This window comes from Eschrichtius robustus, chromosome 2 (genome assembly GCF_028021215.1).
Source record: "Eschrichtius robustus isolate mEscRob2 chromosome 2, mEscRob2.pri, whole genome shotgun sequence".
Classification (NCBI taxonomy): domain Eukaryota; kingdom Metazoa; phylum Chordata; class Mammalia; order Artiodactyla; family Eschrichtiidae; genus Eschrichtius; species Eschrichtius robustus.
In genome coordinates this window covers 44,098,654-44,242,832 of record NC_090825.1, presented here as the reverse complement: position 1 = coordinate 44,242,832, position 144,179 = coordinate 44,098,654, and the positions used below count along the sequence as shown (strand labels likewise).

The 144,179-nt window shown below is 38.7% G+C and overlaps 1 protein-coding gene across 3 annotated transcripts; it reads right to left on the bottom strand.

Moving 5' to 3' along the window:
* Nucleotides 1-38,037: 38,037 nt before the first annotated feature.
* Nucleotides 38,038-109,173, bottom strand: GPBP1 (GC-rich promoter binding protein 1). 3 transcript variants are annotated; one of them, XM_068535362.1, is made up of 14 exons: nucleotides 108,993-109,173; nucleotides 106,791-107,756; nucleotides 78,573-78,636; nucleotides 75,964-76,083; nucleotides 64,478-64,601; nucleotides 64,118-64,341; nucleotides 62,531-62,597; nucleotides 61,406-61,465; nucleotides 53,707-53,891; nucleotides 52,947-53,087; nucleotides 51,392-51,559; nucleotides 50,725-50,912; nucleotides 46,031-46,133; nucleotides 38,038-39,020 (listed from the first exon to the last, which is right to left on the bottom strand). In XM_068535362.1, exons 4-14 carry the CDS (start codon nucleotides 76,024-76,026, stop codon nucleotides 38,862-38,864), a joined length of 1,482 nt encoding a protein of 493 aa, XP_068391463.1. In that variant the 5' UTR covers nucleotides 76,027-76,083; nucleotides 78,573-78,636; nucleotides 106,791-107,756; nucleotides 108,993-109,173; the 3' UTR covers nucleotides 38,038-38,861. The 3 variants fall into 3 exon arrangements, with proteins under 3 accessions (XP_068391463.1, XP_068391462.1, XP_068391464.1); XM_068535361.1 differs by lacking the exon at nucleotides 78,573-78,636; XM_068535363.1 differs by lacking the exons at nucleotides 61,406-61,465; nucleotides 78,573-78,636 and having other exon boundaries at nucleotides 108,993-109,171.
* Nucleotides 109,174-144,179: the final 35,006 nt, after the last annotated feature.

Genomic DNA, 144,179 nt, shown 5'->3' with positions numbered 1-144,179 from the left:
AATGTTGCGGTTCCAGTGCACCTAAATGAGTCTGCGTGAGAAAAGGAATGTCTTGCTGTCTAGTGAGGACAGCGCGAGGCATGTGTCTCTGCCCTTACTCCCAGCTCGGCTCCCTTCCCAGGGACACGAACAGCCTCCAGCGTAAGGAGGTGGCTGCCAGTTGAGACTGATCACACTGGGCTCATACGTTAATAGGAAGAGCGATGTTCCAGTCTGAGAACCCACTTCATCATCACAGCAGCTCCACGAGGCACCACCGTCTTACCCATATTCTATCTACAGGTGAGGGCACCGAGGCACAGAGTGGGCTCCCTGTCACGCTCACTCGATGGTCAGCCCAGGACGGCAGGCTGCCAGCCAAGCCCTCCAACAGTGCTTCCCAAAGCGTGGTCCACACACCTGTCCCAGGTGGAGGACTGTTTGTTATGGTTCCATTTCAGATAGCAACTGAATGTAAGTCTTCTGAGAATTTTATAGAAATGTGCCACAGAGTAATATTATTATTGTTTAAATTGAATCATTTTTTAAATGGGGCTTGTACTGGGTTTTTAAATTTTTTTTTTATTTATTTGTTTGTTTGTTTGTTTATTTTTGGCTGCATTGGGTCTTTGTTGCTGCGCACGGGCTTTCTCTAGTTGCAGTGAGCAGGGGCTACTCTTCGTTGCGGTGCGCAGGCTTCTCATTGCGGTGGCTTCTCTTGTTGCAGAGCACAGGCTCTAGGCTTGCAGGCTCAGTAGTTGCGGCGCACGGGCTTAGTTGCTCCTCGGCATGTGGGATCTTCCCGGACCAGGGCTCGAACCCGTGTCCCCTGCATTGGCAGGCAGATTCTTAACCACTGCGCCACCAGGGAAGCCCAGCACTGGGTTTTTAATATCACTTTTCGCAAAGGTAAAAATTCCTTGTTACACAAGTATCAGTCTGTGGTAGACTGGGAAAGATAAATATCATATGATATCATTTATATGTGGCATCTGAAAAAAGGCTACAGAGGAACTTATCTACAAAACAGAAATAGAGTTACAGATGTAGAAAATGAACTTATGGTTACTGGGGGGTAAGGGGGGGAGGGATAAATTGGAAGATTGGGATTGACACATACACACTATATATAAAATACATAACTAATAAGAACCTACTGTATAGCACAGGGAACTCCACTCAATACTCTGTAATGGCCTATGTGGGAAAAGAATCTAAAAAAGAGTGGATGTATGTATATGTATAACAGATTCACTTTGCTGTACACCTAAAACTAACACAACATTGTAAATCAATTATACCCTGATAAAAAATTTAAAAAAATAAAGATAAATATCTATTTGCTTTAAAAAAAAAAAAAAAAAGCAGGTTCTTCACCACATAGAGTGTGAGGAAGACTGGCCCCAAACCTCAGGGACCCTTCAAGTTCAGGGCTGATGAGCAGGACCCTGGCTTCCCATCTGTCTCCAGCAGGGGTCGCTGTTAGTGGCAGAGCTCGTGTCCTGTGAAGGGGCCACCTGCCCACTGAGAATGACCACAGAGAAGACATGGGAGCCAGGGATGTTGGGGGTGCACGGGTTCAAGGCTGGCCATCTCCTAAGTTCTCTTTGGTGATCCCAGAACTCTCCTGCTGCAGTAGGTATGTAATTTTAGGAAGAAATTGTGTTTCAGTGTCCTGCAGAGATCCGTAAAAATGTTAGCGCTATAAGTGACCCTAAACAAGGTCGTCTAATGCCTCTCCTTTCCCTTGGGGAATGAAACTATGAGGGGACAGGGCACCATGTTCCTCAGGAACAACAGCAGTTGCTGTGGCACCTGCAAGCCCATTTCCTTGGCTCCTCTGATCCCAAAATGCCTCTCCCAATAAATATGATGTTTGTGTTCCCTCCTCCTTGTAAAACAGGACACAAATGCACCAACCCCTCTCCTCAGTCTAGAAAGAAAGAAAGGAGCGTGGAAAAGGACCCTCAACATCTAAAGCAAGAAAGGAGTAACTGGAAGCTCCAGATGGGTAGATGAAAGCCCCCCTGCCCCACGGGGGAGGGATGAGGAGGACAGTACAGGACACACTGGGGTCAGTGTCCCTCAGATTCACGGGTTTGTTTTCTTGGAAAGCCTATCCCAAATAAACCAGGATGGAGCTTTTGTATCTCCAAAGCCATAAAACCTAACATTTACAGAGAAAGTAAACAACTGAAATGGGGAAGGCTTCAGCTGAGGTACTTTGGACCACAGGGTACATATTTTGGAAGATGAACAACATGCGTGTGAAGGGAGCTTTGGAGAGGAGGCAGCTGAGGCCAAGCATATAAAGACGTGGGTTGTTATGGTTCATGGAAAGTGAAAGAGAAAACCCAGAGAGGTCATTCACCATGGACAAACTAAAATCCAAACTAGTCTGTTGCTACCTTTAAGAGATGCAGCCTGAAAGGAAAAATCCGAACGCTTCTGCTCAATAGAATTCGTGATAGCAATAATGGCAATGTTAACATTAAGGTTTTATGGGTTTTTATAATTTACAAAGTCACATTATCTCATTTGATCCTAATCTTCATCCCGAGCAATAACCAGTAGAGTTTTTATAATCCCCTTTGGAAAGTAATAATGAGCAAAGATGAAGAAACTCAAGACACCTTGCCAAGATCACACTGAAGAGTCAGTGGCAGAGTAGCTTCTGGCACTAGAACTTCAGATTCTCTCTCCAGAGCTCTTCATGCATCAGCTACTTGATTCAATGTCACTCATTTCTCGGTTCACGTGTCCTAGGGGGTTTCATTTTGTCAGCTACTTACCAGGTCAGTGAGACTTAGAAAGTAAAATAATGATATTAATGTAACCTAACCAAGTGTCTATTACTATACGAATTGGAACAGTGGTTTGTGTGTGTGTGTGTTTGGCATAGTCGGTATAATCTTCCTAGCCATTTTTTAACTGGATCTGAATTGCAAATGGACTCATAAAGACCTTTACATCAACACATTTTTACTAAGTTTTTGATGAATAAACGAATGCGTGAATGAATGAATGAATGTCAGTTAGAAGGAATACTTGCTATGTTCTAGCCTGGATGTTCACACCCCGGGGAGCTGACCAGAATCACCTGTAGTGGGTTGAGTTCCCCTTCTCCCTCACCCCCACCACCCAAATACACATGCCAGGGGCCCAGCCCCAGAGACTATCATTCTGTGGGAGAGGACAAGGGCCTGGGGATCTACATGCTTCAAGTCAGATTCAGAGGTATGCTTCTGATTAAGAGCCACTATCTAGGCCAACGCCTTCATTTTATAAATGAGGAAACAGAGGTTACATGACCTGTCAACATCACACAGCTCATGGGGGTGCAACACCATAGCCCACCCCTCCAGTTTATGCTGGAACCACCATTAGAAGCACTTATGAGAAAACATCGCATGGTACCAAGGCCTCTATGAGTCCCAGATGAAGACCTCCACTCTCTTGCCAAAAACAACTACACCTGGCCACTTGAACAATCAGAATGCAGCACACCCCTTTTTTTCCTCCAGTTTGGATGAACTATGGAAAGTTCTAGTTAAGAAGATATCTTGGGTAATAATTCCCAGACTTAGCAAAGAAAACAGACTTAGGTGATTCAGAACAAAATATCTAGCCAAACGCAATTTAGCCTTTGACTAAACAGAATGTCCCTCAGGACAGTGCAGCACCTCCTGCTTGCCGCTGTGAACACACAGTGGACTTGGTCTCCTGGAGTCCCGTCACCTGTGAGGTCTTAGCAGACACTGTACTAACTGAGACACCCACGGGTGGAGACCAGCCCCTCATCCCTCAAGATACAGGAAATGTACTAGTCAAGCTGATTCTTTCCAGAAGAGGTGATGTGCCCTTGAGGATCAACTCTAGGAGTTTTTGGGAAAGGAACCAGGAGTTTCCTCAAAGGAAACAATTGAGTGTAGTGTGTGAATGTACTTCATGGGAAGATACGCGGATACTGAGATGATGTTGTGGGAAATGTTGAAAAGATTGAAACTGTAAGTCAGATGAGAGCAGCTCTGACATCAGGGCTGCCCTTTATAGAAGACAGTTAACAAACACATCACATTTTTCAAGAAAACAATTTTTGTGTTTTTTTTTTTTTGCCCTACTGAATTTGTGCAGCCCATCCTCCGAACGGTGATTTGCTGCCCCCTAGTGTTCATTTTCTTTTATTAAAAGTTTCACAAATTAGTCTTTTTTCCTTTCCCTCCCAGTCTCTCCAAAGAAAATCATCCCTTGACTGTCAGTGCAATAGCCAAATTAAATGATGACAAAGTTAACTTAAAGACAAGAGCCCTCTTATCACACACATGACAGTTGCTCAGCACAGAAACATGCTCTGTCTGCCTCTCCTCCTGTCGCCACTCACCAACCTGAGTCATCACAGATGGGAAGGAATCCAAGGACCCACACGACAAAGCCAGAACTACAAAGTCACCAGCATGTCACTCTGACTCGGTCTCTTTAAGGAGAGTGTAATTCTCTCCCTGAGGGAAGGCATCAGCCACCCCAGTGGTTCCCAAACCAAGCTGGGCATCTCAGGAACAGTGTTTAAAATACCGAGTCCTGCAAGGGATTAATCTCCAAAATATACAAAGAGCTCATGCAGCTCTATGTCAAAAAAATCAACCCAATCAAACAGTGGACAGATCTAAATAGACATTTCTCCAAAGAAGACATACAGATGGCCAAAAAGCACATGAAAAGATGCTCAACACCACTAATTATCAGAGAAATGCAAATCAAAACTGCAATGAGGTGTCACCTCACACCGGTCAGAATGGCCATCATCAAAAAGTCAATAAACAATAAATGTTAAACCGGTCAGAATGGCCATCAACAAAAAGTCAATAAACAATAAATGTTAAAGAGGGTGTGGAGAAAAGGGAACTCTCCTACACTGTTGGTGAAAATGTAAATTGGTACAGCCACTACGGAGAACAGTACGGAGGTTCCTTAAAAAACTAAAAATAGAGTTATCATATGATCCAGCAATACCACTCCTGGGCATATGTCCAGAGAAAAACACAATTCGAAAAGATACATGCACAACAATGTTCACTGCAGCGCTATTGACAATAGCCAAGACATGGAAGAAGTCTAAATGTGCATCGACAGATGAATGCATAAAGAAGATGTGGTACATACATACAATGGAATATTGCTCAGCCATAGAAAAGAATGAAATAATGCCATTTGCAGCATCATGGATGGACCTAGAGATTATCATACTAAGTGAAGTAAGTCAGACAGAGAAAGACAAATTATCATATCATATCACTCATATGTGGAATCTAATTTTAAAAAATGATACAAATGAACTTATTTACAAAACAGAAACAGACTTTACAGATAACAAAAACAAACTTATGGTTACCAAAGGGGAAATGTTGGGGGGGAAGGATAAATCAGGAGCTTGGGATTAACATACACACACTACTGTATATAAGATAGATAACCAACAAGAACCTACTGTACAGCACAGGGAACCCTACTCAATATTCTGTAATAACCTATATGAGAAAAGACTCTGAAAAAGAATGAATATATGTATATGTATAACTGAATCACTTTGCCGTATACCTGAAACTAACACAACATTGTATATCAATATACTCCAATAAAATTTTTAAAAATAAAAAATAAAAGGAAAATAAAATAAAATACCGAGTCCTGGGGCTTGGCCACAGGTCTTCTGAGTAAGCAGGGCTGGGACAGCTGTATTTTTTAAAACTCCCCAACTATCAATAACTCCCCTACACTTTCTGGTTTGAGAAACACTGAACCACTACATGAGCAAGAACTGATGTGTACAGAACAGGCCTAAGAGAGAGGATATAAAAATCTAAGTCAAGTTTTGATGGCAGAGAAGGGTAAGGAAGCCTACTGGAGTTTGGGACTTTGGATTTGGGAGATGGCACCCAGGTGAAAGGAACGCCCTTATGGGAGGGGTGGAGGGCTCTGAAGAAAGATGGCTCATGCTGCTTGTCTGCCCCAAGCTGGTCCAGGCCCCAAGGCGCACACCCCTCACAGTTTGCTCTTCCGTCTTCTCCTCCACAGCTTGGCATCACCAAGTCCTGTTAGTTCTTCCTCATCCAACTCTCTGAAATGTGACTCTTCTGTGTCTACAGCTGCCACTTTAACTCTGGTATCAAGGCAGGAGCTAGGGTCAAAAGAGGAGCTTATTCTAAAGCTTTTCCCTTACAAAGCCATTTACTTAAAGATATTCTGCTGTTTCTGAGTATTTCAAAAGATACTTCCCACAGACTTACACTGGACTCCTCTTCCAATAAACCTTCACAAAGTGATGACATAAAGACACCTGGTTTACTATGGCCAACCGAGCACCCATATTACCTCCTCAACCCTTCTGCAACTTTGCTAAAGTAATAGGAGAGGCATATGAGAGGTATAAACTGGCAGGGACAAAGTTACAGGGGAGGACATGACAGCAGATGTCCTGCTGGAGGGAAGAAAGTACAGAAACACAAGAAAATTTCCAAGAACTGAAAAGACCGCCTCACTGACCAGCAGAATTAAGTGAAAGAGATCCACACAAAGTAATATCTCAGAAAATTCCACGGGCCTAAAGATAAATAAAGCTTCTGGAAAGAATTAAAGCAGGTCGCATACTGAGGATCATAAATCAGAATGCCATCAAACTTCTCAGTTACAACGAGAGACTGGGAGGCAATGGAGAAATTCTGCAGGAAAATGATTACCAACCTGGAAATACATATCCCACCAAAGTATATATCAAGAATTAAGACATGTTCAGACCTGTAAGGAACTCAAAATAGTAACCACGCACGCTCTCTTGAGAAGTTCCTGGAAGATGTGCTCCAGCAAATGAGGGATTAAACCAAGAAAAGGAAAACGTGTGGTAGAAGAGAAACTGAGGCCTATTAACAATTTTAAGTGCTGATTTGAGCAAAAAACTATTCAAATTGGGCAGCGCCAAACCAGAAGTGGTTAGGAGCACTCTGCCAACAGGAGCCAGGAGAAGACTGACACAGAGAAGGTGCAGAAGCAAAGCAAGATTATTGATTGGCTATAGCTGAAAGCCTGGTCAGCTGTTTGTGAGGAGTTGTCCTTAGGTTTCAATTTCTTAACCTTGAGGCATTTACAGGCTTAGGTTTTGGTTTGTTCACGTAGGCTCCAAGGCATTAGAGCCCCCTCTGTCTGGTGGACTCCTTGATACTTAAGTTAACACATGGGACCCAGACACGAGGAGATTCCACAGAGTAGGGGGCGAAGGCAAGTTGGAGGGTGAGAGCTCTGTACAGGCTCAGAGCACAGGCAGTTCCGTTTAGAGCAAGAAGACAGAGAGTGGAAAAAGATATGCAGTACATTTGGTAATTTGGAAAATGTCATTGGCATTTGACAAATCTGATGATATGCATGGAAAAATCAGTGACAAGGGCATAAAAAAAAGCTAAGCCAATGAAAAAGTGAAGCAATGAACTCCAGGAAAACCAAATATTTTATAAAAAAGGAAAAAAAAATTACTCCAGTATTTAGCTCAGCAGTAAGAACACTGTCTATCAAAACAATGTGATTATTATGTTTATATCAGGAGGTGGGGGAAGCGAGTAGGATGGGGAGTACAAGAGCAAACTTTCATCTGACATGTTATCAAGCCAGTAGCTAAATTCTCAGGCTGATAAGTGGAGACATAGGACTTAGTATGTGGACTCTGAGAGACACAGATAGGAAGGAGACTTTTCTTTGAATTCCTATTGGAAGCTTTTGAATTTTGAACTATGTGAATGTATTGCCTTTCTGGAATTATTATATTTGTTAAAAGACTCATCACATGGAATCTCTCTGGCAGGATATTCAATGAACTAATTACAGTGGTTGCCACTAGCGAAGGGATTTGTACTTTTTTTTTTTTGGAGGGGATCTGTACTTTTTAAATCTGTACTTTGTTACTGTATTATTAAAAAGATACATATTTTTCCCCAAGGCAAAAGAAATAAGAGTTGAAAATGGTGGCCTCTGGAGAGTAGGACTGGAGAGAATGAAGGGGTTGAAAGGGTAGGGATATTTTATATCATTTTGTGTTTTTATTATATACAAAAAGGTTTTTATATTAATTTTTGGTATTATATGTTAAACAGTGTACATGTTATTCTACATGTAAATTAAAATTAATTTTTTAAAATGAAAACTATGGCATTGTTTCTTGAACACCAAGTTTAAACACTGTATATTCTGCACCTTTAGGCAGGCAAAGGTGATTCTGAGCCTCTCTTCCTATAGCCAGGGTGTTTCTAAATCATGGAAAGCTCTTTGGGCCCCTCTGCTGGTAAGAGATACACTTGTAAAAGAGTATTAAAGTCTTAGCTAAGAACCTCAGGTAAGCTAATAAATTCATTAACTGAGTGGTTTCATTTCCATTAAAAATCCCATTAAGCTTTCTGAGTATGTTCCACATTCACTGGTGATGTCATAGAAGGAAAAGTTTCATACTTTTCTGTGAATTCCAAAAACCTTTTTTCCCCTCAGCCAATATTTTCACATACTCGAATGAAATCTTATTTTCTGATACTCAGAGATGCTTTCCTCTTGTGCTAGAACAGTAAAGAGAACAGCAAATTGTAAACTTACGAATTTTTCAACCTTGTCAGGTAAGTTCCAGATGCCAAGTGGACAGAAACAAGCTGTCTGAAGACTTGTTAGTCTTTGCTTTTTGAGGCAACTTTCTCCACCTCCTGCCTCAGGTGGGATGGCTCCCTGGAGAGAGCCCAGACAGGTGAAAATCTACCTAGTCTCACCCACATATCTGTAGGACATAGACAGTTAAAGAATACCTTTACAGAATACCTTTACCTCTTTATTTTTGAACACCTAAGTAATACATGCTTGCTTTAAAAGTTAGACAATATTTTTTTAATTGGCAAGATTCTTTTAAAGGAAATTCCAGATCTATTTTAAAACTTTTTTTTAAATTTTATACCCTATGGATCCATCAATTTCACTATTTGGTGACTCTCCTATAGAAACAGGAACACATGCACAAGGCCACAAGAGTGGCCACTGTGACACTGTAATAGCTAAAAAATGGGAACAATCTAACTGCCCATCAGCAGGGGAATAGCTAAACAGATGGTTGATTACTTATGCTATGGCATCTTATTCAGCAATTTAGAAGAATAAGATAGTTTACGTGTACTAACATGGATTTTTTTTTAAACACTGTTGAATTAAAAAGTGTATTGTAGAAAGATCCACACAGCATGGTATCATGTATTTTTAATACTATAAATTCTCTCCCTGTACATATATAACCATGTAAATACACAGAAAATATCAGGAAGGCCACATACGAAACACATAACAAGGGAATGGGAAGGGAGGAGGGCCAGGAGTGGTATTCAAAAGGGGCAACTTACAAAATATGGATTCATTAATTACTTGAGTAATTAAAAAGGAATGTAAAGATAATCATCTCTCCATCCTCATCCAATCCCACCTCCCCAGAAGTAATCAACCTTAAGAGTCCTTCCATAACTTTCTCTATTTTCATGCAAAGATATACAAATATACATGCATATACAATGTTTTCTTTTTTTAATTTTCTAAAATAGGATCAGACTATACATAATATTCTACAATTTTCTTTTTTCACTTAGTAATATTTCAAAGACAGCTTTTCAGGTAATATATAGATATATTTCATTCTTTCTTAATAGTTTCACTATAATCCATAGTATGAATGCATCATAATTTATTCAAAATTCCCTTATTTATGAACATTTCAGTTTTTTCTAGTGATTTCTTGCTACCGTATCGCCTAAGTATATGACATATACACATGTATCATTTAAATATAATATGGCAGCAAAAATGCAGATGTATATATAGAAATATAAACTCATATGAAATAGAAAAAGAAAGAACCAGAAGTATTTATCTCTGCACCCTGGCACTCACACACCCACCAGCAATACACGAGGGTTCCCATTTCCCCCACACATGCTCACCAGTTTAGATGTTATCAATCTGCTACCAAATACAAGATTTGGAAGAGCATCTAAGCAAGATCATCTACTACAACCTCCTTGCTTTACAAGTGCAGAAGCTAAGACCTAAAGCCATTAAAGTATTTACCCAAATCACACAGCACCTAAATAAATGAACTGGAAACTAGATCCCAAGTCACTTGCCTGGCATCCACTCCCCCTTCACCTAGTAACAGCTCCCTGATCTGGCAGAGGGTGGTGGGCAGAATATTACCCACCCCGCTGCCACCAAAGATATTCATGTTCTAATCCCCAAAACCGTAAACGTGTTACCTCACATGGCAAAGGGACTTTTCTGGTGTGATTAAGTTAAGGATTTTGAGATGGGGAGATGATCCTGGATTTATCTGGGCTGGAGTGATACGATTGCCGGCTTTGAAGACAGAAGAGGGCCATGAGCCAAGGAATGCATGTGGCCTCTAGAAGCTGGAAAAGGCAAGAAATGGATTCTCCCCTAGAACCTCTGGAAGGAATGCAGCCCTGCTGATACCCTGATTTTAGCTCAGTGAAACCCATTTCATAATTCTGACCTCCAGAACTGTAAGATAATAAATTGGTGTTGTTTTAAGCCACTTCATTTACGCTAATTTGTTACAGCAGCAAAAGAAACTAGTATGGGGAAAGCACCAGCTTCCTACTCCATAGTTTGGATGGGGAATACAGAAAAATCAGCCAAGGGCATATGACCCAGGCTTGGGTAGTCAGCATATGCCATGCCCCAGGCCTATGTGACTCATGGATCGGCAGGTCAACAATATTGGCCTATGAAAGTCAGACCCAAAATTTGTATTGGAACTGTTTGCTAAACCGAATTTCTATTTTTCACTGGACTTTACCTGAAAGCATAGAAGTTTGGCATTTCCCAGGACTACCATGAGGGGAAAGCCAGCCTGAGAACAGAATAACACAGAGATGGACAGAGCTAAGAGATGGATAGAAACAGCTCCCTCCTCAATGCTGTTTACACGCTTGATCAATCTGAGTCTGAAGACAATTTCAGTCTGTTTTTCATCATTAGTAGCCTAAAACAAATTCTGCCTAATTCACCAAATTCCCAGTCATATACTTTTGTCATTATGGTTCTTTCTGAAGATAATTTTAAGCTATATTTTTAAGGCAACTGATATACTAGAAAACTATACAAAACCATAGAGCTAACTAAAGGCACAAGATTAATAATTACCTGATAAAGCATTAGCCAAGATCCCAGGCTAGTGGGTTCCTTTCCTTAAGTACAATGAGGAGCATCACGTTTCAGTTAAAGGCAGAATGAATTTAAGTTTGACATGGAAAAAAAAGACCTATGGCCTTCATAGGTTGTAAGATATAAACATATTCTAAGGGACTTCCCTGGTGGTGCAGTGGTTGAGAGTCCCACCTGCCAATGCAGGGGACACCGGTTTGATCCCTGGTCCGGGAATATCCCACATGCCACAGAGCAACTATGCCCGTGCACCACAACTACTGAGCCTGTGCTCTAGAGCCCGTGTGCCACAACTACTGAGCCTGCATGCCACAACTACTGAAGCCCACATGCCTAGAGCCTGTGCTCTGCAACAAGAGAAGCCACCGCAATGAGAAGCCCGCGCACCACAATGAAGAGTAGCCCCCGCTCGCCGCAACTAGAGAAAGCCCACACGCAGCAACAAAGACCCAATGCAGCCAAAAATAAAAAATAAATAAAATAATATTTTTAAAGAGCCTATTATTAATATTTTTAAAAAACATATTCTAAAATTACAGTGTTTTCCAGAAATCTTTGGGAATATGCAAGCCACTTGGGGACAAATACCAGGAGGAATAGTAAGTACCTCTGGCCTTTTGCTCTGACCCTTGGAAAGAAAATGCATGTTCTGTTGGTTGCAGATATAAGCGTAGTTGTCTAGAGCAGGGGTAGCCACTTGGTTTTGTAAATAAAGTTTTACTGGAAAATATCCACACTCACTTGTTTACATATTGTCTATGGCTGCTTTCCCACTACAAAAGTAGAGTTGAGTAGCTGCCCACAAAGCCAAAAACATTTACATTTCTCTGGACCTTCAGAGAAAACATTTGCCAACCTTTGAACTAGAGAGTTGCCTTATTCTGGGTCAGGCTGGGGAATAATGGCTCCATGAGAAGCATGGTTAAAGGTATGAAAGCAACCTAAATGTCCATCAAAAGATGAATGAATAAAGAAGCTGTGGTATGTATATACAATGGAATACTACTCAGCCAGAAAAAAGAATGGAATTTTGCTCTTTGCAACAGCATGGATGGACATGGAGGGTATTATGCTAAGTAAAATAAGTCAGAGAAAGACAAATACTGTATGTTATCACTTATATGTGGAACCTAAATTATAAAACAAATTAATGAATATAACAAAATAGAAAAAAGAAGAAGAAGGATTAAACCAGTCTACCAGGAGGGTTAGACTTCACATCAAACCAAACACTCCCTAATGCAGTAGTGCCTGTTACGTGCAGGCACGGGGCTAGGTGCTGGGAGTATAAAGATGAAGAGCATCCAGGCCCTGACCTCTAGGAGCTTTCTGTCTCTGGGGAAACAGATACATAAACAAACAGAGCACAGCACATATGGGATTTGTGCATTTAAACAAAACAATAAGCAGAGAATGCTTGGCACAGTGCCTAATACATAGTAAGCAATTAATAGATGTAGCTCTTAACTTTTAACAATTTTTTTTTATTGAAGTATAATTGCCTTACAATGGTGAATCAGTTATACATATACAATATGTTCCCATTTCTCTTCCCTCTTGCATCTCCCTCCCTTCCACCCTCCCCATCCCACCCCTCTAGGTGGTGACAAAGCACCTAGCTGATCTCCCTGTGCTATGCGGCTGCTTCCCACTAGTTATCTATTTTACATTTGGTAGTGTATATATGTCCATGACACTCTCTTACCCTGTCACATCACCCCCCCCTCATCCCCATATCCTCAAGTCTATTCTCTAGTAGGTCTGTGTCTTTATTCCCGTCTTGCCACTAGGTTCTTCATGGCCTTTTTTTTTTCCTTAGATTCCGTATATATGTGTTAGCATACTGTATTTGTTTTTCTCTTTCTGACTTACTTCACTCTGTATGACAGACTCTAAATCCATCCACCTCATTACAAATACCTCCATTTCATTTCTTTTTATGGCTGAGTAATATTCCATTGTATATATGTGCCACATCTTCTTTATCCATTCATCTGTCGATGGACATTTAGGTTGCTTCCATGTCCTGGCTATTGTAAATAGAGCTGCAATGAACATTTTGGTACATGACTCTTTTTGACCTATGGTTTTCTCAGGGTATATGCCCAGTAGTGGGATTGCTGGGTCGTATGGTAGTTCTATTTGTAGTTTTTTAAGGAACCTCCATACTGTTCTCCATAGTGGCTGTATCAATTTACATTCCCACCAACAGTGCAAGAGTGTTCCCTTTCCTCCACACCCTCTCCAGCATTTATTGTTTCTAGATTTTTTGATGATGGCCATTCTGACCGGTGTGAGATGATATCTCATTGTAGTTTTGATTTGCATTTCTCTAATGATTAATGATGTTGAGCATTCTTTCATGTGTCTGTACGCCATCTGTATATCTTCTTTAGAGAAATGTCTATTTAGGTCTTCTGCCCATTTTTGGATTGGGTTGTTCGTTTTTTTGTTATTGAGCTGCATGAGCTGCTTGTAAATCTTGGAGATTAATCCTTTGTCAGTTGCTTCATTTGCAAATATTTTCTCCCATTCTGATGGTTGTCTTTTGGTCTCGTTTATGGTTTCCTTCGCTGTGCAAAAGCTTTTAAGTTTCATTAGGTCCCATTTGTTTATTTGTGTTCTTATTTCCATTTCTCTGGGAGCTGGGTCAAAAAGAATCTTGCTGTGATGTATGTCATAGAGTGTTCTGCCTATGTTTTCCTCTAAGAGTTTGATAGTGTCTGCCCTTACACTTAGGTCTTTAATCCATTTTGAGTTTATTTTTGTGCATGGTGTCAGGGAGTGTTCTAATTTCATACTTTTACATGTAGCTGTCCAATTTTCCCAGCACCACTTATTGAAGAGGCTGTCTTTTCTCCACTGTATATGCTTGCCTCCTTTATCAAAGATAAGGTGACCATATGTGTGTGGGTTTATCTCTGGGCTTTCTATCCTGTTCCATTGATCTATATTTCTGTTTTTGTGCCAGTACCAAACTGTCTTGATTACTGAAGCTTTGTAATATAGTCTGAAGTCAGGGAGCCTGATTCCCCCAGCTCCATTTTTCGTTCTCAAGATTGCTTTGGCTATTCGGGGTCTTTTGTGTTTCCATACAAATTGTGAAATTTTTTGTTCTAGTTCTGTGAAAAATGCCAGAGGTAGTTTGATAGGGATTGCATTGAATCTGTAGATTGCTTTGGGTAGTAGAGTCATTTTCACAATGTTGATTCTTCCAATCCAGGAACATGGTATATCTCTCCATCTATTTGTATCATCTTTAATTTCTTTCATCAGTGTCTTATAATTTTCTGCATACAGGTCTTTTGTCTCCTTAGGTAGGTTTATTCCTAGATATTTTATTCTTTTTGTTGCAATGGTAAACGGGAGTGTTTTCTTAATTTCACTTTCAGATTTTTCGTCATTAGTGTATAGAAATGCAAGAGATTTCTGTGCATTTATTTTGTATCCTGCTACTTTACCAAATTCATTGATTAGCTCTAGGAGTTTTCTGGTAGCATCTTTAGGATTCTCTATGTATAGTATCATGTCATCTGCAAATAGTGACAGCTTTACTTCTTCTTTTCCGATTTGGATTCCTTTTATTTCTTTGTCTTCTCTGATTGCTGTGGCTAACACTTCCAAAACTATGTTGAATAATAGTGGTGAGAGTGGGCAACCTTGTCTTGTTCCTGATCTTAGTGGAAATGGTTTCAGTTTTTCACCATTGAGGACGATGTTGGCTGTGGGTTTGTCATATATGGCCTTTATTATGTTGAGGAAAGTTCCCTCTATGCCTACTTTCTGCAGGGCTTTTATCATAAATGGGTGTTGAATTTTGTCGAAAGCTTTCTCTGCATCTATTGAGATGATCATATGATTTTTCTCCTTCAATTTGTTAATATGGTGTATCACATTGATTGATTTGCTTATGTTGAAGAATCCTTGCATTCCTGGGATAAACCCCACTTGATCATGGTGTATGATCCTTTTAATGTGCTGTTGGATTCTGTTTGCTAGTATTTTGTTGAGGATTTTTGCATCTATGTTCATCAGTGATATTGGCCTGTAGTTTTCTTTCTTTGTGACATCTGTGTCTGGTTTTGGTATCAGGGTGATGGTGGCCTCATAGAATGAGTTTGGGAGTGTTCCTCCCTCTGCTATATTTTGGAAGAGTTTGAGAAGGATAGGTGTTAGCTCTTCTCTAAATGTTTGATAGAATTCGCCTGTGAAGCCATCTGGTCCTGGGCTTTTGTTTGTTGGAAGGTTTTTAATCACAGTTTCAATTTCAGTGCTTGTGATTGGTCTGTTCATATTTTCTATTTCTTCCTGGTTCAGTCTCGGCAGTTTGTGCATTTCTAAGAATCTGTCCATTTCTTCCAGGTTGTCCATTTTATTGGCATAGAGTTGCTTGTAGTAATCTCTCATGATCGTTTGTATTTCTGCAGTGTCAGTGGTTACTTCTCCTTTTTCATTTCTAATTCTATTGATTTGAGTCTTCTCCCTTTTTCTCTTGATGAGTCTGGCTAATGGTTTATCAATTTTGTTTATCTTCTCAAAGAACCAGCTTTTAGTTTCATTGATTTTTGCTATTGTTTCCTTCATTTCTTTTTCATTTATTTCTGACCTAATCTTTATGATTTCTTTCCTTCTGCTGGCTTTGGGGGTTTTTTGTTCTTCTTTCTCTAATTGCTTTAGGTGCAAGGTTAGGTTGTTTATTCGAGATGTTTCCTGTTTCTTGAGGTAGGCTTGTATTGCTATAAACTTCCCTCTTAGCACTGCTTTTGCTGCGTCCCATAGGTTTTGGGTCGTCGTATCTCCATTGTTATTTGTTTCTAGGTATTTTTTGATTTCCCCTTTGATTTCTTCAGTGATCACTTCGTTATTAAGTAGTGTATTGTGTAGCCTCCATGTGTTTGTATTTTTTACAGATCTTTTCCTGTAATTGATATCTAGTCTCATAGCGTTGTGGTCGGAAAAGATACTTGATACGATTTCAATTTTCTTAAATTTACCAAGGCTTGATTTGTGACCCAAGATATGATCTATCCTGGAGAATGTTCCATGAGCACTTGAGAAAAATGTGTATTCTGTTGTTTTTGGGTGGAATGTCCTATAAATATCAATTAAGTCCATCTTGTTTAATGTATCATTTAAAGCTTGTGTTTCCTTATTTATTTTCATTTTGGATGATCTGTCCATTGGTGAAAGTGGGGTGTTAAAGTCCCCTACTATGATTGTGTTGCTGTCGATTTCCCCTTTTATGGCTGTTAGTATTTGCCTTATGTATTGAGGTGCTCCTATGTTGGGTGCATAAATATTTACAATTGTAATACCTTCCTCTTGGATCGATCCCTTGATCATTATATAGTGTCCTTCTTTGTCTCTTGTAATAGTCTTTATTTTAAAGTCTATTTTGTCTGATATGAGAATTGCTACTCCAGCTTTCTTTTGATTTCCATTTGCATGGAATATCTTTTTCCATCCCCTCACTTTCAGTCTGCATGTGTCTCTAGGTCTGAAGTGGGTCTCTTGTAGACAGCATATATATGGGTCTTGTTTTTGTATCCATTCAGCCAGCCTGTGTCTTTTGGTGGGAGCATTTAATCCATTTACATTCAAGGTAATTATCGATATGTATGTTCCTATTCCCATTTTCTTAAATGTTTTGGGTTTGTTATTGTAGTTCTTTTCCTTCTCTTGTGCTTCCTGCCTAGAGAAGTTCCTTTAGGATTTGTTGTAAAGCTGGTTTGGTGGTGCTCAATTCTCTTAGCTTTTGCTTGTCTGTAAAGCTTTTGATTTCTCCGTCAAATCTGAATGAGATCCTTGCTGGGTAGAGTAATCTTGGTTGTAGGTTTTTCTCCTTCATCACTTTAAGTATATCCTGCCACTCCCTTCTGGCTTGCAGAGTTTCTGCTGAAAGATCAGATGTTAACCTTATGGGGATTCCCTTGTGTGTTATTTGTTTTTTTTCCCTTGCTGCCTTTAATATGTTTTCCTTATATTTAATTTTTGACAGTTTGATTAATATGTGTCTTGGCGTGTTTCTCCTTGGGTTTATCCTGTATGGGACTCTCTGTGCTTCCAGGACTTGGTTAACTATTTCCTTTCCCATATTAGGGAAGTTTTCAACTATAATCTCTTCAAATATTTTCTCAGTCCCTTTCTTTTTCTCTTCTTCTTCTGGGACCCCTATAATTTGAATGTTGGTGCGTTTAATGTTGTCCCAGAGGTCTCTGAGACTGTCCTCAGTTCTTTTCATTCTTTTTTCTTTATCCTGCTTTGCAGTAGTTATTTCCACCATTTTATCTTCCAGGTCACTTATCCTTTCTTCTGCCTCAGTTATTCTGCTATTGATCCCATCTAGAGTATTTTTAATTTCATTTATTGTGTTTTTCATCGTTGCTTGGTTCCTCTTTAGTTCTTCTACGTCCTTGTTAAATGTTTCTTGCATTTTGTCTATTCTATTTCCCAGATTTTGGATCATCCTTACTATCATGATTCTGAATTCTTTTTCAGGTAGACTACCTATTTCCTCTTCATTTGTTAAGTCTGGTGTGTTTTGACCCTGTTCCTTCATCTGCTGTGTGTTTTTCTGTCGTCTCATTTTGCTTATCTTACTGTGTTTGGGGTCTCCTTTTCACAGGCTGCAGGTTCGTAGTTCCCGTTGTTTTTGGTATCTGTCCCCAGTGGCTAAGGTTGGTTCAGTGGGTTGTGAAGGCTTCCTGGTGGAGGGAACTAGTGCCTGAGTTCTGGTGGATGAGGCTGGATCTTGTCTTTCTGGTGGGCACATCCATGTCTGGTGGTGTATTTTGGGGTGTCTGTGGCCTTATTATGATTTTAGGCAGCCTCTCTGCTAATGGATGGGGCTGTGTTCCTGTCTTGCTAGTTGTTTGGCATAGGGTGTTCAGCACTGTAGCTTGCTGGTCATTGAGTGATGCTGGGTCTTGATGTTGAGATGGAGATCTCTGAGAGATTTTTGCCGCTTGGTATTACGTGGAGCTGGGAGGTCTCTTGTGGACCAGTGTCCTGAAGTTGGCTCTCCCACCTCAGAGGCATGGCCCTGATGCCTGGCTGGAGCACCAAGAGCCTTTCGTCCACACGGAAAAAAAAGGAAAAGGGGAAAAATTAATATATCCTGCTCCCAAAGTCCACCTCCTGAATTTGGGATGATTCGTTGTCTATTCAGGTATTCAACAGATGCAGGCACATCAAGTTGTTTGTGGAGTTTTAATCCGCTGCTTCTGAGGCTGCTGGGAGAGATTTCCCCTTCTCTTCCCTGTTCGCACAGCTCCTGGGGTTCAGCTTTGGATTTGGACTCGCCTCTGCGTGTAGGTCGCCTGAGGGCATCTGTTCTTTGCTCAGACAGGACGGGGTTAAAGGAGCAGCTGCTTCGGGGGCTCTGGCTCACTCAGGCCGGGGGGAGGGAGCGGTACGGAGGAGGCGGGTCGAGCCTGCGGCGTCAGAGGCCGGCGTGACATTGCACCAGCCTGAGGCGCGCCGTGCGTTCTCCCGGGGAAGTTGTCCCCGGATCACAGGACCCTGGCAGTGGCGGGCTGCACAGGCTACCGGGAGGGGCAGTGTGGAGAGTGACCTGTGCTCACACACAGGCTTTTTGGAGGCGGCAGCAGCAGCCCCAGCGTCTCACGCCTGTCTCTGGGGTCCGCGCTGATCGCCGCGGCTCGCGCCCTTCTCTGGAGTTCGTTTAGGCGACGCTCTGAATCCCCTCTCCTTGCGCGCAGCGAAACAAAGAGGCAAGAAAAAGTCTCTTGCCTCTTCGGCAGCTGCAGACCTTTTCCCGGTCTCCCTCCCAGCCAGCTGTGGTGCGCTAACCCCTTCAGGCTGTGTTCACGCCACCAGCCCCAGTCCTCTCCCTGCGATCCGACCGAAGCCGAGCCTCAGCTCCCAGCCCCGCCCGCCCCGGCGGGTGAGCAGACAAGCCTCTCGGGCTGGTGAGTGCTGGTCGGCACCGATCCTCTGTGCGGGAATCTCTCCGTTTTTCCCTCTGCGCCCCTGTTGCTGTGGGATCCGCGCTGATAGCCGCGGCTCGCGCCCGTCTCTGGAGTTCGTTTAGGCGGCGCTCTGAATCCCCTCTCCTCGCGCACCAGGAAACAAAGAGGGAAGAAAAAGTCTCTTGCCTCTTCGGCAGCTGCAGACTTTTTCCCCGGACTCCCTCCCGGCTAGCTGTGGTGCACTAACCCCTTCAGGCTGTGTTCATGCCGCCAACCCCAGTCCTCTCCCTGGGATCCGACCGAAGCCCGAGCCTCAGCTCCCAGCCCCGCCCACCCCGGCGGGTGAGCAGACGAGCCTCTCGGGCTGGTGAGTGCTGGTCGGCACCGCTCCTCCGTGCGGGAACCTCTCCGCTTTGCCCTCCGCACCCCTGTGGCTGCGCTCTCCTCCATGGCTCCGAAGCTTCCCCCCTCTGCCACCCGCAGTCTCTGCCTGCGAAGGGGCTTCCTAGTGCGTGGAAACCTTTCCTCCTTCACAGCTCCCTCCCGCTGGTGCAGGTGCCGTCCCTATTCTTTTGTCTCTGTTATTTCTTTTTTCTTTTGCCCTACCCAAGTACGGGGGGAGTTTCTTGCCTTTTTGGAGGTCGGACGTTTTCTGCCAGCGTTCAGTGGGTGTTCTGTAGGAGCAGTTCCACGTGTAGATGTATTTCTACTGTATCTGTGGGAAGGAAGGTGATCTCCGCGTCTTACTCTTCCGCCATCTTCTCTCCTCCCTCCTCAACAATTTTTATTGTAATTCCCCAAATGCTTTGAGAGCCACCTAACCCTAGCGGAGGTCAGAGGTATTTCACCAGATTAGGCACTGAAGCAATGGAGCAAGGAGGAACAACATGACTCCAGGCATGCGGGATTAGGCTGTGAGTGTGTAAAATATCTATTTTGTCAGAGTGCAGTGAGTAATTTCGAAGTCTTGGGCTTAGCAGTTGCAGAACGGAAGAATCTCTTAAAGCATCTGAGACTCAATCGTGAAAGATTCCTCGTGTTGCTAACATACAAAGAGCAAAAGGAAGAAGAGAAAGACAGGTTCAAGGAAGAGTTTGTTTTAGGATAAAAAAGCACTAAAAGGTTTGTAGGCACAGCGGAGGGAAAAGAAGGGAGGGAAAAGGAGACCAAAAGCCCAGGCCTTGGGAAGTAGGTGTCTTCCTTGGAGAAAGCAAAGAAGAAGGGTGTTGCTTTGAAAATTGGCCCCGTACACTGAGGGTAAGGAGAGACGGAAGCAAGAGGCAGGCCCCTCATTCCAGATGGGCAGGTGGCAGGTTTAATAAGCAGGGAACTTACATACCAGGCTTGTCTTGGGCGCCACAAGATGGAGCAGACCTCCGCACAGGCCACCAGAACCTTAAAATGTATATAAAGGCTTTAATGGGGTTCAGTCACGTATACGGACCATCCGGATGGTCTCAGCCACCCGTCGTACTCTCAAGGCTGCGTCCTTGGGGCAGCTCCTAGTGCGAGGAAGGCAAGCGGGATGCATATTCCAAGGACAGGGGAGAAGGGAGGGGCCTCCAGTTGCCCGGGTCCAGCGCAAGGGTCAACCCTCAGTCACGTCCTCTCCATGACCTCCTCCAACACTCCACCCCTCAGACAGGCTCTTAAAACCTTACACCCGCCCTCTTCCGTAGCAATCGATCCTTCAGCAGGGGGTCCATCAGCATGGAGGCAGCTGTCAGGCAGCTGGGCCGGCAGCTCTCGGGCTACACTGGAGGCAGATCCCACAGCAGCAATAGAGGCACAAGCAAGAGAAAATACCGATCAAGATAACGATTTTGAAATAAGTAATTTTTTCCACCAAGAGCTCCATGATCTGAAGCACTGATCACTTAGTCCACAGGGCTGGGGGTCAGATCAACCAGGGCAATCACTTGTGTCCTCATGTGACTGAATAAAGACGATACATTAGCAGACCCATCAGGTATGAACACATAACACTTCATGTGGATAATGGCACAGGTGTCTCCTTGTGAGGCCGTCATAGTGTCCAAGGCCATTCTGTTTTGAAGGACAGCTTTTCTCATTAGAGGCATTTCAGGGTTCAGTAAAAACAGGCTTTGATAGCTACAATTTAAGACTTGCTGCGAGAGTTTAGTAAGAGCTTCTGTGTGTGCTCTCACGCCCTCCAGGCCAATGGAGCAGCCAAATGATGGAACCAGTGGAAAACAGAACACCACCTGGCCTGAAGGAGAGGGACGCTGGCGGTGCTAGGGATCTGATCCGGTTGTGTCGATCATACGTGCTGTCCGGAGGAAGAGGCGGTGTCTGACGTGAGATATGCTGGGGGTGGGCAGAGTTAGGGTTCAAAGCAAAGCTTTCCCAACTCTAGTGTTAATTACCTTACCATTTCCCATAATGTTCTTCAAGTGGTTAGCAATCATCTCCGGCCTTTGACACTTTAACTCAAAACGTAGTCTTCTCTCTTCAGCCACTTGCCAGCATTTGACGCCATCGTCCACCTCCCTCCCCGGCTCCAGCATACCCTTCTAGTCTTCTTGCCTTCCTGCCCTGCCTGTTCACTCGCTTCATGTCCCCTGCACCTGGCCTTCCTCTGCTGGGCTACCCCTCTGCACATGCTCCTCTCCCAGCTCAGTCCTGTCGACACAGATCCTTGTTAATTTCTTGCTGATTTTAAATGAAATACTGACTTAAAGAAAATATATAATTTACATGTCATTATGACAAGAAAAATGACAACAACCTGGTTTATAAGTGTCACCCTTTTAAAGATTAAGATTAGTCACTGGGACTTCCCTGGCGGTCCAGTGGTTAAGACTCCACACTTCCACTGCAGAGGGCACAGGTTCAATCCCTGGTCAGGGAACTAAGATTCCGCATGCCAAGCAGTGCACCAAAAAAAAAAAAAAAAAAGATTAGCCACTGAACAAGAAAAATAGAAATGCCTAAAACCTAACAGTTCTCTGTGTGAAATGTGTGAAACACATTTGAGAGGTTTTCTCCAATTAACAATTCTAAAAATGTGTAAGTTATGAAACTAAAAGAAACTTTTCTAAACTATCAATAATGAAAGATAAATTTCAGTTAATGACATTAGGGGGAAGAGTAGATTCTCTTTCTATTCCACTTTAAAAAATAAGAAAATGGTGTCCTATGAAAAAGAGATCAGAGAAAATGCAGCCAAAAACTGTACGGGAAAAAAATATTATAGAGGTATGTCTGTGAACTAATTTTATTTTATTTTATTTTATTTTATTTTTTAACGTTTTTATTGGAGTATAATTGCTTTACAATGGTGTGTTAGTTTCTGCTTTATAACGAAGTGAATCAGTTATACATACACATATATCCCCATATCTCTTCCCTCTTGCGTCTCCCTCCCTCCTACCCTCCCTATCCCACCCTTCTAGCTGGTCACAAAGCACCGAGCTGATCTCCCTGTGCTATGCGACTGCTTCCCACTAGCTATCTATTTTACATTTGGTAGTGTATATATGTCCATATATACACTACCACTCTCTCACTTTGTCCCAGCTTACCCTTCCCCCTCCCCATGTCCTCAAGTCCATTTTCTAGTAGGTCTGCATCTTTATTCCTGTCTTGCCCCTAGGTTCTTCATGACCATTTTTTTTTTTTTTTAGATTCCATATATATGTGTTAGCATACGGTATTTGTTTTTCTCTTTCTAACTTACTTCACTCTGTATGACAGACTCTAGGTCCATCCACCTCACTACAAATAACTCAGTTTCGTTCCTTTTTATGGCTGAGTAATATTCCATTGTATATATGTGCCACATCTTCTTTATCCATTCATCTGTCGATGGACACTTAGGTTGCTTCCATGTCCTGGCTATTGTAAATAGAGCTGCAATGAACATTGTGGTACATGACTCTTTTTGAATTATGGTTTTCTCAGGGTATATGCCCAGTAGTGGGATTGCTGGGTTGTATGGTAGTTCTATTTTTAGTTTTTTAAGGAACCTCCATACTGTTCTCCATTGTGGCTGTATCAATTTACATTCCCACCAACAGTGTATGAGGGTTCCCTTTTCTCCACACCCTCTCCAGCATTTACTGTTTGTAGATTTTTTGATGATGGCCATTCTGACCAGTGTGAGATGATATCGCATTGTAGTTTTGATTTGCATTTCTCTAATGATTAATGATGTTGAGCATTCTTTCATGTGTTTGTTGGCACAATCTGTATATCTTCTTTGGAGAAATGTCTATTTAGGTCTTCCACCCATTTTTGGATTGGGTTGTTTGTTTTTTTGATATGGAGCTGCATGAGCTGCTTGTAAATTTTGGAGATTAATCCTTTGTCAGTTGCTTCATTTGCAAATATTTTCTCCTATTCTGAGGGTTGTCATTTCGTCTTGTTTATGGTTTCCTTTGCTGTGCAAAAGCTTTGAAGTTTCATTAGGGCCCATTTGTCTATTTTTGTTTTTATTTCCATTTCTCTAGGAGGTGGGTCAAAAAGGATCTTGCTATGATTTATGTCATAGAGTGTTCTGCCTATGTTTTCCTCTAAGAGTTCTGTAGTGTCTGGCTTTACATTTAGGTCTCTAATCCATTTTGAGTTTATTTTTGTGTATGGTGTTAGGGAGTGTTCTAATTTCATTCTTTTACATGTAGCTGTCCAGTTTTCCCAGCACCGCTTATTGAAGAGGCTGTCTCTTCTCCATTGTATATTCTTGCCTCCTTTGTCAAAGATTAGGTGACCACATGTGCGTGGGTTTATCTCTGGGCTTTCTATCCTGTTCCATTGATCTATATTTCTGTTTTTGTGCCAGTACCATACTGTCTTGATCACTGTAGCTTTGTAGTATAGTCTGAAGTCCAGGAGCCTGATTCCTCCAGCTCCGTTTTTCTTTCTCAAGATTGCTTTGGCTATTCGGGGTCTTTTGTGTTTCCATACAAATTGTGAAATTTTTTGTTCTAGTTCTATGAAAAATGCCAGTCGTAGTTTGATAGGGATTGCACTGAATCTGTAGATTGCTTTGGGTAGTATAGTCATTTTGTGAACTAATTTTAAAATGCTATTTTTCTGGATTTTGTGAGTTTGTAGCACTTGTCATCTTTTTAAAATTTATAATTTGTTGTGATTTGTTCTCATTCTAAATAGTCTCTTCTGTAATTTTTAATTTTTCTTAAAGGAAGTCCCCCAAACTGCATAAGATTTAGATTCCACAAAACCTGAATCACCCCAACTAAGCTGGGATGGTATATTAGTTTTATACAGGCAAATTATCACACACTTAGAGGCTTAAACAACACAAATTTATTACCTTACAATTGTGTAGATCAGAAGTCCGACATGGGTCTCACTGGGCTAAAATCAGTAGCGGGGCTGTATTCTTTCTGGAGGTTCTAGGGGAGAATCTGCTTCCTTGACTTTTCCAGCTTCTGAAGGCTGTCTGCCGTTCTTGGCTTGTGAGCCCTTCCTCCATCTTCAAAGTCAGTAATGACGGTCAAGTCCTTCTCACATCCCATCACTCTGACCTTCAGTATTCACAGCGCCCTGACTTACTCTCCTGCCTCCCTCTTCCACCTTTAGGGACCTCTGTGACTCCATTGGGCCAACCTGGATAATCCAAGATAGTCTCGCTATTTTAAGGTCAGTTGATTAACAATTGTAATTTCATCTGCAGTCTTAATTCCCTGTTGCTATGTAAGGTAACAAATTCACAGGTTCCTGGTCTCAGGACGTGGGCATCTTTGGGAGTTATTCTTCTGCCTTCCACAGAGGGTGTAAGCCTGGACCACTGTGCACCGGGCTCCTCCACACCCATACCCACACCCAAAGGCTGAAGCTATCAACAGAAGGGAGAATAAGGGTAAACCTCAGGAGATAGGCAAGGTGTGTACAGAAGAGAGGGAGAAGGAGAGGAGACAGGGGGAGAAAGAGAGAGAGGGAACACTCATAAGCCCTGGTAACACCGAGTTCCTGACTCCACCCCCTGTTCTTCCTTGCCCTTCTGCTTGAGCAAGCTAGAGTTCAGTTTCTGTCACTTGCCACCAGCAGAATCCTGATTAATAGTTCAGTCATTTATTGAGAGTCTACTATATGGCAAGCACTGCGAAACGCTTCACATGTACTTGGGCTTTTTTAATCCTCACAACCACCCGGCAAAATATTAGTTTTTTTGCATTTAAAAAATGAATAAGCTAAGGTTCTATGAGCTGAAGTTCCTTGCCCCAGGTCACACACCAAGGTTCAAACCTCAGTCTGTCCAAAGATTTAAACAGACTTCATAGATAGAATTTGGAGCTCCTCTTCTGTGGGTCTTTTCCTTCTGGAATTCCCCCCTAACTTTCTGTCCTGTGGTTATTCAGCCAGAAAAACTACAGGTTTTCTATTGGGGTTTTAGCTGTTCCTAACTAGGGCCTGACTCAAGACAGAAGCCATGAAAACAGGAAACTCAGACAGTGCCATTCATTTCTCCAGAGTCAAACTCCCTCCAGATTTTGCTGGCTGGTCTCTCTCCAGTGCCCCTCTTCTGCCTTCCAAATCTGTATGACTAGACATTGCCATTTGAACATCTCAAATCCAGCATCCAAGGCTGAATTCTTATTCCCAAGGTACAATGTTCCTTCTGTATTTCTTATCTTAATGGCTGACACAACCATCTAAGCCAAACACAAGGCAGGTATCTTTGACTTCTTCACTCCCTTACCTACCAAATCCTATTGACTCTCACTCCTTAACACTTCAATTTCATTCCCATTGAATTGAATTGCCTGAGCTCACTTCTTTTCCATTCTTTGCCAGTATTATTGTAACATCCCAAACTCACTCCCTATTCTTCAGTTTACCCCCTTCCCATCTTTTCTTTACACTGTGGCCAAAGTGATCTTTCTGAAATATATGTATCTGTTCATATGACTCCTCTGCTTAAAACCCTTTAGCAGTTCATTGCCTCCAGGAAAACATGCCAGACATTTAGTTGGATTGTCAAGATCTCTGCCTGCCACTTTAGCCTTTAGATATTCCTCCACACACAGTCCTCCGATACTGTCCACACACTAACCCCTCTGTTGAAACACCCTTTCCTCCACCATCCAGCTAACACCTAATTATTCCTCAAAAAAGGATCAGAATTTTAGCTCTGCAGAGAATTTTCTGACATGCCTTTATGAAGAGCTTCATGAAGGATGAGACTCCCTTTTCAATATCTGTGTTCCCAGAGCCTAGGACAATGGCTGATATGTACTCGATTCTCCATAAATATTTTTTGAACAAAAAATGAAACAAAATGTTTAAATAATAGAAGGTAGTCATATTGTAAATATACTTTGTGGATGCTTCTACCCTAGACTTTTCCCTATCTAGATAAAGAATTTTAGTTCTTCCAAACTTTCAACACTTTGGTGAACCTCCACCAAAAAAAAAAAAAAAAAAAGAAAAAAATCTCCAGCTTCATCATACTGCATTCAACCTGAAGTGAACAGCCCTAAAGCAAGTGTATTACTCTTGGTTCTTTCCACTACACTGACCATCAGCGTGATTGAGTGACCTGAAAGTTTTTTTAATAGTTTGGGTAGGGGCTTCCCTGGTGGCGTAGTGGTTGAGAGTCTGCCTGCCAATGCAGGGGACACGGGTTCGGGCCCTGGTCTGGGAGGATCCCGCATGCCGCGGAGCGGCTGGGCCCGTGAGCCACAATTACTGAGCCTGCGCGTCTGGAGCCTGTGCTCCGCAACAAGAGAGGCCGCGATAGTGAGCACCGCGATGAGGAGTGGCCCCCGCTTGCCACAGCTAGAGAAAGCCCTCGCACAGAGACGAAGACCCAACACAGCCATAAATAAAAAATAAAATAATTTGGGTAGCAAAAGGAACTCAATACACCTAAGGCATGTCATCAGAATTGCCAAATTTCTTAATAATAACTGGGAAGAGCACCCACATTTTCCATTTACGTAAGAGTTCCCTGTGAATGTGGTCACCCTCGCTCTTTTGGTTAGAAGTATGCTAGTGAGAAACTATTCAGTAATGAATATTATCATTTCAACCTGTATCAACATGAAATGGCACGTAGGAATGGAATACATGCAAAGAATGTGTTTGACATTAGCAAGATAATTTGGAGTGGAAGAAAAGTCTTATTAATACAGAGAAGCAGCAACCCAAACACAAATTGGGCTCAAGATTAAAAAATAATGTATGCAGTATTTTTCCTAAGCTGCTTTGTAAGTATTATGCCACTTGAGGGCACCAAAGATTTTAAAACATTTTCACGTTTTCTGATGAAATAAAAAGTTCTCAAATTTTTTCAATGAACATTTATTGAATTTACTGTTAATATATTTTATGGACAAGGAGCCGTAATAACGATACAAAGATAAACAAAACATGATCACTGGCCTTGGTGAGCGAGCTCAAGGTCTGGTGGGAGTGGCCTTGGCACTACAACGGAGAATGTAATTTTTTGAATTAATTATTGGCATTAGGCATAAGCATATCTAATCTATCCTTGACAGTGGTTCTCTAAGTAGGGTCCAGACTCCTGAGACTCATCTGAGTCCCTTTCGGGGTTTGGGGAGGGCAGAACTACTTTCATTATAATACTAAGATGTTTTTGCTTTTGTAATTTTCATTTCCTGGTGCATGTGCAGTGGAGTTTTCCAGAAGCTAAGTGACATGTGATAATGTTATTGCTCTGCTAACTAATGGAATGTGTGTTCGCATATTGTAATTTTTTTTTTTTTTAGAAATCTCTAAGGTGTAGTTGGTTTAGGGTATGAATTCATGCATTTTCTGAGATTTGTTCTCTATTCTCCTACTGGGCTCTTGCTAACTATCTTCAGTTATACTTACTATGATCTCTGCAAACTCATTATCCAATAAATCATGGTTTTGAAGCCCACAAGTTTTTCTTGTACCTCTATGGAAACAACACTACTAAGAATACCTTGATATTTTTATATTAATATTGAATATAAAATTCAATATTTTTAAATTCCTGAAACTTTTAGATTTTTTTACCTAAAATATTATTTCATAACAATATTTTTATATGAAAATTAACTAACTATATGTTATGTTTCTTATGTTTAAGAATAGATGGGTTAAAATAGGGAGATTGAAAGACTGGTTTTTTTCAGTGCACAGTTGTGCCAGGGAGGCTCAAGAGGGAGGGGATATGCGGATATACGCATGCATAAGGCTGATTCACTTTGTGGTACAACAGAAACTAACACAGTATTGTGAAGCAATTATACTCCAATAAAGATCTATTCAAAAAAAAAAAAAAAAAGAAAAGATGTTGAAAGAGCTGAAACCGACACCCAAGTGTTTTCTATCTCACTGAAGGGAGGAATTTACTCCAAAGAAACTGGGTAGGGACTTCCCTGGTGGCACAGTGGTTAAGAATCCCAATGCAGGGGACACAGGTTCAAGCCCTGGGCCGGGAAGATCCCACATGCTGCAGAGCAACTAAGCCCATGTGCCAGAACTACTGAGCCTGTGCTCTAGAGCCCGCGAGCCACAACTACTGAGTCCGTGTGCCACAACTACTGAAGCCTGCGCACCCTAGAGCCTGTGCTCTGCAACAAGAGAAGCCACGGCAATGAGAAGCCCACGCACCACAACGAAAAGTAGCCCCCGTTCGCCGCAACTAGCGAAAGCCCATGTGCAGCAACGAAGACCCAACGCAGCCAAAAATAAATAAATGAGAAAGTATGAGGCAAATAAATTATACAGAGTATCTAAGGGAGAAGCAGTTGAAGTTATTTATGACCTTGTAATAAGTCACAATGAAAAATGACACTTTAAAAAGCATGAGTTAACAAATTTCATCTATGTAAGAGCATACAATCTAAGTCAAAAGGGCCATTTCAGTTATCTAGGTCAAGATTTTCCCAAATACAAAAAGTCCTTTATAATATCTATCAAAATTGGTCACCCAGCTCCTGCTTGACTACTGCCACTGCTCACCCCCCCTCAAGCAAACCACTTTGTAAGAACTCTAATTGCAAGATTTTTCATTCAGTGAGCTGAAATCTCCATCGTTCCTCCAACATTCTTCGCTTGGCCCTTAAGGTAGCCTGACATAGTGGAAAGCACACTAAATTAGGAAATTAGAAGACCCCATTCATAATTTCCACTGTACCCACATGCTAGCAGGGTGACTTTGGGCAAATTACTAACCTCCTAGGATTTCAGCTTGTAAAAATAAAAACTACTAATCCTTTCAACTACACTCCAGTCATTGGTGCAAGGATCAGTGAAGAATATATTTAAAACTACTTGGTAAACATAAAAATGTTTATTCACGTGACACATTTTTTAGAAAAATTCCCTGATCTGGGGAGATCCCACATGCCACGGAGCAACTAAGCCCATGCGCCACAACTACTGAGCCTGTGCTCCAGAGCCCATGTGCCACACCTACTGAAGCCCGCTAGCCTAGAGCCCGTGCTCCGCAACAAGAGAAGCCACCACAATGAGAAGCCTGCGCACTGCAATGAAGAGCAGCCCCCGCTCGCCGCGACTAGAGAAAACCCACACGCAGCAACAAAGACCCAACGCAGCCAAAAATAAATACAATTTTAAAAAGACTTATTTTAAATAATCTTTGATAGCAGCACTTCTTGGCCTTAGAGGACACTGCATAGCAAGTTGTGAAATGTTTCCTTCCTCTCAATTGTGAAACAAACCACGGAAAAGTACATACAACATATGAAGAATTTGAACATGCTTTAAATGTAAATTTAATGTATTTTTGGAAATACCTAAAGCACCTATTCAAAGATATTTTTTTTTAAACAAATTTTCAGGTACTAAGAATGTACCTAGGTATCTATACAAAGAATCTAAGACTTACGTACCCTGGACTTAGTTATGTATAGATATAAATACAGATATTTAGGTAAAAAGGTCATGTCTCTTGAGGAAGGGCCACGTCTTTATATGCTGAGCCTCCTCATTCACTAACACTACATTTTGTTTATGGTAATTGCCAAATAATTATTCAATTACTTGCTTTTTAGTACGAGTTACTTTGGACAAGAGAAAAAAGGTTATTTATTAAAAGAGAAAAATTACTTATTAGAACCTCATTTTTGTGGGGTCATTACCTAACAAGGTATTATTGATGGACTGCCTTGGGGAACTTCTCTTGTACAGGCCAGATCCTTGTTCAACCTAACCCCCAACGTGCCAGTTATAGTTTCCTCTTCTATTGCTAACATGTACCCCTCAACCTAGATGACTCTTTACCTACTCACACCTGCATGAGGCATTTGCAAGTTTTCCCTCCTACCTGTAAGAAATCATACATATGAACCTTGATGTTAAAGGATTTTTAAAGCTCCAGCTTATACTGAACCCCATAAGGTTTCCTGAACTCGATAGTCTACACAGGCCTAAAATTTGCCTAAAATTCCCTTCTGCCTTCTGTGTGCCTTATTATTCGTTAAAACTGAGCTACGACATCCTCTGGAAAGCCTCCCCTGAACCCTCTTACCCTGCCCTTAAGTAACCCTACACACTGCACATACTTGAAAACTCATTTGCAATATGTTTATCCTACAGCGCTGTGATCAATTTCAGCACAGGGGTTATCTTTATATTCTTTGTACTTTCAGTACAGGGCCTGGCCTAGCAGGCCCTCATTTTACTGACTTTACTATTTAACTTGGGAGGTTGCAGATATAAGAAATATTTACTACTATAGAAGTCACTGATCAAATGTAAATGTAAACTGGGGGCTTCCCTGGTGGCGCAGTGGTTGAGGGTCTGCCTGCCAATGCGGGGGACACGGGTTCGGGCCCTGGTCTGGGAGGACCCCACGTGCCATAGAGCAACTGGGTCTGTGAGCCACAATTACTGAGCCTGCGCGTCTGGAGCCTGTGCTCCACAACAAGAGAGGCCGCGATAGTGAGGCCCGCGCACCGCTATGAAGGGTGGCCCCCTCTTGCCGCAACTGGAGAGAGCCCTCACACAGAAACGAAGACCCAACACAGCCATAAATAAAAATTAATTAATTAATTAATTTTAAAAAAAAAGAACTCTAGGAGGTGGGACTTCCTTTAAAAAAAAAAATGTAAATGTAAACAGAGTTTGTACCTCCACAGTTTTTCACTCTCCATTCTGGATCAGATCCCCTTATTATCTAGGTTGGATGACAGAGCAGGTTAACTGAACCTGGAGCCAGTTAAGACTCTGTTTAGCCCTGCCTCTAGTGAGGTATGGTAGGGTTTCTCAGTCCTTGCTGCAGCAACTTATTCCTTATTCTTTTCTATGGATTTAGAGCCCATGTGGTACCTGTGGAATGGCTTAACTACATCGTTTTGCAGCTTTACTAGCTGAGGAAGTTTCCTATCTCTATAGTTTCCGGGTTCAGATTCAATACACTGATTTTACCTTTTTCCCCCATCACAGACATGAGACCTTTCTCTCACTCCAACCTCAGGAATAATTTTGGTACCGTCCTCTGTGCCAAATTGTTGGCCTGAATATGCACTACTCAGAGATTATCTGAGCTATTATCTGGGCAGTCTTACAAGCATCCATCCACCAGACTTCAAATGCAGGCACCAAAAATCTGATGGGAACCTGATGTCTTGTAACAGTAACTTCCAATACCAAACCTTGGACCCTGACTTGTTTCAAAGCTCTTGTTCCAATTTATTTCCTGTTGCTGGTACAGAGATGCTTCTGATTCTCGACTCATGTCTAACAAAGAGGATAACATACTCTTCACCACAAACTCCCCCATCGCTTCAGAGAAAAGCTCTAATTTCTACCAAAGGCTTTGCCTAAAGGCTCTTCCTTTAAAATAACTGATTCATATTACTGTCGACAAAATCAAGAATGAAAAAGACATTTTTTTATGTTTATAAACACACAAAGTACAGAATGCTGGCAGAGTAACGGAAGTCAAGAAAGAAATTACTGCACTTTTAGGGGATAAAAAAGTTTGTCCTTCTAAAACTCTCCATGTTTTACTAAAGTTTTCCCACTTCCTCAGTAGAAGTCTCTATTTGTATTGCATTGATAAATCTGCATTTCCTTCAGTGTGATTCAGGATTCAATGTATTCTATCTGGATAAATACTACAATCATCTTTACAAAAACAGGAAAAATATTTTCTTAAAAGTATTTTGCAAGACTGAAAAATCATCCAGGTAATGGTGCAAAGATCAAATACCACAACCCAACTTTTACTTTACTTAAGTTTCCAAAGGTCTGGTCCTTAAGACTTAGAAGAGGGATCAGCAAACTACTGTCCCTAGATAGCTAGTTTTATTCGAACACAGAACACATCCAATCATTTACATATTGTCTATGGTTGCTTTCATGCTATAATGGCAGATTTGACTAGCTGCAACAGATTATATGGCCTAAATATTTACCATATGCCCTTTATAGAAAGTCTGCCAACACGCAATTTTAAAAAAATCTCCCAGAAGGAAATTACAGACATCTTAATAGGTGGCATGAAGCCTCTATGCCTCTCTTTGGGCATAAAGATGGTCCCTATATGCCTTACTTCTCAGTACCCAGGTTTTATCCATTCTGCCAAATGACTCACTCTATAACTCACTTCACCAAAATAATAAATGCTAAACATTGTCAGGACATTAAGTTCAAATTTGAGGGGAAATACTAACTCCAAATAAAATACTTTTTCACCTCACCAAATTAACTTCTTATAAAGCAACTACTACTATTACAGTATCCAGACTAACCAAAGAAAAACATCAGTTAATTGCTAGTTTGCCCATTTCTCCAGTCTTTAAAGAAAACCACATTAAAGATGCATTAAGGCTGAATTTGACAACAAATTCCTTACTGAAAAGGCACTCTCATATCTAAAATGTCATTACAAGGGAACCCTCCTACACTGCTGGTGGGAATGTCAATCGGTACAACCACTACCGAGGACAGTATAGAGGTTCCTTAAAAAACGAGAGTTACCACATGATCCAGGAATCCCACTCCTGGGCATATATCCAAAGAAAAACATAATTCAAAAAGATACATGTACCCCAATGTTCACTGCAGCACTATTTACAATAGCCAGGACATAGAAGCAACCTAAATGTCTATCGACAAAGGAATGGATAAAGATGTGGTAGGGACTTCCCTGGTGGCGCAGTGGATAAGAATCCACCTGCCAATGCAGGGAACACGGGTTCCATACCTGCTGCGGGAAGATCCCACATGCCGCAGAGCAACTAAGCCCGTGCGCCACAACTACTGAGCCCAAGCGCCACAACTACTGAAGCCCACAAGCCTAGAGCCTGTACTCCACAACGAGAAGCCACTGCATGGAGAAGCCCGTGCACCACAATGAAAAGTAGCCCCCGCTCGCCGCAACTAGAGAAAGCCTGCGTGCAGCAACGAAGACCCAACGCAGCCAAAAATAAATAAATCTTAAAGAAAAAAAAAGATGTGGTATATATATACAATGGAATTATTACTCAGCCATAAAAAAGGATGAAATAATGCCATCTGCAGCAACATGGATGGACCTAGAGATTGTCATACTGAGTTAAGTCAAAGACAAATATCATTATGATACTGCTTATATGTGGAATCTAAAAAAATGGTGCAAATGAACCTATCTGCAAAACAGGTTCATTTGCACCATTTTTTAGGAAGGGCGGGGCGGGGGGTGTTGGGAGGGATAAACTGGGAGATTGGGATTGACATATACACACTATATATAAAATAGATAACTAATAAAAACCTGCTGTATATGTATAGCACAGGGAACTCTACTCAATACTCTGTAATAACCTATATGGGAATAGAATCTAAAGAACAGTAGATATACGTATAACTGATTCATTTTGCTATACAGCAGAAACACATTGTTAATCAACAATACTCCAATAAAAATTAATTTAAAAAAATGTCATTACAGAATCACAAACCTCTTAACACAAAAGTTGATACCTAAATCTAATTTTCTCAAGTCATCAATGTCTCCCAGACCTAATGAGCTTATTCCATGATCTAGTGTCAAGAAGGGTAAGCAGCTTTTAAAAAGTCATATTCCTCTCATCACCATCTCCAGCCCATTATCTGTTCATCTTTAGCATCCCAGAAAAAGGAAGAAACCTTGACAGAAATGGAGTTAGCAAGTCAAACTCCAGCTTTGAATTGTTATTTCCACAAATCACATGATGTCATTGTTGGAGGCAAATCTATTTTTAAAAGTTTGAAAGCACTGAAGCCCATCTTTGTAATTAGTTCACAAGAATATGATTTACCACTGAAGTTTGATTACATTTCAGAAAACTGATTTTACTTAATCTTTAAGGTGAGGTTTACCAAATTATCAAGCTTAGTTCATAACTGAGCATAATGTCAAACAAGTGAAGCAGAGATGAAACAGTTCAGTTTTAGTTCACTGTGAGAACTCAACCAGATGTTTCACACCATACACAACCATTTAACAGTTTCTGCCTGTTTAATCTAACATAATTTTTTAAAATATGTACTACATGCTACTGGGAGTTCCTGTTGAATAACATGGTGTTAACAGTAGTGATTAAACAGCTAAAATTTATGGAACACCTACTATGTACTCAGGATTTACACCAAGTGTTAGTGATTCTCTTCATCCTTACAGTAACTCTACGGAATAAACATCTCAAGAAGCTATCTGGATTAAGATCACAGCTCACATAAAAGGCAAAACCAGAATTCAAATCCAGGTGTAACTACTTCCACCATACTGCATGTCAATACATTAGAATCGGGCTTCCCTGCTGGCACAGTGGCTGAGAATCCACCTGCCAATGCAGGAGACACGGGTTCGAGCCCTGGTCCGGGAAGATCCCACATGCTGTGGAGCAACTAAGCCCGTGCGCCACAACTACTGAGCCTGTGCTCTAGAACCCATGAGCCACAACTACTGAGCCTGCGTGCTAGAACTACCGAAGCCCACGCGCCAAGAGCCCGTGCTCCGCAACAATAAGTCACAGCAATGAGAAGCCCACACACCACAACGAAGAGTAGCCCCCTCTCTCCACAACTAGAGAAAGCCCACGAGCAGCAACGAAGACTCAACACAGCCAAAAATAAATAAAATAAATAAATTTATAAAAAAAAAAACACATTAGAATCACCATTTTTTAAAGCTCTCTAATGACATCAATGTGCAAATTTGGAAACTACTACAACATGGGGTCTTATGTATACCAAGAGTTAGGACATGGCTGCATTAAACATGCTACAGTAATGTCCTAACACACCTAATGATTTGACACATTACAAATTTCAATCACTGTTTCAGATTAGGTTTCTACAAAACAAATATTACAAATGGATAAGGTAGAGTGAAACGTACAGGATAAGTTAAATGTCAGCAAATGATTAACTGCACAAGTTATGCCTCACAAGTACACAAGAGAACTTCAATTACAAAACCTTTTAAAGTAGGTGATGACTAAATTACACATATTCTCAAGCCCTTAACTACTAACTTTTCAGATCCATGTGTTAGATAGCGCCCAGAATTATATATTAAAATAATCAAAGCTCTCTTGGGAACTCCATCATTTTTCTAAATTCTAGCATTCAGCCCTAAGGCAAGGAAATTAACATTAAATAACAAAGTAGGATTGAAACTTCACTGCAGCACTTGGAGGTTTTAGGGATTTTACTATTGCTTGAAATGCCCTGCTCACTCATTCCTCAACAGCGAAGTAAGGATTATAACCTCCAGAAACACGACTGTGCAAAAGAAAAAGTCACAATATCCACCTCTCACAATTGGTGATACTCTACTATTTAAAAGCCTAGCAATATATCTCTAAGTTTATAAGCCAAAATAAAAATCTCACTTTGAAGAAAAATTTCACAAGTGCCTTTTCTAATCCAAGTATCTGAATTCTAATAAAAGCACATTTTAATAAAACATCTTTTACAAACTTTTTGAGTAAAAGATTATGGATCATCCCAGTATAATGTGATGTCAGGTTAAGGTTAATTATGTTTTGGGGGGGGGGGTCAATAAGTTATTTAGGACATTATTCTTATTTAAACTTACTCCTAAATAAGTTTAAAATGTTTATATAATCATATTCTAACAACATTACATATAAACACTAGCAAAAGGAACTAAAAATGTTTAGATACCAAGCCCTTCAACATACTGAACTGTAATTAAGGTAAACCTATTATTATCAAATCGATCTGATTACTTTTAGATTAACACTTCTACATTTCAACTTTAATAAAAATATATTTATGGAAATAAAAGTTATTCTAACCCTTAATATAAAACAAGATATAATTTTGGAAATGCTATTTTAAACCCATTACCATAAGAATTTTGCTCATTTCATTACAAAAAAAAAAAAAAGGCTGGGAAGACAGGATAGTAGTAGTAAAAAGGAAGGATCACAAAGGAGGAAACACTAAAAAGCTTTTCAGCGTGACATGTATTCACTACCTTAACTGCAGCAATGGTTTCACAAGTCAAAGGTTATCAAATTATATGCTTTAAATATGTAGTTTATGCCAATTTATACCACAATAAAGTGGTTGTAGGAAAGAACGTGCTGCAGAGAAACTAAGTTTGAAGCAATCAAAAGTAGTACATTTTTTTTTCAGGCCTCCATGTCCTGGGTTTGGCAATTTCACACTAGATGTACAATTTAACTAGTTTCTATACTACTTGTGGGCTCCCTTTCAAACAATACAGTTCAAACTCTACCAGCTGCCTGTATTTCAAACAGCAACTTAAAATTATGCTAAGCTTTAACCATTCTATCAAAATACATTTGTATGGCTCCACCCACTCAGTAGCCAAACTGGTTAAGCCTATAATGTAACACATAATCACACTGTTGTATCTTGCCACACTAAACACATTCAATATAACAATGTGTGAATGCACAATAAACAATAACTGCTGATAAAGAGTTAAGGCAAAAAAAAAAAAAAATCTGAATAGAAAGCAGAAAATGCCAGAAAATTAAAAATTCCAGAATCTTTTCTGAAAGCTATTTAGAAAACACATTAGATTTCAAATGTAAACCACATTTCTCAGATCCCTTCTAGCTTGTGTTAGCAAATACAATTTGCATCTGATAGATTTTATTAACCCATAAACGAAATAGTGAAATCTAAGAGTCCCAAAAACATTCAATATATGATACTGACAGGCTTTGTGAAAGCATACTTTCAGGTTCTCTTGTGGCTAATGCTACATTTTACTTTAAGTGATTGGACTGACTTGTGGCATATTATATAATAAAAGCTGATTTTAAATGATAACTTTAAGATATATTTAATACTTTGTTACCACTCTAAGCCACCCGCCATAGTTTTGTGGGGTTGAAATTGTGTTTTGTTTAAATTTCCCCAACATCACCAGTCTCAATGTGAACCAAAAAAATCTGGCTTCTGGTGGAAGCTGGGGAACTTGAGTAGGATTACTGAAATGGAAACAGCAAAAACACTGAAGCCTTCTGAGAAAACACAATTTAAAAATCTTGAGGATTACCTCAATCAGACATAAAACCTAAAACATTTTTGCTCTAAGATTATGCTCTTTACAATCAGAATGTATTTAAACATGGGAGTGGGATGGAGAAAGCTAAAGCAAATGTGGATAAACAAGATCAGAAAAATCAAAAATACAAAAAAAAAAAAAGAGCAAAATTACTCTTCCAGTGAGCAGTAAACAGAAATGATTCTAAAATTAATGTGCAAATGAAAAATAAAGTGGTTAACATTCATTTAATAAACTTGTTAAGCAGTTGATAATAAACAAGCTATTTTCCATAGCTTTCTTTCTCTAAACTCAAAAGGTAATCACCATCTTTAATAAAGTTTAACTTTGTTTTAATAAGTGAATAAACCACATTATGTTTACAGACCAATACCTTTAACACTACAGAGAACGACAATATTCTGAAAATCCAGTTTATTTTTCATGTTGTGGACAGATCCAGTCAGTGTGATCAGTTTTTCTGCATGTGTAATAATTTATCAAAATAAGTTTTCCCACAAGACTCTTTTCCATCAACTCTGAAAATCCTGGTCTGACAACATACCCAAATAAAGCTCTTGAAAATCACCTCTTAAAATTTGGAAGAAAATGTGGCAAGTCTTTCCTGTAACATTTACTGAACTACAAATGGCTAAAGAGCAATTTATGTTTTAAAAGGTGACTAGTACAATAGTTGAGTTCAGGAAATTAATGTTTTAGTGCACTTTGCTCCAGTTTTAGCCAACATGCTACATTGTCCTTTTTTTGCAGGGGGGGAGGGGTGAGGGTGGGGGGAGCCGCACAAAGTGGACTTGAGGATTTCCACTGTACGAAAAAGATATGACTCCGCAAGCAAAACAGTGTAAGCTGCCTTTTTTCTTAAGACCTGGACATTTTAAGACAGAAGCTTTGCAAAACATTACACAATTTTTTTATTATTAAATGAGAAAATCTCATTTGTTACATCGTCACATTGCTAGTCAGAGAAATGCTGCAGTGATGAAGAAAGTCAATGTTGGATCAACCAAAGTCCTCATTTCTACAACATTCATTTAACAAAGAAATAATGTTCAACACAGCCCAACACAACATTCTTGGTTTTCTTCATATTGAAGTTCCCCAAAAAAATCATCTTCTAATGGGGTATTTTACTACATAAATTATAGTTCTTCATTTTTACAATTCACCCCAAACTGTATGAGAGATGTATCACACTAAAATTTCTAAAGCTGTTAGGAAATCCTTCACACATCGTCGTCATCTGATGTGTCACTGCTACTTGTCTCTGTGTCATCATTCTCAATAGTGGGTTTGAAAGTGCTGTTTTTCCAGGGTCCAAACTTGAAGTCACAGATCAGGCCATTTTTCAAAATACCATTTTTCCTCAGACCGTTCTTCTGTAACTAAAATGTCAACAAAAATAAAGTGAATAAATAAACTATCCTCCAAGAGTTACTACAAATTAAGAATGCTCTAATAATCAAATGTACCCATGAATGCAATAAAGGTAATAAAACTCCATAGATTATGGTATCATTTTTGAAAAACTAGTTAGATATAGGTAATTGATCCAACCAATATAACAAAGTATTTCCTATGAATAAATCACTACCTTTGGGAGAACTGCATTTATCACTTACCAAACCACTATTAAAAATATATATATATATGGTGTATAGTACTAGTCTAGTGAAAAGATTTTGGATCCAGACAGGGTAGGTGTGAATTCTAAGTCTGTCACTTGTTAAGGAATTAACCTTCCCAAATTTTCATTTCCTTAATGAAAACTGTAATAAATATCTTCAGGTGCTACCTACAATATAATCAGCAACCATTAAGCTACAGCTGTTATTTTTATTATTCTGACCTAACTGGGCTATTAACATACCCCACAATCTGCTTTAATCATAATCTGCAGAATAACCAGAATACAAAGTACTCCAGTAAGTAAGGAGTATTCAAATAAGGTTAAGTACAAGGTAACAAAATCAAACAGAGGCCTTTGCTTAACCACAGAGATTAAGATATTGAAAAAAATAATAAGTTATTTCTGAAAATCAGAACTGATGGGTTAGTATGGTAAGTATGGTATAAGTAAGAAAAATGTCTGAGACTCTGGTAATTTTTATCAAAATGAGAAATACAAATTTCTGTAGGACCAAATCCAGTTATATAATAAGTTAATATTTGGAACTATCTATAGGTGTCATAGTCTAGAGGGCTTTTTTAAGTCATAAGGATTAGGATAAGATCCAAACCCAAGGGGAAACTTAGATCATAGCTAATTTTGCTACAGACCTTGATAACTAGAAATAACAAGTCTAGAGTCTTATTAGCTCTGTTTTCCTTTTCCCCTCCCTATTTAGCTACCTCCCTTTACTTTGAACAAATGACCTCACCACCATCTTCACTAAGGAAAACAAAAGCCATGTTCTCAGTGTTCTCAGTCTCTGGCGTTCTCAGCCACTGTGATGGTTACAAATACGCCTCATCTCTCTTTTAAAGGTACACCTTTCTAATCCCTCAAAGTTCTATCCTTGTTTCACATGATTTATCACCCAGTACCACCTAATCTTTCCACAGCTTAAAATCAACTGTGGACAATTATGATAAAAACCAAATCTGATCTTTATCTCTGATTTCTCTAAATGCCTGCACCCTCCCCCCACCCCGGGGTTGGGGGAAATACACACACACGTCTATTTTACATATACATGTATATATGTAAAATGCATAGAATTACACATATACATACATATGTGTGTGTGTGTATATATATATATACACAGTCTCCTAAAACCAGCTCCTCCTTCTCCACTCCTGTCTATAATAATGATATAATTATCAGTTCATAGGTTGAAATTTCAAAATCCTGCTGATTCTATTTCAGATCTCAGTCTCATCAAGACCACGTTTTACTGTCATTTCTCTACTTCAGGCCCTCATTTACCCCTTCCCTAATTATTACAATATATCCCCAACTAACCATCCTGATCCTAGTCTTCCCAATTACACTTCCAATATACACCTTACACTATACCTGTACTTCCACATACCTAAAAATACCTCAAAAGGTTTCCTATAATTAAACACAATCTATACTCCTGACATGGCAAACAAAAACCTTAGTATGACCACAATGTGTTTTTTCAACCTTATATCACAGTTATAGGCACAGGCTATGAAGTTAGCCAGACTTGGGCTCAAATTCCAACTCCACTAATGATACACTGTACGGACCTAGAGAAAGTTACCCAACCACTATGAGCCTAATTAAGTTTTGTCATCTACACAGCAGGACTAATGGTATTACCTACTTCATACAAATACTACAAAAATGCGCTTAGCACAATTTCCTAGAGGGCATTAAGAGTTCACATGACGTTACTCACAATTAGGGAGGCCACGTTAATTTATCAAACTAGGGCACTTTTGAGAATGAGTAAACACGTGCCATTAATAAATACAGTGGGATTAACATGCATAAACTGGGACTCTCCAAGGCAAACTAGGACTTAGACTCACCCTACTTATTACTGATATCAAGATCTTTCATTAAAATCTTTCTACCCCATGCTCCAGCCACTCTGAACTCCAGCATACCCTGAACTCTTACTTTTGCCTTTGTTCACTCCCTACACCAGGAATGTCATTCCCTCATCTTACCTGACAAAGGCCAATTCAAACCCAACTCAATTATGCTCTTCCAGATCACTGCAACTAGTGTTGACCTCTAGATTAATTAATGTAAATTTTACGTGGGCAAAAATATTTTTGTTTTCCCAGCACTCTAGAATAGGACCTCAAGAAACATTTGATGAATTTGCATGACACTCTCTCTCCTGTCCTCACCTTAAATATTCTGAAAACTGCTACCACATTCTGCTTTATATGGGAGTCTACCTATCTTCATTGAACTGCAGCACTATGAAGGAGCTCATCTCTATAAACTTTAAAATCTTGGGCATAGTGAACACTTGATAAATGTTTGCAGAATTTGAAGAGAAGGAGTTTAAACTCAGATTCTCAACTGTTACCAGATACAATATGAATACTTTTATAAACAGCATCAGGCCCTAATGGTTTTTTAGGCATCTAAATGTCAAATGACATGTCATCATTAACATAAATATACCCATGTCTTTATCTTTAGTTTTTTAAAAAATGGACATTATACTTACAGGCCATTGCTCTCCAACCCACAGTATGCACAGATTTTTTATATCAGTTAATTATTTTATTATCAATAGGGTTTTATCTACCTGCCCCAGTCATAACAGGGTTTTAAAGCCAATTATCTTGGTCAGGCAATATTATGTTTTGCTTGACTACTACCATATGGCAATGATACTAAGTTGTTTTTCTTGATGCCTTTCTTCAGATTCAAAACAAATCCTTCAAAGAGATACACAAAACGGAAAACCCACACAATGGACCACTACTCACCAAACATGGGTGAGTTTCAAAAGCATGAAAGCAACCAGATCCAGGACTATAACAATATATGGTTCAATTAGTAAAACACTGTGTAACTTGGGAGATTGGGATTGACATATACACACTACTATATATAAAATAGATAACTAATAATGACCTACTGTATAGCACAGGGAACTCTTCTCAATATTCTGTAATGACCTATATGGGAAAAGAATCTAAAAAAGAGTGGATATATGTGTATGTATAGCTGACTCACTTTGCTGTACAGCAGAAACTAACACAACATTGTAAATCAACTATACTCCAATAAAAATTAATGTAAAAAAAAAAGGTATTCAGGAAAAACAAATTGTGGAAAGGCAAAACTATAGGGACAGAAAGCAAATAATCAGTGTCTGCCAGGGGCTGGAGCTGGGAGTGAAAGAACTAAATGCAAAGAGGGACAATGAGGAACTTTTGGGGATCACAGTCATACAGCTATATACATTTGTCAAAACTCACCCAACTGTACACCTAACGTGAATTTTTTGTTTGTAAATTGGACAATATAATAAACATAACAAAAAATCCTTCAGAAGTATTACCCATAATCAGCTTGTGAAAAATAACATGGTTCACTAACTTCCAAATAAAAAATTTACATTAACTGGGAAGGAAGAAATATGAAAGTGGAAAAGAAGTAAAATTATCTGTTTACAGACAACATGATCTTATATGTAAAAAGCCTAAAAATTCTACTTAAAAACCTGTGAGAACTAACACACGTAGCAAAGTTGCAGGACATAAAACCAATACATAAAAATCAGCTGCATTTCTATAACAATGAACAATCCAAAAAGTAAATTAAGAAAACAATTCTTAAAAAAAGAAAACAAGGGCTTCCCTGGTGGCGCAGTGGTTGAGAATCTGCCTGCCAATGCAGGGGACACGGGTTCGAGCCCCGGTCTGGGAAGATCCCACATGCCGCGGAGCAACTAGGCCTGTGAGCCACAACTACTGAGCCTGCGCGTCTGGAGCCTGTGCTCCACAACAAGAGAGGCCGCGATAGTGAGAGGCCCACGCACCGCGATGAAGAGCGGCCCCCACTTGCCACAACTAGAGAAAGCCCTCGCACAGAAATGAGGGCCCAACACAGCCAAAAATAAATTTAAAAAAATAAAAAAAAAGAAAACAATTCTACTTATAAAAGAAAAAATACTTATCCCTAAGTATAAGGAATGAACTTAACAAAGGAGGCAAAAGACTTCTACACTGACAACTACAAAACACTGCTGAAAGAAATTTTAAAAAACATTAACAAACATCCCATACTCACGGATTAGAAGTCTTAGCATTGTTAAGATGCAAATATTACCACAATCTACAGATTCAATGTAATCCCTATCAAAATCTCACAGGTATTTTTTGCAGAAACAGAAAAACCCATCCTAAAACTCCTATAAAAGCTCAAGGGATTCCAGAATAGCCAAAACAGTCTTTTGAAAAGAAGAGCAAAGTTGGAAGTTTCATACTTGCTGATTTCAAAACATATTACAGAACTTCCCTGGTGGCACAGTGGTTAAGAATCCGCCTGCCAATGCAGGGGGCACGGGTTCGAGCCCTGGTCTGGGAAGATCCCACATGCCGCAGAGCAACTAAGCCCATGCGCCACAACTACTGAGACTGCGCTCTAGAGCCTGCAAGCCACAACTGCTGAACCCACGCACCACAACTACTGAAGCCAGCGCACCTAGAGCCCGTGCTCCACAGCAAAAGAAGCCACCGCAATGAGAAGCCAGCTCACCCCAACAAAGAGTAGCCCCCTCTAGCCACAACTAGAGAAAGCCCACGCACAGCAACAAAGACCCAATGCAGGCAAAAATAAATAAATTTATTTAAAAAAAAAAAAAAAAGAAAAGAAAAAGGTCCTGGCTTTCCCAGGGTCCTGAATTTAGCTGAACTCAACACTAAACATAGCCTCCTCCATCCTTTTTAAAAAACAAACAAACAAACAAAAAAACAAAACGTATTACAGAGCTGCAGCAATCCAAACAATGTGGCACTGGCATAAAAACAGAACTGAAGGGACTTCCCTGGTGGCGCAGTGGTTGAGAATCTGCCTGCCAATGCAGGGGACACGGGTTCGAGCCCTGGTCAGGGAAGATCCCACATGCCATGGAGCAACTAAACCCATTTGCCACAACTACTGAGCCTGCACTCCACAGCCAGTGAGCCACAACTACTGAGCCCACGTGCTGCAACTACTGAAGCCCGCACACCTAGAACCTGTGCTCCACAAGAGAAGCCATCGCAATGAGAAGCCCGTGCACCACAACGAAGAGTAGCCCTGCTCACTACAACTAGAGAAAGCCCGTGCGCAGCAACGAAGACCCAACACAGCCAAAATTAAAAATAAGTAAATAAATTTATAGGGAAAAAAACCCCCACAAAAACAGAACTGAAGACCAATGAATAGTAAGCCCAGAAACAAACCCTTGCATATACAAATGATTTTTAACAAGGGTGCCAAGACCATTCAATACAGAAAGCACAGTCTTTTTCAACAAATGGTGTTGGGAGAAAAATACAAGAAATGAGAGGGAAGAGAGCACCACTGGTGGGAATGTAAAATGGTGTGGCTACTACAGAAAAACAGTAGGTCAGCTTCTCAAAAAGTTAATAACAGATAACCATATGATGCAGCAATTCTACTTCTGGGTAAATACCTGAAAGAATTAAAAACAGGGACTCTACAGATATCGATAGAGTCTACAGCTATCTATACACTATCTATCTATCTATAGATATAAATGCTGCTGTGAACATGGGGGTATAGGTATCTATCTATAGATAGAAAGATATAGATAGATACAGATACCTATACACCCATGTTCACAGCAGCATTATTTACAACAGCCAAAGGTGGAAGCAATCGAAGTGTCCATCAATGAATGAATGGATAAACAAAATGTGGTACATACACATATAATGGATTATTGTGTCTTAAAAAAAGGATATTCTGATTGACCCGTGCTTCAACATGGATGAATCTCAAAGACATTCTGCTAAGTGAAATAAGCCAGTCACAAAAGGACAAATACTGCGTGATTCCGCTTACATGAGGTACCCAGACAAATTCACAGAGACAGAAAGTAGAGTGGTGGTTTCCCAGGGTTGGGGGAGCAGACAATGAAGTTATGGTTTAATGGGTACAGAGTTTCAGTTTTACAAAATGAAAAGAGCTCTGGAGGTGAGTGGTGGTAATGGCTGCACAACAATGTCAATGTACCTAATGCCACAAAACTGTACACTTAAAAATGGTTGAAATCGTAAATTTTATGTTATGCGTATTTTGCCACAAATTTTTAATTAGGACGATGAAGTCTATTTTATTATGAAGTAAACGTAACTAATTTCCTCAAAGATTTCATTCAAAACATTTAAGAAGTGTTTTGAAGATTATAAAATAAATTATAATATCTCCATACAGAAAATCACTTCTGCACGACCAGAACTATTTTAAAAAACTATAATGGATTTGAAAAAGAAAAATCTCAACTCCCTGACACTCTATTGTACATTTTCTAAGGAATACTCTTTCAAAACGGCAACTATGAAGACATTAAAAAAAAGATGTTCTAGAATATAAAATATTCCTATGCCAAGAAAAGGATAAAAAAATGAAGCTACATTTGGCAAAGCTACTGTTGTTTTCTACTTCTTATCCCCAAGTCATTTTTTAAATACCTGAAAAGTGACAAATCATATTCTTTACACTAATTCCTAAGCACTGCAGATCCATGGATTTAAAGAAGTCAGCATTGCAGACCTATTTAAAACAAAGGCAAATTTGACCTACAGTGTGATGTTTAACAAATTCCTAAATAAAACTGTAAAACTTTCTCCCCACCCCCCAAAAATGCTTAGTTATATGTTGTTCTGATTAAGGAAGGGCAATTTTTAAAGTGAATTTATATGATTCAGCTCTTCTTACCTGTTCACTAATAACCTGGAATTCTCTCATTTCATCCTCAGTTAAGGGAGCACATGTTTCATCATTTTCACTGTCTTCTTGCCAGCCCATCTCCTTTAACAATCTGGAAAGGGGGGAAAGAATAAATTTAATTTAGAACTTAACCCAAGTAAGATAATTCCTTTGACACTGTGAGCAAGAAAACATGATCCATTTTATTGGGTTAGCCAAAAGGTTCGTTCAGTTTTTTCTGTAAGATGGCTCTAGTAGCGCTTAGTTGTCTTTAACTTCATTTGAAACAATTTTGTTAGACTGTATTGTAACAGCTGTCATATTCAGCATGCATTTTAAAAAAAGCTTATCAAAATTGGTGAATTTTTGTGTAGCCATTTTAACAGTGAAGATGGAACAAAGAACATGTTTGGCGTGTTATGCTGTATTATTTCAAGGAAGATAAAAATGCAACTGAAAAGCACAAAAAGATTTGTGCAGTGTATGGAGAAGGTGCTGTGACTGATCGAACGTGTCAAAAGAGGTTTGCGAAGTGTCGTGCTGGAGATTTCTCGCTGGACGATGCTCCATGGTGAGGTAGACCAGTTGAAGTCGATAGCGATCAAATCAAGACATTAATTGAGAACGATCAACGTTATACCATGCGGGAGATAGCCAACATACTCAAAATATCTAAATCAAGCGCTGGAAGTCACTTGCACCAGCATGGTTATGTTACTCGCTTTGATGTTTGGGTTCCACATAAGTTAAGCGGAAGAAAAAAAACCCTCTTGACCATATTTCCACATGCGATTCTCTACTTAACTAACATAACGAAAACATTCCGTTTTTAAAACAAGTTGTGACGGGCGATGAAAAGTAGATACTGTACAGCAATGTGTAACGGAAGAGATCGGACAAGCAAAATGAACCACCACCAACCACACCAAACGCCAGTCTTCATCCAAAGAAGGTGATGTTGTGTACATGGTGGGACTGGAAGGGCATCCTCTATTATGAGCTCCTTCCGAAAAACCAAACGATTAATTCCAACAAGTACTGCTCCCAATTAGACCAACTGAAAGCGGCACTCGACGAAAAGCATCCAGAATTAGTCAACAGTAAATGCATAATCTTCCATCAGGATAACGTAAGACCATGTGTTTCTTTGCTGACCAGGCAAAATCTGTTACAGCTTGGCTGGGAAGTTCTGATTCATCAGCCGTATTCACCAGACACTGCAGCTTCAGATTTCCATTCATTTTGGTCTTTACAAAATTCTCTTAACAGAAAAAATTTCAACTCCCTGGAAGACTGTAAGAGGTACCTGGAACAGTTCTTTGCTCAAAATATTAAAAGTTTTGTGAAGACGGACTTCCCTGGTGGCGCAGTGGTTAAGAATCCGCCTGCCAATTGCAGGGGACACGGGTTCGAGCCCTGGTCCGGGGAGATCCCACACGGCGCAGAGCAACTAAGCCGGTGCACCACAACTACTGAGCCCATGTGCCACAACTACTGAAGACCGTGCGCCTAGAGCCCGTGCTCCGCAACAAGAGAAGCCACCGCAATGAGAAGCCCACGCACTGCAATGAAGAGTAGCCCCCACTCGCCGCAACTAGAGAAGAGCCCGCATGCAGCAACAAAGACCCAATGCAGGCAAAAATTAATTAATTAAAAAAAAAAAGAATACATAAACAACAAGGTCCTACTGTATAGCACAGGGAACTATATTCAGTATCCTGTAATAAACTGTAATGAAAAAGAATCTGCATCAGTTTGCTGTACACCAAAAACTAACACATTGTAAATCAACTATAGTTCAACTGAAAAAAAAAAAAAAAAAAAAAAAAGATTAACAGGGAATCAACCACTTTCTCTAGTTGGGCAAACAAGAATACTGTAGCCATGACTGCTGCATCTGACTTAGAGCCTTTAAAGCTTCTGTTTCTTATATGGCCACATATCTTGTACTAGTCTGATTATACTGTTGTTTTTTTTTAAAACATCTTTATTGGAGTATAACTGCTTTACATTGTTGTGTTAGCTTCTGCTGTTTAACAAAGTGAATCAGCTGTATGTATACATATATCACCAAATCCCCTCCCTCTTGCGTCTCCCTCCCACCCTCCCTATCCCACCCCTCTAGATGGTCACAAAGCACGGAGCTGGTCTCCCTGTGCTATGCGGTTGCTTCCCACTAGCTATCTATTTTACATTTGGTAGTGTATATATGTCAGTGCCACTCTCTCACTTCATCACAGCTTACCCTTCTCCCTCCCCGTATCCTCAAATCCATCCTCTATGTCTGCGTCTTTATTCCTGTCCTGCCCCTAGGTTCTTCAGAACCATTTTTTTTTTAAGATTCCATAATAACATCCCTTAAGCATACTCTTTTTTTTTTTTTTTAAACTTTGGTTGATTGGTTGGTTGGTTTGTGTGTGTATGTATGTATGTATGTATGTACGTATGGCTGTGTTGGGTCTTCGTTTCTGTGCAAGGGCTTTCTCTAGTTGCGGCAAGTGGGGGCTACTCTTCATTGGGTGCACGGGCCTCTCATTATCGCGGCCTCTCTTGTTGCCGAGCACAGGCTCCAGACGCGCAGGCTCAGTAATTGTGGCTCACAGGCCTAGTTGCTCCGCGGCATGTGGGATCATCCCAGACCAGGGCTCGAACCTGTGTCCCCTGCATTGGCAGGCAGATTCTCAACCACTGCGCCACCAGGGAAGCCCCAAGCATACTCCTTTTTACACCTAACTCATCTTCCAAATTGAACCTGTCACATATTGGCTACTTTGTAGCCTTTACACATTTTCAAACAATCTCATAAAATAACAGTGCTCAGAGACTGGAAATAAAATGTAACACTATACCCATATTTTACAGATGAAGAACCAGGACCACTTAAGTAAAAACAATTTGCCTACTTGACAGCAAAGAAAGGAGGAGAATTCTGGTTTTTTGCCTCCTAAGTTAGTATACATTGCACCAAACTCTGCTGCCTCTGGACTAAAATGTCACAGTCACCATCACTGTTAATTACTATTTCTCACATTTCTTTTAATCATTTAATGCTTTGTCTTCACTGTAACCTAGATGGCCTCCCTGTGGAATGGCACTTCCATTCTCAATGCCACCCAGTCCAGAGTCTACAGATCTAGACTGGTAAAAACAATCTCACACCTTTCACTAGATCCTTACTTTTACTTGTTTCACTTTTAAAAACTGAATCATAACTAAATAATAATGCAGATGGAACAAATTATTTCAAATGTTATGAAAAACAAGTATTCCTAACTGTCCATTCTCTCCTCTTTCCACTTCCCTCCAAGGGCTGTAGCTGTTAACTGTTTCTAGAATAGCTTTCAAAACAAATACTCTGTATTTCTCTATTCCCCACAATTAGGAATACACCACAACAGTGATCTGCACTTTGCCTTTTCATTAGCATTTCTTCCCATTCTCTTTCAAATTATTACCAAATCACCCTAATACCATTTTCACAATTACCACCCTCCACTAAATATTTTCAATGGCTTCCCACTTCCTAAAGAACAAACTCCTTAACCTTAACACCACGACCACAAATTCAAATTCCTTACATTAGAAAAAGCACAGGACTAGAAGTGGAAGACCTGGGTCACAAATCCTACTCTCCACAAACCAGGTATAAGACACAGGCTAATTTGTTCACTTCCCTATTTCTTCATCTGAAGCATTGAAAGAGCTTGAATAGATCTCTAAGGCCCTGCCTTTTCAATTTATCTCTAATTCCATTAAGGACTCCACACTCCTGTCAAGATATTCTATTCACTAACCCTAAAACAAACTAGGTATGTATTCAACTCTAAATATCCTTTCATGCCCCTTTGTATTCCAAAATGACTACCCAGTACCCTTGCCCGTACTGTCTCACCCTTTAAGATTTAATTTAGGTCCCAATTAAAACTCTGACTACTACTCAAGCCATATGCTATCTACCCCCAAACTCCCTTGAATTTCTCTGGCACTCATTTCTATTAATTCATATGGTGCTTAGACAAGGTTAACAACTACCCCTCTGATGTTGAAGCTATCCTCAATACCTTGATGACATACTGAAACTTGATAATAATAGTAATATAAGTGCCTATTTCATATTTTATATTTTTTAACAAAAAAATTGTCATCCTTGAGAACTGTATCACTGATGCCTAAGTTGTTAAATCAAGCAATATGAGTACTTAAATATGTATGTAACTTAAGAATCAGAAAGTTTACAGGGAGTTCCCTGGTGGCCTAATGGTTAGGATTCAGGCTTTCACTACCGTGGCCCAGGTTTGATCCCTGGTTTGGGAACTGAGATCCCGCAACCAAAAAAAAAAAAAATTACATAAAATTTGAAGCCATGGAAAAGAAATATCACTCAATTTTCAGAGAAACACATGCTACAACATGGATGAACCTTGATAAAGTATTACTGAAAGCAGACTGGTGGTTACCTAAGGACAATGAGTAACAATGGGGAGTAACTGTAAATGAACACAGGGTTTCTTTCTAGAGTGAAAGAAATGTTCTAAAATTAGACTGTGGTGACAATTACACAACTTCAAATACACCAAAAATTAGTGAATTGAGTAAAAAATTTATAGTATATAAATTATATCTCAATGAAGCTGTTAAAAAATAAATCAATTCTCTATAATAAAATCAAAATTCTGGGTAGAGACAAAAGTAAAAATACTAACCTGTGTTCTGCTTCCAGTGAACTAGAAAGAACATCAGTTTGTGGGAAGGTTGAAGACCGAATGATCTGTTGGGAAATTACCGAGGCATTGCCATTCTCTTGTGGAATTTCATTTTCATCAAAGTTTCGGTTTATATCCCTTTCTTGGTGAGTACTGTTGCTGTTATGCAAATTAAATGAGTCGTCATCCTGATTTTTGAAGAGTTAAAAAAAATGAGTTAGACAACAGAATTGTTTAAAAAAAAAACTTGAATAGATCCTGGTTAGATTTTCATTGATAAAACAACTGTAATGCTCATATAATCATTTAGGAGACAGTTTCATAAGATGTAAAACTAAGTTGTGAAGGGTACCAACAGCTTTCTGACTCTATGTATTCACATCTATTCAATAAAGACAAAACTAAAAGGATAAATAAAGGTAGGCAAGATGGGGAAAACCAAAAACACAAACATCAACAGGAATTTTTTTTAATTTCATTTTTGCACAGGAGCTACAGAGTAAGAAAAATCTATTTTAGAAATGAATTCATTATTTATGCAAATAGCTAGCTAGCCTTGCTTTCAGAAATATGAAAATATTCAAAGGTCCTAAATAAATAATATTGGCCCACCTATTCCAATGACATGCTAATGTCAAACCAAGAATTACACTGCAAGTTCAACTACCTTTTCTGAGCCCGCATGGCTTTCATCTTCATGTTCCTCTTCTACTCTGTCCCTTTTCAATGCTTTCAAAAATTCACTCTTCTTATCAGTGCGCATACGTGTCAGTTTGGTTAGACGAGGCTGCTGATTAAGTTTGTCAACAGGTGAAGAGGAATTTGAGCGATTACACTAAGAAAAGAAATCAAAAATGTTGATAAATGTAGACAGAGAACTAATATCAATATAAAGTTCACAACTACCATGACTTTCTATTTCACCTTCTTCCCAATACAAAATTGATTTTAAATTCTATTTTAAACCTGTTTTCCACTATGACTGCCATTTTTATCTATCCCACTGAATGAGTATACATAAAAATTTTATCCCAGAAACAATTAAGGTCTGATAATACCAAGAACTATGATTCTAAATTAGGACTTCAAATACTATTTTATAAAATGAATCCTGAAATTGCTTAAACATTTCTATAATTCAAAAAAAAAGCAGTTTTTAAAATTGTGTTCCACAGAGTTCTAAGGTTCTAGTAACACCTTCCCGTACGAACTATTATAATTCTTTACACACAGGTACACAGATAGGGTTTTACGAGGGAAAATTTTTGTGGAAGAGCAGGAGGGGACAGTAACAGAACATGTACTGGAGTCCTTTTTGTTTCTGATATTTTGACAGTGGAGTACAAAAGAAAAGAGAACGTTAGAATTCTGTCACAGGTATTTTAAGCCATGGGAATAAACCAAAATGCTTAACTGTTGGCAATAAAGTCTGCAGACTATAATGAATTTAAGCGACAACCAACCAGCTGAGAATGCTGGTCCTTCCATCACAGCTCTAAAATTCTATGATTGAGAACTAGCATATGAGGGGTTATAATGTTCCACTATAGTACCCAGACCAATCTCAGTTATAACAATACAGTCACAATCTCAGTCACAAGTGTCTTTTGACCCTGAACTGGTCAGGGAAGTCCCTGATCTAGAAGTTCCAGTCACAAGTGTCTTTTGACTCTGAACTGTTCAGGGAAGTCCCTGATCTAGAAGTTTCAGAAAGCTGGTCAAATGAGAAAGAAATACGTAAGCTACTTCAAGGTCAGTAAAATAATAATATGCACCTTTCCCTCTTCTTCCTCCTCTCTGCCCTCTCTCAGTGTCCATCATCCCCAAAAGAAGATTATATAATAAAAATCCTTATTTTTAGTCAAGGTTCAATCAGACAGCATAGCATAACTCTGTGGCAAAAGTCAAAATACCCATTTTCACAATTCTTCTCTTAAAAATTACTCTTTCTGGTTGATAAGTATATGGGTGTTTCACTCTATGATTTTCTCTACATTTTAGGATATTTGGAATTTTGTTAGAAATTTTAAAAATTATCCCTACTTAAACTGCAAAAAAAGCTAGCAAACGGAGGGAAGTATCTGAATCAAGTTTTCTGAAAGAACTAAAATATCTCATTTTAATGCATTCATTTAATGCATCTATGCCTTTTGTTCACTGTTAATTAAATTACCATGATTAAGACACATTTCGCTCCTCAGGAGTAATTTTAAGTGCCATACCTCTTTCACTGAAGTTGTTGATGGACTAAAATTCTTGGCAGTTGATTTAAAAGTATTAAAGTTTCCGACACCATATGTAGACTCATGAGGGAAAGAAGTCCCAACTTTATTTTCTTTAGTTTGGCTTTTCCACTGTGTAGGCTAAAGAAAAACACACAAACGTTAATTTGTATCTAAAACAGAGTATACAGAAGAGAGAGAAAACAAACTGAACACATAAAGATGACTAAATGTGGCTCACAAAAACAATTATTTTTGTATTATACCTTAATCATTTCTACATGGTTCTCGTCCATCTTTTTTTACAAATAAAATCAAAACCTGGTATTCAGATAAAACATCTAACTACATTGATGTTTTTTCAAAGTTTTATAAACCTTAAGTTAGGTTTCTTTTGCCTAATACCAAGAAAACACAAGTGACCGAGTTTCAAAAACCTAAAACTGAACACGAAGGACAGAGTATTTTATACATTATTATTAAGCAAATATATCACAGATACATCTTGCAAAACAAGTATTTATAGATTTCATTTACTACTGAGTACTAAAATAAGAAAACATACATGGACAAACACACAAGCCACTTACAAGACAATTAAAATCAATGACACACAGTGGGCCAACAACGCTTTCCACTTAGAAATCAGCAGTCCACCAATACCCCCACACTTCGACGTGAAATTTTTAACATTTTTTCTGTCAAAGTAATTCAGTTGATATCAACTTAAAACTTGCGTGTTTAACAACTTAGAACTTACTTTTGTAGGTGGAGCGGCAGGCTTAGGGACTAAGCCTTTATAAACACTTGGACCAGTCCCATTCTTAACTGGCTGTGACTGAAGATTTCCTACTACTGGGAATCCAGATAGCTGTAAGTCTTTTGTATTACCTTTCTTAATGACCAGCATCCTTTGAGTTCTAGATTTAGGATTCGGGGGATATTCTGCATAAATAAAGCACGAGCAATAGTTACACAGTTTAAATTTTAGCATAAAATGAAACCACCAAAAGAATCGTATATTCCAAACTTGATTATATTTAAAAACAACAGCTGCTTCCTGAGTAAAATAATTAAGCTAAGTATGAACTATATTCCTGCTTGAGAAATGAAGCTAAAACAATCAAACAAGTGATAGCAAGAATTGAGCAATGTCAAGTAACAAAGACGAATTAAGCTACTAGATAGGTTCCTAGAATGGTTAACTATGACCCAGCCAAAATTAACTACATTCTAGCATACTTTTCATTAATTTTTTTAAATTACAAATTTCATCCTAATGGCTCTTAAGACTTAAAATATAAAATATATTATATTTTCCTCTTCTCCATTTTGAAAAGAGAATTTTCCTAATTCCTTCATTCTTTTTATCTCACTCATAAAGTTATTACTAATTAGAAAGAAACTACAGTCCCTCTATTTCTAAATTCCTACTTAAGTTATGACTAATGAAGAGGGGAATTGTTTTCATAATACCAATTCATTCAAATATTTACTGGCCATCCAAACTACACTGAAGGCATTGTGCAAGTCGTAGGGGATCCAACTCAGTCCTGGCTTCTGAAGATAGTACCAGAAATAATAGTTGCTAACTGAAAGCTTTTCTCAGTACACCCACAGTTGCTAAAATATGAAAAATTACTCCTAGAGTTTAATCAGTCAATGTGTAATCAAACAGATGTTACAGTGAGCATATTCACAATTATGGCAGTGACGTATGTCTTTCTTCCCTTAGAAAAACTCTGAAAGCATCAGTTTCACAGCTGGAGAGTTTAGAAGAAAAGAATTAACTCAAAGAAAGAAATCGCAGAAAAACTAAATTAAAATTAGCTTAAGATACGACTCTGTGAGATGGTGAGTAGCACAGATGTATATGATGATGCCCTGCGTCAAACAAACCAAACTTCCTACTGGATTATCTCAAAAACTAAACTAAACAAGAACTCCTAGGGACATGGAGGGACTCTCGAAGTCCATCTGAAACCGAACTCTTCAAACTATAGACCTGATAATGGTATGTCATTTACTGTAATGCTAAAGGATTAAAGAACAAGGACCTGGCAATTCCTTGGCAGTCCAGTGGTTAGGACTCTGCGCTTTCACTGCCAGGGCCCAGCTTCAATCCCTGGTCAGGGAACTAAGATACCGCAAGCCATGTGGTGCGGCCAAAAAAAAAACACAAACACAACAAGAACCTAAAGCAAAGTGAGAAAAGATTCATCTTTCTGAAAGTTAAACACTGAAAGTTTATCTACTAGGGCAAACATTCCAACTGCTCAGCTGCCTACAAAGGCCCAAGATATTAAGGCTAAGAAAGATATTTTCAGGCACATAAGGACACAAATTATATCACCAATATATAGTTTTTCTGAAAAACTAACAAAATGAAGTCAAAACGAAAGTGAAGAATAATGATCTCAAACAGAGGCCAATGAAGAACACTAGAAATAGTGCTAAACAATTTAAGTTACAATTACTTCTGGTAAACAGATGGTTACAGCATAACTAAAACTCTTGAAATTAGCAATTCTTTAAATTAAAATATAAGAGAAAATCTTAAGTTTGGTACTCAAAATCTAAATTAAATGAAGCTCAGGAATCTGAAGAATGATTGACTGATGCTGGGAAATGCAAAAGGTAGTAAGAGTTTGCAAGGTCTGATCTCAGAGGAATTCAAGTGTTAAAGCAAGGGGTGTTTCTATCAGTACAGCACAATTAAGTAAGTTCAAACATGACTGATGAAGACTTCTATTCCAATATTACGAACTAAGCACACAAGTTTATCTTCTTTCTCTTCTAGATCCTTATGTTAAAATTACTATAAGGGAGGAAAACAAATACAACAGTAAAAAAGAGGAGAAGGGGACTTCCCTGGTGGTGCAGTGGTTAAGAATCCACCTGCCAATGCAGGGGACATGGGTTTGATCCCTGTTCCGGGAAGATCCCACATGCCTCGGAGCAACTAATCCCATGTGCCGCAACTACTGAAGCCCACACGCCTAGAGCTCCTGCTCTGCAACGAGAAGCCACCACAATGAGAAGCCCGTGCACCGCAACGAAGAGTAGCCCCCGCTCGCCGCAACTAGAGAAAGCCCGTGAGCAGCAACGAAGACCCAACACAACCAAAAATGAATAAATAAATTTATTAAAAAAAAAAAAAAAAAAAGAACAGGAGAAGGTTCATCAGCAATGGATGACCTCAACACATATTTCTAGAGAGTGAAGTAAAGGAAAAAACTTCAGCTTAGAGTGTGTGCACAAAGGAACCCAACAGCTGAGGAGGGGGCTAATCTGCCCTGTAGAATCCTAGATTGTAGAACTGGGACTTGGAAGTGCCATATAAGGCAGAAGACAGAAATGAAATCTTTTCAGACAAAAATCAATCACCAAGAAAAGATCTTTACTAAAGTAAATCCTAAACAACGTATTGATACTTTAGGCAGAAGTAAAATGATCCCACATTGAAGGCTGAAGGTACAAGAAGAAAAAGAAAATATTTTTATACGTAAATCATCATTCATCAAAACCAGAAGACAGAAGAAGAGAACAGATAAGCAAGCAGGCATTGTTTAAGCCTCAATATAATTCCTGACTACAAAGTTCACCTTTCCTAAAACAGGATTTCTAGACACCTAAAAGGTACCTAAAAGATGATGATAGGGATTGGGAGGAAAGAGAAGCAGACATAGTGCTTGCTGATGTGCTTAGGAAGTATTCACAGTCAAGCAGTACAGAGGTTAAGACCATGTGTTTTTGTGCCAGATTTACAGAATTTTAATACTTGCTCCAACCTCACTAGTTTATCTCTCATCTGTAAAATGAAAAACAGTTCCTGCCTCAGAGTTGCAGTGAAATGTTTTCTTTAAACCAAATACTAGAAAAAATGTCCAGAAGTCATATACAATCTCCACTATACTAGGCTTCCAATTGTATTTCAAATTAAAGGTGTCCTTTTTCAAGAATTTTAAACCTAAAATTTAAACCTAAAATCCAAGAGAGTATGGAAGATGAGAAAAACTATAAAAGAAATAAACACCTTTAATAAAGACTAACCTATATCCTATATAACTATGCTGAACATACTACATAAACCTGCCTGTTTAAGAACAAGAAAAGTGTTCTTAGTCTAATGGGCCAGAATGGCGGCCACCAGCAGTGGTGCTCACGTTGTAGAGTGTTCCCAAGTGTGTGTGCCACCAGTGTCTGTGTCCCCAGGGTGAGCTGCAGCCTCTCCAGAGAGACTCTCCAAGACCAGCAGCTGCTGGTTATTGAACTGCTGGTATCATGAGACTGACTGACCAAAATCGAGGACTTGGACTCCAGAGACCCTGCTTTTGATCGGGAGACACCCTATCTGAGAGCTTGAATTAATAAGAATGTGTTAAATATCAATACAAAAACAAACAAGCCAAAAAGAACGAATGGGGGCAGGGGGAGTATTGGAGGGAGGGGGAGGGGTGAGGGAGGGGGAGGAGGGGAGGGAGGAGGGGAGGGAGGGAAAGTTAGTTCTTGATGGTAATAATCACATATAAGTAATGGAAAAGGTGATGGCAGCACTAGTAACTTAAATTTGCCTCATTTATATTACTTATAAACTGGCTCATCTATTCATAGATTATCTCTACAAATTCTCCTCACACAAACCTTCTGAGTTAAAGTGTTGAATCTGTTGGATTCAAACAGTATCCAATGACGACACCTACACTTTCTCCATTTACTTTATCAACTGGTAAACTACAGGAAAAAGACCCAAATTGTTCATTTTTTTAAAGAGAAAATTTATATATTGATGAAAGACTTTAACACTTATAAACAAGAATTAGAAAGTAAGTGACTTTGGTGACTTCCTTCTGTAAGTCTATATGCTTATTATCAAGCTCATATAAACAGTTACTCTTATTCAAACTGCCTTCAAAATACCTCAAGGCAAATGTTTTGGATTTTCATATCATTATTTCCCTCTATCCTCACAGACAACTGTGACCTGATAATAACTGACTTTAAATATCCTTTTATTATCTTGTTACTTCATGCTGTCCCAGTATCTTTGAATGTTACAATTAGTTTTGTTCCTTTAAATCCAAAGCCAATGGTGGAGGGGAAAGGCTCAAGCCTCTGAAGAAAGATTAGAATTAAAATACTGCCACATATAATATTGATACAAAGTAAGCTGGCCAGACATAAGTCAGAGCTGACATCTCAATTCCTCATCTTCTTTTCTGTCTTTAACTATACTCTCCATATAGTTGCCTTATACATACATATATACATTCTGATTCAATCAGTTTTTACTTTTATTTTTCAATCTATCACTTAGGACATTCTTTTTTGCCTTTTATTAAATAAATCTACCAGAATCTCCCTCACTTATTGGATTTGAACATAATTAGCTAACATGTATTAAAAACCTGTGACATGACCAAGGATATGACACAGTAGACAATTTAATATTAACAGTGCTTTTTCCATTAGTGTTAGTATAGTGATCCTCCTCATTTCACAGACAAGAAAATTCACTCAGACATTAAGTAATCTTCCCAAAGTCTAAATAATTAATAAGTAAAAGACCTAACATTAGGGCCCAGACCTATCTGATTCCAAAACCAATGCACTTAACCACTATATTATACTACTGGAGAAAATGGAAATTAAAGTATTGCTAGGTCAGATACTTCAAAATGTATACTATCTCCAACTAAAAATACTAATAACAAGCCTGTACTGAATGGTCAAAATTAAGAGGCTTGTAAGTATACACTACTAAGTCAGGGGTCCGCCCTTTCCCTCACCATCACAGTGATGCCGTTAATATATTTTTCTTTTTAATCAGCCAGTTAATAATTTAATTTGCTCATCTTGACATAAGAGGCAACTTTAATGTGTGAATAAAAGCATACAGCCAAGGGAAGGATAAACAGTATTTTAATTAAGTTTTCACACTAATTTGAAGAGGAAACTTAACCACATAAGATACAAAAACATACAAATATCAAAAGCAAACAATCAGTACCACAGCAATTAAATCCAGTTGAACACTAATTTTAAAACAGAAAAATATTTTTAAGATTATTTTTATATGGATTGATGTTGTTTGAATTTGCAGCTGGTTTTGAATTTTTTATTTAATGTACAAATCTTTTGTTTTACAGTAGTATGAGAGTTTTAATCAAATGAGTTTCACTAACATAATTTATGTCAAAGCAGGAGTATGCTATTCTTTCCTTTAACAAGGTCCCCATGTTACTCATATGAAAAAAGAGTAGGCTTAAGTAAATATATTTCTAAAACAAAAACAACTTAAATGAACGCTACGTGTAACTCTGACCAAATAAAACTTACTTGTGTCAAGTTGTCTAATCAAACTATTAACTTTTCCTTCTCAACCTTGAACACGTGTTGCATTACCTTTTCTTCTTGTTATAATGTTAGCAATTGTTTTCATATAAGAAAGACATTGAAGGAAAGTGTAGTCATATCAATATATAAACAATCTACCAACAGAATGCTTTTATACAAAGAAATTTGATAAAGATTATTCCCTTCTCTTAATCCTTTTACAAAGTCACTTTAAAAACTTCACTTGTTTCATGACCTAAACGCATTTAGTGCAATCATGTCACTCAACCTGTATGCTAGTGGTTAATACCATTAGAATTCTCTCTAGAAAACAACCCACCTTTAAGAACTGGTCACCAGGGACTTCCCTGGTAGCACAGCGGTTAAGAATCCACCTGCCAATGCAGGGGACATGAGTTCGATCCCTGGTCAGGGAAGATCCCACATGCCACGGAGCAACTAAGCCCGTGCACTACAACTACTGAGCCTGCGCTTGAGACCCCACGAGCCACAACTACTGAGCCCGTGCACCACAACTACTGGAGCCACTGTGCCTAGAGCCCATAATGAGCCCCTAGAGAAGCCACCGCAATGAGAAGCCCGCACACCACAATGAAGAATTGCTCCCGCTTGATGCAACTAGAGAAAGCTAGTGCGCAGCAACGAAGACCCAACACAGCCAAAAAAAAAAAAAGAGCTGGTCACCAATTTGCTTTGATTTAGAAGGCTAAAAAAATGAATAAAGTTCTTAAAGATGAGCCTTGATGCTCTTAAGTACTGTATCAAATATGAGAAAAACTCAGGAATAAATTCATCAAATTCTCAAGGAATAAACACAAATATATATGCTGAGCTGAAACAAGACTATGCTTAAGTTAATTACTAGTGACTGAAGTTTTTCATTATTTAGTATCTTAAGCACAAAACGTTAGGCTCTGCTAGTGATATGTTCCTGACATATTACGCCAACACAAATAGACAGCAGGACTTCTAAAAACACACAAATCAATTTGATAGTCACTAATGTCTCAAATTGCATACAAACACATCATTTTCTCTCTCTCTTTCTCACTACCCAAATCAGTCACCCAGGTAAATTATTTTAAAATTCTCACAGGCACACTGAAGTGCCCTAAATTTTTGTTTACTTTTAAATTATTAGGTATATGAGATAAATTAATTAGTAAATATTAATCTTATGCATCAAGCAACAGTGATCCTGGTTAAGATCAAAACACTACAGAAGTTACAGATATAAACTGTAGGGTGTTTCCAATAAAGCTAACTAAGATCTAAGTAGAATTAAACTTATATTTAACTATAGTTTAAATAGCTTGACTACTTTCACTCAAAGTATTTTTTATTTGGGATATTATGTTTAGACTCTTGCAATTTTTGATCTACAAAAGGACAGTTTCAGGGACAAACTGGTGGTGTTTGCTTTTTAATACATATTACATTTCCGTTATTAAATTCTGACTTACCTGGAAGGAAGTAGCACTAGAAAAGTTCTACTGAAGTCCTTCCTAAAATTCTCTCATGTCTTCCTCAGGAACATAGCTATTTTAAATGTTGCAATGGGGAAAACAATATTTGGGAACCCACGGGGTAAAGTAAGAAAGGACTAGTGAAGTGTGATACAATGGAAGTTTCATTGTATTCCTATGGGAAGTACTGGGAATTTAACAATTAATCAAGCCACAATTAACCATTTTCTTTTTTCTAATGCAGACACACTTTTTAGTTTACCTAAGACACAGTAAAGAGTACATCTTCCTTTTAAACATCTTTTCAACTAGTGCCCAAAATCCTTAGACCAACCCTGAAACAGGAGAACCAAAATCTTTATATTAATACATTTTATTCTCAATATTTTCAAAGATGTATTTGCCTTTAAATCATTTCTAAAATTATTATATTAACCAAGGATCAGTACCAATAGTATCTATAGGTAGTTTTATATGACAAATGCTCACTAACATTCTTGATTTTTTATTTACTTTCATTTTAATAAAATCCAAATTATTCCTAATTTCTTAGATTTTATTTAACACCTTCCAGGTGGTTCTATATTCTTATGCAATCAGCTGTTCCCAGAAAAACTGAATAATAAGGAAACATACCTAAGAGAGGAGCTTGGGAGATTTTTTTGGTTGGGTATGTGTGTGTCTGGGCGTGTAGGCCTGGGGAGAGTGGCAGAAATACTAATTTGCAATACAGAAAAAACAATGCCATTCACATGGTTCTAACAAAAGTGTCTGACCACCCCCACCCCCACCCACAAGAAGCCCTTAAATTGGGAGATCAAAAGAAACAAAATAATTCCTCCAGCGTATCACCCCATAAATACAATAAAGAACAGCACAGGAAGTGGCAAAGTTTAAAATAATGCCTTTACTGTTAGGACTAGTATGCTGTCATAAGCCACAATCCTTTTGTTTTGGTAAGTTGTTGATTTTCAATAGAAAACACAAATGAACATGTGTACAAGTTCCAAAGTGGATACATCACCTCTGAATTTGGTATCAAATAATTAAATTTATTTTTCAGATATCAAATCTTCATATTTTAAGTTTTTTCCATTATTTTAAACTTCACTTGAATCTCTAAAAAGCTAACTAAGTTGTACTATATGAGTGCAGTTTAATCTTCTGTAAGATGCTATCAAATTAAACTCTCAGCAGTTTTAAAGAAAAGGGAGTTATTACCAGAAAAACTCATTAAGATCTGACAATCAAAAAGGCAAATAATTTCAAACAGACTAGTTCCGTAGGCAAAATTTATACAATTATTTTTTAATACTATGTGTAACCATTTTCATAAGTAAAAAAAATTAATTTTTTTATATCACACTATGATTGATTAAAAGTACTTATCTTTCCAGTTAAGTTTTCAACTCTGAAAAACTACAGATTAAGTTAAACTAAATTTTTTGTTTCGTTAGATTATCAGGCTGCTCTCAAAATGACTTTAATTCATTACATTAACTTACAACCATTTTTTTCAAAATGCGTATTTGAGTGTACTTAATGGTACTAACATGTAAATCAACTATCCAAATCAAGATCTTCTCCTATCTGCAATATCTTGGTTTTTAAAAGGTAAGTGCTACCTTTTTTGTAGCTCAGCACATCAAAAACAGGTATTTAAAAGAGAAAGTTTAATTCTAGCCTATTTATTTTAAACAACACAAATGTGAAACCTAAAAATAACATATATCCCTCAAAGATAGATCAAGAATTACTTACCCCATACACCTGCAGCTAAAGATTTATTCTGATTTGGTTCTCTCTCATACTCAGGATTTAAAGATGGCTGAAAAAAAGTTGGAATAAAAAGAATACAATAAATGTTTAAACTGCTCACGTTTAAGAAAAAAATCCTTTAAAAAGTAATCTCAGGGACTTCCCTGGTGGTCCAGTGGCTAAGACTCCATGCTCCCAATGCAGGGGCCCAGGGTTCGATCCCTGGTCAGGGAACTAGATCCCGCATGCTACAACTAAAGATCCCATGTGCCGCAACTAAGACACGGCACAGCCAAATAAATAAATATTTTAAAAATAAAAAATAAATAAAGGTAATCTCAAAACTATATGGAAAAATCTGACATAATATAATGAACTCTTTACTACTGAACACTAATTATTCATAAATCTTACTTTCTGCTTATTCTGCTAACAATTAAAATGGTTACTATCTACACTCACTCCAATTTGTAGAAAACAAAGGAAGGGTCTTTAAATATTCTCCTCATCCCCAACTACGTGAGGAAAAAGTATGAATTTTTTTAAAAAGCAAATGTTAATAGAATGTAGTCTTTGCATCAATATGAGAAATCATCCTTTCTTAGCATAAGGTCAAGAGCAGGGAAGAGGAAAACCAGACCATTCCTCAACTCTTCTGTTAGGTTTGCATCACTGAATGCATGTTTAGTTAAACATGCTCATTTTCAAAGCAAAGTACAAATTTATATTTCAAAAAGTGATGCTCAGGGTATTAAAAAGAAAACTGAGCTGAGCACTGAATGTGTACTCTAAAGCTAATCTTATTAGATGTTTGCTCTCAGAAAAGGGAAATTGTTTAAATTGCTATGAAGAATAAAACGACATAAATTTATCCAAAGTTTTAAAAAACCACACGGTGAGATACAGGAATATAAGTAGGAGGGAAGGAGGAAGAAGACTGGGGAAGGGAAGAGTTATGTACAAAAAGCCTCACAAAATGTAAGGATTAAAAATAATTGAGGGGGGGCTTCCCTGGTGGCACAGTGGTTGAGAATCTGCCTGCCAATGCAGGGGACACGGGTTCAAGCCCTGGTCTGGGAAGATCCCACATGCCACGGAGCAACTGGGCCCGTGAGCCACAATTACTGAGCCTGCGCGTCTGGAGCCTGTGCTCCGCAACAAGAGAGGCCGCGATAGTGATGAAGAGTGGCCCCCGCTTGCCACAACTAGAGAAAGCCCTCGCACAGAAACGAAGACCCAACACAGCCATAAATAAAATAAATAAATAAAATTTAAAAAAAAAAAAAAATTGAGGGACTTCCCCAGCGGTCCAGTGATTGGGACTCTTGAGCTCCCAATGCAGGGGGCCTGGGTTCGATCCCTGGTCAGGGAACTAGAGCCTGCATGCTGCAACTAAAGATCCCACGTGCTGCAACTTAGACCCGGTGCAGCCAAATAAATAACTATTTTAGAAATAAATAAATAAATAATTGAACCTGTCAAGTGTGATCTCTGTAGAAAATGAGCTGTACTGATAAAATCTGAGAGAGACTTGATGCTTACATAGCACTTACAGAAACCTCATTTGTATTAAAATTATAAGAAACTTACAAAATCCTCAGCCTCAAACTGTTTGCGTTCTCTCTTGTCTTCTTTCCTCCCCGTTTCACTGTCAGGTATGCTGTTTTCATGTAGGCCTTGGCTTTTTCCAGAATGGAAAATACTGCTACGAGAACGGGAACTTCCACCATGGTATCCCCCTCGATGATTTACGTTTTCAGTACCATTTCTTCCATGTGTACGCCATCCATTTTTTTCTTTCCTTCCAAAGTTACCTTTATTTAATAATGGTAAAGTATTATAAATTCAAAGAAGACGGTTATGCTTAAAGATTTAATCACAATCAAAACATTCTTATAAGAATGCGAAGAAAATTATTCTTAAACTCTACTGTTCCTTAGCAAATTTTACCTCCATTAGGACGTCCAATTCCAGAATCAAAGCCATCTGAAGAGTTGTGTCGTCGACGATTCACATCATAACGATTTTCTGTCCATGAAAAGTTTTCAGAATGCTTTTCAAAATTCAGTGACGACTGAAACAGATTATAAGCATACAGGTAAACATACATATAAAACTTGACTATAACTTGAAAAACTAGTAATACTCTGGCTTAATTTATTTCCAAGAATTTTAAATCGTTAAGAAGAACATTTTATAGTTATTTTCAATGTGTTTGGTAACTGGTAACTTGTGAGTTCCATTGTTCATCTATTTTTTTCTACCTAACAGAAACAAGAGCACCATTCTGAGCTCAACAACTATATTCATCCAAAAACTTTAAAGGTAAAAGACCGCTGTAAGGAAATCAAAGCAAATATAGTACCCTTCTTTTATAACAAAATGTAATATTGTGTATCACACACTATTTGATTTAAATAGCTCAAGGTTTTCTTCAACATCAGAAAATTATGGCAAATGAAGCTAGTTCTATTTTAAGTTCTGTAGATTTATTTCCAAACTCCTCTTCTCCAAAGCAAATGTTTTAAGAAGAATTTATCAAAGGAAGAATGTGTAAAAATGATTTTAAAGAATTAGAAATGTATAAAAACATAAAAACTCACAACGATTCATAAAGGTTGCTGTTTTTCCCCAATATTAATCTGATAAAATCACAATCAGAACTCCAGAACTTTTTTGTTTTAATGCCCTGACCATTCCTCTGGGTTGTACTAATATTACAATTCTCTCCAGGACAAAGAGTGGAGTTCCTCAGTTACAATACAAACCCACTGCACATACCCATTTCATCCAACTGGGCCCCTCCACATGGCTGCTGTGGGACTTAACTGGTGCAAGTTCCCCTACTGCCCCTGGCTTCATCCTCATGCTGCTTCTGTCCATGAAAGGTAAAGCCTTTGATTATCTGTCTTCTGCCAGCATCCATGAAACAACAGTAACAGGCTAGCTTGCTAAGCTTTTAAGTAGGGTAAAAACCCAAGCCCTTCACAGACCCTAACAGTTCTGGTGATGAGGATGTCACACTCTCAGAGTTAAAACCTTCTGGAAAAAGAAAAACAAGGGTATGGTCTCTTCGGCCAGACTGGGGCATAGGAGAAGACTCTCCAGAATCTGGCAGCAATTGCTCTCACCCAAGTGATGGTTGGAAGTAAGGGTCCCTCACTGTTTAGCGACCAAGTGGCAAGGGGCAGGACTGAAACAAGGTGTCCATACAGTGCTCTGATTGTTGCAAATCTACTCTGAGTAGAAGGAAGGGATGTACTGTCATGAGATGGGGTCCCACCTGAAAGGCAATATGGCTGTGGCTGCCGAAGTCAAGAGGTCTCCAAAGCGGAACAGCAATGAATATAGAGTTTTGGAAAGACTGAAAACGTTAGAAGTAAGTTTGTTAAGGCTGAACTGCTGCTACTACTGGAAACAAAGAAAAGGCAGAGTGGAAGTATTCTGTGCTCTTCGTACTCCCTGATCCCTTCCTTCCCCACATCAAACTCAGCTGCTTTAACAAGAAAGTCAACTGTGCGAGAACTTAAGGAAAGAAAGAGACAAACTCTTTTAGTTCTGTTGCACACACGTACCCAAGATACCATCCTAACCACTCCCATGGAGGGGAGACAGTACTAAGCACAAGAGTGGCTGAAAGTTTTCAGTATGGGGCAAAGCCATGGCAGTATGGTACATGGGGGCATGAAAGGCCCCAGCCTGAGTGTTTGCTGGGGCCAGGAGGCACACAAGAGAGAAGGCAACACCAATCTTGGCTTCAGAAGCCAAAACAGCAAAAGGCTCCAAGCCACCCATGCAATCCCCAAAGGGGTAGTCTTTCTCTCCACCCTGTACTTGCCCACATTCCAAGCTAAAGAAATCATGTAATCTCCTGAAAGCTTAGACTGTAACTCTGATATGCATGTACTAAACTCCTTAGTCTGTGTCCCCATACTGGGAAAAGGGACCTCAGTGCCCCAACGTGGCCGATAGTTTGCAAAAAACTCAGCAGTAGGAGAGAGAAATTAAAAGCAATCTTGCAGGTGGGGCTATTAGGCCAACTCAATGTACTGTTGTGTTTTACAGTTAGTGCTAATGTTACATGCTTGTACTGAAAATGCTCAAGATTCTCCCATTCAGGAAATGTCACAGGTTGACAGGTGATTCCCATCCCCTTCCAAGTGGTCTAATAAAAAGCACAGCTCCAAGAAGGAAAGAAAAGAAACAGATTATGTGGCTGAAGACTTGACGGCTCTGGAGTATTCAGAGAGGCTATTTCCCAGTACGGCAGTGCCATCTGCCTGACACACGCACCAAGTACACTCCTTTTTAAAATGGAATGCGGGGAGTTCCCTGGTGGCCTAGTGGTTAGGATTCTGGGCTTTCACTGCCGTGCCCCAGGTTCAATGTTCAATCCCTGGTCAGAGAACTAAGATCCCAGAAGCTGCACAGCCAAAAGAAAAAAAAGAAGAAAAAGTGGCTCTTGCCCTAATGCTGAGCTCTTATTGAAAGCAAACAAACTAAGGACTCACCAATAAAGAGCCCAAGAGGGCTCCTGACCAAATGGAAATCGTTGTGTTCAACAGCACAGCTGGCCTAGCCCTAGAAGTGGCAACTACGCTTTGGAGTAAACTTTATTCCCCCGCCTGTCACCTGTAACAAGCCACTATTTCGATAAGGCTCTCAAATCAGAAAAGTTCCCTTAAATGCCTGAGCCTGGTTCACTGATGCTTCAACTAAGTTAAAAGATGATGGTGCACACAGCAGCCATCCAGCCCCAACAACTCTGGAAAACCAAATGGGTAAGTGCTAATCAGCTAAACAGAATAAAATAAAAGCTGCGACCCTCGCCTTAGATAATATTCTTAAGGACAAGACATTTTATATTTTTCTAACCCTTGGTCTATTGCCAATGGCCTAGTCATCTTGTCTGTCACCTGAAAAACTACAGACTAGCAGATTAAAAACATCTCTTTAGGGTCACACACTGTGGGAAATTGCAACTGTTGCTGAGGCAATCTGAGTCACTCATTTTGATTCAGTAAGGCTTGTTGTCTGATGAGAGTGAATGGCACTGAGAATGACTGAAATTACAATGCTGATCAAGTCTTTGGCATACCACCTAGATCCATCATCACACCAGACATGGAACACATCCACTATCATAGACTGACTACAAAATAAAGGACTTTATCTTTCTGATGCAGAAGCCACCACTGCATGCCAACTTGTGACTCCTGCCAAAAGTTGGTCCATTTGTCTCACTGTGAAGAAGACCATATCACACGAGGAGAACTACATCAAACCTTTGACTACTTCATGGAGCTCTCAATGGAGTCTCACTACCACTGAAACTTTCAGGCTACACTGTTACTGCTGCAGTCTGATGGGCTAACTCTAGTCACACTATTGTGGCTCTTGAAATTAATTCACGTAATGTTTTTGGCATATTCCAGACCACTAACAGTCCACTAACAGTACATCTTTTGTCAAAAAGGTCATCCCTGCAATGAGCCAATATTCAAGGTACTCAATGAACATTCCATATTCCCTATCCACAAGTACTGACAAGCATTTTAACACATCCCTCATCTCTTCTCACATCTTAGTACTGACAGTCTGGTCAATGAATGCAGCATAGCCAAAAAAGGATCATGTCCTCTTAGCCACTTCCTGGGTAATAATCAGGATGAAATAAGTGGAGAGTTATGAGATTATACAGACCTACATTAAAAATTCAAGATTCTGCCCTGATTATCTTGACATGATGTTTCTTTCTTTCCCCTAAGAACAACTGCAGGCCAGGCCACCCCTCAGGCTGATAGCCAACCAAAAAGGAATTCAAACAATCTGGTTTGGCCACCTGGATTCTCTTGTTGAATTGGCATGGTCCTACACATACAGACAATGACCATTTGCTTGTGTACATTTCTCACCAAGTCCCCACTACAGTGTCCAATGTGGACGAAGGTGAGGGTGAGACACCTTTATAACGGGTCTCTGAAAATCATTTTAAAATGCCCCTCTCCAGTCACGTCCAGTCCCTCTAGATAAAAAAACCTGGGTGCAAGAAGGGTGTCCGTTTGTTTTGTTTTAAGTGAAGTTGGAGCTATGGGAATGGGACATACTGATTTCATGGCTGTAGAGGGAGAGCAAAAACCCTAGCACTTGGAGAAGAAACATCTTTGACCCCAGAAGGCGCAGGTAGGAAGGAGAACAATTAAGGCTCTCCCTGTCCCCTAGAACCAGCACTACTGCCTGAATCCAACAGCAGCTGGGGATAAGATTCTGACCCACTGGTCGATTTGTCATCCCCATCCATATGCTTTGAAATCAAAAAAATTAATGTGGCCATGGACAGTCCTTAACTATTCTGCTATACCTGATGTCAACATCAGCTCCTGAACATTAATGTGTAAAAAACACCCTTGAATTTAATCCATGTTATGAATTTGGCGTTCCAGACCGCTAACAGTTCAATTAACAGTACCTCTTTTGGGACTTCCCTGGTGGCGCAGTGGTTAAGAATCCACCTGCCAATGCAGGGAACACGGGTTCGAGCCCTGGTCTGGGAAGATCCCACATGCCATGGAGCAACTAAGCCCATGTGCCACAACTACTGAGCCTGCACTCTAGAGCCCGTGAGCCACAACTACTGAGCCCCATGTGTCATAACTACTGAAGCTTGAGCACCTAGAGCCCGTGCTCTGCAACGAGAAGCCACCACAATGAGAAGCTCAGCACCGCAATGAAAAGTAGCCCCCCAAGTTATTCACAATTGGCTAAATCCTGGTCTCACTCACTGTGCTGCTTGGGACACTGGTAGTAGCCTTCATTAAATGCTGTGTAAAACAAATTAAATGGATTTGGTTCTGGCCTCTGTTTGTCAGACTAATCAGAGTAGTTGAGAGAGTGGTACAACCATGTGAAAGTTCAAGTTTGGCCAAAAACATGTATGGCTGATGGGTGGACTGTTGGGACAGGCAACCCATCACGGGCCCTGAGCATCCCTGCGTGTTCTTATCATATGCCAAGAATGCAAGGCTTTGACAGCTCTTTGTATGGCTCATTTCTCAGGGTCATGTTCGCAGAGAACACTGAGGAACAGGTAACGTCCTACTCTGAGACAAAGAGCAGGCTTCTTATAAATGCGGTAGATTTCCCTCGCAGTGCAAGAATAGCATCCACCTGGGCCCCCTCCATGTCAACTCCCAGAGGTTTTAAGGGTCATGAAGAACCAGTGCCACAATCATGCTGTGCTGCTTGTTGTGCTAAGAGTAATAAAGCTCTCTGGGACTTCCCTGGTGGCGCAGTGGTTAAGAATACGCCTACCAATGCAGGGGACACGGGTTCGAGCCCTGGTCCAGGAAGACCCCACATGCCACGGAGCAACTAAGCCTGTGCGCCACAACTACTGAGCTTGCACTCTAGAGCCCGCGAGCCATAACTACTGAGCCCGTGTGCCACAACTACTGAAGTTGTGGCACTATATGCACCTAGAGCCCATACTCCACAACAAGAGAAGCCACCACAAGAAGCCCGCACACCACAACGAAGAGCAGGCCCCACTCGCCACAACTACAGAAAGCCCACGCGCAGCAACGAAGACCCAATGCAACCAAAAATAAATCAATAAAAATAAATAAATAAAAAATAAAGCTCTTTGTCTCTGACCCGGAAGTCTCACGTCTTTTGCCAGCATCCATGAAACAGTAACAGGCTACCTTGTTATAGTTACCTTGAAAGTAGGATAAAATTTCAGACCTTTCACAGACCCTGACATATAGCCAGCACAATAAAATATGAATAAGAAACACAGTAAGAGGACTGAAAACGCAGAGAGAAAACTGATATTATTTGTGAATGAACATTTTTCCACATTAAAAAATCCAAGACATTAGAGTAGAAACTACTGAAGGTTGCTAGAAACAATACTAACACAGGAGACAATATATCTGCAACAAAGACTTAATATGAAAGCTTTTTAAAACAGCATTTAAGATAGCAACAAGTACTATAAAGTACTTGAACATATATCTAGTGAAATACATGGGAGACAAAAAAAAGAACTTCACTTAAAACATTAAAGATCTCACACACACACACACAAACACACACACACACTTCCTAAACCAATCCCCCCCCAAAAGGCAACCCAAAAGAAATAACAAGGATGTGAACAAGCAGTTCAAAGAAATATAAGCCAATGTCCAAGAAACAGTGAAAATACATTTCACGACAAAGATTGGCAAAAATGTTAACTGATAATCTGACAAAGTTTTGGCAAGAGTACAAAGTAAAGACAATAGTTATGCACAGCATACAGGGGTATAAACCAGCATACCACATGGAAGAGGAATTTAGCAATATAGAACTAAATTCCAGCAATTTTTCTTTTAACTATAGGTTAGAGCCTTGCTATTCAGAGTGTGGTCCACAGACAAGCAGAATCAACAGCATTTTGAAGACTATTAGGACTAGGACCCCATTAGAGACCTACTGAAATTAGAATCTGCATTTTAACAAAATTCCCAGGTTATTTTCATGGCCATTAATGTTTGAGAAGCAGAGGCCAAAAGAATTCTTATCCAGGACTTCCCTGGTGGCACAGTGGTTAAGAATCCACCTGCCAATGCAGGGGACACGGGTTCAAGCCCTGGTCCAAGAAGATCCCACATGCTGCGGAGCAACTAAGCCCGTGCACTGCAACTACTGAGCCTGCAAGTCACAACTACTGAAGCCCACGTGCCTAGAGCCCATGCTCCGCAACAACAGAAGCCACCGGAGAAGCCCGTGCGCTGCAACAGAGTAGCCCCCGCTCGACGCAACTAGGGAAAGCCCGTGTGCAGCAATGAAGAGCCAACGCAACAAACAAACAAATATAAGAATTCTCATCCATGTATACAAGGAGATAGTACATGAATAGTCAATACAGTTCTCTCTAGAATAGCCTAAAGACATAAACAATCTCAAATTAATGAGACAAATGAAATGTGATATAGAGGCACAAAACAGAATACTGTACAGAGTTTTAAGATAATTACAGCATATCTACAGATATCAATGGGGGAAAAAAATCTCAAAGATATAATGAATATAAAAACAAGGTGCAGACATAAATGATAATCGTTTATATAAATGTTTTTAAACATACAAAACAATACTATTTGTTGATATTCACATACTTAGTAATAATATAAGAACATGCATCGAGAATACCTCTGGAGAAAAAATGAAGACAGAAAAAGGACTGTGATGAAGTATACAGCAGACTTCAATTGTTTATTTCTAGAAGAGATACAGAACTAACATGACAAAATGTTAAGATGTGACTCTTGGATGGTTAAGTGTTTGTTTAATTATTCTTTATGCTTCTTTGTATGTTTAAATATTTTATTAGAACCATCCACATGGTTCTTTTAGAATTATCAAGACAAACACACTGGAGGAAAATATCTGCAGAATATATAGCAAACAAACCCCTCAATATGAAAACAGCTATTACAAATAAATCACTAAGAAATAAATTACATGAATAAGCAAGTTCTTAAAACAGTTCCTAACACAAAAATATGCTCAACCATAATAATGCAAATCAAAACAATGAAGTGCCATTTTTCATCCAATTTCACAAAGATGAAAAAAATGGGAAAACATCCAGTGTTGCCAAAACTGAAAAAACTGGTCCCCCCTTATAAAATTTTTATAAGGATTATAAGTTGGTACAACCTTTTTGGAGAGCAATTAGGCACTATCTACCAAAATGTATAAATCTTCCAATTCGCTGATTCTGCTGCTAGGAATTTCCCCTACAAATATATTCAAGAGATGCCCAGGCATTCCTGTGGCTTAATCCACTAATAAGTAACCAATTAATCTCTGTAAATTCACTCAATAGAAGATTACAGTTGACAGTTGAACAATGCAGGGGGTTGGGGTACCGACCCTCTGTGCAGTCAAAAAACCATGTATAACTTTACAGTCGGCCCTCTGTATCCACAGATCACACAGTATTACAGTACATATTTATTGGAAAAAAATCCGCATACGTGGACACAAATAAGTCAAACCCATACTGTTCAAGGGTCAACTGTACATAGCCACTGAAGAGTTAGATACCCATGTACAAAGTATAGAAATATACTGGAGATGCTATCCATGAAAAAAATAAAATAAAATAAAAGCAATCTCATTTGTTTATCCAAACCAGGATAAAAATATATTCTGGTGTATGCATAAAAACATCCTGGTATTTCACTTCTAAAAATTGGTCTACTTAATAATCAAGAAAAGAAAGTTATTAAGCTGATTAATCTTTAAAGTCAGGCACACATGGGCTCCTATCCTAATTCTAGCATTTTGGGTCAGGTTACTTATCTTGCTCAACCTCAGTTTCCTCATCTGTAAGTGGGGGGAAGAAAACAGTACTTTACCTCTTATGATTTTTGTTAGCCTTCTTATAAAGTGTTTTACACAGTGATTGGTATGCAGTAATCACTCAAGAAACACTAGTTATTACATTTTAAATCTTTTTCTGAATTCTTTTTCAAAATATAGCACCATTTTCTGATTCCCAGAATACCTAAATCAAAAGTTAACAGAAACCACGTAGTAAACAAAAGTTTCAATGAACTCAACTACAAGTCTGACTACATTTTCTCATCCTCTCTTAGCCTAAAGCACACATTTTCAATGCAACCCAACACTGCTTACGTTATTGAAGGAAAATAATTACAATGTTACTTTTCAAACTGCAGGTCAGGACCCATTATAAAGGATATGAAATTAGTAGCAATTTGCATTTTTTATTGGAATAAAAAAGAAGACCAAAAGAGAAAGAAGAACACAGGTATATGACTTTTGTTTTAGTTATATCAATGTGCATATAAAAACATTATGTAAAATTTCTTACTGGGTCCCAATCAACAGTTCAAAAGCCAATGCCCCATTTCATAGACATAAACAACCACATGCAGTTTAAAATTTCACCACATGATGGGGCTAAACTTCTGCACACCTCAGAAAACTGCTCAGGTGCAGTGCTGAAAACACTGCTACCCTTAACTCAAGTGCTCCTATCATCCCTTCAAATAACAAAGAAAAGACTTAACACTAAATTGAGGGGGGGTGGTGGTGGGATGAATTGGGAGATTGGGATTGACATATATACACTAATATGTATAAAATAGATAAGTAATAAGAACCTGCTGTATAAAAAAAATAAAATAAAATTCAGAAAAAAAACCCCGCTAAGTTGAAATAGAGAACCCAACAGTAATTTAAGTCTATCTTATTTATTCAGGATAAGATTAAAAGGGCTCTGGCAGAAAACAAGAGGTTAATTATAACTGAGAATCCATGAATAGTGATTTTGAGCGATACAAACAGTATAAGAAGTCATTACTAAAAGTATATACTTGTTTGTGTTCGTCAAAACCACTTTGGGTAAGGTCTAAGGAGATAGTTTCAAATACTGCTAGTTAAGAGTTCAAACTGATACGACTTTCTGTAGATAATTTAAAATAAATTAGAATAATTGATAATTTAGAACAGGCAATCCCAAGTCTCAAAATCATCATCTTCATTCATGATCTATATATCCAGATCAAGAGTCTGGTTCTAGAAAGCAGTAAGGATTCAAGAGTCTGGTTCTAGGGCTTCTCTGGTGGCACAGTGGTTAAGAATCCGCCTGCCAACGCAGGGGACACGGGTTCGAGCCCTGGTCCAGGAAGATCCCACATGCCGCGGAGCAACTAAGCCTGTGCACCACAACTACTGAGCCTGCGCTCTAGAGCCCCTGAGCCACAACTACTGAGCCCACGTGCCACAACCACTGAGCCCGTGCGCCTGGAGCCCGTGCTCTGAAACAAGAGAAGCCACCGCAATGAGAAGCCCACGTACCACAATGAAGAGTAGCCCCCGCTCGCCACAACTAGAGAAAGCCCGCGTGTAGCAACTAAGACCCAATGCAGCCAAAAATAAATAAATAAATAAATAAATAAAACAGGCAAAGTACATAAATAGACATTTTAAAAAAATGAAAACAAGTCTTATACTCATTTCAGAGAAAATGAACTAAAGAGAAAAAGGAAACAAAGGGAGGAGCAAGAAACTCGTATGTATCCAGGCTCTGAAGTAGGCCTGGAAAAAAACGAACCCAGGAAAAGCATAACTGAGAGCAGCCTGGGGGGTGGGGGGTGGACACAAACAACAGCAGCAACAGCGAAGCAAATTCCAGAGACCTAAACAGAAGAGGAAAGGGGACAGAGTCTGTAACTAAGAAGTGATCTCAGTTGCTTCTCAGTAATAGTCTACATTTCCTAACAACTATGATCCCATTTTATGTCTATGAAATGAAATGTTCAATCATTTCACGAAATTCCAAAATGAGTCCTATGGAAATATTACAGAATAGAAAATGCATCCTAGATTCTAGTCTAGGCTCACACTAATTACATGAAAACAGGCCAGTCAATTAACCTTCCAGAGAACCATCTGTATAAAATAAAGTCAGTTCACATGATCATTAAGAGCCATCTTCAAACTTTAAAATTCCCCTGTCTAGGAGAATTGTCTCTCTCCAATGCAGCTTTTTCAATATATTATGATTTGACAAGTCCTTACTGGGGAACAACCTTCCAAATTGTAAAATTGTTCCTATAAGAGCTGTTTTAGTAAACTCTTTTATAAGAACTGCCTGTACCCCCAAAAGGTCCTAGATGAATGCCTAGCATGGCAGAGCTTCATTAACAGGCAAGCAGATGATCAAGACCCCCTCTTGATTCCTTTGCACCATGGAAAAAACAAAGTGGAAGACAGCTATTGAGCCAGACAGATTGATTCTAATCAATTTCAAGGTCCCTCTTAGCATGCCTTGTAAGTGGGTGACAATTTCAATGTCAAGCAAGTCTTATACAAACCATGTTCTGTTTTGGTTATGTAAAATGAACATTTTTAAATTAGTGAGTCACCTGATACGTAAACAACACTGCAAAGTTCTCAGAACTCCTAAAATTTGAGTAATATACCATTCACAGTCTCATTTATTTGAAAAAGAAGTCTTTCGGTTATGAGAAAAGACTTCCAAAACTTCTGATTTTTTTTAAAAACATTATCTATAGGAAAGTAAGTAAAGCAAGTTATCAGAAGAATAGTATAGGAAAAGGTAAGATGCAAAAGTAATGTGCAATGTACTTACCTGGTTTGAATTTTAAAATGCAGAGCTTTCAAAAGACAACTTTTGAAAAAAATGGTCTAGTATGTTGATGGTATATTGAAAATTGACTTTTTAAATAATAAAAACCAACAGATTAAATATAAAATAACTTAGAAAATAATATAAAAAGTATTTTATGACAAAAACATTAAGCTTTAGTTTAGCTACATCTGTGTAGAACATGAACTAAACAGAGGCAGACAGAAAGACAAAAAGAAAAGAGAGATGCAAGAAAAAATACCTTTGTTGATGATGGTGGGGTAGGAAAATTAAGCCAGGCTGGAGCAAAGTCATGCTGCGCCATTTAGGTCCAGTCTCTCCAACTCAGCGAAACAAGGCTTCAACACCTCATGGCAAGTCCCTGTCGTATAAAAATAGAAGGCATTAGATCTATAAAGCTCCTGGCCCAAATTATCTTCTTATACCTCCTTTAAATTACAATGATCTGACCACTACAAGATTTCAATTATAATGAAATTCTAGAAAAGGCAAAAATACCGTGACAGAAACTAGATCAGCAGAGTGCAGGTGAAGGGCCTGGGGAGGACGGAAATGACTACAAAGGGAAGGAAAAAATTTTCAAGGGTAATTGAGTATTTATCCTAATTGTGGTGATGATTATACAAACTATACACTTGTTAAAACTCATTAAATTGTGCACTTAAAACTGGATAATTTTATTATAAATAAACTATCTCAATGACGCTTATTTTTAATTACAATAGTCTTATCACAAATAGATGAGTTATCAAGTGTCTCCTGATGTGACACAATAGGATGCATGCAGCACTATCTATGTACACAGCACAAGTTATTCTTGCGGCCAACCTATACAGAATCTGAAATCTGATTTAACTAACAATTTGCAGGAAATTCAACATAGAAAAACAAATTAAAGGACAAATGAAGGAAGTAATCCACCAAATGCAGATCACACGATATTCTTCGAGTCAAATGATCTGGTTTCTTCAACAAATAAATAGCTTTCATAGGCAGAGCAATCAAATACAACATGTGGCCCTTACATAAATCCTTACTCAACCAAGTTTAAAAAGTGAAAATTATGAAACAGTCAAAAATTTGAACATGAGCTGAATATTAAATGACTTTAAGAAATTACTAATCATTTTAGATGTGATGACTGTTAGTGCAATGCTGGTACAGTGGCCCCTTAAAGAACAAGGTTTAGAACTGTGAGGGTACACTTATACATGGATTTTTTTTTTTTCCACTAAATACATACTATAGCCCTTCACAACCTGAGGTTGGTTGGATCCAAGGATGTGGAGCATCGCGTGTGGAAGGCCAACTGTAAAGATCTGACTTTTCAAGTCAGACTTTTCAACTGCATGGATGGACAGCACCCCAACCCCCACCCTGCTCAAGGGTCATCTGTACATAAAAAGACATACACAGAAGCCTTTGCAATTAAATCAGTACATCTGGAATTTGCTTTAAAAAAACACAACAGGGAATGCTGAATACGGGTGTCACTGAAACAAGGTTGTCCATATGTTTATAAATGTTAGTACAAGTAGGTGTATAGTCTTTCTACTTACACATATGTTTGAAAATTTCCATAATTAAAAGGTTTTTTTAAATTACAATCATCACAATGGGTATCCACTGCTCTTGCATTCTAAACTTAACTTTTTGGAAGCCTCTCTCAATTCCATCAATAAAAATTTCAAGTTGCCAGCCCAATCTAAACACAGTAAACTCATAGTTTTTTAAAATGAGGGAGAAGCCAACTGGGCAACTGTACTCATTTCAATATAGAGCTTACATATTAGTCAATGAAGAAATCAAATTTTCTGAACATTAATGTCTAAGTTTACTAATAAATGTTTCATATTTACAACTGCATAATAATCTCAAAAGTGGAACTTTAAAAAGCAAAATGATCAATACCATTGTTAATCTTCCTTTTTCAAAATTCTTTCAAATATAAGTGCGTGCCATGGCAGAATTCGTCATACCAATTTCCTAAAATACTTTAAAAATTGTCAAGATACTACAGAAACATTCTACTTCTATCCCAAACTGTACTGGTTCATTACAAGAAAGGTTAAGGAAAAAAACCAAAAAAACAAAAAAAAAACCCTGATACAATTTACCAATACCAATAAAACACTTATGAAACAAATGCAATATTTTAAGGCTGTACCTAAATCAAAATGAACTACACAGAAATCTGGACATTTTGAGCTCTAATTCTACCACCACCATACATTATATTTTAAAGTCTTCTGAAATAAAAATGAAAACTCAAGTGTTTTAGGATGTATAAAAATTTTTATTATCTATTTTGACATGAAGCTAAATACTGTTTTGAGGTGTCTGTGATAGGATGTTACTTTTCCAACAACTTTTTAGAAACTTTTTGTTGGAAACTCTTAAAATTACAGGTCCAATAACTCAATGAGAATGAAAAATTATTTTTATAGCTTGTTCCAAATAAAAATTCACAAAAACTCCAAAGGACCTAAATAAAATAACCAATAATTTAAAGCTTTTTTCATTTTATACAGGGTCTCATCCCAAATGATGGTTAAATGAGAAGTTATATTCTAAAACTTATCCCTAGGAGGCAAACCACTACTACTGTCTCTGTTTCTGCAATGTCCTTATGAATTCTAATTTAAATCGAGTTCTTAAAGAATAAAGCATGGACAGCTAATGGCATAGGTCTTCCTGTTCTGAAAAAAGGTAAAGAGCAATACTAGCTAAGTTAGGACATTTACACAAGTGTGTGAAAGGATCAGGATATGCTATCCCCAAAATATGCCACTTGGACATGAGAAAAATTTTGAGCTGAAGGCATGTGAGTTCCTGAAATTTCTTACCTACCTCAAAGCAGAGCCTCCCAAAAGAATTTATTAATCCAGTCCCCTGGAGCAACTCTAATCTTCTCCTTTTGGGAGACAAAAAATAAAATAAAATAAAATCCAGCACCACCACACCCAGACATTGCCACAAACTCCTAAGGACCCAGTTATCTATCTTTTCTCAAAAGTCATCTGCTTTTTCTATTAAGTATCCTTTTTCCCTGTGAAGTTAGGTATAGAGATCCCAAATTCTACTCATCTCTTTGAATTACTCATCTCTAAGTACTGCCAGGTGTGAGGACAAGCTAATAAACTTATGTTTGTTTTCTCTTGTTAATCTGTCTTTCCTCAGTCTAATTTACAGGGCCCCAGCCAGAGAATCTAGGAAGGTAGAAAAGAAATTTTACCCCCTACACGTATAAAAGCAAATTAAAGTTTAAAAGCTCCACCCTATCCATTTTCTCTTTTTTTCCTTTGAATTTCTGAATTTTATTTATTTTTTATACAGCAGGTTCTTATTAGTTATCTATTTTATACACATTAGTGTATATATGTCAATCCCAATCTCCCAATTCATCCCACCACCACCACCCCCGCCACTTTCCCCCTCCATTTCCTTTTAACTGTGCTTTATGCCACCTGATTTCATTCCATCTTCCTTTCCCTGTATGTTATAGGCTGAACTGTGTCCATTTCCCAGCCCCCATGACCAAAATTTCATCATGTTGAAACCTAACATACCTCAGAATGTAGAAAGAAAGAAGGAAAGAGAGAGAAAGAGGGAGGGAGGGAGGGAAAAATGCTGCCAGTATGAAAATCCTAATTTCTCATCTCACCCAATTTACAACTTGTTCACCACTGACAATAAAAATCCACCAGGGGAACACTGGCTCTGAAATAACCCAAATCTAAACTCTATACGTTCTAAGTGTACATGCCTGACTTTAAAAAAAAAGACCACTAACTACTTATAAGTCCCAAATATAGTTCTTTGAATTGAAAACTAATATACTTTGGCAAGAAATAAACAAATAGATGAGACTTTCCTATTTCTGGTAATGTTTTACTTCTGAATCCACAAAATTTGTGCCAAAGAATGAGCATCAAACTTACATCTTTATAACGGTTTATATTTCAGATAAAGAAGCTTTAAAAGTCACGAAGCCTATCAAAAACACCCAAATCAATAGCTAAAGCATTCTAACTAAAGGCAGAATACAGATCATCGTTAAAAAAAGAACATGGGGGGACTTTTCTGGTGGTCCAGTGGTTAAGAATCTGCCTTCCAATGCAGGGGACTCGGGTTTGATCCCTGGTCATGGAACTAAGATCCCACATGCTGCGGGGCAACTAAGCCCACACACCACAACTACTGAGCCTGCACCAGAACTAGAGAGCCCGCATGCCACACCAAAAGATCCCACATGCCACAACTAAGACCTGATGCAGCCAAAAATAAATAAAATATTTTTTAGAAAAAGAAAAATAGAACATGGGCTTCAGAGTCCAACAGGCCTGGATTCAAATCAGCTCAACCAGTTACTAGGCTGAGTCTCAGTTTCCTCTCTTCATTAAAATTAAGATAACTACTACTTACTTACCTAATAAAATTCATCCTGAAAACTGCTAAAGTTATTTTAAAAAAAAGAAAAAAAACTAGTACCCTTCACCACCATAATAGTTTTATAACAACCCTTAAATAAGGTTAAGTTTTTCCAACATTAAACAGCTAACATTCCTTCATTAGGAAGGCAAGAACCAGAAGACCACTATTCATAGTCATCTTTAGTTCTCTTAATAGTAAACCTGTGGAATACTCCTTTAGTAAGCTTAGTTTAATACATTAACAGATTTCCTTTAAAAAGTAGTCTGCTTCCCAATTCAGGCCTAAAGCCATTATACAGGGCAGAGCAAAGGAGCCAAGGGTCTAAAACTAAGTGTTAGAGCCAGAGTAGGGATGAGAGGGTATCAACACATGAAACTGGCCCAGCACAGGATGTCAGCATCAAAGCAGAGCAACAAAGGACATCCATGAAGAAGGGACAACCAGGGATGGGGCAGTGAGCCCAAAAAGAGGAAGGCATCCATGCAGTAGAAAGGAAGCAGCTAGAATAAGGAGTTATAAGACTAAGCAGGGAGAGAAGGGTATCCACATGGAAGTGGCAGCTGGGGCTACAATAAAAAATTGGTTATATACAAGGAGAACGATCAAATAAATATATTTAGAATGATGAAAGCTAATAAGTTTCATACTGTTAAAGAAGACGGGAACTAATAATGGAAAGGATGAAAACTAGAGTGAATGATGTGTTGTATGATTAACACAAGTCACATATTAATAAAATACTAATATTCATATATATCATAAAGATAAATATTTTCTGGGTGGGTGGGTGGGTGTGTGTGTGTGTGTCCCTCCTCTTCCCCAGCTCTGAGCACTGAACGGGCCAGGCCTGAGCATAGTGACACTCCAATAGCAACAAGCATACTTAACATCCAGGTCTTGTCTTCCAAAAACCATTTTCCAATGAAAGAAACCAGGGCTTTTTTGAGAAATGAACAGCTGATTCCAGGGCTAGGAAAAGATGACAAAGTCAGTCTGGAATATTTTGTTGTGGCAAAAACCAAAGAAGTGTCCAAATAACGACTGGGAAATATCAAAAGGACACAGAAACCAGCTTGAGTGAGCTCCCATTGGTCAAATCAGGGACAATTTGAGCATTAAAAATGAGAAAATATATGGGAAGGACATCAACACAAATGGTGAAATACAGAACTCCAAGAGCCCACCCCTCCACACAAACACCAAAAAATCAAGCAAAATCTGTCAGAACCAACTTTATCAGAACTCTGAAAAAGTCAAAGGTTTACAACAATTAGGGTAGCACTGAATCAAGAAAATGGAAACTTTAAAATAATAGTAAAGCTTTATGGCATTTTCACTTGCCCTTGACCCACATCTTCTCCGGGGCACAATGGAGGTTTTGAAGACCCAGTGTAGGGCTCTGGTCTCTGGTTCCAGAGTGAGCAGAGTAGACCTTATTCTCACAGAATTATGTTTGTCTGTGTAAACCTGTCTGGGGGCTACGTGAGGACCAAGGAGAGGCACTTGCCTTCGTTTTGCCTAACAGGGAAGGAAAATGTGTCAAGCAGAGAGCAATCCTCCAAAACATTCTAAGGCAAATGCAGAGCCCCCTGCCAAGGACAGAGGTTTACAATTCAGTGAACAATAGCACACCCAAAGCCTGGGAGAAAAGACTGAGAGGGAATTGGGTGGAGGGTGGGGGAGAGTTATGGCATTGCCAACAAACTCCCTCATGCCCTATAAGGGAAATTAGAAAACCACACCAACGCTCCGGGCAAGATGCATGCTCAGGAAAAAAAAAACCTGAGAAGGTCCTAAGCTTTCACCCCTGGCTGATCATTAGGTTCAGCAAAACCAGTACATGAAGGCTAAGACAGTTATAAACAGTGTGTAAAGAAATGCCCTAACACAGATATAATAAGAAAAAAGTGGGAGAGTTCTTATTTTTTTCCTTTCTTTTATTTTTACTCTCTTTTGGCTCCAGGCATGCATCTGCAACAAAACACTAGCTGACAAGGTAAAGATGGCTCTTGTTTGAAGAGCTCGGAGAACAGCAGTATCCATGGACAGCTGAAATAAAACTGCTATTGTATTGCACTGAAACTACTTTTCGTAACCACTGAACCTTTAGTAAAGTCTTACTAAAGGCTGCAACCTGTCTCACCTGTGCTGTGAGCACCAAGATGGTTTCTGGCTTGGCCCATGTGTGAAGGATTTGCAACCTTTAGACAAGATAATATATTGACCCTGATAACTTTTATATTTTGTTCATCATGGATTTTTTTGCATTAATTTAAATTTCATTAAAATGTTATTTATCTCAAACAACAACAACAAAACACTAGGTGATCGCAATCTAAGGGACAGAGACTTCAGAAACTAACCAACACAAAGAATACAGACTTTCAGAAATAGTTTAGAAAAGTCACTAAATGAACACAAAACCACAACCCACAGGAAGCAACCTCCAAGGATGGGGGAAAAAAACATTTGATCCCTAGAGTCTCCAAATTACAATATTCAAAATGTTCGATTTTCTAACAAAAATTACAAAGCGTGCAAAGAAACAATGAAGTATGGCCCACTGCTGGGGGGCAACGTGGAGGGGAGGTTGTGGTATTAGCAGACACTGTCCCTGATGATGAACAGACATCAATTGTCTTAAATACAAAGAGCTAAAGGAAACCAGGAGAACAATGTCTCAACAAATAGAATATCAATAAAGAGACAGGAATTACAGCAAAGAACCAAACAAATTCTGGAGCCAAAAAGTACAATAACTGAAATGAAAATTTCACTAGACAGTTTCAACAGCAGATTTGAGCCGGCAAAAAGAAGAATCAGAGAACTTGAAGAGGTCAATTAAAATTATCAGTCTAAGGAGCTGGAAGAAAAAAAAAAGAAAAAGAAAACTGAACAAAGCCGAAAAGACCTGTGGGACACCATCAAGCATACCAACATACAGATAATTAAAGTTTCAGAAGCAGAGAAAAGGAGGGGGGCAAAAAGAGTCTCTGAAGAAATAATGCCTAAACACTTATCAAATTAACTAAAGACACAGAATATACTTATCCAAGAAGCTAACCAAACTCCAAGAAAGATAAACACAAAAAGATTCACACCAAGACACATAACCAAACTGTCAAAAGCAGAGAATCTGCAAAGCAGGGAGCCAAAGGCCAAAGGCAACTGGTGGCATAAAAGGGATCCTCAATCAATAATAGGCCACACTGTAATGAACAAGGACCTACTATATACAGCACAGGGAACTATACTCAATATTTTGTAATAACCTATAAGGGAAAGAATCTGAAAAGGGATATTTATATGTATGTATACTTAATCACTATGCTGTACCTCTGAAACTAACATGACACTGTATATCAACTGTACTTCAATTTTTTAAAATTTTTCAATAATAATAATATGCCACATTAACAAAATGAAGGAAAAATACCATATGATCATCTCAGCTGCTGCAGACAGGCACTGGACAGAATCTAACACCCTTTCATGATAAAAACACTCAACCTGATAAAGAACATCTATGAAAAAACCACAGCTAACATCATACTCAACACAACTTGTGTATGTATTCACTGGAAAAAGACACATTCTATTAGGATTAACCATGAAAACATGCTACGAAGAAGAAGCCAGACACATCCAGAAGCCAGATCACATGTTGCAAAATCCCAGTTTTTATGAAATATCCAAGATAGACAAATCCATAGAGACAAGAAGCAGAGACAACCAGGGACTGTTGGGAGGGAGGAACGAATGGGTACTGGTTGCTAAATGGATACAGATTTTTCTTTTGGGGTGATGAAAATGTTCTGGAACTTGGTAAAGCTGGTGATTTCACATCATTGTGAATGTACTAAATGTCAGTGAATTATACGTTTTAAAATGGTCAATTTCATGCAATGTGACTTTTGCCTCAATAAAAATAAATAAAAGTGCTGCATTACAACACCTTGAATAAAGCATATGAATCCAGAGAGATGAATACATACACTGAAAAATTTTAGGAGGAAGAGGTTATTTATTCAATTTCTAAGAACCTCAAAAAAAGAAAAGTTACTACAGTTTTGCAGTGAAATGGCCTGGCAAATAGCCTGGGAAATCCTTAATCAACAGATCAAAGTGAATCATCAGTAACAGAACAAACTGAAATTGTGTGCCAATGAGCAAAACAGAGCACCACTTCACTTTTATAATACCCTAACCAAAGATAAAGAAGCACAGCCTGTCTAAACAGGAGAAAAGCTAACTTGAGAGACATTACATGTACTAAAACAACTGGCCCATAATCTTCAAGAATCAGGTTATGCAAGTCAAGAAAAATCATTTTTTAAAAATGATGACGCTGTGACACATTTATTCTATATTTTTATGAGTCATGTTTTTAACTTTTGAAAGTATACTTTGACATTTTATTCCATTCAGTTTTGTTTGCTTCACTACTGCAACACCATTAATAAAGTTTTATTAATATTTAGTAAGCACTAGGTGATTTCCAGACTTTCCTAATAAAAAGTAAGAGGCCCCTCCCCTATGGAGTCTGATTCAACAGGTCTTAAGCAAGGCCTAGAATTCTGTTCTTAAACAAGCACTTAAAGTAATGATAATCAGGAGAAGATGGTAAATACTGTAATAAATATTTACCAAGAAGAAAAAAAATCCTTGCCTATGGAACATGACCTCTAAAGGAAGCAAAATAATCTATTACTTTACTATTTTTTGCAGTTTTGGTCATGACACAGTGTCCAATATCTTCTGTTATCAAACTCAAAATTACAGATTAGTCTCTCTCAAATATAAAACAACATTAGCAAATTTCACAAGAAATCTAGACTATTAGAAATTTCCATCCTTTAAGAAGTTTCATATTATTAATGCTTGCTTTAACCTGGAATTTTGTTAGACCCCCCTATCCCCCTCAGCTTACCTCATTAAGCTGTTCAGAACCTTCCTATGCTTTACTTACGTGAAAAAAAAAATCATAAAAAAAACAGAAGAGGAATGTTATGAGAATTGTTATTATTTGTTAAATTGCTACATATGGAAAATTGCTACTTTCACCCCTACAAAAAAAATTTTATTTAAGGAGAAAAACACATTACTGGAAACAGCATGCTTTCAATTCTCAAGTTTTTAGATTTAACACACAAAACGTAACTGAAGTACTCCAAAACTTATAATGAGCTGACTTAATTTTCATATAAAATGCACCACTACAAAAAAATAAGCCTTACTCTATAAACAAATTTTTACTCATTGAGCTTCTCTTTCCCTCACAAAACTAAACAGTTTAAGTCATCCCTGAATGAGATATTTTTTTTAAAGGTTGGTAAAGGTAAACTTTAATTCAGAATTATACTGCAAACAATATGGACTAAATGGCATAAAATTTAATTCAAATCAACTCATTTACTAAACAGCCAATGTAAGCAAAAACAGGTACTAAACACTGAATATACAAGGGCAGTTTTCCTTCTAACAGCTAGCAAGCTAACAACTGGAAAACAAGGTTGCTGCCTCAAATCCTTTATTAGAAAACGTATAAGCAAATTATTTATCTGAAGCATTTAACCATAAGAAAAGTGCCAACGTTATCAGGGTTCAAATAGAGTAAACATATACATGTAAAAAAATATATATGCTGGGATCAGCTTAGATATGTTCTCTGAAAAGTGGGCAGAATCAGAAGAGATAAATAATTTACCACTAAGCTACACAGCCAGTAATATGAACTCAGATTCTTCTACCTCAAAAGCCATGTTCTTTGTTCACTACCAGTATATTTCTCAAACTTTCCCACAGAAATTACTTAAAGCTAATAACAAATCCATTCTCCTGCCCCACCAAAATGTATTTTCAGAAAGTAATCAAAATAACTCATCCTCAAGTCCTATTTTTTTTAAACTTATGAAATTTCTGCATTATACTATAATATATCCATGTATGTTTTAATATAAAAAATTTTAACTTACCATCAAGTAAAATAACCTTGCAGCAAGAGATGACTGGTTTACCCTATGTGTTTCTTAAACCATGTGTGTGAGAAAACACTGCTATAACAATGTAAAATCCCAGCGATGACTTAGTTCAGCTGGAATATCAACATGAACAAAAAAGAACGTAAGTATATATGACTATGGTTAAGAAAAAATATCTTGGATACAACTGACAATGTCTCATATAATGTAGAATTGGATTTTTTTAAAAACCAGGATATTACATACTACAAGAAACTTCTAAATTACCGTCCCTTAAGATTCAAAGATAGTCTTTCTTATTTAATATGTTCAAACTTATTTTATTTAGCCCAAGACACAAAACCATAATGCTTAATGTTTTATTTCAATTAAGCAGAAAACAAAATTACCCTCTCCGGCACTGATGCAGGAAGGAAATGGAATTTATCACTGTTTCTCCCCGCCTGCCCCCACACCTTGGCCAGTAACATAATTCTAAAAAATAAAAAATCTGAAGCAATCAGTCACTCTGTGTGAAGAATTTAGAGTAAGCATGGAATATCTCTGAACAGGTCTCTTAAAACTATTGGGGGCTTCCTTTCTAAATGGTACTAAACCATTCTGTTACAAATATATCTGAACTAATGAATCTACTCACTATACTCTCAACACATCAAGCCAGTAATGAACAGGTCAACCAAACACCACTTAATATGCCAGGTATATCTAAAACCGAGTAGAGAAAATACTCTGGGGACAGTAAGCAGCGTGCTTTGAACAGCACACAGGAATAAGAAATCTGAACTACATTCAGCAGGCAAGGGAAGTACTCAGAAGTTTTAAAGTTGCAATTACATGTGTGGAAATGTGCTTTCAGAAAATAAATCTGGTAGCTTGCTGTAAAATAAAGGGGGTGGGGATGATTCAGTAAATCACCTGGAAAGGAAAAGGTATTAAAATCTAGAACTTTAGTTCCTATTACCACCCATTCATAACAAATGTTTTCAAAAGTTTCATTACTTAATTTTTTTAAAGGACTATTCATGAGTTCAATTCCAATGGAAAAGAACTTCCCTCAACTTTCTAAAAACTACAATATAAAAGCCAAACTCAAAGCTCTCTTATAAAAAATGGAAGTAAAGAGAGCAAGAGTAAGGGAGTAATACAGGCAATTCAATAAAGTTGGAACACTCCCTCACACCATACACAAAAATAAACTCAAAATGGCTAAATATAAGACATAACACCATAAAACTCCTAGAAGAGAACATAGGCAAAACATTCTGACATAAATTGTACCAATATCTTCTTAGATCAGTCTCCCAAGGCAACAGAAATAAAAGCAAAAATAAACAAATGGGACCTAATTAAACTTATAAGCTTCTGCACAGCAAAGGAAACCATAAAGACAACCTATGGACTGGGAGAAAATACTTGCAAACAATGTGACCAACAAGAGCTTAATTTCCAAAATATACAAACAGCTCACACAACTCAATAACAAAAAAAAAAACAAACAACCCAAACAAAAAATGGGCAGAAGACCTAAATAAGTTTTTCTCCAAAGAAGATATACGGACAGCCAACAGGCACATGAAAAGATGCTCAACATCATTAAGTGTTAGGAGAAATGCAAATGAAAACTACAATGAGGTATCACCTCACCTGATCAGAATGGCCATCATCAGAGTGTCTACAAATAATAAATGCTGGAGAGGGTATGGAGAAAAGTGAACCCTCCTACACTGATGCTGGGAATGTAAACTGGTGCAGCCACTGTGGAAACAGTATGGAGGTTCCTTTAAAAACTAAAAAGAGTTACCATATGATCCAGCAATCCCTATCCTGGGCATATATCCAGAAAACACGAACACTCTAATTCGAAAAGATACATGCACCCCAATGTTCACAGGAGCACTATTTACAATAGCCAGGACATGGAAGCAACCTAAATGTCCATCAACAGATGAAAGGATAAAGGAGATGCGTGCACACACACACACACACACACACACACACACAATGGAATATTACTCGGCCATAAGAATGAAATAATGCCATTTGCAGCAACGTGGTTGGACCTGGGATTATCATACTAAGTGATATGTCAGAGAATGACAAATATTATCTTATATCCCTTATATGTAGAATCTAAAAAAACAGTACAAATGAACTTATTACATAACAGAAACAGACTCACATAGAAAACAAACTTAGGGTTACCAAAGGCAGGTGGGGAAGGATAAATTGGGAGTATGGCATTAACAGATGCACAACACCAAATACAAAATAGATAAACAACAAGGATGTAAACAACTACACTTCAATTAAAGAAAAAACTCAAAAAAATAAAAATAAAAATAAGGGGGTAGTAACAATGGATATGGAGTGGGGAAAAAATGGCAGGAGAGGGAGACTGCAGAAACAATCTACAGGTGAGTGATAGTAGATGACTGGATGTGGAGAGCTAAGGAGGCTGAGAAACCAAAGATGAAAAACATTTCAAAGTTAGGAAATGAGGGGGACACAAAGAAGATTTGGGGATGCTAGCAAATGGTGTTAACATCGTGTGTTCATTTTGTGAGAATTTATCAAGCTGTATATTTAAAATCTGTGCACATTAGTGCATGTGTGTTACAATTAATAAAACATTCAAATGCAAACCTCTTTTGAACAGAAAACCAGGAACAAAGTTCCCAAGAACTATTTGGTAACTTGGAGTGAATCACTGAAAGTCAGTGATTTAACCATTCATGCCCAGGTACTAGAACCTCTGTAAAAACCCTAAAGGAAGGGGTACAGAGAGCTTCCAAGTTGTGGTACACCCCAAACTCCACAGGGACCCTTCCAGACCTCACACTATGTACCTACCTCTTCATTTGGCTGTTCAGTCGTGCCCTCTAGCATATCCTTTAGAATAAACCAGTAACAGTGGTGTTTCCTTGTATTCTGTAAACCATTAAAGCAAAATATGGAACCTAAGGATGGAGGAGGGTTTTGCGGGCATGGGAATCTCCAATTTGCAGCCAAATCAGACAGAAGTGTGGGTAACCTGGGAATCTACTACTTGAGGTTGGTATCTGAATTGGGGGCAGAAGGGCAGTCCTATGGGACTAAGCCCTTAACCTGCAGGGTCTATACTAAAGGGTCTATACTAACTCCAGGTAATTGGTGTCAGAAAATCCTAACTGAATTCAACTGTAGAACACCCAGTTAAGTGTGTCCACAAAAAATTGGAGAACTGCTTGCTGTCTCTGGTATACGAATGCACACAAGAGTATCTAACTATCACGCAAAAAAACAAAAAAAGGAATCGGGGTAGATTCTCCAAATAAAGAGCTAACATGAGCGCTGACACGACAAAGATATTTGGCTTTTCAGAGTCTTTCAACATAACAGTCATTCAATAAACACTGCTCACATACACAAAAGTCCCAAACAGCTTTTTATCACCTCATTCTTGAATATGAAATAATAATCAAACATTTTAAGGAAAGTGGCAATAGGAGAGAGACCACTAAAAACCACGAACACAAAGGAAACAAATAATTCAAGAAATAACTAGCGAAATGGAATTTTCAGAACCCCAAAGATAAATAGCAACTTCAGGAGAAATAAAAAAGAGAACACTCCTGTAAAGGAAGGAAAAAAATCAGAATGCATCAAACTTCTTAAAGATCTCCTGCTATAACACAACAAAATAGCAATCAAAGTGCTGAGGGAAAAAGTATTTTGAATCATGAAAGCCATACCCAAAATATCAAGTGTGAGGCAGATAAATACATTCTCAAACAGTTCCTAACAGCCAGGAGGAAAGAGAAAGACCAGTGAGACTTCCCTGGCGGCCCAGCAGTTAAGACTCCGCACTTCCACTGCAGGGATTGTAGGTTCAACCCCTGGTCAGGGAACTAAGATCCCACATGCTGCATAGTGCAGCCAAAAGAAAAAGAAAGAAAAAGACCAGTGACCAACATTTTCTAGTCAGTCCATCAAAAAATTAACTATTAAACAGGAAAAGATGCCCTGCTACTCTCATAACAAGAGAAGCACAAATTAAAATACTGGAACTACTCACCTACCAAACTTGCAAAAATCTTTGTTAGGGTGGGTCCAGAAAAGCTTGTAGTCTAGAGTTAATTTTTGCCCCACTAATTGGAGCTAATCCTTTTGAAGACTTTGCCTATACTCCATTTACTGCCGGTGCTCCATCTATTAGGTGGTCTTTCCACTGAGGCTGATGGAAACAAAGACTTTTCCTGGTCCTATGTAAATCTTTGGAATTGTTTCACCTACTTCTTTCTGGTGGTTCTATTCCCTGGCTTCAGTCGCTTCCAAATGCGCATGTGCAGGTCAGTCCTAAGTCAAAGCCTTGAGTGGACCCTTTTGAGTTCTCTCTCCTGCCAAGTTTCCTATTATAATACTTTGCCCCACAAATTCTACCTACTTCGACCTTTTCAAATTTTCAGTTGTCTCCTTAACTTTTAGTAAGACCACCAGACTATGCTTGAACTCACCCTCCCTGTGCTGTAACCTATTAATTTTCTTCAAGCAATGAGCTGGGGCATTTATAACATTGACCACCTCCTGTCAACCAATATCTAAAAGCCTGTTTCATACATTTTGCCTGGCTTTTTAGATTTCTCAGATGGGTGGGTAAATGTGGTTATCTGGTTGCCTGTTAGTCCATCACAGCCAGAAGTAAAAGTCTGCACGTCAATTCAATTTTTTTTAAATTTTTTACCAGACAGACACGTGTCTATTTTATTTTATTTTAAATATTCATTTATTTATTTGGCTGCGCCGGGTCTTCGTTGCAGCATGCAGGATCTAGTTCCCTGACCATGGATCAAACCCAGGCCCCCTGCATTAGGAGCACAGAGTCTTAACCACTGGACCACCAGGGAAGTCCCTGCCAACTCAATTTTAACACTACAGGATTTTCACTAAATTGAATGTTTTACTTGTGTAAATTTCCCCATGGAATTCTTCTTTAAAGGATCCAACTAATTCCAATTTAACTGTTTCCCAAAGCAAAGTCCAACAACAAAATCTAGCACTCAACAAAATGAAATTCATAATTTTCAGCAATCAAAAATTATCAGTCATGCAAAAAAGGGGGGGCGCTGCAGGAAAATGCTACCAATAACAAGAAAATAAATCTATCTTTATAGAAAGATATCCAGAAATGATGGCTATGATAGAATTAGCAGACAAGGTAATTAAACCAACTATATGTTTAAGGAAAGGGAAAACAGGAACACAAAGGAAAAACAGAAGATACTGCTAAAGATAAAAAAAAGTAATATCTGAAATGAAAAACACTGAATAGGATTAACGGCAGATTAGACAATGCAAAAGAAAATGATCAGTAAGTGTACTGCTACGGTAGCGTTCAAACTAAAAAGCATTAAAGGAGACAGACACTTTATAACTGAAATGTACGTTTAGCAAGATAATTCTAATATTTATGCACCCAATAACAAAGAAACACTTTTATAAACCAGAAAATACAGTTGATACAAGAAAAACATAGAAGACCTGAACACACCTTGCTCAGTCCAATAAAAATCTAATGGATAAAAAATTAGTAAGAGTATAGAATATTTAAACCATACTCATTTAGGTGTTCACAGATTTTATATATCAAATACTAAACCCCCAAATACAGAAAGTATATCTTCTTCAAGCACCCATCTTAGGCCACCAAAAAATCTTTAATAAATTTCAAACATACCTACAAACAGCATTATCTGACCACAATTCAATGAAACTAAAAATAACAAAATCAAAACAACAAAAAGACTCTTCTACACATAATTTTAAAACAAAGTAAGTGAAAAGAAGCAAATTCACAAAACCAATAGTTAACAAACTGGAAAAGCTGAAGAACTACAAATAAATCCCAAAACTGTTCTGGGGGGGCGGGGGGGGGGAGCAGAGATCAATAGAGAAGCTACTAGAATATAAAATCAAAAATGACAAAAAATCATAAGAAATCATCTGAACGATTCTATGTAAATAAAGTTGAAAATATAGAAATGGACAATTTTTAGAAAAATACAATTTACTAAAAATATCCCCAGTAAAGAGAAAACCTAAACAAATTACCATGAAAGCATTCCATTACAAAAAACAAACAAAAAAAAACAGTCCAAAAGTCTCCTTGAGAACCAAGATTCTAAGCACTGAAGGAAGGAAATGCACATGGTAAGACAGAAGGCAATAAATAAAAACCCTGTGGTCCTAAAATTGAATTGGAAGTATCAGTATGAACTTGTGCAGTACTGTAGGGTAAATACACATTAAGACTGGCGTAGAATTTAAATTCTACTTTAAATATCAAGCATTCAAAATTTAGTTCAATGCGATAAAGCAACTATCACTTTTAAAACTCTTCCATCCATGGATGAATGGATAAAGAAGCTGTGGTACACGCTAAAAAACAAACAAACAAGGAAACCCTGCCATTTGCGACAACACGGGTAGACTCTGAAGGCGTTATGCTAAGTAAAATAAGTCAAAGAAAGACAAATACTGTATGATCTTACTTATATGTGGAATCAAAAAAAAAACCAAACTCATAGAAAGAGATTAGATTTGTGGTTACAGAGGTGGACTGAGGAGGCCAATGGATAAGGGTGGCCAAAAGGTACAAACTTCCAGTTACAAGATAAGTACTAAGGGTGTAATGTACAGCATGAGATAATGAATAATAACTAAACTTACTGTGGTAATCATTTCACGATATATGTTAAGTCAAAACATTATGTTGTACACAAACTTAATCATATATGTCAATTACATCTCAATAAAACTGAAAAGATTCAAGGCATAAAAAAATTTTTAAAGAAAAACCTTAACCATTTCACTTCAAATTACTTATCAAAAGATTCAGCATATATATATATATATATATATATGCTATTCCATTAAACACAATTAAGCTTCTCGTAAAAAAATATTTGACATATGTTTTCTGAATGACACAATTCATCAACAAAAATGACATTTATGGAGCAGATACTCCAAAACACCACTTTAAACAACTTTCTCCACAAGAACACATACTAGTATGGAATGAATGAACACGAGGGAGGGAGGGGGGGAGATCAGCTCATTCTTCCCAGGTATCAGAAATGGCAATTACACGTAAAAAAACAGAGGCGCGATACTGGTAATGATTATCCTCAAACTACCAAAACGTGAAATCCACCAGACTAAATTACAATGAATGTGGTATCAATTTAATTCCATAATTGGTTACTTTGTGCTGAAACTCCACATAAGTAGATTTATTAGCAAAGAACAGTAGAAATCTTTAAGAAGGGAAGTAGAGATAAAAAATTACTGACAAAAGTAAACATTACAGAGAAGGGAAAGAGAATACTTACTGAGCATCTACAATGCAGATACCATGTTAACACTTTACAACTCAATCTTCTTAATAAGAAAAAGTATTTTACAAATTAAAAAAAAAAAAAAAAAGTTAGCTTGAAGAGGTTATACCCATGGTGTCACAGCTAGTTCCAAACCAGCTGTTTGGAGTTACAAACACAAAAATCTTACTCAGTCTTTTCATCTAAATTACAGCATAGAATCCGTTTTTTAAAATACAACTGTCCTATTTACAGAATAATGGGCTTGATAATTTGCATTTCAAATCAATTTTCTAGAATTAGGAAACCATAAATTTAAGAATATAGTTTCTTTAATTCCAGATTAAATAGTTCTTTACCTCCTTTTTATCTAACGTAACTCCACTTTAAAAGCCACAATTTCACCATAACGTTAATATGTGAATTGAAAGAAACATCATTGGTAGACAAAATATACCTGACACATACAGAAATTTAGTATGTGAGAAAAGCTGGGACAACCCTACCTCAAAGCTTACTCAATATAATCATCAAATGGATCAAAGACTTAAAGGAGAAAAAAGCAAAGTCATATAAAAAGTAGAGGAAATTTTTATTATCTCAGAAAGGGGAAGGAAGGCCTTTCTAAGTATGACACAAAAACAGAAGTAATAAAAACATATTTACATATGAACTCAAAAAGCGATCTATATGATAAAATTCACAACCAAGATCAAAGAAAACATCATACTGGGGGGGGGGGGGCAGGGAATACTTGTCACATAAAGCACATATAAAGGGAATTTTCCCTTCCTACATAAAACGTTGCTACAAATCAACAGAAAAAGAACTCAGTAGAAAAATGAGGAAAGAATATAAAGAGTTCACAGAAAAAGATCTTACAAATAAAATTTTCATTCTCGGGAGTTCCCTGGTGGTCTAGTGGTATTAATATGGAATAAACTTCCAAGATAGTTCCTTAGTAAAACAGGTTACAGAGCAAAGTGGACATCATGCTACTACTTGTATAAGAAAGAAAAATATAATGTGCTTATATATACATAAGGTCTCCCTAGAAAAATTCATAAAAAAGTTTCTTCAGACAAGAACTATTGCCGGACAAAAGGACAGAGAGGGTGACTTTTCCATAAAAACCTTTGTACTATTTGTAATTTGCACGAGGTGCACGTATCCAAAATAATTTTAAATTCTCTTTAGTCTGACTCAGCTTTACCACTTCTTGAATCCTCAAACTCTTTAACATAATCCACCTTTTTCTGAAGCCAAGTTAGGCTGAAGAGCAGGATCCCAAGAGCAGCAAACAAGTTTCAACAAATGAATTTATAAAGCCTAACCCTATGAATAAGTTCACCAAGGGCTAAGAGATACAGGACCCTTGATATGAAATGAAAAGATCTGGGGAATTCCCTGGCGGTCCAGTGGTTAGGACTCCGCACGTCCACTGCTGGGGGCATGGGTTCAATCCCTGGTCTCAGGGAACTAAGATCCCACATGCCTCGTGGTGTGGCTAAAAATAAATAAATTTTTAGAAAATGAAAAAGACTGGGAAATTCAGGTACCTTAATTTAACGACATAAATGGCTGTAAGACAAAAATATACCCTGAATACATATATTCTCTCACACACGCACACACAGACACACACACAATCTGCTAGGCAATTTGCTTTAGGGCTTTACAAGTACTATCTCATTTAGTCCTCACCACATCCCCAGGAGGTTGATATTGTCTTTTCTACAAAACAAGAAAAACAGATTTTTATATAGATGTGAAGCACATTTTAAAGTTCCCAGGGTCACAGTACAGTCAGTGGCAGCTCAAATTCTTAACCACTCTACACACCCTACACATGCTGTAAATAACCCAGGATACATTAGGTAGAGACCATGCATTATATAAAATATTAGCTTTAAGTTTAACAAGCACCTAGGTCAGTCTTTAAAGTTCTGAGTTTAAGTTTTAATCTTACCTGTCAGGCACTGTCTTCAGCTATAGCTTTATATCAAACCATACAAAATACAGATCTCAATCTGCTAGACAAAAAGTCTCTTACGTGGCAAAAAAACAAAAAAAAAGACGAGTAATTTGAACTACCACAGCAGTCACAACTTGCTTTCCACTAACCTAGCCAACTTTGTCTCCAAATAAGACTCTTGCCCTCTCATCAAATTCAGTCTTTGGAAGGCCCTAATTTTAAGGACTAAGGTGACAACATTTTTACTCACTTTTCCCCATTTCCACAATGTGCGTATAAAAGGTACTCATTTTAAATGAAGAAAGACCAGAGACTACAAATCTAAAACTATCAGTTGAGTTAAAAAAACTTGAGGCAACTAAGCTTGCACAGGAAAAGTCCTTAAGACATCTTGATTATCAGGTAGTTTTCAACCCAGCTAGCGTGCATGAAGCAATGATTTCATTATTCACCTAATGATACTTGCTGCAGTAGCCTGAAGTTTAGCATCCTGCTAGAGCTTTAGTAAATAAGGCCCCCTGCAAGGGATCTGTAAGATCCAAAGCTAGACCAAACTGAGAAAATTTGTAATAATACCAAAAATAATTAAAGCTCTATGGACATAAATCTGCATTTGCATCTTTGAGGAGACAATGTAAAAGGATTATGTTTCCTCAAATAAAGACATTAGTTAATATAAGTGAACTATTATGGCCTTCCTGATTTCCAAAAATGAGGAGTCTCAATTAGCCACCCACATATTTCAAAGTCACTCCTTGAAATCTAAAGTGTGTTTTATCTTTTTAAACCTGAGAGGGCAATTTCACTAGATTTCAATCCCTCTGACTGAACACTTCAAAACTGGGGAAATTTTTTGAAAGGCCAGGGTCATAATAAAGAAGTCTTTATCAGGCAGTCCCCTCAGAAAGGCAACAGCAAATCCAAAGCCAGCCCTGAATCTAGCAAACAGACTAGAAGCTCACGTAACAATTTAAGTCTAGGCAGATAAAACCGCTTCTAAATGATCAGACAGCAAAGAAACTCGGCTGTACATAATCTCCTAACAAATTTTACCTAGTCCCCAAGCAGTTAAACAGCAGTTCTATAATAAAAATACCAATTATATATACTCAATTTGGGGGGAAAAAGAGTTAACTTACATTATCTAAGATGTTAACAATTCTTTTGCTGTTAACAATTCTCTTGCTCTGCAAGTAACTGCACTGAGCATATAACAATAAACAAATGAGACAAGGTACCTGCCCTCAGAAGTTTATGCAATAAACATGGGTGAGAGTAAATAAGATAACTAAGAGACTGACCTGAATGAAATAAATAGGATAATATAGAGTAACAAGAGAAATTAAAGGATACAGGAAGGGGGTTGACCACTTTACATAGAATGGTTAGAGAAAGTCACTCAGAATGTAACATGAGTCAAAACTGAGCTAACAAGGGAAAAAAAGAGGCAGAACATAAAGGCCCAAAGACAGGAAGGAAAATGCTTGGTGTAGTCAAGGAAGAGAAAGAAGGCCAAAGGTCAGTGGTCTAGGAAGACAGTAAACAAGGTTGCAGAGAAAGGAAGGGGACAAACAATGAAGACGCTGGTAGGCTATGAAGTCTGCATGTTATTCTTAGGGTCCAATGGAAAGACTCTGCTCTGCGAATCATGAACTACAGGAGTGTAAGAATAGCACAATAACAAAGTTACAACACTATACAGCAAATAGTTCAAATAAGAGACGATGGCGGCTTGTGTAAGCCCAGTGACAGAGGAATAGAAATGGACATATTTGGGAGAGCAAATAGATTTGCTAATTGATTAGATGGAAGGAAAAGAACGAATCAAAAGTGAGCCCTGGTTATTTAGCTTGAATAGGTTGATACTGTATCCATTTATTGAGCTAGGGAAGAATGGAGAAAGTATGGGGCTGTGAAACACTCAAAAAAGTTCAGTTTTGGATATGTTAAATTTGTAAACTAAATGGAGAAATCAAGGTTAGTTAAATTACAATAGTAGAATATGGGGAAGATCTTTTGCATAAAGATGCCATTTAAAACTATGGTACCATACTGCAGGTTATGCAATTACCTCAGAAGAGTGTAATGCATTATGCTTCAACAATTTTAAACTGCTCATAATGCAACCTAAATATACCTGGTTTCTGCTCAGTTCTGTCCCTTCAACTTACATTTATCTATTTTCCCTTATCCACAATCTTCCTCCTGGTTGATCATATGATCCTCAAACACTACTATCTATCTGACCCAGCCATAACAATACTACTACTACTACTGTTTGTTATCATCTTACAATTTCAAAGCATTTAACATTCATTATTTCACTTGATTCTAATGATAACTTTAAGCAGGAAAAGAACCAGTTTTACTACAGCAGGAAATAAAAGTCTTACAAAGGCTGGCCTGGCCAACAACAAATAGCTATTATTTACTAGATGGGATGAAATCAGCGTTCAAATTTAAGGACTCTGTTTACTCTGTATTCACAGAACTTCAGAGCAGACAAACTACATGAGTTCAAGAACCTTACAATTGTGCCTTGTTACTAAACAAGAACCAGTGGAAGTACAGGCACATAGACACTCAAATATCTACTAGGCAATGAACATCTCTAGCCTAAACTCGTACTCAAGAAATAAAAATCCCAGATCCACTGTTGAGCCAATGTTTTACAGTAAATAAGATGGTATGTTTGTATCCTACTTTCTCATTTCCAATATAGGAATTTTGTCATTTATTTTCCAAGTATGCTCAAGTATAAATTAGATAATATCTAACATTTCAAGCCACTCAAAAGAAGATTGCTCTATGAATTCAGGATGGCATTATTTTGCAACCAGTCTTACTTCACATATCCATAAAAACAATTTCCCCTTTTAATCCAAATTTCCTATAAAAGATTTTAGGAAAGAAAAGAAGTCAAACAGGCTTTACAAAAGAGCAGAAAAAAAAGATCAAAAACTACCATTTGTATTTATCGACTACTATTTTGTGGAACTGGCATAATACATACATATCAAGGAAGAGGCCACAAATAGTTCCACATGCATAAGGTCAACTGATATTCAACAGAGGTATTCCAACATGATTCAATGGGAAACGAAGTCTTCTCAACAAATTGAACTGGGAGAGTAGAACATCTAAATTAAAAATAATAATAATAATAAAGAAATGAACCTAAACCCTTTCACAGGCCAAAAAATCATTCAAAATGGATCACAGACATAAAAATATAAGCTAAACTACAAAACTTTTAGAAGAAAGCTAAAAAGCAAGAGAAAATCCTGTGACTTGGGGTTAGGCAGAAATTTCTTATGACACAAAAAAGCACAAATCAGGGCCTACCCTGGTGGTTCAGTGGGTAAAACTCTGCGCTCACAATGCAGGGGGCCCAGATTCGATCCCTGGTCGGGGAACTAGATCCCTCATGCATGCCGCAACTAAGAAGCCACGTGCCGCAACTAAAGATCCCACATGCCACAACTAAAGATCCCACATGCTGCAATGAAGATCTCACATGCTGCAACTAAGACCCGGCACAGCATGCATACATGCATGAATAAATAAATAAATAAATATATTTTTTTTTTTAAAAAGCACAAATCATGAAGAAAAAAGTAACCAATTTCACTACAAATTCTGAACTGCCTGCTCTTCAAAATACACTGTTAAGAAAATGAAGACAAACCATAGATGGGAGAAATGTGCAAAACGTGTATCTAATACACTTGTAGCGAAAATATATAAAGAATTCTTACTATTTAATAAAACAAGCCAATTTTTTTTTAATGGACCAAAGACTTTGACACTTCACCAAAGCACATAAAAAGATGCTCACCATGTCACTACACCATATGATAGCTTTAATGTTGGATAACTACGCACTCAACTACCCTGGTAGTAAATACTATAAAAATAAAGGAAACGTACTCCAATTAATCACTGTATTATTAATCAACTTGAAGTACTTTTCTTCCTTAAAGGACAAGAGTACTTAAGAACAATAGATCATCTGCTTCTTTTAAGAAGGGCAAATAACCTGTACAGGGTGTTTTGGAAAGTGGAGGGCAGGGAGGTGGGTGTCTGTGCTATTACATGTTGAAATACATTATTATAAATGTCTTTTTTTTATACCTGTATATCATTGTGATATTATATGCATAGGATATTTTATTTCAGGATAGTATACACACTTTAAAAAGTGCACTTTAAAAAGGTCAGGGATCTGACTGGATTCTGTACCACTGCTCTAGAGCTGTGCTTTCCAATATGGCAGCTAATAGCCATACATTGTAATTTAAATTTAAACTAATAGTAAATCTTAAAATTCAGATCCACATCTGCACTAGACACATTTCAAAACTCCACAATGACATACAGCTAGTGACTATTATACTGAACAGTATAGACAAAAAAATGCTTCCATCTTTTCACAAAGTTCTACTGGACAGCACTGCTCTTACAATACAACCTACTACTTAGAACACTAAGGAAGGTAACTGTAACAGAAAAATGAAGATAAACAGAATTCAAATTATGGTTCTGTCACTTACTGAGAAGCCTGGGTAAACTATTTAATTTCAGACTGAGTTTCTTAAACCATTGAATGGAAATAGCATTTCTTCTACATGATAATTGGGAAAAGCACTTTCTAAATTAAAATATTATATAACATTAGTTATGAAGTGATCCTAAAGGAGAATATTCCTGAAAAAGAACCCATTAGAACATTTTATTATAAACAAGTCACAACTGTATCATATTAAGGAAAATAAAATTTAGTTGCTGGCTAAGAATAAAATATCTTCTAAGTTCCTGAAACAAAACAGTATTTGACTTTCTTTATATTGTCACCCTACAACTCTAACTATGAGCCATAATGGGTGAGAATCTAGGTTCTGGATACAGAATGTATGGATTCAGAAATACCACTCACTTACTGGCTGTGTAACCTTAGCAAGCAATTTAAAATCTGACTTCATTTTCTCATCTATAAAATTAGGACAATAGAACCTTCCCACACACCGTGTCTATGAAGATTAAATTAGTTAATACAATTAAAAAGCTTAGAACACTGCCTGGAACATGGTAAGCATTAATAAATATTAGTTATTAAAATCCACTCATTATGGTAAATGCTGATATCAAGAATAAAGAACTATTACTCAACAACAAAAACAATCTGGTTTAAAAATGGGCAGAACACTTGAATAAATATTTCTCCGAAGACATACAAATGGCCAATAAGCACATCAGACATCACTAATCATTAGTGAAATACAAATCAAAACCATAATGATACCACTTCACACCCATTAGAACACAAAACGTGGAAAACAACAAATGTTGGGAAAAAATAAAGAGAAACTGGGACCCCTGTGAACTGCTGATAGGAATAAGAAATGGTGCAGCCACTATGGAAAACAATATGGTGGTTCCTCAAACAATTAAAAATAGAATTACCATATGATCCAGCAATTCCACTTCTAGGTATCTATCCAAAAGAATTAAAAGCAAATCTTCAAACATATATTTGTACACCCATGTTCACAGAAACATTATTTACAATAGCCAAAAGGTAAAGGCAACCCATGTGTCCATCAATGGATGAATGGATAAGCAAAATGTGGTACACACATATAATGGATTACTGTATCTTAAAAAAAGGATATTCTGACTGACCCATGCTACAACATGGATGAACCTCGAAGACGTTTTGCTAAGTGAAATAAGCCAGTCACGAAAACACAAATACTTCATGATTCCACTTATATGAGGTACCTAGTCAAATTCATAAAGACAAAAAGTAGAGTGGTGGTTTCCAAGGGTTGCGGGGAGCAGGGAATGAAGAGTTATGGTTTAATGGGTACAGAGTTTCACTTTTACAAAATGAAAAGAGCTCTGGAACTGAGTGGTGGTAATGGCTGCATAACAATGTCAATGTACCTAATGCCACAGAACTGTACACTTAAAAACCGTTGAATTGGTAAATTTTATTGTTGTATTTATGCATAATATGTCATGCGTTATTCTGCCACAAATTTTTAATTAGGACAATGAAGTCTATTTTATTATGAAGTAAACGTAACTGATTTCCTAAAAGATTTCACTCAGAACATTTAAGAAGCGTTTTGAAGAGTATGATATCAATAGGTATGAGGTACCTAGAATAATCAAACTCATAGAAAGTCGAATGGTGATTGCCAGGGGCTGGGGAGAAAGGGAAATGGGGAGTTAATGTTTAATAGGTACACAGAGTTTCAATTCGAGAAGATAAAAATGGTTCTGGAGATGGATGGTGATGATAATTGCACAATAATGGAAATGTACTCAAGGTCACTGAACTGCACACTCAAAAATGGCTAAAATGATAAACTTTATGTTTATTTTACCATAATAAAAAAGTTTCCTTATTATACAGATTGGGAGATTAGTGCAAGGGGTGGAAAACCTTACATATCTCACAGTGGTTCATGAGGTAGAAAGACTTAAATCTTCTAAAGTGATACAAATTTAGAATACACTTTCTTCTCTAAACTTATAACAACTCAACCTCCTATTTGTGGGGTGAAGACTTTTAGCTAGTTATACTGACACAACTACTGGTTGTAAAGAATTACCCCTATTGTAGTTTTTAACTATGTCCACAAATTCTTTTGACAAAAGGTGGAGCCTAACTCCTCACCCCTTGACTGTGGGTTAGACTTAACGACTTGCTTCTCATGAAGAAAGTGTGACTGAAGTGACTTCTGAGAATACGTCATAAAAGGCATCACGCTTCTACCTACCTCTCTTCTCAGATCACCTCCTCTGGGAGATGCAGCTGCCATGTCAAGAAACTCAAACAGCTACAGGTCTGCATATGGTAAGGCATATGGTAAGGAAATTGAGTTCTCCAGACAACAACCAGCATCAACCTGCCAGCCCAATGAGTACACCTTCTTGGAAGGAGATCCTGCAGCCCCAATCAAGCCTTCAAATGAGTGCAACCCTTGAGATTTTCATGAAAAGACATGGAGGGAGCCAGAACCACTCAGTTAAACTGCTACCAAACTTCTGACCCACAGAAAATCCATGTGAGATACTATTTTTCTTTAAACTCACTGGTTAGAAGAATATACAGTTGACCCTTAAACAACAACACAGGTTAGAACTGTGCAGGCCAACTTATATGTGGATTTTTATCAACAGTAAATACTACACTATCCACAACTGGTTGAATTCGTGGATGCAGAACTGCAGATACTGAGAAACCTCAGAAACGGAAGGTCGACTATAAGTTATGTGTGAATTTTCCACTTCAAGGGTAGGTGCCCATAATCCCCACATCATTCAAGAGTCAACTGCGTATTTATGTTCACTGAAAAGCTAACTTGTTTTTACTAGTACACATATGTAAAGACAAAAATGACACTTTTTCAGTTGAAGAATGTTTTCTAACATATCTGCAAGTTGACTTTCAACAGAAAAAAACCTATGTAAGATTTTTAAAATTCTTATTCTTGCTTAAAAAAATTGTTTTAAGTATGGAAAAAACTTTTAAATATGGTTTTAAAAATATATAACCTGAAAACTGGATTAAAGGGTAGAAAATGAAGATCAGAAACACTGCACTCCTCAAGCTGTGAACAGAAAGATGACTAAAGAACAAGAAACTGAGTAGGATATCTTGTATAAAATGATGCAGAAACCAGCAACTACTTGAAAAGATACAGAGCAAAAGCCTATAACTATTCTGCTAGGTGGGGCAGCTAACAAAAAGGGAAAAAGCAAGCAGGTAAAACTGAAAAAGACAGACCCAACCACAAAGGGTCTTCAACAATTTTAACATTTTGTTTCTCACGATGCTACTGTTGAAAGAAATGAACCTGCTCTCCAAGAAAATACATGGAAGCACCACCAAAATTATCAATTTCGGAGACTTCTCAAACCACATAGCCAAAAAGAATTCATGTTAGGAGTCCCTCACACATACATCATTAAAAGCAGGGAGGGCAGGGAATACATCTCTTTCCAACCTACTCTTCCCTAAATATTCCAAATACATGACCCTAAAGGCTGCTAAAGCAACAATACCAAGAACTATAATTTAGTAGACTTCTCTGGCCACAGGAGACTTTGTGGAGAACTGAATGTAACTAAAGGCTAACACATGAGTTAGGAGGTTATTTCCTTAGTCAAGGACCAAACTAGCACAATAAATGAAACTGGAAATGAGTAGGCAGGGCATGACTGGCATGCAGGTAATGCCATTAACAGAAACAAGAGATAGAATAATTTCAGAAACTAAAATACTGGTTTGACATGTAAAATACATTAAGCAGAATTTTAAAATATTACAATTAAAATAAAACTTTACCTCTATATTACACCTCACAATTAACAAAACCATCAATTTTATGAAGAAACTAAGGCCAAAAGAGGTAAGTAAATATACAAGGTCATACAGGCCCTTTTCTAGATATTCCAAATCCCAGACCAAAAATCTCCTAACTTCCAGAAATTACCCTTTTTCTACATCACTACCCTTACCTGGATCTAAATTGTTATCAAAACATTTTCATCAAAAATTAAGCAAAAAAAGTGGTTGACTCAAAGATAATCTGGCCTGGGTTTAGGTTCTATCCTCACTTGTAATTTTACTTTCAGATTAGAGGTTCCCATCCTTATTCCCTTCTCTTGTTAACTTCAAATTTTATCTTTTTCTCTCTTACGTTCACTCCATAACCTGAAACAACATTTTAATTTTTAGCTAACCAAAGTTATCACTCAAATAGCTACTAACAAATAGCAAAACTAACAGTAGTTTATCTTCTTTCAGCTGGCCCCCAAGCTCCACTAGTAATCAATATTAACCAAAAAGAAGCAGTAAATAAAAAGAAAAACAAAAACATCAGTGATAATGCTCAAACAGAATGAGTTAATAAAGTTAAATCCACATGAAGGCAGTATTAAATATGACTAGTGATTAAGCATTTGGGACTCTGCAGTCAGGCTTGGAAATTTGGTCAAGACTCCAACCTAACCTTGGTCATAACCAAGTAACTCTCTCCCAGTCTCAGTCTCCCTAAAATCTTAAATTTCTCACCTATACCACTGTAACAGTAGTACTTTCCTCTAAAATATACTATGTACACAGCAAAATACATGACACAATCATCTATAAACGTTAGTCATTATAATTGTTATTTTAAACCTATATATTGTTCAGGCACATGAGGGGAAAAAAAGGGGAAAAAAAATGGGAGTGGGGGAGACAGAGGTACTTAAGGGGGGACAAGAAACAACCCAGCAAGTGTTCCAGTTACTACTGATACTGTATATTTCAATGCAAAGAAAATAATGAAATATTTATCAAAAACTCAAGTTGAGTGAATCTGTCCTTGAACAACTGCTGTAAGCAAATTTCACAAATGTCAGACTACCCAAGGATTAAAGTTAATAGAACCTGGTCGGGCTTCCCTGGTCTCACAGTGGTTAAGAATCCGTCTGCCAATGCAAGGGACACAGGTTCCATTCCTGGTCTGGGAAGATCCCACATAACGCGGAGTAGCTAAGCCCGTGCGCCACAACTACTGAGCCCACGTGCCACAACTACTGAAGCCTGCGGGCCTAGAGCCCATGCTCCGCAACAAGAGAAGCCACAATGAGAAGCCCGCACACCGCAACGAGTAGCCGCCCCCGCTCACCCCAACTAGAGAAAGCCCGCGCACAGCAACAAAGACCCAACATACTCATAAATAAATAGATAAATAAATAAATTTATATTTTTTTAAAAAACCCTGGTCACGGAATAATCGTTATCCTGATACTACTCCTTGGAGTAACAACATCAATAGGAAAAATTTAAAGAAAAATGATCACAAATAGTAAATGTTATGTGGTTCTTTTCTATAAATAAAGGCCATTCACTTCCAGTTCAACTTCTCAATCACGTTTAAAACGCATGCTCTTAAACAAGTAACTTGAACATCCACTAAGTTAAGGAATACATAAAATACAGGCTCTCCGAAGCATAAAAAATAAGGGGGGGAGGGGGGAAGAGGGGTTGTTCTCACCATAATTTTACATAAATCAAGGTGGAAACTCAATTAGAAGTACTACACACAGCTCTGACCCAGAAAACACAAATATCCTATTCTATTCTAACACATTTATTGAACTCTAATCTCAATTTTACATCAGAAAATAAATACCATATATGTATATCTAAATACCTACAATCTTTCGGACTCGCCTACCTCTTCTGCTCTAAGTGAGCTAACAAAATACAACAGTATAACAACAACAAAAAGTTCTGGGTTCAAAATAAATGAGCAACTGACCAGTTATTAGACCATCTTGGCAAAGTGTTCAAAAATTACAATTTTTTAATGTCAGAAAAATAATTAAATGAAATAAACTCTAATTTTAGCTACATTGATCTGTTAATATAAATTGCTTTAAAAATAAACTTTAGTTAACTTTTTAAAAACAAACACTTCTACTCAATGCCTATGATTCACTGAAAAACTAAATGCAGTAACAAATCGTAACACCACTCAATACTCAAATATACAAATATTATTAAAACATGATACTCTTATTTGTCAAAAGATTTCTATTACAGCAATTAACATTCACAACTTTTTTAACAAGCTTTGTTTATAAACTTAAGGCAGTATAACCTTCCAAGGGAGAAAACATACTCGTTTTTTTTTTTAAGTTATTTGAAAGGTTCTTAGTGCACCTTGCTCACTTCCTCTCAGTTTCTGTTCCTAGTAATGAACTGACTTTTTGGAACTCAGATCTTAAGGAATAATTTGAAATACAAAACCACTTCAAAAATTGTTTCAAGAAATTTCTATAATGGATTAAAAAGTTAGGAACTGTTACCCCTTAAAACAATTTACTTCATGAAATACCAGATTAAAAGTCAAGCCCTATAATTTGTTTTAAACAACTACCTAACTCTAATTTGGAACACTAAACTGCACTTAGAACACAATTTACACTCATATTTAGAAAAATAAACTGGCTATTTGTTGTGTTTTTTTCCTACCTTTCTACCAATCCATAAAGCCATACTGACCATATGGATTGTCTTTTACTTTAGAAGCACGAAAACTTCAAATTTGGACTGTTCCATCTGAAATATTCTTAACTTTTAATTCTTTCTGCATTTCAATTTACTTAATAGTTGTTTTCAGACTGCTCAGGAAACTGAAGCCAAGCAATCTTACTGCAAGAAACTGAAAGGCTTCCAAGAATAACACAGGGCTAAAGTTGACTCTCATTACAGTTTACAAACGGACATTTGATTTGCTCACCATACGGTACTTACAAATTCCAACAGGACTGCACAGGAAGGTGTTGGGTTTTTCTCTGTAATCTTTATGTTTTCCAGTTTGTTTTTTTATTTTGTATCCTCTGAAATAAAATCCAAGTTCTTTGAAGATACTTAACCTATGGCTACTTGACATAGAGTTACTTCAGTCAGCTACCCATACTTCTGTTTTAAAGTTTTCATATGGCTATCTCCAGAATTAGCCAAGTTCCTTGGATTTAAGATTTTAAAGTCTTCTTTATTATTCCATGTACTTGTCACTGTTGTACTTATCCACTCCAGATGAAATATCCAATTTACGAGCCAAAAAGCAAAAACAAAAAGAAAATTTCACATCTGAAGAGCATTCCTAAACATCAGCATAAACAGAGACACACAGCTATCTCAATACTACCATGCTGCTGGGAAACTGCAACATCTTAAATTTCCATGTAAATAAAAGATAAAAGCAAAAAAACTCTGTATTCGTTCAATGTCTTCATTTAGAAAAGCTGTCCCATTGTGACATGAAAAGGGCTGAGGTCAAAAATTCCTAAAACTTTAAATAAAGGTAAAAATAAACTGCCATGAAACTTCAGCAATATTTAAACAGTAATTTGAAACTGCAGAGAAACTACTCAGTACACAAATCAAACATATCTTACAGTTCTGGCTGAAGAACACCAACAACAGGGGAGGGATTGGGGGGTGGGGGGGAGGCAAAAATACCACCAGCTTAAATACTTTAACCAGTTATATAATCCGTCTGAACCAAAATACTGAAGAAATGCCTGGGTCTCTTTAAAGCTTGTAGAATTGTTCACTACTATCAATTCACTTCAGAGATGATTCTTGCCAATTTTAATAAACTTCTGGGGCAAAATTATCCAGAAACATTGTAATTCCAAAATGGCCACTTGAAATATCCGGGGCCTTTTACACAAAACCTAGAAGATGATCTTCATATCTGAGTAATTCAATCACCTGTAAAAGTTATAAAAAAACAATTTAAATTACACAGTGAGCTTTAATTTTGAGCTAAAAATTAATCCCCATCCTAAACAGTCAACCTCTGGAGAGAAATGCACTTCTTTACCAAGCAAGCACCCAAAAAAAGTCAACAGTATGAAAAGGACTTCAGGATATGTAGAGACAAGGGAAAAACGATGGGAGATGGTATTATGGAGGGCAAGCGCTGATTTCAACTGGGAAGGGGGTGCGGATATAAGCTAACAGGATTATATAAGCAAACCTCCTTATACTTGAGTAAATATTACAAACTGTGAAACAAGCAAACAATCTTACAAAAGACCTTCTGTATTTTCTATTCAATCTACCAAAGGAAAACGAATAGAAAGGTGTGCTGCCACCGAGCATTACTAAATGCAACTTAGAGAATGAGGGATATAAAGAGAAAGACGCTCCCTCCAAATCAGAATGTCCAAAAGAAGAAGCATGTTTTCCCCGCTCAGAGTAGGAAGGTTAGTGCCTGAGAAGTGGGGCGAGAACATTCCTTAAATTCGCCCGAAGGTGAGACTTACCCGGCTTCTAAGGGTAGCAAGGAGATGTGAGGGCTCCCAATTTCCTTGAATTAAGGAAACAGATTTCCTTCTCACAACACTGAGGGGGTGGAAGAACCTAGCCCTTCTCGTAAAGCGCGTTCAGAGTGGTTCTCTCCCCCAAACAGACCAGTCCCCTCAGACCCCACGGGAATCAGAGGGACTAGGCAGCGCTCGCCTCAGTCCACAGCTCGGGCCACGGACCTCGAGAGGCGGGCTGACCGGGCGCGCTGAGAAACCACCGAAGGCCACAACTCGGCCTCGACTCCCTCAGCTCTCCGAGAGCGGCAGCGGTGCGGAAGGAGGCGGGCGCGTGCGAGAGGCCGGAGGGGGGAAGACCAAGCACGGACGGCGCCGGACTCTTTCCCAGCCTCCGCCAAACAACACCCCCCCCACCCGCCGCCCAGGCTAAGCCACCCACCCCCTCCCCACGACTGCCACCTCCGCTCCACCCGGGCCAACACCTAGAGGGGCCTCCCCGCGCTGTCCTTCCCTCTCTCTCCTTGCTCTCCCGCCACCTCCCCCCCCCGCCGCCGCCCGCGGGCAGCCTCACACCTCGCGCCGCCAACGCCGCTCCCGACCCCTCAAACCTTAACGCCGACACGGGCACCCCCACCTCCCCTCCCCAGACCCCGGCGCCGAGCCCAGAGGACGCTGTTACCTTCTGCGACACCAGAGGTGCCCCTGGCCTGGGGGTGCCGCTGCGCTCGATCCCGGGAGGAGGTTTTCGGTACTTTGAATAATCCCCTTTTGCCGCTTTTCCCTCCCCCACGACCAGTCTCAGTCCCAAAATGGCGCCGACCCGATCCGCAATGTTCTGGGCCAAGTCTCGCGAGATCGTGGAAGGTGGCGAGGCGGGGAAGGAACTAGAGGAGCTGAGGAGAAGGGAGGGGAAAGGCGGGGCGAGGAGAAGGAGGAGGGAGATAGGGTGTGGAAGAATCGGTAAGAACAAACCTACTGGGCGGGGCAGCAGGAGGAGCGCCTCCACCAAAGAACCTTCTGGCCCAAGCAACCGTTCACGCCCCGGCCAAAGAAGCTCCGCCCTCTACGTCGGGCGGCTGGGGGGAGGGGAGGAGGGCGTGGTTATGCCTAGGGGCGGGGCTTCGAGGAGGTCCCGGAGGCAGGGGCGCGCAGGGGGCGGTGGCTCCGCGCGGTGACGTCAGGAGCAGCTGGAGTTGGGGATTACCCCCTGCTGCTGACGTGAGGACGGTGAACAATCGGGAAGGTTCGGTGGAAGGGGGAATTCCCCGCTGCTCCCTGAGGAGCCCCTCCTCCCGCCCTTCCCCCAGTCCGGGGCCAGCCCGGAGCCTGGGATGGTGGAGCCGCCGGGGTGGGGGGGGGGCGGTGCGTGCCAGAGGGGAACGATGTTTCGGGAGGCGGCCGCGCGGGCTCGAGTGGCGCGCGCCGCGGCGTCTTCCACTGCTCGATGTTCGGAGGTGCCGCGGCACGCGCGATGCGCCGAGTACCGCGCTGGGGCCTGGGCGGCTGCGAGATCACATGCTCGCCTGTACACTGCCGCTCCGCGGGCGGAGCGCCGGCAGGGTTGGCGCAGGGCTAATCGGGCGCCCTGAAGCAGTGGATCCACTACCGTGTGCAGATATTAGAGGGTGTCGGACATAAATAATATACGTATGGAAGGCTGGTGACTGAAGAGGCGAGACTCGCTCGTTGGAAACGAAGCCCAGATTCTCAAGGGATAAAAATGGCTACTGGATATAATCACGCTAATTATCGTTTCTCTCTTTATTAAATCTACAGCAGGGGAGAATTATTTCAAGTGTCTCGGTCCCACACAGCTCAGACGATTTTGTGTAGAATTCTGTGGGCGTCACCATTTTCTAGTTGCGATACCTTTTCGCGTTGTAACTGAAGGCTCACTTTGAAACCTGTGAAATTAGCCTTCCAAGAGGAAGAAAAGTAACCATGTTTGTTTACGGATTATGTGGGGGGAAGGTGTCTTAACGAGGGAAAATCCAGAGAATAAAAAGTACTTGGCTCTTCGCCCTCCTCCAAGCCACGAAGACTTCATACACGGAAACTTTATGGTTCTTTTATAGCATTATGGGGTTTGTAGTTTAATGGACTGCTTCTAAAAGCTCCTTGAAAGAATATTTGAATGTAAACTCACCAAAAATTACACCTCCCAACCTTTTAGTCTTCGTAGGGGAGGTGGACACTTGGCAATTAATAATGCCTCGCTGAGTGCAAAGAAATTAACACTTGCTAGATTCCTTGTCTGTGCCAAGCACTTAATCCTTATTCCAGTCTCTGAAGTGGGTGTTACTTTCCTCATTTTGTAGATGAGGAAACTGGTTCGGGTTACACGACGTGGAAGTTGGGTGCCACAACTTGCCTGTACCAGACTTTATCGCAAGTCCGTTTGGGTCTTAATTCACCTTCTTTCCACCACACCACATTGCTTCCGTAGAAGTAACTTATGTATTGGGACAAGACCTGCTTCTCCTTCTGTTTCTAAGCATGATGTCAATTCAATAAACAAAGGAAAATTATTGATTTAATTTAAAAACACGAATTGTGCCTTTCCTATGGCGAAAGACATTGTGAAGTTGAAAACCAAATAATGAAGTAGAGAAACAGTTGTATCATGGATGACAAAAAGGTTAATACTTAATTATAGACACTTGACTGCTATCCTTAATATCTAATAATGTTTAATTTACATAATAAATACATCAAGAGCTCTTAGAAATTAAGGAACAGATAACCATACTGACTCTTTTAAAAAGTCAAAGGACATGAACAAGCTAATCATGTATGTGTCAGTACTTAATGGAAAGATGCTCTACCTCACTAAAATCAGAAAAAACGAAAATAAAACTAATAGTGACCTACTACTTTCTCCTAGCAGATTGGCAAAGATTTAAGAGTAAAACCTAGATGAAGGTATAAGGAATAGGCATTTGCATTAACCCGTATCAACTGATCTTCTACATCTTAGTCTTTTTATTTGTAAAAAATAGGAAAGGTGTCCAATAATTTATAAAGATACTCATTGATAAGTTGCTTAAAATTACAAAAAAAAAGGAAACAACCCAAATGCATATAAATACAGTGAGTAAATAATGGTACATCATAGATGGAATATGAAGCCATTAAAAATGAGGATATACTTCTTTGTAAAAAAAAAAAGGTCACATGAAAAGATGTTCACAGCATACCATTAAGAAAAATAAGAGGTAGATTACAGGACTGTCCATTTTTTGTCATCTAAAAAAAGTATATATCAAAGGATAAAGTCTGACTGAATAGATACCAAAATGTTACCAATGCTTATTTCCAGGTAGCAGAATAATAGAGGATCTTTATTCTTCATACCTGTTAAAGGCCTATGTTACTTTTCTAATCGTTAGGAAAAAGCTAACTAAAAAATTAAATACAAGAACTTGTCTCCAACCAGTAACATGTTCTCCATTATTTTATTCATTCAGTGAAATCTAAACAAAGGATTTATCACATAATAGAGTATTTTAATTTATTAATGAACATACATTATAGTAGTTTGAAAGAACACTTTTTTAACCAAGCCCTATATAAGAAATATTGAATAAGTTTGGTAATTCTTTCAATAGTTTTATAAATATTAGTCACAAAGAGATTAAGTAGCTTGCTCCAAAATAATGTTAGCCCAAGTATATATGATGTGTAAATGAAGGTATTCATTTCCAACTTATTTGTAATAGTGAAAACCAGAGAACCTAAATGTCTACCAACCGAGTACTGGTTAAAAAACTAAGGTACATCCATATAGTAGAATACGGTACAGCTGTTAAGAATAAGGTAGGCCAACATATGCAAAGATGTTCAATATGTTAAGAGATAAAAGTATGTGGCAAAACAGTATATATAGCATCAGAATCTGTTATTTTTTCAAAGTAGGTATATTTATATAGAAGTAACTAAAGAATAACTTTAATATCATCAAATAAGGATTTTTTTTGTTTTCTTCACTGCTGTACTATTTGAATATACTATTTTATAATAACAATGTTTAAAACTTTATTGCCCCAAAATCTGCAGCAATTGGGGAGCAAAATAAAATATTTCTGTAAGAAACCATGTAACTATATCCAGTGTTCCTTTTCTGTGTTCCCATTGTACAACCCTGTGCTTACCTCTATGATTATCTACCCATTTTTACCTCTACCTTGATCCTGGAAAGTGTCCAGGAGCTTCCTTATCATCCCCCTACACTTATTATACTAGATTACAGTTGCTGATTTTCTTACTTGTCTCTACCATGGAACTCAAAGACCCCTGATAGCAACAACTATGTCTTTTTTTTTTTTTTTTTTTTTTTAGAACTACAACACAATAGAGACATTAGAGGTAAATAAGCACGGCATCTTTTTTTTTTTAATTAATTTATTTATTTATGGCTGTGTTGGGTCTTTGTTTCTGTGCGAGGGCTTTCTCTAGTTGCGGCAAGTGGGGGCTACTCTTCATCGCGGTGCGCGGGCCTCTCACTGTCGCGGCCTCTCTTGTTGCGGAGCACAGGCTCCAGACGCGCAGGCTCAGTAATTGTGGCTCACGGGCCTAGCTGCTCCGCAGCATGCGGGATCCTCCCAGACCAGGGCTCGAACCTGTGTCCCCTGCATTGGCAGGCAGATTCTCAACCACTGCACCACCAGGGAAGCCCCAACAACTATGTCTTATTCATACTTATTCATAGCAACTAGTATAGTTTCAGCCACAGCATAAATATTTGTTAAGTGCATGCCTTCCCCACCTTTAGTCTTTGTTTTAGCCACACAGTACCCACAGTTCTCAGAATTTCCCTTGTTCTTGAACATTCTGTGCAGATATTATTCCCTTTTACTAGATTACCTTTCTCCTCTCCACTCTCTACTTTGCAAATTCTTTTTTTTTTTCTACTTTGCAAATTCTTATTTCTTATCCCCAGAGACCCTGTTCAAATGGCACTGAGGTAAATAACAATCAGATAAAGGTTGGAACGTCCTTCTCTGGACTCTCACATGGATTTACACTCACTTTTATCACTTTGTGTCCCCCCTTTCTAGACGGTGAGACTGTGGTCAGGGACAGTGTTCTATTCATCCTCTGCCCCTAAATCAATGCTCAGCCCATAGAACATCCTCAGTGAATATGACTGGCTGGGTGGTTGAATGAAGGGTCCAGAACCCACTCAGCTCCATTCCTATGCACCAGCACAGCCTGACCAGTCTCTGAGGTAACTGCCGAGGTACAGAGGTCCTCTCATATTCTCTGTTTACTGCCGATTGTGGTCCTACTATTGCACTCTGGTGGTTCACAGACAATCCAAGTTGAGGCTCAAATAGCTCGCTTGAAGAAAATCAGAGACTCACACAGGTTTTCTCCTTGCTATCATCAAAAATATTTGCATGCTTCTCTTTTTTCTTGGCAAATTTCAAAACTTTGTGCTGATCTGATTAATGGGTCCCTCTCCTCAATGGGTTTGATAAGTGGAGAGCCCATTCCCATTTTGTTCATTGCTGTGTCCCCAGCACCTGGCACGACGCTGGGCACAGAGTAGGCACGCCATAAATATTTCCTGGATGAATGAAGGATTGGTTAATGAAAATAAAAACATTTTGAAGAGAAATGTTTCAGGAACAACCCTGCTCTACAAGAAATAAAAAGTTCTTTTTTTCAAGTTATGTAACAAATGAAAAAATGATAGAGTATAATTCTAACTTTGAAAAGATCTGTTTTGTCCTTAATCTTGATGACATTTAAAGATAAATTTGATTGATAAATTTGGGGTTCATTAATAAAAATTTTTAAGTACAGAAGTTGTACATGTAGAAAGTTTGACAGACACAGAAGAGTATAAACAAATGAAAATTACCTATAATCCACCACCCAGAAATAACGGCTTTTAAATATTAATGTACTCCTTTTAAGTATTTGTTCTTTGTATATCTTTGTATCATAGTGTATACAAAGCTTTATATCCAGGACTTCCCCGGTGATCCAGTGGTAAAGAATCCGCCTCCCAATGCAGGGGCGCGGGTTAGATCCCTGGTCAGGGAACTGAGCCCTGTGCACCACAACTACTGAGCTCGCGCACCTCAACTAGAGAGCCTGCGTGCCGCAAACGACAGAGCCCCCGCGCCCCGGAGCCTGCATGCCACAACTAGAGAAGAGAAAACCCGCACGCCACAACTAGAGGGAAGCCCGTGCGCCGCAACGAAGAGCCCGCGCACTGCAACGAAGAGCCCGCGCACTGCAACAAAGATCCCCGGTGCCGCAACTAAGACCCAGTGCAACCAAAAATAAAACAAAATAAATAAGTAATAAATAAATAAATCTTAAAAAAAAAGAAAACACATTTATTAAAAAAAATTTTTTTAATAAACCTTTATATCCATTTTTTAATCCATGTGTTCAAAATTTCCCATATTAAAAAAATTCTTCCTTTTGTCTATGTTCCATTTTAAGGATTAACATAATATTTGATTTGTAAATTTAAAAATTTTGTACTAGTCTTTATGCTCTCTTGATTTTAACACAGTAAGGATGGTTACTATTTTTGAGCCACTTTTCTAACCTGCCTTCCACTAGAAAAGGTTCCTGATCCTATTAAGTTTTACTCAATTTAATTCATGATTATAAATTTAAATTTACCAAGCATTTTCTCCTTTTGATGAGTTTTTCAATTGTACATAGAATTAATTACTGGAGAATTGACCACTTACTCCTTAATCAAAGCCGATACGTGGGTTGACAAGTATTCCTCCCGGGTCCAGTTATGGGTGGCCCAGTTTTCCTAATTGGCACTTCCATGTCTGTATTCCTCCCTCTGTCCTAGAAGGTATGCAGGAACACTATTAGCATGAACACAATTATCAACAAAATTTTTAAATGTTCTCTCCAATATGTGACTTCCAAAACTTCTTGCATGGCATCTATAATTTTAAAGCTACAGCAGGAATAAATGCATGTAAATCGTTGTAGATAAAGTGAAGAAAACGTTTTGTAGAGTTTTTAAAAGATTTGTGATCTATTTCAATATGTTGTTTCCTCTGTCATCTCTGGAGATGGAATACGAGGAACCCTGGAGGTGTAATTGCCACCACCCCCTGCACCTTGTTACTGACCGAGTGACATGAGAGAAATTCAGTCAAGAGCTGGGCTACTCTGCTACCTCTTGATTCTAGGTACAATAAATATGTGGGGCACTGCTTAGGAATACTCTCTGTGATGGAATTTCCCTGATATTTATCCTCTTAGCTTTCCAAATTCATTTTGGGGTATCACCCTCCAACACTTTTGGCTCTGAATACCCATTTTGTGAAAGGAAATCCATCATGTACTTTAGAAAGTTTATTGAATCAATAGCTTCCCAGTGCAATTCAGTGGAAACCCCTGCCCCTCCAAATAATACTACTTAAATGCATTAATGCCTCTTGTAACACTGAGTCTAATTGCCTAAAGAGCCTATAGGGATACAGACTGGAGGCTAAATGGCATGATCAAAAGCCAGTCAAAAGATATCAGATATGGAAGTAAAACTAAAGATTTCTCATTTTGATACCTAGTATTAAGCCTTTAAGTTTCAGAATTAAACAATCATAGATCACTTCAACTTTACTAAGACCAGAAGCTGTGTTCACACTAACTGGCTTTTAAAAAATTCATAGGAATTAATATGGTAATAGTTTATGTTATCAGAGCATCTTTTAAATTTTAACCTTTTTCTTCCTTTTTAATTATGAAAATGATACAAGTTTATTATAAAATCAAATAATACAAAAGTGTATAAATTAAACAACAAGGTCCTACTGTATAGCACAGGGAACTATATTCGATATCTTGTAACAAACTATAATGAAAAAGAATCTGAAAAAGAATATATATATATTCTTTTTCAGTTGTATACAAATATACAACTGAATCACTTTGCTGTATACCAGAAACTAACACAACATTGTAAATCAACTATACTTCAATAAAACATTTGAACATTAAAAAAAAAAAAAAACCTATTGGAGATAAATAACATTCATGGAGGACGTCCTAAGCATCAGTACTCTACATAGATGGCTCAATTTATTTTAGGTCAAGGATCATTGTGAGAATCTAATGGTAATAATGTACACCGTCCCCAGGGGGAAAAAAGTACATTTCTACATACATACAAAAGGTACATGCTCTGTCAGAGGGTGCACAGCCCCCTGTAACCTATCTGACAATGATCTAGGAGAGTCAGGGGTGTCTCTAAATTAAGAATCACTGTCCGACTCACAGACATAGAAAACAAACTTATGGTTACCAAAAGGGAAAGGAGGGAGGAGGGATAAATTAGGAGTTTGGAATTAACATATACACACTACTATATATAAAATAATAAGCAATAAGGGCCTACTGTATGGCACAGGGAACTATAGTCAATATCTTGTAATAACCTATAATGGAAAAGAATCTGAAAGAGAACAGATATATAAATATGTATAACGGAATCACTTTGCTGTACACCAGAAACTAACACAACATTGTAAATCAGCTATACTTTAATAAAAAGTTGTTTGTTTTGAAAAAAAAGACTATATAAATTAGAAGTGGGCTTCCCTGGTGGCACAGCGGTTAAGAATCTGCCTGCCAATGCAGGGGACATAGGTTCGAGCCCTGCTCCAGGAAGATCCCACATGCTGCGGAGCAACTAAGCCCATGCACCACAACTACTGAGCCTGCGCTCTAGAGCCCACAAGCCACAACTACTGAGCCCACGTGCCGCATCTACTGAAGCCGGCGCGCTGTAGAGCCTGTGCTCCGCAAGAAGAGACGCCTGCGCACCGCGATGAAGAGCAGCCCCCACTCACTGCAACTAGAGAAAGCCTGCGCGCAGCAACGAAGACCCAACACAGCCAAAAATAATAAATAAATAAAAATAAATAAATAAAAAATAAAAGCATTCCTTTACGAGTGGACACCTGGTTTAAAAAAAATAAATTAAAAAAATAAATTAGAAGTAAAATCCTACTATACCTCCAGAGTTAAGCTTTTGTGAACAGTTTGTTGTGATCCTTGTAGATTTTTTCCTATGCATACGTGTTGTACACATATATATTTTAACAAATTGGACTATACATATTATTCTGCAATTTGTTTTTTCAACTTAGTAATATATGGACATCTTTCTATGTCAGTACACTTAGTGCTAACTTACTTTTAAGAATTGTGGGGGCTTCCCTGGTGGCGCAGTGGTTGAGAATCTACTTGCCAATGCAGGTGACACGGGTTCGAGCCCTGGTCTGGGAAGATCCCACATGCCGCGGAGCAACTAGGCCCGTGAGCCACAACTACTGAGCCTGCGCGTCTGGAGCCTGTGCTCTGCAACAAGAGAGGCCGCGATAAGGAGAGGCCTGCGCACCGCGATGAGTGGCCCCCGCTTGCCACAACTAGAGAAAGCCCTCGCACAGAACCGAAGACCCAACACAGCCATAAATAAAAAATAAATAAGTAAATAAATAACCCCCCCCAAAAAAAAACCCTACAGAAGTTAAGAGTTTATTGAACTAAATTAAAAAAAAAAAAAAAAGAACTGTGTAATAATCCATTGGAAGAATTCACCTTATTTAACCAGTGTCTTATGGAAGAGCATTTAGATTGTATCTAATTTTTTCTTCTATAAACTGTAGAGTAATAAATGTTTCTGAATTTAGAGAGTGTGTTTGGAGAGGAAGGAGAGGGAAGTGGTGGAAAAATTATGGTAATATGCCAGAGGGTGACCCATTGAGCCAAGGATGGTAGTTTAAAAGGAAGATTTGGCAAAATAACATTATTTATTGAACATTTATGATGAACCAGGTCCTAGATAGATGCGATCCATGCTGCCATTTTTCATTAATAGTGTTACTACTTTTACTTTAATAGACTCAGGTTCATCTGGATTCCACATAGTAATGGAAAGATCATGGGCTTTGGAATTTGGCAGACCTTGGCTTGAATACTAGCTCAATTCAATTCAGATTTGATTATATTAGGCACTGCTGTGCTGTTGAGGATACAGAAATGATTAAAACACAATCTGTCCTCCAGGCTCTTACAACCTGAGCGATGAAGCTGACATAATATCTGTTTTCTTCACTGCTGTATCCTCCAGCGCCTAGAACAGTGCTAGCAATAGTAACCACTCAACATTTGTCAAGTGTATGGATCTCAAGACTTTATCCCAAGTGCTATGTTAGAGGTATGCAGACTGCTGTGAGGTGGCTTTCAAAGAAGCCTTTGAAAAACTGAGTCTGATGAGTTGAACAGAATTCCAGGAGGCAAGGGCCTTCCAGTTAAAATCTGTTGCAGAGCCAGAGGTGCAAAGATGAAAATAAACCAGAGCAAGGCATTTCCAAAGATGCAAAAGAAGTGACTGCCACCACACAGACTGCTAGGAGCCATGAGGGAGGACCAGAGAACAACACAGAGAACACATCCCAAGAGCCTTGACCCTGTGCTAGGGAGATTAGGTATTTATCCTGAAGGCTTTGGAGAATCTTTATTTTAAGTAAGAAAGAGACATGTTGGATTCATGTTTTACAAAGAGCCTCCTTGTGATACTCTGAAGAAGAGATTAGGAAAATGAAACTCCATGAAGGGAAAAGCTAAAATGCTATGGCAGTAATCCAGGTGAAAGATGATGATGTCTTGAGACTGCCGTGGCCATCTTTCAGTTTCTCCTACACACCATAATTCTCCTCCATGATTCTTCTAACACACCACGATTGTGTAAAGGGTCATCACACAAACTGTTCCTTTTGGCTGGAACATACGTGATCTCCCACTTTCTGCCACCAGTTCTTACGAGCTTTCAAGTTTCAGCCTAAATGTCACTTCCTTAGGTAGTCGTCCCTGACCCCCTAGTTCCCCTTATACTTATAGCACTGATCGTAACTATAAGTTAAACAGTTACTTTTATGGTTATTTGTTTGATATATGCCTCACGCACTGGACTCTGGATTTCATGAGGAATTGAGTGAGTGTATAGGTGAATGGACAGAGAAAGATATGAACAGATTCAAGAGTGGATACAGAAAATGTTATGTTTAAATGTTTGTGAGGGTAAGGCAAGAAAAAACTAGTTTCTAATTTGGTCACCTGTGTTGATGCTGGTGGCGTTTTCTGAGCTATGAAATTAAAGCAGAGAAACAAATTAGGTGGAAGATGGAAATCACAATTCAGATTGGGACAGGTAGTGAGTATGAATCTCAGATCACAAACTCAAGTGGGCAAGAAATAGAACTCAGCTAGGTTTCCATAATAAGCCCTATATCTCAGTGTTAATTTCAGTCACCTCCAGTGCCGACTCCAGTGATAAATAAGGCTACTGATTGTCTCAGTCATAACTATCCAGCTTCACTCTTGGAGTTATTTTGCATCTATTTTATTTGTGTCTTTTCCTCCTTTTTTTTCTTTTTCTTCCTAATTTTCTCTCTTTCCAAGCCATTAAGTCATTAAAGCAAAGTTATCACAGTTGTTTGACATCTCTGTCAAGATTCCAACAAAAGTATGTGTGCTTATAAATTAGAGCATGAGTGATCTTGATTGGAAATAAAGAGATGATTTCTGGCAGAAATTTACTAAATATTAGAATGGATAACAGAGTAGTTTGAAGAATTGCCATCTTTTAAGTTTCAGACTTGAAAGAAGTCTAAAGTGGAGACTTAAAAAAAAAAATGGCGGGGTAGGACTTCCCTGGTGGTGCAGTGGTTAAGAATCTGCCTGCCAATGCAGGGGACATGGGTTCGAGTCCTGGTCCAGGAAGATCCCACATGCTGCGGAGCAACTAAGCCCATGAGCCACAACTACTGAGCCTGTGCTCTAGAGCCCGTGAGCCACAACTACTGAGCCCACGTGCCACAACTACTGAAGCCCGTGGGCCTAGAGCCCATACTCCACACCAAGAGAAGCCACCGCAACGAGAAGCCCGCGCACCGCAACGAAGAGTAGCCCCTGCTCGCTCCAACTAGAGAAAGCCTGCGTGCAGCAACCAAGACCAAAAATAAATAAATAAATAAATTTAAAAAAAATGGTGGTGGGGCGCCTAGCCAGCACTCCTTCCATTTGAAAACAGAATGCCGGTTTCTTAAGAGAACCCATTCTGTGTAGTATGAGTGGGACTAATCCCACCCCATTAGCCATTTCCCTCCCTATTCCTCAGTTCCAAGTGTGGATCTGTGTCCTATTCCTGCCTAATTGGAATACTATCTCCATGGCTACAGTGTTGATTTGGAGCACCTGACTCAAGCTAGATCCATCAGAACCTTCTCTGAGACTTTTCTACAGATTCTATCAGGAAAGCACTCTCTTTCTACTGGGGTTACTAAAAATTGACGGGGTGTAAATCTGGGATTTCCAGTGGAAAAACTCCTGCCTACCATGTAGCTCTCAGAGGCAAACATAATCAGAACCCTAACATCATTTTAGTCCTTGGATCTAGTCCTTCCTGAAGTAATGACCATCTCTGGACTTCACAGGAATGCAAGCAAATAAATTTCCTTTATTGCTTTACTAGTTTGTGTTATGTTTCTGTCACTTTCAGTCTAGGAGTATCTATGAATTCAGGGTCTTTGTCCTTTAGGCTGGCTGATACTATGCAATGTTTTCTTTCATCCATGATATCCAGAGTCAATTGTGAAAGACCTTTGGCTTCTGGTAAAGGAACTGGCCATCTGAAACAACCAATGGGGTAAATGAAACAATTCTGGTGTTTTTCTCCCTTCTTGTGTCAACACCGTGGCTAGCCCAAAGAAAAATCAACTTCACTTATTCTATCTATAAATAAGTTTCCCTTTAAAGCAGGATTTCTTTTGTGGAAAATAAATTGAAAAGGAAGCAATTTATCCTATCCAATTGTCCTCCATCATCCAGGGCAGAAGCTCTTTTCACTTCAACAGAATGAAAAGGGAATCTGAGAAAGGCTCTGGGAAGTCTCCCTACAGTTAGCATTCTTTTCTACTGCAAAGGATGAATTCAACCAGACTTCTAGAAGTGTAAAATGAATAGGTGAAGGAAGGCAATCACTTTGAGGGGGAAAAGTTGGTGACTCAAAGAGTGAGAGAAAAGCAGAATTGGAATGAGAAAATAAATTGGATAAGAGAGAAAGAAAACTGAAACAGAAAAATAAACTGATTTAGAATTTTCTTTGTTGTTCTTTGCTTTAACTTACATGCAAAAAATGTATTTATCGATGCCATAATCATTCATCCATTAAAAAAAACCAAAGTCATATAAAGCCTACTCTGACCTAGGCACAGGCTAAATGCTGAGGATGCAACAGGAATAAGATACACATGACCCCATCTATATTTATGAAAAACAAAGTTTGATTGTAGGCAGGATTGAGGAGAAGAGAGAAATAGTTGAGGGAGATTAAGAGGTACAAATTTCCAGTTACAAAATAACCCATGGGTATGAAATGTACAGTCATGGGTATGAAATACAGTTGATAAGTATGTAATATCTGTGTATTGTAACAGATAGTTAACTAAATTTAACGTGATCATTTTTTAGCATATTATATGTAATATATATGTAACATATATTACATAAAACATGCATTGTATAATAATGTAATCTAGTATAATGATACATAATTATGTGATCTATTATATATAATAGATTATATGTGTATAAATCTTTATATATAACTTTGTACCAAAAAAAAGCAGTATTACACATTCTTGCATATACTGAGCATCACTAAAAATCATCAAGTATCATCAAGTAAAAATCATCAAGGAAATTTTCAACAAATTACAAAAAAACTGAAATCCCAGTCTTAAGTTTGTTTGGGTCATTATAACAAAATACCGTAAACTGGGTGGCCTATGAACAACAGAAATTTACTTCTCAAATTCTAGAGGCTGAAAAGTCCAAGATCAAGGCACCAGCAGATTCAGTGTCTGGTGAAAGCCTGCTTCCTGGTTCACTGTGTCCTCACATTGTAGAAGGGTCATTGTGATCACTGTGAAATGTATAGAAATATAGAATCACTATGTTGTATACCAGGGACTAACATAGTGTTGTAGGTCAATTATATTTCAGAAACAAACCAAACAAACAAACAGATCAGATTTGTGGTTGCCAGAGGCCGGAGATGGGGGAGGTAGGGGGAGGGGCAATTGGATGAAGGTGGTTAAACGGAACAAACTTCTAGTTATAAGGTAAGTAAATCCTAGGGATGTGATGTACAACATGATAACCATAATTAACACTGCTGTACTGTCATCCATACCAGCCCCTGAGAGCTAAAGTATCCTTGCCTTAATTTATCCCTGTGTTGGTTTCTAAAGCACCTGGTATTTGACAGAGATGTTTTGCAGCTGTGCTTTAAGAGAAATGCTGTGGTCAACTGCTCTGAACCGGCCAGCTCTGACCTGACCACAGGAACATGCCTGAGCAGATGAGACCTGGAGGTGTCCAAAAGTTACCTTTGCTTCATTACCATGCTAAGGTCTCCACCCAAGGGGGGATGTGTACTCTGCTAGGCACAATTTGTGCCATGTGCAAAGAATCGTGGAAAACTGCACAAGCCCCAGCTGCCTCTGGCTGCTCCAGGAAATCTCTGCCCCTTTCCTAGAGCCCTGATGACAAGTCTGCCTCCTACCCCTTAAAATTCCCTTAGTCCCCTCCCCTGGGGGAGAAGGTGTTTTCAGAGCATGAGCTCTCCTTTCTCCATTCCTTGGTCAATGAATAAAGTTTCTGCTCTGCTATGCCAAACCTTTGATTGGCATTTGCAACTCGGGGCAAAGGACCCATCGACAGGTCATTGATCCATTGGGGGTCAGTAACAGTATGTTATATATGAAAGCTGTTAGAGAGTAAATCCTGACAGTTCTCATCCCAAGGAAAAAAATATATCTATATATCTATACATATCTGTATTTTTTTCTATTTCTTTAATTTTGTATCTATATGAGATGATGGACGTCCACTAAACTTATTGTGATAATCATTTCATGATGTATGTAAGTCAAATCATTATGCTGTACACCTTAAACTTACACAGCACCGTGTATCAATTACATATCAATAAAACTGGAAGAAAAAAGTTTAAATAAAGACAGGATGAGTAAGAAAAAATTGATTGTAGGAAGAAAAGAGAAATGAATAGCAAGAATCTACTATATTATTGTGGTGATATTCTCCCTCCCCCCAAATGCTCTGGGTACTGGGCAAAGGGAGGAGGGTGCTTAGGCCCTCCTCAAACCAATGAAGAGGGAAGCTTGGAAGACAGGACACCTGACTCAGGCCTGAAAGTCTCAAAGTTGTGGTGACCTGCTTTTCTGACAACAGAGCTAAGCAGAGAACTGTGTTGGGAATGGCCTGCACCTGAAGCTCGGTGGGGTAGGGGATGCATGAGTGACCCACAAACCAGATGTGGACTCAGGGAAGGGAGCTGGACTTGACCCAAGATGACCACCTGAAAGGGCGTGGTGACTTCAGCAGAGAGGTGGGTCACTGGAAATCCCTGAAAACGATCAAAGTAAAGCAAAGCCGGATGCTAAAGTGGTAAGGACAAATTTTAATCAGTACTATACTACTGCAATAGGAAAAAGAGTCCAGTGTGAACTGAACTCAACTTTGAGTTGAGTTTGTTCAGAGGTGGCTGGGCAGTTTAAAGGGAGAATAGTGGAAGAGGGGAGAGCAGGGGCTCAGTAGAGTCAGGGAAGTGAAAAGTCATAAAAAGCTGGGAGGGCAAGTTGGTGCCTGTGAAACCCATCCGTGTTTGTTAACTGGCCCTTATCAAAGTTAGATGTCTATGCTTCCACAGAGACTAGGAGGCAAGGCTCTATCTGCAGGTGTTGGCTGGAACAGTCAATTCTTTTGGCAGCCTTGAGGTTTCTAGGGAGGCACTTTGAGTAAGGCTCATCCTAGGGATGCGGCCTTGAGCTGTTAGAAACTATGTTTGCATTTGTTCTAATCTTTATAGACCAAGGTCGAGGCCTACTGGAGAGAGGGCTCAGAGGTGCCTGGCTAGAATGCAGTCAAGGAGAGAATCTTTGTCAAAACCAGGGGCCAAGGGAGGATCACACATGGCCAGTAGAGGAGCCAGTAGGAGCCTACGAATATAGTTTTTAAGGTTAGATATTCTCAAAGTGGGAAGTTTACTAAGTTTTTAGAAAAGCACTCTGTGGAAGAGAATCAGCATTTGGAATCTGTCCAACCCAGAAGGCACCAACACCAGATTACAACTGTGTAACATCTTTCAGCCCCTTGTCCCAGTTTCCTCTTCCCAATCCCCTCTCAATAAAACAAGAGGCAATGCAACCTTGACATTGGGGGTAGGGGAGTAGAAAACAGGGAAGAAACTGACCACACCCCTCCCCCTACTAAATGTTTAAAATCTGAAAAGATTAGAGCCTGAGGAATGAGGGAGCTTGACTTGGTGGGAGCTTGAAATATAGATTATTGGACCGAATTGGCCTATTTATTATCTGAAAGTGACAGTGATAATACTATGGAACATGTCCAAGATTTTGTGCTGAGACAGATAAGAACCATTCTAGAGAGTTTAAACACAGGCTGCAAAAGAATAAGGGCTGTTTTCTGTTTACACCCTAGCAAGTCTACCTTAATTATTACACTATTCACACACCCTCCTCCAGTACCTCATCTTCCAAATATCCCTTAAAAATGACTCTATTTGCATATACAAAGCATAGGGTACTTATGCAAATGTTTATGCTTATATGTAGAAATTAAAAGAAGTCTCCTGGTTTTCATGATGTTCTGAAAGGGTCTATTGATCCCAAAGTAAAAAGGTCTTACACTAGGCCAGTGTGTCTTAGCTCTATGTATCTACTCCCTCCTCCCTCCGTTTTTTAAATAATAAATGTTTTCTGTTGCCCCCTTTACTCTAATAAACTGGAAGTCATTTATAATAAAACACAGTTCAATGTGTAAATGCTTAGTCACAGCTTTACTAAAAGGAATGCATAATGGGATACTCATATGTCTGTAGTGTTAAAAAATAAGGTAACAGGCCCCAAATGGAATCACTTATGCTAAGGCCCATGTTGCCAAACCAAGACTTAGTTACAGTTTCTGTTCTCCTTACAGTTTCTGTTCTCCCAGAAATGGAATCTTAAACCAGTTAATCAGGCATCATCTGATCAGCACTAGTTAGGTACTCTGCCTGATAGATTCCTGCCACCCCCTGAAAGAAAGTAACTTTGCAATAACAAAAGGCTTTTTTGCCTCATGTAACTTCCTTGTTCCTACACCCTTCTGTTCCTGTTTCATATTGTACAGCTCCTCAGAGCTCCTTTCTACCTGCTAGATTGGATGCTGCCCAATTCTAATCAATTTTTGCCTAAACTCTTAAAATTTTTAATATGCCTCAGTTTATCTCCTAACAGTTCCCATATGTGGAATTATTGACTGCAAAAGCTACAAGTGCAGACTAAAACAAGTGTATTATATTGATTTAAATAACATTAGCTGACATGTTACTAGTGGTATTATTTGGAAAGTTCTGAATGCTTCTTGGTAAAGTTCTCCATAAAAGGAGGTACAATTTTCCTTCAGTTTATTCAGTAGTTGCATTCCTAGAAAATTCAGCTTACCTTAAAGCCAAGCAAGAGAAGTGAGGTTGATTAGATTTTAGCTTTACTAAATGCTATCTTTGTAACAATCAAGAAAACACCCTCACAAATTCCCAGCTCACCCTCAGGGGCTATCCTGCCCTTGGCTGTTGTGGTACTGGGAGGGTCTGTGGTGAAGGGCATCTACTCCCACTTCTCCCTCAGGCCTTCTCAGTTCCTGCCTACCCCTCCCTCCTGCTTTTCTAGTTTAAGGAGAATTTCTGGATTAAAGAGAAACCTCTTTGTAGTATTTTTCTTTTAGAAAAATTGAGATCTGCTAGATTTCATTATCTAATAAAGCTAAATCTTGATTGTATTTTGGATGCTCTAAAACTCCCCAAATCACTCATGTTCTCAACCCTTCCTTTGTAGTGATTTTGTTTTCAGAGGGTTCTCTGTATTTGGGGACTCTCCTGCCGAAAATCCCAGAACCATGCTGACTGACCCTATTACAAATTTACAAGTCTCCATTTCAGGTCTCCTGGAGCTGTGTGATCAGCTTCTCCCATTTCCCTCAGCACTGATCCCCACCCCTACCCCTTTCTTCAAGCCTTCTAACCAATCCATCACTCCAGCTGAACCTCAGTTCCTGCCTCACTGATATAAAGTTATATAACCCTTCCATTTCCTTGCTTCTCTCACAACAACTTTCCAAGGTTGCCAAAACAACAACTTTCTACAGCAGCATGCATCCTGGCACCCTGTTATGGAGGAAAAGGTGGAGTACTGAAGAAAGTTTTTACTGCCAACAGGAGGGTCCCAATCCAGTTGAGTCTGGTCTCTAGGGGATGAGGTTTAGGGAGAGAGAAATGGTGTAGTATTTTAAAGCCAAAACCCACAAACTGTCTCTATCCTGTATTAGGACAGTTTTGCTGTGAGCAAGCACTGGGTGGGGCTGGAGGACATCCTCTGCATTTGTGGGGTTCCTGCCTCAGGAGCAGAACTGTCATCTGCCTCTGTTTCAAGCTAGGTGGCCAAATCACGATTTGAAACCACCTTCCTTTTGGTGCAATCTCCATGCCATTGCCTCCATCTAGAAAGAACCAGGAGTATAATTTTAATCACCCAAGAGGTCCACTTGGGTCAGAGGAAACCAACTGGCAGAAATTCCTATAGAGATAACTTTATCATTCAGAAATTGGATGAAGAAATAAATTTGCAAAAAGCATTTTGCTACTTACAGAACCAAAGGAAAATTGTTTTATGAGAGTGTTTTTTAATATATATAATTTTTAATTTTTAGAGAGAGGATTTTTTTTTTAATTGAAGTATAGTTGGTTTACAATGTTGTGTTAGTTTCAGGTATATAGCAAAGTGATTCAGTCATATATATATATATATATATTCTTTTTCAGGTTCTTTTCCCTTATAGCTTATTACAAAATATTGAGTATATTTCCCTGTGCTATACAGTAGGTCCTTGATGGTTATTAGAGAGTGAATATTTTTTGAAATAAATGGTTTTGTGAATTAGATGGCAAAGTTCTGAAATGTGTTCATATGGAATTAAAAGTGTTGCATAAATTATTACCATTGTGTTGTAATGTTCTGATTGTCTTAAAATTTTACTGTTCTTCATCTGTGTCAAGTACGCCATTATGGCCCCTGACTTATTTTTAAGGATCTGCTATCACTTGTTTTCAAGTGCAGTACTTTCCTCTGCTTTCAGATGCCACATCCCTAACCTTCATAAAACTCTTAGATGGTTGGTCCATTTTCCCTTCACTAAGAAATGGGTACTGACATTTAAGAGTAACCTCCAGGTGGTTAAATGATGAGTAATTATTTTACTTTTTTGTATTTTCCAGATTTTGAATAATAAACATGTATTGTGTTTTTTCTTTTTTAACTTTGAGAGATGTTTAAATACAGAAAAGTGCAGAGAAAAACATAACTAATACCTGTGTTCCCATAATCCAGAGCTCATCTATAACGTTTATAATCAAGAAAGTAATACAAAATTAGTAGAGGTTACAGAATGGAGGCATGAGATGATGTGCTTACCTGAAAGCCTGAAATCCACCAGGTGGGCTTTCAGCATGAACTCCATCCCTATCACCTTTGTGCTGCTGATTTTTTTTTTCTAAATATAAATAAAACATTATCTTGTAAAACGTAAAAAGACAGACTGAAAGGGACTTCCCTGGTGCTCCAGTGGTAAAGAATCCACCTTCCAATGCAGGGGACACAGGTTCGATCCCTGGTCGGGGAACTAAGATCCCACATGCTGCAGGGCAACTAAGCCGCAACTACTGGACCTGTGCACCTCAACTAGAGAGCCCACGTGCTGCAAACTACAGAGCCCACGCTTTCTGGAACCCGCACGCCACAATTACAGAGCCTGTGCACCACAACTACAGAGCCTGCGTGCCACAACTAGAGAGAAGGCCGCACACCGCAACAAAGATCCAGCGTGCAGCAACTAAGACCCAATGCAGCCAAAAAGAAAAAGAAATAGAAGAAATGTGTATACTTAAAAAAAAAAAAAAAAAGCAGACTGACAGTGGAATCTGAATAAAGAGGTCATTACTAAATGTGTAAAAAGTTAAATTGTATTTTCTCAAGCCCAGCTACTCTAGAGCGTAAAATCACAAGTAAGGAATAATTTTAAAAGATTATGAAGCTGCCTTTGCTCTGAAAATAATGATATAAAGCTTACTATGTACCAGATGCTGTTTAAGTGCTCATTTAACCTTGACAACAATGTGGTAAGTTTATCATTGTTATCATTATTGTCCTATTTTATGGGTGAGGAAACTGAGGTATAGAGAGTATAAGAGACTTGCCTACAGTCACACGACTGGTAAATGGCGGAACTGGGAATTTTAACCAAGAAGTTCTAACTCCAGGGTCTACATGATTAACCTCTATACTCTGCAGACTTCTCATAGGTGGAAATGTTAGAACTTCAGACCTAAACCAAGAAGTCCACCTTTCTCCCAGTAGAACCCAAGTTGTATACCAGTTATCCATTGCCTCACAAAAAGCCATGCCAAAACTCAGTAGTTTTAAGCAACAACAGTCTTATTTAGCTCACAAGTCTGCAATTTGAGTAGGGTTTAACGAGGAAGGCTTGTCTCTGCTCCATGCAGTGTCAACTGGAGCAGGTCATTTGGAAGCTGGAAGATTCACTTCCAAGACGCCTCACCCTCATGGCTGGTTAGTTGGCGCTGACGATGCTGAGAATCCGCCAGTGATGACAGCTGGGGGACATGATTCCTTCCCGTGTAAACCTCTCCACAAGCTGCTTCAACTTCCTCATGGCATAACGAATGGGTTCCTAGGGCCAGAATCCCAAAGAGATGGGAAGTGGAGTCTGCCTGGAGCTGGAAACTATCATAGCATCAATTCTGCCATATTCCATTGGTCAAGCAAACGCAGAGCTACCTCTCAATGGGAGGAGAGCCAAAGCATTTGGGACCATGTTTTAAAACCTCCACAGTCCCTTTTAGAGTTCATCTCCAAGTTTGCATAGCTGGGATTCCTCAGCTTTTATTGACCCTGTGGCTCCCAATGAACTGAACTGACTTCAGGCTCTGTTGTAGCCTCCATACCAAAGTTACTCCTCTCATCCACACCCCGGAAGACCTAATAAATAACACCCCACTCTAGGAAGGAGAAAGATCCACCAGCCCCCATGCTCCACCAGTGTTGACAGTGGTATTAGACCTCAAACCTTAAACCTTAAACCTCAAACCAAGCTTCCTGCCACTTACAACAGTTCTCTTATTGTAGGACTTTTCTGAAGTGCTCTGTTAGTTTCTCACAATATCCCACCTGGAGCCGTCATCTTGTAAGCCTGGGTCAGAAGACACTGGAAGACAAGGACCTACTGTAGAGCACAGGGAACTCTGCTCAATGTCATGTGGCAGCCTGGATGGGAAGGGAGTTTGGGGGAGAATGGACACATGTATATGTACAGCTGAGTCCCTTTGCTGTGCACCTGACAGTATCACAGCATTGTTAATCGGCTGTACTCCAATATAAAATAAAAAGTTAAAAAAAAAAAAAGACACTGGAAGAAACAGCACACAATACTACTCTTGAAATCAAACTGCTTTCTATTACTAGTCTTCCCTACCTCTGCCTGTGTTCTCTGACTGTCCTACTTCAGAACGAATTCCTTCTGCAGCCCAGGTACTGAGTCTATGAGGTTAAGAGGGGCCCCTAGGTGTCCGCCCCACTCATCTCCCTATTATTCTCACTGTTCCCATCTTTACCCAATACACATCTTGTTTGAGAGCTTCAGCTCCAGGCAACACAGGCTGCATAATTTTATTTTTTTGTTGTTGGGTTGTTGTTGTTTTTTTTAACGTTTTTATTGGAGTATAATTGCCTTACAATGGTGTGTCAATTTCTGCTTTATAACAAAGTGAATCAGTTATACATATACATATATCCCCATATCTCTTCCCTCTTGTGTCTCCCTCCCTCCCACCCTCCCTATCCCACCCTTCTAGCTGGTCACAAAGCACCAAGCTGATCTCCCTGTGCTAAGGCTGCATACTTTTCGAGGCCCAGTGCAAAATGAAAAGGTGGGACATCTTGATCAAAAAGCAAAAACAAAAATGCCCTTAAAGGCACCAAAATATAAAGATTTTTCTTTTCTTCTTCCGTCTCTCCTGACTTGTAGTGGTGTTTTATTGTTCTAAGTAAAGAAAAATTAAAACAAAAAATTATTGGCATGAATTTTACCATTCATGTATGCAATGCAATGTTAGTTTTAAATGCAAATATCAGAGCATTTACTTTCATGCAGTCACCAAAATTACACAATTCATATTTCATAGTTTGTATTTGCATTTTGTATTTTGCTCTTACCAGAACAGCGAGAACAGCGAGACAGTGAAACCCTGAACAAAACTAACTCAACTGTTTTTATTTTACTTTTTTTTAATGCTATAATTAAAACCCAGATTCTTTTATTCATTTCCAAAGAGAAATTAGAAGGTAAATGTGAAAAGAGTTTCAAATGACTACTACTCTGGGTACAGGGGTTCTTTTGGAGTGATAGAAATGTCTTGGAACTAGATAGAGGTGATGGCTAACAGTTATTTCACTTCTTGATATGCATACATTCTACTAACACATTCTACCTTCAGCTTTCTGATGAATAAGGAATGACGAAAAAGGAAAGAAAAAAGAAAAAATGAGTTGCCTTATATTATATTTCCCTTTCCTTTTATGTCATCATTTTCACTTGGTTAGTACAAGGGATTAACATAGGTAAGAAAGGATATGATAAAGTTCCTTGGTGATTGTTGTTTCTTAGGACACCACTGCCTTTTCCCTCCCCCTGTTTTGGAAACAAGTTCTGGTTCGATAGCAGATAACATAGCCTCTGGGGGCTGTCAGGGCCTCACTCTTTACTCAGTCATAGATGCAGTATGCTACCTTGCACTTGCTTTGAGTCTTATAGAGCTCCCACACATTGTTAATCCACAGAAATTCTGTGCCCATGGGCCTCACGAATGGTGTGTGCAAATAGAACAGCAACAAGTAGTAGACACATATATTGTGCATATCTCCTCTCTTGATGCATGGGCTTCATTGTCCTAACAAACTTCACTTGCAAAACATAAGTTCAAAGATAAAATTTTTAAGAATTTTAAGACTGCGACAGCAGAGCATTAAACCCTTTCTGAGCTCAGAGACCTGTGCTACTGCGTAGGTTGTATGTCAGTGAAGCACACTATGGTTCCAGGGCACAAATTCAGCCTTCTCAGGATGTTTACCAGGTCCTTAGCAAAAGGCATAGCCTGGGAAACTACTGCGATATTTGGTGAACTCATTTGGAATCAAAATAGATTTAAAAAAATTATTTTATTTCAAAATGGGATGGAGAATTTAATAACATTATGGGTTGAGAACTTAGACATTCTCTAACTTGCAGCTCTCTTCTCTAGCCCTGTCATGGTTTGATTTTTCTAATTTCCTTCTCTTTTTCTATTCTATCTCTCTAGTTTAAATTGAAATATAATCGACATTTAGTACAAGGCACAGATTTTAAGCATATAGCTCACTGACATTTTACCTATGTATACACCTATGTAACTACTTCCTAGGCATGATGTGGAATATTTCCATCACCCCAGAAAGTCCTCTTGTGCCCATTGCGAGGGAGTAATCACCAATCACTCACTAAAGTTTGCCTATTCTGATTTCTAGTACCCTAGAATAGTTTTGCCTATTTGTCTTTTCTAAAACTTTATAAAAATGGAAGAAACAAAAAATAATTTAAAAAAAAACCAGAATTAAAAAAAAAAAAAAATGGAGCCCAACAGGGTATATTCTTTTGTGTCTGTTCTGCATAATGTTTTTTGAGATTCATCTGTGCTGTTGCAGGTAGAATTTGTTTATCCATTCCAGTGTTAATGGACATTTGGGTTGTTTCTAGGTTGGGGCTACTGTAAATTAAGCTGCTATGAACATTTGTGTAAAAATCTTTATGTGGACATTTGTTTTCATTTGTCTTGGGTAAGTATTTAAGAGCAAAAACACTGGATCATAGAGTGGCATACATTTTACTTGAGTAGAAACTGCCACAGAGTTTGCCTACGTAGTTATATAATTTTACACTCTCACCAGCAATATATGAGAATTCTCTTTCCTATTACTTCCTCCTTTTTCTTTTTGTTTTGCCTCCTTGCTTCCCCAACCTCATATTCATTTCCATATAATTGAGAGGAGAGCTCTTAATTTAGGAGCAAACTATGCTCATGGCTTAAGAAGAGAAGGAATTGAAAGTCTGAGGGTCCTTAGCAATTTAATTCTTAGTAATATCTCAAAGAAAACTTGTGCGTGTACATCGTGTGTGTGTGTGTGTGTGTGTGTGTGTGCATGTGTGTGTGTGTGTGTGGAGGGAATGTGTGTTCTTCATGTGTTCTTAGATAATCCATGGGCCAGCCAAATTTAGGAACCAATGTTCCTGAAGTTCCCACCCAGCTGGAAACTTTAGGAACATTGAACATATTCCCCTACTCTTCATATTTCAATTTAATCTTAAAAAATTCGCCATCCAAGAATAATGTAAGAAATTACTTTATTAAAAACTTTCAGATATTTATTAATGGTGATGATGTGCAACCTACATGTGACATTTTTAGAAGAGATAACAGATAGTACCAGGATAATGTTATCTGTTTTTATTGAATTCACTTAATGGTTTATTATTTGAGAGGCCTCAGCATTTCTTCTTTTTTTTTTTTTCTTCCACAAAATCTTCCTTGTTGGTAAAATAGCTACAACATTTGAGAGATGAAAAAAGAGATATCTATAGGTAAAATAACATTGCTAAGACCCTATGGCAGCAGTAGGGTCCAAATATACATCTGTGATTACCCCGCCTGTCCCAGTTCAAAAAGAAGCTGGGCTTGCTGGTCCACAGCACTGGCTGAGGGACCTGATCCCAGAAGAGGGCAGCCAAGAGCTGAGGAGAGACTTGGCTGAGACCAAGGGTGACTATAAACGCAATTCTTGTCCATTGTAGGAATTCCCAAAGAGATACAAGACCAGTTTGGGGCCTGATGAGCTCCAGCTTGACTAGACTAGGAATAAAAGTTAGCAGAGGAAGCTAGGAACCAGATCAGGTACCCCAGAGTGAGATTACGAAAAAGCAGAAAGTTGCTGGCATGTGTCAAAATCAGGGACAAGAGAGAGATGATACAAGATCAAGATCCACAAAAAGAACAGACTGACCTACAAGCTTTTTCTATTTTTTAAAAAATATTTTTCCTTTAAAAACATTCACGATCATTATGATACACTGGAAATTACAACAAAGGTTCATTCTAATGATGAGTTTGGGGACCCTTTTAGGGCTAGAAGCCAGAAGAAAATTGTGATATACCATTGTACCAGGCCTTCAGCCTCCCTTGGAGTATTTTTTGGGAGTAAGGGCTAATGCTTAATTAAAAGCCATCCAGATGTTAACTGAGGCCTCCTATGTTATGAGACCTAGATAGGATTGTCCTGAATGCTCATTGCTTACTGTGGGAAGCCCAAAGCCCTCTCTGAGATTGCTGGGAATCTCTGGGAAGGAGGAGGCAGGTGTTGGGTATTACATTCTCATGGTCACCCTTATATGTGAAAAGCAAAAGCAAACCCTGGATTACTTTACAAATAATTGTTATTTCCCCCTCTTCATCTTTCTCCTTCTTTTCTGCTTCCTCCTCCTTCCCCTTGTTACTGTGATGGCCTCTGGCTCTGAGTTCCTGTTTCCATTGGACACTGGTCAGTTAACGGATTGTCTATTTCTTACCCAGGTTGTCACATTCTGCACCATGTGAATCCATTTGTGAATCCCATTCCCTTTCTCAGCTGATACATACTCATTAACATCACCACTTCCCTTTCCCCCTCAATACACACAGATGTGTTTATCTGTTAATGTGAGACATTTTTGCTTTTATCAGAATTTAGTGCAAATTTAGGGTGACCAATGGGGTATGAATATTTACAGCTCAACAATGAACTCCTACCACTTGAAAACTAGGCAATTCTTAAAAGTCTTTTCCCCAGGAATTGTTCTGTTGGCTTCCCACCCATATATGGGCTCAGCAACACACTAGCTAGCTTGTTTCTCTTCCTTTCTCCTGGGTCCTATTTCCTCAGCACTCTCTCCTTCCTGGATTGCAGCCCCCAATGCAAATTCTTATGCTTTATGCAGAGCACACAGTTCTGGCTGGTGTCTACTTCCAAGCTAAGGTCCAGACCCACTTTTGCATATCCAAACCCATCCAAATATTCAGCAGAACAAAAAGGCTTTTATTTATCATGCTTCATTCTCCTTCTAAGAACATTGTGGTTGTAAATTTCATTTTCTACTTCTCTGCCCTGGGTAAGTAGAGTGAAAGAGATTTAGCAGGAAGCTGCTGGGAAGAAGACACCCTAGTAGAGAAGTGGAGCATCCTATGGAAGAGGTTAACATTTGGGGAACAAGTATCTGTACTAACGTGGCAGTTTCAGTCTGAAACCCAAAACTTAGAGGAATTCAGTTTGTAGGGAATAATGCATGCTAAGAATTCTACCCAAAACAAATCAAAGGAAAGGAAGAGTAGAGACAAGACCCCCAAAATGGGGCTAACAGGTAAGGTGATCAACAAGTTCCAATGCAATTACAGTCTTCCCTTGGTATCCATGGGGTATTGGCTCCAGGACCCCCTGTGGATACTGAAATCCGGGGATGCTCAAGTCCCTTACATAAAACCGTGTAATAGTTGGCCCTCGGTATCCACAGATACAGAAGGCTGATTTTACTAGGAGACCCGATAAAGTTCGCCCATATTCCTGGCACCTGTGTTGTGGGACCTGAAGAAGGGTATGGAAGAAACCCCAAACTTGAAAAATCCATGTGAAAAGGATTTAAGCAAACATCCTAGCTGCTTTATATGGATCTGAAGACTCTCTGACATCCATGATGTAATTAATATTTTTTCCATTTTGGGGGGAAACGTGTCATTACATAAAACTTGTTGCCGTCTACCACTCTTAAATAAGTCACAGTAATCACTATGCATTTCCCCTTCCTATAAGATAAATTGTACCTATTACAACAAGGGCAAAGAAAATGTATTGATAGTATAATTTCACTGAAAATCTATGATAACGATAGTATAGAGCTCATGTAGGAAGACAAACAGACCATTGGAACAGAATAGAGAGCTCAGAAATATAAACTTGATATTTGATAAAGGTAGCACCAAAAAACAATGTGGAAAGGACAGTTGGCTTCTTAGGTAGCATGAAAAAATTGGATCATTATACAAAGAAGAATTGAGCTTGATCCTGCATTTTTACTACATGCTAAGGAAATTCAAAATGGATTTTACAACCTACTAAGGTAATAAAATATGTGAGGACTATCTTTATGAACCAGGGGAAAAACTTTTCAAGCAAGACCCAAAAATACAAATATGAGATAAAGAAACAATTCTTGTGACTGCATAAAATTTAAGGATTTCTGTTCAATGAAGTACAAACTTGGCAGACAGATGACTAAGAGAAGATATTAGCAATGACTAAAATCTACAGGACATTAAAACTAGAATATACAACAAGGACTTACTGTATAGCACAGGGAAATATACTCAATATTTTGTAATAACCTATAAGGGAAAAGAATCTGAAAAAGAATTTATATATATGGCTGAATCACTTTGCTGTACACCTGAAACTAATACAACATTGTAAATCAACTATACTTCAATTAAAAAACAAAAAACTAGAATATACAAAGAGTTCCTGCAAATCAGTGGGAATAAAACTGGAAACTGAATATAAACATAGATAAAAGATATGATTAGGCAATTTGAAGCAAAGGAAGCCCAAAGGGCTAACAAATAATGAAAAGATACTCAGCCTCACTAGTAAGCAGAAAAATAAAAATTAAGCAAAATTGATACACCCATCAAATCGGCAAAAATTAAAAAGGACGATACGTATCAGTTTGGCAAGGATATGGGGAAGTACTGTAAACTGGTACAGGTATTCTGGAAAGCGTTCTGGCAGAATTCGGTGAAAATAAGTTAGTGCATGCCTCAGACTCAATTATCTCAGGGAATATACGTACCAGAGAAATTCTTGCATGAATCTGAAGGAGAGTTACACAAGGATATTCATTGCAGTGTTTACGGTGGTGGTGAGCCAGAGGTATGCTAGGGGACAGGTACATAAAATGTAGTGAATGTGAAATGCTATGCAGGTAGAAGCAAGATGTATATACAGCAATATGGGTAGATCATAAATCTGAGTGCTGAGGAGGAAAGAAATAAGAAACAGAACAGAAAACATAGCATATATCATTTACGTAAATTAAAACCACAGAGGTATGCGATATAAAACTATATATTTTACAAGAACATATGCGTATTTTACAACCTGTATCAAACACATTAGAGTGAGGAGAGGAAAATGAGATTTGGATTGAGGTTAAAAGAAACTAAAATAAACCAGTAATAAGCATTACATAGGTGGTCTTGATATTAAGCAATGAATTGAGAGGTAGGATTAACTAAATTTTCCATAACTGAGGTCTAATATAAAAGGTAAAAGATAAATAAATGATGAAAACATATGCTTATTGAGCATTAACCACCTTGAAAATATTATAATAAAAGTAACAGATAATTACAATAAACATGGTAAAAATACATTTAGGAACAACTGCATTACTGGATATTTAAAGATGACGTGAACTACAGGACTTTGGAAGGGGGAAAAGAAAACAAAACAAATGCCATAAATACGTTATTCTTTCCAAGTCAGTTTATAACAACATCATTCCAATCAAAACACCAATAGGATTTTTCTTAGCACTAGATAAAGCTGATGGAAAGTTCACTAAATATAAAGTGTACTAAACAGGTGAAGGTATCAAAGAATAGCTTCAAAAAGAAGAGCAAAGAGGAGACAGTAGCTTTCAAGATGGTAAATCATATTATGATGAAACAGTAATTAATATAATGGCACAAGATAGACCCATGTAACTGAATAGAAACTTCAGAAATAGAGCATTATTACATACCATAATTAAATATAGAATTAAAAATACACTACGAGGGTCTTCCCTGGTGGCGCAGTGATTAGGAATCTGCCTGCCAATGCAGGGGACATGGGTTCGAGTCCTGGTCCAGGAAGATCCCACATGCTGCGGAGCAACTAAGTCCGTGCACCACAACTACTGAGCCTGTGCTCTAGAGCCCGCGAGCCATAACTACAGAGCCTGCATTCCACAACTACTGAAGCCCAAGCGCCATGTTCCACAACAAGAGAAGCCACCGCAATGAGAAGCCCGCGCACTGCAACGAAGAGTAGCCCCCGCTCGCCGCAACTAGAGAAAGCCTGTGTGCAGCAACGAAGACCCAACACAACCAAAAATAAATTAATTAATTAATTTTAAAAAATACACTACCAAACAAAGGTAGAGGAAAGGATGATTTCTTAAGACAACTAGATGATAATCTAGAGAAAATTAACTTAGAACTATAACTTATATATGTACCAAAATAAGTCTGAAGAATATTTTCTTTTTTAAATCAACTCTTCTAAGCATTTTACATGTAGTATTCCATTTACTCTTTACGATAACTCTGTAAATAGGTATAATTATTATAATAATTTTATACATGAAAAACTAAGGCAAAGAAAACAAAAATTTTTTTTTGGCCACACCATGTGGCTTGTGGGATCTTAGTTCCCCAACCAGGAATCAAACCCTGGTCCCGGCAATGAAAGCTCCGAGTCCTAACCACTGGACCACCAGGGAATTCCCCAAAGAAAATTTTAAAAACCTACTCACCATCAAACTATTAGTACGTGCAGAGTCAGGATTTGAACCCAAGCAATATAATACCAGAAATATGTTTTGTTTTGTTTTTCAGAAATCTGCTTTTATCCAATGCATTATGAAGAGCCTACTGTTTGCCAGGCACTGTGCTCAGTGCTATATAGACATTGTCTCAAGTAATCCTTGTGGTGGATTGTTTGCAAAGAGAGCAGCCAAAATTCCTCCCATCGCTGTAGGCACTTACCACTCCTCCTATCAAGAGGTGGAGCCTATTTCCCCTCCCCTTGAACTTGCACTGGCTTTATGACCTGCTTTGACTAACAGAATGTAGCAAAAGTAATACTGTATGAGTTCCAGAGGTCAGGTCTCAAAAGGTCCCGCAGCTTCTGTTTTTATTCACTTGGAGCCCTGAGCTGCCACGTGAGAAGTCTAGCCACCCTGCGGGAGAAACTAGATGGAGAGGCCCAACCAGCCCCCAGGTGTTCTGGCCATCCCAGCTGTGAATGATTTTGGATCATCCAGCCCCAGCTGAGCCTAGGCAAGATGAACAGAAAAACTATTCAACTGAGCTCAACCCAGAATGCAGAATTGTGAGCAAATAAATTGTTGTTTTGAGCCACTAAGTTTTGGGGTAATTTATCACACAGCCATAGATGACAAAAATTTTCCTTTTAATTCTATGAGGTAGGAATCATTATTGTTCCAAGTCTGCAGAGGAGGAGCCAAGGTTCAGGCTGGCTAAGTAACATGTCCAACATGTGACCAGTCAATAACTTAAGCTGGGATTTGAAACGAGGTGTGTCTGATTGCAGAGTGCCAGCCCTCAAACTCAGGTCATTCTGTCTCTGAAAAGAGAACTCACACCCCTGAGTCATTCTGTTTCCCACACAGAACTTATTAGTCTGTAGAGACGCATTCCATGCTGCTTCTTGGGGGACCAGATCCCTAAATGAATCTTCAGGAATATAGAGAAATCTGTGGATTAATAATGGTCAACAGAATCTGAAAGAGGAGGAATGCACACATTGAGGGAGGAGTATTTCAATCTCAGGTATAAGTTATCCCACTTCTGCATTTTCAACATAGACAGGTCATCACCTGGAAAGGACAACTCAGGCATCTCCAGTACAGAAATATGCCGCCCATGGAATGCTGGGTGAGGCTTTGGTTTACCGTCTGTGAGTATCACTAGCCAGCCTAACACAAACGTCCCAAAAGTGTCTTTATCCCTTTTGTTGGTTGGAATTAAAGTCATTCTCTCCCAGACATTTTCTTCCTTCTGTGCCCAACCTGTGAAGAAATCAATTTCTGCTTTCAATCCAGGCACTAATAGTGACTGTATAAATTGGCCGGACCAAGTAAGATGTTTGGGAACTCCAAGACCTTCATTTTGATCCAATCTTGAATACAAGCATTGCGATGGTATCCCGAGTGTTTCTTAGAGCCTTTTCCAAAGGAAAAAAATAGGTCTACTCAAGGTCCTAGTAATGGAATTTAGTTCCAAAGACTGATTTTGGCAACTGAAGAAGTTTGTATGCCTTTGTTATGACAGTTAAAAGATCCAACTCTATCATCTCTCATGAGATCCAAAATCAATGTTCCTTAAATCCTGTTGCTTTGTTTGAGTATTCTAGTAGATTGTTTTTGGCCCTCTTGTGCTTTAAATCTATGTCTTTTTGGCTAGGCACTATGTGAGTTATATTTGTCTGTGCTTTCCACAGGACAGACACCACAGAAACATTTTTTCAGAGAGAAATGACAGCATCGAAAGCACATCACAGTTCTGTTAGCTCATGGCCTCAGCTTCCCATTGTGCACGTACGTTTGCTTCCAGAAGAATTAGCTGCTTATAATTTAAGAATATAGAAAAATAATTAATTTAACCAAGCAGTTATCAGGTATCACTGAAACTGCAGGTTTGAAAATTCTCTCTCTCTCTCTTTCTTTTGGGGAGAAAGATTAAAATGAAAATATTGTGGTTAAAAACTAGAACAAAATTAAAAGAACTGATAGAGTAAGATCAATGAAGCTAAAATATCACATGCATGGGGATTACAGCAATGTACTTCCCAAATTAAAGTTAATGAGAAATGAAATTAGGTAGATTCAAAATGTAATGGATGAGTTCAGCCACTTGTACAAATGATATAACAAAGAAATTGTCTTTAACATTAACTGAAGAATTTGGAAAATATCCAAAATCTAATCAAGGAGGCTTGCATTTCAGGGAGACATGTTAAATGTTGTGACCAAGAAAATATCAGCTAGGGGTCAGAAATTCAAATGCCCAAAGGGACCATGCAGGTAATATAAATATGTAAATCAAGATGAACTTTGAAAAAAATAGCAACCTATGGATTGGGATATTTGCAAATCATAGATCCTATAAGGGGCTAATATCTAGAATATATTTTTAAAAATTTCTGGGAATTCCCTGGTGGTCCAGTGGTTAGGACTCCGTGCTCTCACTGCCAGGGACCCAGGTTCAATCCCACAAGCCACGCAACATGGCCAAATAAAAAGTTAAAGAAGAAAGCTCATGTTGGCCAAATAAAATATGTCAGCTGGCCACGGGCTATAAATTATAATCATAGTGCTCAGCAGTAAGAATACAACTCCTGTGAGGGCAGGGATTTCTCCTCAGTGACTAGAATGGTGCTGGGAACGTAGCAGACAGTCAATTAGTGTTTGTGGAATTAATGAATGAAGGAAGGAAAACACATCTTTTAGTAGTACCTGTGCAGGCATTGTGTTGGGCACTTAACACTATTGCTGTATAAGTGTGCTTTATCTTTTTCTAAAGAAAGATTTAACTTATACAGAATGGTCTTCATTGCCTGTATAAAAGATGAGTTCAGAGAGACTGTGTTTGTTTTCTATTGCTGCTGTAGCAAATTACCATAAACATAGTGGCTTAAAACAACACATATTTATTCTTAAAGTCTTGGAGGTCAGAAATCCCAAATGGGTCTCGCCAGGCTAAAGTCAAGATGTTTAGCAGCGCTGCATTCCCTCTGGAGGCTCCATGGGAGAATCTATTTCCTTGTCTTTTCCAGTTTCTACAAGCTACCTGCAGTCCTTGGCTTGTGGCTCCTTCCTTTTTTAAAAAAAAAAAAAAAAAATTATTTATTTATTTATTTAATTTGGCTGCGTCCGTCTTAGTTGCGGCACGTGGGATCTTTGTTGCGGCACGTGGGATCTTTGTTGCAGTATGCAGGATCTTTTGTTGCGGCACACGGGCTTCTCTCTAGTGTGGGCTCTTCTCTCTAGAGTGCTTGGGCTCAGTAGTTGTGGTGTGCGGACTTAGTTGCCCCGCAGCATGTGGGATCTTAGTTCCCCAGCCAGGGATCAAACCCGGGTTCCCTGCATTAGAAGGCAGATTCTTAACCACTGGACCACCAGGGAAGTCCCTCCTTCCTTTATTTTCAAAACCAGCAATGACAGATCCCAGTCTTTCTCACCTTGCATCACTCTGACTGTGACACTTCTACCTGCCTCTTCCACATTTAAGGACACTGTGACTACATTGGCCCACCCAGATAATCCAGAATAATCTCTCTCTCTTTTTTTTTTTTAAGGTCAGCTGATTAGCAAACTTAATTCCATCTGTTATCTTTAATTCCCCTTTTACATAGAACCCAACATATTTATAGGTTCCAGGGGTTAGGATATAGACATCTTTGGGGAGGGCATTTATTCTGCCTTCCCAGGGACTAAAGTTGGTACCATGTCTCCATATCTGAGCAGCAAAGAGGGCACACTAGCCACTGATAGTATCCCCATAGTGCAGACAGGCGGACCTATCTTTCATACACAGGTGTGTCTGTCTTTCATACATATGTGTATCTTTCTTTCATAGATAGGCATATCTGTCTTTTTACAGCTTGATCACAGTGGATATTAAAATCATATAATTTCCCTTGTTCTAATACCACATTCAACCAGTTAACTTATGATTTTACCCATGTACATATTTTTTCAAGATACAGAATATTCTGACCAGGCAATATTAATACCTTCTCCATTTGGCAGGTACACCTCTGAGATGCTGGTTTTAGCCTTTTGTACATTTCCTGGACAATTAGAAGCTGATTCTCTTGGTATATAAAAAATGGTGGACTTTTTGAACTTAAGAACTCACCTCTAGATTGTGGTGAACACAGCAAAGTTCTGCCATTACATGTGGCTGTTCTCCAGTCACTACCTGTCTGTCTCACTGGGCATTTCTTAAAAACAAAGCAAGGACCATCAGTCATCATTAATGGAAGTTGAAATGAGTTCTGACTTTTATACAAAGATGACGTTACAGACAAAGAAGGAGAACTCTGACTCTCATGATATGAAAGCAAGAGCAAAGACTTTTAAGGCCAAGAAGGCAAGTGGAAAGGCAGCCACAGCCTCCGGAAGGCCCGATAGTTACTTGTCTTCCTGGAGTATAACACACTGCGACTCCAAAGGAAGCTTGAGGGCCAAGGAACACACTAGGTCACAAAGAAGATGGAGAACAACACTGGTTTTTCCTGTGGCTTCCAAGGCCAGCAAGCCTTAGATCAAGCACTCTTTGAAAAATCCTCATGACATTGACGTGGATGAAATTGACACCTTGATTAGGCCTGATGGAACATACATTCAAACGGCCCTTGACTCTTGTGATTTAATGCTGCCAACGAAATTGGGATCGTCTAAACATTTCTAAATATTTTTATTATTCAAAATGACGTTGGGGGGTGCACATCATGAAAAGAAACAGTTATTTCTGACAGAAAAAACTGTTTAATATGTGCAAACTCTTTAATATGTGCAACTCAGAATATTTTGAGATATTAGTTTCATATTTCTCCCCACATTTTCCACTTGTTCTTCCCTCATTCAAGCAAATAGCTGGTTCTTTGCTTCTTTAACGGTGCAGAAAACACAAGCCTGTCAGACACCTTGTCTGTATCTGCAAAATCTCAATCGCACAAGGGAACTGAGAGTTTTCCAGAAGTAGAAAGGAAAGGGTGTGTGGGACAAAGGGCTTGGATGAAGCCGTTGAGAGGTGAGAAGGTCCTTCATCCAGACTGCAGAGAGGTTCCCAGGCCGCAGGGCGGAGAGGGACGTCTCTGGGGTTTTTGAGCAGCTGAGGGCCCCGTGGTGCTCCTAGGCAACATCCTCCGGAGGATGCAGCGAGATTTCCAAGAGAAAAGACCACATGGGACACATAAGGCAGGGATTGCAAACTCAAATAACTGCAGGGCCAGGTAGGTTCCACTAATCAGTGAAGGGGCTTTCAAGGACGAAGCCACTACTTAGATCCAGCCTAGTGTTGTCAGGTGAGAATGTGGAACTCAAGTAACCATATCTCCCAATTAAAAAAATGAATAAATCTGGATTTGTTGTAAAACAAATCTCGTGATTGTTACATGTTGCAGTTAATTCACATGTCTACATTTTAAGCCACTATGTGGGCCAGAATAAAATCATCTACAGAGTCCCATGTGTCGAGTGGGACAGGTCCACACAGAGCCACCGGACTGGTACGGGCTATTTGCACAGGAACTAGGGCCAGCTCCACCGTGGCCTGTGTACAGAGATAGCCAATGACCAGAGGACCCTACTCCACTCCTGCTGCTTTGACTCTATTAGAGCTTTCTTTGTTGGCATATATCTAGGTGAAACGCAAAGAGTGACTGAGGTTCATTTCTCATCAGCCCAGCAGGATAGACCTTGAAGAAGTAATTAAATTCATTCATAAAAAGTAATGGATTGTGACATATCTTTCAGGCGTGAGTTTACGGGCTGAGATTCATGCCTGTTACACAATTAAAGACATCTAAACCCCTGTAATTAGGCCCATGTCCTACCTTATCACCTTTTCTCCACTTCAGTCCATCCTCATGCTAACTGAATTCACTCACACCATACTCTTCGATGACAAAGCCAGAAGGGCCTTTCCCTTTATGTGCTCTCTCATTCGCCCCAGGGCTTTGCTTACTCTGTT

Coding starts and splice junctions, on each gene's coding strand:
- GPBP1 (XM_068535362.1), bottom strand. CDS start 76,026: ATGGCGCAGCATGACTTTGCTCCAGCCTGGCTTAATTTTCCTACCCCA. Junction 51,560..52,946: donor CAACAACTTCAGTGAAAGAG/GTATGGCACTTA, acceptor TTCTTTTCTTAG/TGTAATCGCTCAAATTCCTC. Junction 50,913..51,391: donor GCCATGCGGGCTCAGAAAAG/GTAGTTGAACTT, acceptor TTCAAAAATCAG/GATGACGACTCATTTAATTT.